Here is a 144,179-nt window from a genome sequence, read left to right as displayed (position 1 = left end):
TGGTAGTCATGCATGTAAAGTGACCAAAAAACAGTGCTTCGGTTTTATTAATTTCACATACATGACTCTCAGTATGAGTTTACTCTTCTTGGTTTGTGTGACCTTTGACTCACACTAGATCTATGTGTTATCATGCAACGGTAACACTGTGCCACCCCCCTGGGGTAATGACACCAATAAGGACTAGTAAGGGATAAATGAGCTCTTGTTAATCAAATACCTACTATCTACACCTCTTTTTCTGTACTTGGAACAAAAATCTGTCTTTTCATCTAAAAGTTGACACACACACACACACACACACACACACACACATATATATATATATATATATATATATGTTTGTGCATGTCCCTGTGTGCATATGCATTTTGTAAAGTGTTTGTCTTGTTCAGCCTCCATCACTGGAGTGTCTGCTCATGGAGATCTATGGAAAGGTCATGGAGCCCAGTTCAAAGACCTCAAGCAATACAAATACTATTTGCCATGCTGACATCAAAGACTTTCCCTGTAAAGAGACTCAGGAGGTCAAAGGGTATATAAAGCAACACTGGAAGATGTCCTTGCAGTGTTGAGTTATTTTGAGTGTGATTTTATTTGTCTAACTACCTTCAGATAAAGTGTATGACATAGACATCTGCCTATGAGATAGTCTTTATACAGTTAGTTATCAAGTCAATATACACTGTGGAGTGGGGAATGATTTATTATTTTCTAAAGTGGGTTCTGAAACAGTTTATTATTTCCTGCAAAGGGCTGATTTCTCACCATTATCTATAAAAAGACCATAGTGACAACACTATCAACAAATATAGGAGCAAGGATGGTAGAAGAAGTAATTCCCTCCCTTTATCAACCCCAGTCCCCTTGTACTTATAGCAACAAAGCATCATCTATAACTGCTTTCCATAACTTCTGTGTTCAGTGGAACACTGGAAACTTTTCTGTGTTCACCCTGTGGCAGTATTTCTCCATCACAGTACTCTGGCAGAGGAAAGCAGCTTTATGCTGGGGACATATCCACACCACTTTAAAGCTCCCTGAGGTTGCCAGCACAGTCTCTGTCTTTCTAAATGTTCATTGTTCTGCATCAACCATCCTTTTCCAGTCTTTTCACAAGCTATGCAATGTGGTGACTCTTCTGCTGTCTTTCCCTTCCCAGCCCTGAATATGCTTTCAATCACTGACAATATAGTCAAAACAAAGTATTCAAGAAGATAAAACCAAAATGAGATTCACAAGGCCAGGATTCAGAACCTGCAAATGAAACATCTACTTGCCTTCATGGCATTAAAGTTGTCCAGTAGTAAATAGGGTTCTAATTTAAAGGGTTATTCATATGTCGGGGCAGACCAGAGGTACATGCACAGAGACCCAATCTGAGCAGGCTGTAAAGTGATAAAATATTCTGGTCTTAGGCATGTGCAGGACTTTGGGCCTCTGCAACAATTTAGTTGAGACTTCTAAAGGGCCAGAGATCTGAGGCAGCTGGCAAAACAGAGGAAACAATACTGTAGCATCCATGTTAATGAGAAATGGGCTTGATTATGAAGATCTGTCAAGAGCAAGACTTTTGCACATAAGAAATATGACTCATTCATGGCAGAAAATGTCTCTTGTCCTTTGGTGACAGGGGATAAAGCACTGACCATGGTTAGTGGAATTGTAAAAGCAAAATTAATTCCAGCATTTTCCAGTGTAATGGCAAGTTCCCAGAGTGTTTCATCCGGAAGCAGCCACAAAGCTCATACAGTTACTGAATGAAGTCTTTGATTTCTACCCATCTGCCTGCTGGCAAAATCAAGAGCCCTGCCAACTGTATAGACTCATGAATATCAAGAGAATGTTTGGGGTTTCTTCTTCTAACCTGCCTTTGCCAACTCCAAAGAAAACCTATGAACTTATTGTTCTCTGGAGAGCCCTGGGAAAATACAGAAAAAATGTATTTCCAAGTAGATACAACAAGCTGTGAACTGGTAACTCTCCACTGACTTACTGTTAGTAGTATGAGAACTTACAGGAGCATATTAGCAGAGGGATGAAAATTAATGGAGTCTTTAAATTTTCTCTGACTTTCCTTAGGTCACTTGCAACCCAACACATCCTATCTTCCTCATTTCACACTTTCTATTCTCCCACAGGCATAGGGAGATTTTTTGTTCACTTCCAGAAATTTGGGTGGAAGGTGTTGTGTGTGCACCATATCACTGGCAAAAGATGCTGATCCACTGTCTGAAAGCAGAAGGAAGCACCTTTCTTTCTTTGACACTGAAGCAGGTGTCAAGACAGTGCATTTGCAGGCTGATAAACACTTTCAGTTACAGTTCACAGTAGAGGAAAACACTAGAAAAACATATTGTTCTAATATAGGGACATCAAAACTGGGAGTTGAGTCTAAAAGTAGTGCATAGTTATTTAACCTTTTCATTTAGATAGTGTACTTGAAGTTGTCACATTGAGTCAGTTTTGCATTTATCTTTGTATTTTATCAAATATGTATCTTGTGTCAACAGTGAACTTAAAGCTGATTCTCTTCAAGTCTGGGACTGCTCTAAAGCCATTTGAAGTTAAGTTGTTGGTTTTTTTTTTCTTCTCAGTGAAATGATAGCTATATCACAAGCCTCTTCCTGCTGATAAAGTAGTCCTTGGAGTAATTTTTGAGTAAACAGGATACTGTCCTGAATACCAGACCAAAACTTTCGTTTGAATATATGGTGAGGATGTTGGGTTTATTAAAAAGTCACAGAATAAAAGCATACATTCACAATTTTGGGTGTGAGGTGTATTTTTTTTTCTTGGCAGAAGTAATAAATGACTAAACTTAATCCTTGGTGCCTAGTGAACTGTAAAGTTATCAGAGCCTTTCCTGAATATCCCTAAGCTCTAAGACAATTTGCTTTTCTCAGAGGTATTGAGTTGTGAAAATTGCACTTACTATCTTCCTGGATTCAGTATTTATTTGGGGAGCTAGTACTTAATTTGTGTACAGTCACACCTGCCAGAATGACCCTCTGAAACTCACACCACCCAGAACAGAGTGTATTTGAAAGCCTCCCAGAGTTTGGCCATGGACCCCATCAATCACAGGAATGACACTGTATTTGGATAAGATTACTGATGGGCCTGCTCGCCCCTTCTTGTGTTCTCTTCCTTTCTCTCAACCTAAAGTGTTTGAAAGTGCACCAGCTGTTGCTAAGGAAAGGGTCCTGAAAAGTACTATCTAATTGTTGTTTTGATAATGGGCTAGAGAGTTAAAAGGCACCATCAGCAATGAAACACATGGAGCATAGCCCTGTTTCTCTCATAATGAAAGAGAATGAAAAAAGAGCCAGCTATTGAGAACACTGCAATTAAATACATAAGCTGAAACAATAGCTTTGGGCCAATGTGGTGCTGTCACCAAACATCCTGCTTTGCATGCAGTGCACATGAAGAGGGTGGTAATGAAAGATCCCAGATCACAGACAACACTGAGCAAAGGGTGCTGATCCAGGTGGGACAGTGGGAAGCATGAAATGAGGAGGAGAGGGAGAAACGCTGATGACATGGATATCCTACCACAGCGTTTTCACAGTAGCTTGCCACAGAGTAGAAGCTTCCAAGAAATATCTTACTCCCTGGGTGGGCCAGCCCAGCACCACACAGAAGTTTATTGCATAGGGCTGCAAAGTTCAAAAGAAGCTCTGGGAAAGGGGAGCTGTGGCTCACAATGTTGAGCCCAATCTGCTGCACCACACATGGCTAAAGTACACACTGTCAGTAATCAAGAGAAGGACCTCCCTGAAGCACAAATGGCAGTGGGGGTACCCTTCTATAAATATCCTGAGAAACAGCAGAGTTTTCCTGCCTGAGTGACTCCACCTCCTTTGATAGCTTGCAAATGTTCCCTTAGTTTTAGTACTTACCACTGTTGCATGTGCTGTAGATCAAAAACAAGTGCATGGGAAAAGGCAGCTAAACATGATAGGCATGGGTTGAATTGCATGCAGTAGGAAAAGTTTTGGGGTTGTGGTTGTGTCCCTTCCATTTTTCCATCTTCCTAATACCTTTCCTTTCAGTTACATTCTGATTTCCTATACTCAGTAAGAACAAGCTAATGCCAACCGCAGCTCTTGGCTCCAAAGAATTAAAACCATATCCAAAAATAAGTTTCAGCCTGGTCCTTTTTATTCCACTGTGAACTGCAGGGAAGCAGAATCCAATGAGAGCCTCCAAGTCTGCTCAGTACCATCCAAAAACCTTCTTGGCTGTGGAATGATCTTTGTAGGTCTGCATATTCAATTCTGAGGTCCGAATTCAGACAAAGATGACCACAGTTCATAATCGAGTTTGCCACTAACCATTAGAAAATCTGGCTTAGACTTTACAGAATTCTGTTTACTCAAATTTATTTAAAATTATGCAAAACACCAATAAGGCATGAAATAGGAAATGAATCCATCTAAATACACAGTTGGGCTCTTTAGAAAAAAATATGAAGGGGGTTGCCCTGAAAAAAATAGCAGAGGTAGAAAAATTCAGTAACTATGTTGCATTTACAATGTCAAATTTACACCAGATGTCTCATGTGTTAAAAATCATAAAAAGAAAAAAAAAAATCCCCTCTTGTTGTTCATGTGCCTGGAAATGGTTCAGCTGGTGTGTAGAGCTTACAAAGAGCTGCAGGCACTGCCCTGTTGTATAGTGTGTGGGGTGAATATGGCATTACCAGAGTGACTACCTGAAACTTAACATGGAAGAATCATTTCTAGATGTAGTGTTCAGATCTTGCGAGATCCTAGGACCTGAGATCTACCTGAGTGAGAAGGGAGTCACTCAGTATTGTAAGTGGCATTAGCCTTCTGTAGTGTGGATTTAAGCTCTTTTATAGCCCTGTGATGACTATTAGAAAAGTCTGGGTTTTGGGAAATAGCTGACTACTTCTTCCCATTCCAGGTCAGGTTTAAATGAAGGTACTGTAGACCACTGCAGATCACTCAACCCACCCAGTTCATTTTAACTAGTTCGAGGGATGGACTTAATTTGGAGTCATTTGCAGTTCTGTAGGGCAAAGGAGGGAAGACAGAAGCACAGAAAACATCCAATTGAAAGAGACTTCAAGGATTATCCATCTCAACCCTCAGCCCAGCACTGAAGGGTCAACACTAAACAACGTCCACAAGCACCAGGTCCACATGCTGCTTAAACACCTCCAAGGATGATGACTCTACCACTGCCCTGGACAGACCATTCCAGTGTTTGATAACCCTCTCTGTGAAGAAGAGGGTTTCCTAACACCCAGCCCTCGTGAACCTCCTGTGGGGCGCTCCCCCTAGTCTTGTCACCTGACTCCAAGGAGAAGAGGCTGGTCTCCTTCTCACTCCAACCTCCCTTCAGGTAGTTGTAGCGTGCAATAAGGCCTCTGCTCATCCTCCTCTTCTCCACACTGAACAAACCCAGCTCTTTCAGATACTCTCACAGGCCATGTGCTCCAGGCCCTTCTCTGAATGTGCTGCAGCACCTCAACGTCCCTCTTGTTATGAGGGGCCCTGAACTGGACAGAATACTGAAGGTGTGACCTCACCAGTGCTGAGTCTAGGGGGTGATGACCAGTGCTGGCCACACTGTTTCTAATACAAGTCAGGATGCCATTTGCTTTCTTGGCCACCTGGGCACACTGCTGTCTCATATTCAGTCAACAGTCAACCAATACTCCCAGGTGCCTCTCTGAGTCTCACCTTCCAGTCACACATCCACAAGTCTGTAGCTTACCATAGAGTTGTTGTGACCTGAGGTGGAGGACCTCACACTTGGCCTTGTTGAACTTCATGTAGTTGGCCTTAACCAATCAGTCTAACCTGTCCCATTGTAAAGCTTCCCTGCCCTCCAGCAGGCACAGCCGCCCAGCTTGATGTCATCTGCAAACTTACTGAGAGTGCACTCAATGCCCTTATCCGGATCATTGACAGCATTACCTTTGTGGAAAGCTCCCACAAAATGTAACTGAGGCCTTTCTGAATTATCCCCCAGCAAGAGGTGATTGTATCTTTATTACAGGATAGGAATATCCATGAGTCTTAGGGAAGAGTATTATCCCTTTCCATATATTAATATCACATTACTACAGAACCGAGTTTCTACCCAGCCAACAGATGATTTCTGTCATAGGGGATTAGGTGGAAGTGTTGCATGGTTTGTCAGGTCAGAAGTGGCTCCACAGGTTCAAATAACACCTGAAGTCTGAAAGGGCTTCTTCTACATGGGGAAAACTGCAAGCACAATTTCCTGAAGACAGCTTTACTTCTGACATTTGGGGCCAAGCTGCAAACAGTCACAAAGACAACAGGTAGCAGATGACAATTCCAGTACTAATAACTTGCAAGATCAGTTCTCTAATTACTTCTGCCTGTCATGCTGATGTAAAGTCCTGTAAGGGTAGAAGAGGTGATTTCGGGCTGACCTTGAATCTACCTCTGAATCCGAGTTTCAATTTTGTCTCAGATATTGTCCTGAACCTACTCCTAGTCTTCCTATTTGGCCTCATGTCTTCCACATGGTATGCATATGTGGTAGGTCATTAAGTAGAAGCCGTGGTAAAAATAGACCTGTTAAATATCCCTTTCATTTGATATATCCTACTAAACAATCATATGAACATATTAAAGTTATTACACAAGATATTGCATACTTGCACAACAAATGTTACTTACACAAAGTATAAGTTAAATATTCTATATTGCTACTCTTTGAGCAAATTTTCTAACAAAGTTAGGCCTTTTCTCCTGCCCACAAATCTCCTTTCATATTTAGCACAAAAAAATAAGTAGCAGAAACCAGAGATCTATTCCTAGGAAAACAGTTCTCTTTGGCTCTTGTTTTACCCTTAGCTGTAACACTTAGATTCACGTTTGCAGACTCCATCCTTTGTGATTTCTCATTGGAATGGGCTGCCCAGGGAGGTGGTGGAGGCACCGTCCCTGGAGGTGTTCAAGAAAAGCCTGGCTGAGGCACTTAGTGCCATGGTCTAGTTGACTGGATAGGGCTGGGTGCTAGGTTGGACTGGATGATCTTGGAGGTCTCTTCCAACCTGGTTGATTCTATGATTCTATGATTCTACTTAATCTCAGACAGAATTATCTATGCTAATACTGATATTTAACCAGAGTTACAGTATCACAGTATCACCAAGGTTGGAAGAGACCTCATAGATCATCAAGTCCAACCCTTTACCACAGAGCTCAAGGCTAGACCATGGCACCAAGTGCCACATCCAATCTTGCCTTGAACAGCTCCAGGGACAGCGACTCCACCACTTCCCCGGGCAGCCCATTCCAGTGGCCAATGACTCTCTCAGTGAAGAACTTTCTCCTCACCTCCAGCCTAAATTTCCCCTGGTGCAGCCTGAGGCTGTGTCCTCTCGTTCTGGTGCTGGCCACCTGAGAGAAGAGAGCAACCTCCTCCTGGCCACAACCACCCCTCAGGTAGTTATAAGGTTGCAAAATAGTAATTTCTCAAATATATTTAGAAGATGGCTTTGATAACATGATTTTAACCACCAAAATGTCTCATCTAACTGGTTCACAAAAATTTGAAGCTAATGTGTAAATTTACTGCTGGGCTTCTATTTCTCTGTTACAAGAAATTGATTCTCCTTGTATTAGAGCACATTTCACTCATATGTCCAAAGACACAAAATCTTCATTGTCCATTATAGAAATTAATATAACTTTCAGGCAGGCTTCCTAAAGCAGCAACTTCTGAAATACATTGTGCTGAACAAAACTGCAATAGAGAAAGAAAGTTTCTTTAAATACTCATCAGTGCTAAAACTGTGTACACTATTAGGCTTTTTGAACTTTGTGGGATATTCTCAAAATCAACTGTTGCATAAATATTTGTTGAATAAAGAACCAACATTTCATGCCTAAAATAATGTCATTCCAAAGCCTGCAAGGCTGCTTTGGTTGCACTTACAGTGTTCAAATAAATTTGGCCAGGGTTATTTCTGATTTATTTTTACTTGACCCATGGCCTTGAAATAAATGCTGTAAAGGATCTGAAAATCTATAATCATTTCCTCCTGCTTCTATATCACTTCAGTGCTCAAAAAAAGGGAAAAAAAAAAAAAGGAAAAAAAAAAAAAGAAAAGAGATAGAGTTAATAAAAACATTGAGGCCTTCTAAAGTTTCCTGTGGACATACTTTACAGATTTGATCATGACGTATTTTTCAGGTACAGTTACTCTTTGCCTCAGTGACTGTGATGTTATCTTCATCCTGTTGTGTGCTCTTATCTCTCAAGGATGAAATATCAGTTGATCTCCTTGAAAGAATTACATGCTGTGTCTTTCTGTGACGTGAACCCAGTGATGACATACCTTATGCATGACCTTCTATCATGGAAACAGCATATGGGAAGTAAATGGAGTTACCTCCAATTAATGTTATTAAAAGAAAATAAATTGGGCACACCAACTGCTTCAGTCAGCCTTCCTCCTTGACTTTACCATCTACCATCCTGCTTTCTGAGGAAGCAATTTTCATTTAAAAAGTTCATTTCCCTTTGATAGAAGGTATATATTTATTGAGAGGGTATTAACCAAGACACAAGATCTTGATCGAGAGTAACTAGGATCAAACTGCCAAAAACTTGTGTACTTGGTGTCTGGGTATACGTGTGGGTATAAGTGTTCTGTCAAGATGATACTCCCCTGATATCAGCATAGATTTTACAGGCATGAGCAAGGGCACAGATGGGAAGAAAAGGGGAAAAAAAAATACACAGAGAATTTACTATTTAAAAAATTCTTTTCACTTCTCTTTTTGGCCAGTGCAGAAATCCAGTGGTGAATAGAGGCTGACAATGGACTACTGTGGCTTGAACAAGGTTACACCAGCCAATACACCTGGAATCTACTGACTCAGAGAAGGAAAGACAGCTCCATCATTTACCATGGGCTGATCCAGACTGTATTGGAAGAGTGGAGCTCCAGAACACCTGCAGTACATTGTGTGGGATGACACAGAAGAAGAAGTTCATGAGTAAGGGAAGAAAAGAATTCAGATCCTTCTGAAGGCTGCACTCCCTATAAAGCAGAGTAAGGTCAAGGGATCTGCACCAGAGATCCAGTTCCTAGGCATAAAATGGCACAATGGGCATTGCCAGATCCCAATGGGTGTCATCAACAAGATTACAGCTGTGCCTTCTTCCACCAATGAGAAAGAAACCAACCCTGCCTCTTGGGCCCTTCCCCTTCCTCCTCCCCCTCCCCCTCCTCCCTTCTACTCCCCAGTCAGTGGGGGAGAGAGGGAGAGGGGTGAGGCAGTGAAAATCAGATTATATCAACTCTCTACAGCCAGGAATATGCAGGAACCTCTTTTGTCTTTAAATATGTTGGGGTTTTCTCTTGATATTTTCTTCATATTCTGCCAGTAGCACTTTAGAATAGACATGAACACTACTACCAAAGGGCATTAACGTTGGAGTTTCAGATGAATAGTAGAGAAGAGTGTAAGGGAGGATGCAGATATGATTTGAGGAAGTACACAGGAGTTCTATCACCACTGACAGAAACAGAGGAAAAAAGCCCATTTTGGGCTCAGTCTGCCTTTTTCCTGTATGCCATTTCAGTCTGCACAGTCCTTTTTCAGCTCTTCCCTTGTTATGTTGTTCAGTGGAAGACAGTGCTTTAACACTGTTTAGTTTTAGGGAAATTAAGAAAAATCTAACTCTTTTGCATCCTGTTGTCAATAGAAGTGCCTTTTTATGGAGTGCAAGTACAAGTACCAGGCTCAGCAAGGCAGCTTCAGAATTGCCCTGTCTGTGATAGCCTGGATACAGTCTATGTGCTTAAACAGTCTCTCCTGACTTCGAAAAAACCACCTGAGTTTATTAATTCAAGGAAGAATGGTTCCTTTTTGTCACTTTTGGATTAACAGCCTCTTCTGTCTGTGATGCAGTCTCTTGGGATTGTTGAGAGAACCCTGGACGAGGAGTGCTAAGTAAGCATATTATGATGGTTGGGAGAGAGACTTGCTCTTTTAAAACATCCCCGCGTGTGAAATTAAGGCACAAATGAGGTCAAATATAAAAATTGAGGCTATTTATTAATGGGCAAAGTAGATGAAACTGAGGAATGGAAAAAAGAGGGGGAGAGAGATAGAGAAGGAAAATAGAGAAAGAGATAGAGAGCAGGAAAATAATTATATCACCATCTTTGGCCAGAGGAGGGGAGAGAGGGGTCCCAGAGTTCAAGTCTTTTTTGGCTTGTGTTGAGAGTTCTGAGTGTCTGTGATGTTTTTCCCTTCTCTGGGCATCCTTCAGCACATAGTGTTTTCCAGTGGAGTTCTTTTTCCTCAAGCAGGCATTGCTTAGGGCTATTACACAGTTGTTTAATCACAGTTTCCTCCTGGCCCCTCACCCTTATCCATATGTGTCCAGGTGTTTGCTCCAGGGGGATCTGGTGCTGGTGGCAGTCTAGCACCAAAGCAGGCCTTCACCCTTCTTCATCTCTCACCTGTTCACACCCATCCTGGGCTTATTGGGCCAGGATGTGCTTATCTCTGTTGCATATTCCAGGAGTCTTTCCACCATTCCCCACTTCTGGGGCAGCTGCGTTCTTGATGAGTAGAGAGGATCTTATCTTTGTTGAGACATTCTTGATGCAATCATCCAGATGTGATTCCTACAGAATCAGGCTGCAACTGCAGCCTGCTGCATGACTGCCATGGACTCAGCCAATCAAATCTCATGGTGAGTATTCAACACCATGCCGAGGCCATGTCATCTCCAAAACAAAAATTCTAACTGGATCAAAGTTTCATGGGGCTTCTAGTTCAGATCCTTACGTGAGTGTCCTCCTGTTTCTGTCTGCTGCATTTGATTTTCAGTTCTGAGGTGCTGGTCTTTCTCCGCTGGGCTGTCTGTGAGCCTGGGGAGTGCAGGACTTGATTTATTGCTGGCTTCTGCCACTACTTCTGCTTTTTTTGTTCTTTTCTGCAGAATAGGCTAAGGTAATTGTACTCTTTTGATCTCATTAAGCTCCTTATTTCAACTCAAGGATTTTTTTTTTCTCTGTGTGTGTTACTTTCCCTCCTCTGTGTGTGTGTATGTGGGTTGCTTGTGAGAGCAGGCTGTCTTAAACCAGTACAGTGGTTCAGTAGGGTGTTAATTTAAAACCTTTACTCTTGCTTGCTGCAGTGTTTTAAAATGAATATCAATTTCTCCCTGGCACATCAGGCCTCACTGAGTAAGGTGTATGTGATAACAACAAACTCATGTGGATTTTTCTGTACCTTTTATGTACATGTTGCCAAGTACACAGCTTGCCATAACAGAGCTTAGTACTTTCGAGTCATCAGTAAGAAAACTCTTTGAAAACAAACAAAACAGCCTCAAGTATGATCACATGAATTTGATTTTACTTGCATCATCACTTCCAGTTGTTGCTGTCATTGTTGATGTTATTATTATTATTGTGTTATTCTGACATCTATGAGAAAGATTATTTTTGTGAGCATCATCAAGAGAATTGTTGCAGCTCTACCTCCTTGGGCTATAATTTTCCAAGACATGAAAAACAGAGACCTGAGATTGTTCAGCACTTAGGTCTTTGTGAAATAATTTCACTCTGTTGCACTTGGGAACTGATTATCCACTTGGCTCTCTTCCTTTCCACATAGCTTTAAGATAATTTCTTGTCAGAGGTCCTGGTTTACTTTCTGGTAAGTCATAATCTGGTATTCTGATTGCATGACAAAATCAAATGCTTCTTTGCACTTAGGGCAGCAATTTGGGATGTTCTCTCAGTCAAATTACAGTTTGAAAAATTATATCCTACCTTCTTAAATTCCAGCCATACATTCAGCTGAATACAGTACTTTCGAGCTTAAAATAGAACAATGCAGGGTGCTTTTAAGGAGCTGCTTCTCTTCATTCTCCCTCCCCTCCAGGTGGCTGCACTTCACTGATGGGCATAGTGATTTCTTTTTACAGAAAAAGTAGCTTTTATAGTTTGTAAATGGTTTTAGGGTCCTTTGGGAGGAAAGACACAGTGCAGGAATGTAAGATATTCTGATGCTTGTTAAGAGAGTGGGACAAAACCCCACAGGAATTAGACCAAAACTAAACTCCTGTAAAAACCTCCAGGTGTGCAATCTCTTGGAGTAGAAGCACGAGGCCAATAAAATGATCAGTTGTGTTTTTAATTGAAAGCATTAAAGGAGAAAAAAAAAAAAAGGAAAAGGAAAGCAAAAAAGAAAAGTTAGCAGTGAGTAACATGGGATTTTTTTCAGGAGGGGGAGGGTAGGTAGAGCTTTTTGATGAAGAAAAGGTCCCACCTCTGCATATATATACACAAAAGCAAAGAATTTGTCTCAAGTGGTGAGAAACATGATCAGAAACACTCCCACTTCACAGTCAGAAGCCACTTTTCTGCAAGATCATGTGGACTGCATGTTTTTTTTTTTTTTTTTTTTTTTTTTTTTTTTTTTTTTTTTTTTTTTTTGGTAGGACTGAGGAGGGAACCATTAAATTGTGATCCACAGGGATTTTCTGTGCTGTGGGTGTTAATCAGTGTCTCATTATCTATTCATGCAAACACAGACAGCCTCCACCGCTGTCGGCTTTCAGCTTTAAATTCAGCCTAGCACTACTGCGAGCTTTAAATCCTGTCAGCAGCACTCCGAAGAGTCTCTCTGAGACACAGCCAAGACACAGGCAGTGTGTTGGGAACATTACCAAGAGGCATCTAGACTGTCCTTTCAGTACAGAATGTTTCCTTCAACAACAAAACAAAAACAAAAACAAAACAAAAAAAAAAAGAAGAAAGAAAATAAAAAGAAACCCCCAAATCAAACAGTGATCTGGCATTTGAATAAACTGCTAGATTTTGATCTGCAAGCTTGTGTAATTTTTTCCATGCTTCTCAGAGAAGTATATTCCGCAATTTAAATAGAAAAGTTCCATTTTCTTGTAAAAATATTGACACTGACAACATATCCCAGAATCCCCCCGCGTGCCCCTCTCTGCAGCTGGCAGCGCAGGCGCTGCTGTCGCTGGAGCCTGCTGGATCCACAGGGACCGCGGGAAGCTGCTTGGGCAAACTCGCATACAGCACAGACTCCTCATGTGCTGATGCAGAGTGGGAACAACACACAATGAAGCACCTTCCCTGCCACCCTAAGGCCCATGGTGTGAGTCACACTTCAGCAGATTCACAGTAAAGAGGCACTGAGTGGACCAGGTTAAACAGGGAAACTTACTAGTGGGGTCTGAAAAGCTGCCAGAGTAGTCTCAAAATGAATGCACATACATGCTTTTTTGGATAGGCTTGTCTCAGTCTGCTTGAAGTACATTTAGCACTTTGCTCCCTAAAGGGACACAACTCCAATTTATGTGGTTACTGCTCTTAGCTGAAGATTCCCACTCCTGCAGGAGAGACTGGACCTAGTCTGCTTCTCTGCTCACAGTCCACCTACTAGTGCTCACTGCAATAAACTCTGGATTTACAAGGACATGGCGAGATGCTTCTTCATACCAGGACTGGCAGCAGGCAGGTGAGACACATGGGTGTCAGTTGGGCTGTATCCTTCTACCGAGAAATTAGTCACGGGACCATGACAATCTTAGAGGTTTTCTCCAAGCAATATAATTCTATGATTCTATGAGTCAGGACACAGCAGATAACTGCAGAGGAGAGAGCTTGGCCTCAATGGTGGCTACCACTCACTGTAAGAACACTTCCGAGCAACACAAACCAGAGCTGTAAACATGGAAAAGAGGACTGAGGAGACCAGTCCTACTCTAATGACAAGTTTTAAGATATTTTTACATGAACCTGGCTTTGAGTCAACATTTAGGCAGTTATATGCCATCCTGGTGCAAGAGAGCCTCAAAGCAGTCATTTGGCAGCAGTTCAGAGGGCAGGACAGAAAAACTGAAATTATCAAGTTTGCAAAGCAACATACAATCACTTGGTTAGAAGAGCAAATGCAGGTTGTTTAGCAGTGTTTACAAGATCAAGTAAAGGATGAAAAAAGAGAGCTGTTTGTCTCAGCTATTTGACCTACCCCTAGGAAAGCCTGGAGTAGCCTGCATACTTGTTATGCAACAGCTCACTACAGCTTCACTATGCAAGCCAGGTGGAGCTGGCATATGCCCTGGTGTGGACACAATGTTTATCCATTTCAAAAAGATCCCTTCCCTCAGAGGATGCAGGAAAGACACCAGTGAAACCTTGCAAGCAACCTTCACATCTGCAGGGGATTTCCACACCAGCCAAGTCCCCAAGAAAAGTCTCTAGACAACCTGTCACTCTCTGAGCAGCAGTGGCAGTGCCCTGACCTTGTGCTCAGGTGTTCACGAAATTTGTTTTGAAGCAAACACAATTAGAAAAACAAACAAACAAACAAAAAACCTCACAACCAAAGAGCTACTGAGTGGTAGTTTGAGCAAAATTCGTTCTTTGCTCACTATTTTCACACAAGTCGTATTTGTAAAGACTGCTGTTTCTTATCTCCTTTACAAAGACTGGATCCGATTTGGTATGAAGAACTGTGACCCTAAGAGCCAAAGATAACCAGGATGAGGTTGGGCAGGTACTAAGCCTGGTTGGCATTATTCATTCTTTTTTCTGCAGATAATTCAAGTTACAGTTGACAGCTTACTGCTCCAAGCTGAATGTGTTAAACAGTGCCAAAGCAGAAGAGAATAACACATTTTCATTGTCCATACCTGGAAGCACTAACTTTGAGACTCTAAAAGCAAGTTTGTGTTGGTTTTTTTTTTGAGGGGTGTTGTTTGTTTATTGGTTTGGGGGGGTTGTTGTTGTTGTTATGCTGCTGCTGGTGGTGGTGATGATGATTATTTTTTTCCTTTTTTTTTTTTGTTTTAAAGTTTTAATTTTAAAGGAAGTAAAGGTGATGTGAAAGTATTCATGATACAATGATAACACAGTGCTTTCCTCTGTGTCCATGTGCCCAGGCTTTTACATGCCAGGTCATTTAATGGTCAGAGCTCACTGCAGCATCTTGGATTTTCTCTTTCATCTGAGCCGTCACTTGGAGGGGAAACTATGTAGTTTGCTGCAATAGAGATGTGATGCTTTGGGTGTTACCCATCCCTCCCCTCCACCCCCTCCACCCCCCCCCCCCCCCCCCCCCCTTGTAAAATCACCCAGACCAAACTCAGCAGCTCTGGAAATTGAATGAAGCTTTATATTTACAGCTTAGCATAGTATACAAGCAGATATTTACAATATATACAGTTATATACAAGTTAAAAAGTAATACAGAAACACAACAGCCCTCCCAGAAACCTGAGTCCCCAGGAGGGGCTCACAACCACCCTTCCACTTTCCTCCCACCCTTCTACCTTACCCAGGACTTTGCCTTATGCTCAAGGTAGCTTGGAGGGTTGGCCAGGGGGATTAGGAAACAGATGGATTAGTCACACAGATGGCAGGTTGGGTTAGAGAGAGAGGTTAAGCCCAAGAGAGACAGAGAGTGTCTCTGTTATCTATATTATGTTCTTGTTCTTACACATCTCAGCAAGCCTATGAGTGAAGTAGACATCACCACTGTTTCCTTTTCACAGCCTGTAATCTAATTCTTCTCACCAAAGCATTCTAGCTAGGCTCAAACTAGCACAAGAGATAGCTCAGATTTGACTCTAAAGGCAGGTGGCAATGGGCTGGGCCATGGGATCTGTACCACTTCTGGTGGCCAAATGCTGGCACAGCTTTGACCCACTTTGTCTGAAATGCTCATCAGGGATAGTAAGTACTTCCCTACCATGTAGAAACCTTGCAGATATAGCTAAACGAATTTTCATCAGGAGCCAAGAAGGTTCTTAGAATGACATTTCCAGTGTTATAAAATGTTCTGTGTTTTCCAGCCAGTACAGACTTGCAGGAAAATCCAGGGGGCTGCGTCTCTTCTGCCAACCACTGCTTTGTCTCATGCAAGTGCTCCTGTTCATGTTTGAGTGGCATAACCACCTTGCTCTCCCTGCTTTGTGTGGCAGCCACATTCCCCTTATTTATGGTGCTGTGTTAGGAAGATTTGTCATAAGGGTGGTGAGACACTGGAACAGGTTGCTAAAGGAGGTGGCAGAAGCTCCACCTCTGGATGTTTTTAAGGCCAGGATGGGTGTGGCTCTGGGCAACCTCATCTATTGGAAAGTGTACCTGCCCATGGCAGGGGGGTTGGAACTAGATGATCTTTGGGGTTCTTTCCAACCCTGACAATTCTGTGATTCTGTAATAATAGTATTGCTAGGTTGGGTACAAATTAATTGAACTACTTAAAAAAAAAATAGCATCTTAAGAAAAAAAGTACATTATGAGGTACTACAGTTACAAACATTTTGTTTTGTACGCTACTTCCAGGAAGAAAAAATATTCCAAGCTAAGAAGAGGTGTTGATCAGTTGAATCTCCTGATGCCTCTCCCCTCCTCCAGTGCCATAATGCTGATTTACAAGACATTAAGCAGCCACCAAGTGGAGAAAACACCATGCTATAATTTCCCTAGTTTATTCCAGGGAAAGAACCAAATTATGGCCTTGTAAAGCAGTGTGCTAGTGGTATTATTTTGCTGCAGCTACAAACTACTTATAATAGGGTTTTGAGTAAGTTTTTCAAAACATTCTCAGGAGCTGGTCAGCAGATACAGTGCATGAAGCTCAGTAGCACAAAGCAGAGTAGGATACCTTGAAGTAGAACACGTCAACTCAGGAAAGTTGTCCATGAACCAGGACCTAGCACAATACCAGATGCATAATTCCTCATGGCAGTCTGGATCAGTATCAAATGGGGGCTTGCCAGTGTTTCTCATGGGATTTTCAACCATTTCTCAACTTCTGGCAGAATAGGAAACAAACATTTGATGAGAAGAACTGTTATTTCAGTTTTGTGAGTGTGAGCTAGAGTGTCAACGTCAAGGACAGTTTAGCTAACTGGTCTTGGGAACTGCTACAGAATGTCTCACCTTGCCTTTTATAGTCTATCCAAGCCTCTCTACAAGATTAACATTGAAAGGAGATATTTTCCTTAAGCACACCAAGATGATAACAATCAGAAGTATGTCTAACCTCCCACAAACCCCGAAAGCAGTGTCTTAAACTAACTTAGGGGTATAGGGTGTGGAGCAAAGCACTGATAGCTCAGCAGGCTTCTACTCAAAGCTCTCTTGCAGGAAAAACAAAGTTTCAATCAAAACATGTCTACTTCCAGCAGAAAATCATGAAATTTCCTTGGAAATAATAAAAATACCTGCTTGGCAAACCTAAGCATCTGGGCGTGCTAGTTTGAAGCAGGCTAGAATGTTTTGGTGAGAAGAACTAGATTATAGGCTGTGAAAGCAAAAACAGTGGTGATGTTTACTTCCTTCACAGGCTTGCTGAGAAGTATAGGAACAAGAAATAAAAACATTAAATAATCACTCTCACTTGGGCTGCTGGCTGGGCTGCACCTCTCTAACCTCACCCTCCATTTTGGCTAACCCACTTTGCTTCCCAACCCCCCTGGCCGAATCTCTTTTCTTCCTTGGGGCTGGGGTAAGGTTGTGAGGGGTAGGAGGAAGATGAGGGGTGGTTGGAAGCCCCTCCTGGGGACTCAGGTTTCTGGGAGGGGAGTTGTGTTTCTGTCTTACCTTTTACCTTGTATATTTCTGTATATAACTGTATATACTGTAAATATCTGCTTGTATATTGTGCCAGCTGTAAATAGCTTCATTCATATTTCCAGAGTCGACTGAGTCTAACTGGGTGATTTCTAAAGTGTGGGGGGATGGGGAACACCCAAACCATCACACTGGGTCAACAGGAAACATTCCTTTTTGGAAATGCTATTGGTAACTTGGTGGCTGAAATCTGTTTGTCTTGTGGCCTGGGGGGTGGACTCCCTAGACAAGTTTAATCTCCCATGACACTACAGCCAGGAGCTTTTAGTGCACAGATTGCATCTCAGCAAGAAAGATGGCTGGGATGCTGGCTCACAGAAGGAAGCCTTGCTCATGTGAGGAATCTCTGCTAGCACTGGCAGGTCAGAGGCAAATGCAGAACATAGGCATGGCAACTTGCCAGTTACTCAGGGAGAGACCTGCGAATGGCATCCAGGTACTCTTGAATTTCAAGAGTATCTTGAATTTCAAGCTCCAAAGCTTGGAGCTGTTTAGGTCATGACTTATTTCCTTAACCTGTGAAAGATCTGAGTCGTAAGGGAACTAAAACATAAAATAAAATTAAAAAATACACTGCAGCCCTCGTCTGTGGAATCTACACTTGCACCCTGACTTGTGAGCTCACAAGCAAGCAAAAAAAACCCTGGATTCAGAGCAGGCTGAAGGCAGATTAGCTTTTCTGACATTTGTTAATACACCAGAGAGAAAATCCCACTGCATTTAATTCCAGGACCTAACTTGCTTGTTGCCTCTAGTAAACTGAATTCCCAGATGAAATTACCAATGGGCACGTGTAAGATTTTTTTTATTGACATCATTGTATAAGGAATCTGGCAGAACTTCATATAAAATAAGCAGTATACAGGGAAGTGTATTCATTTGAATATTTTGAATGCCTCTGTGGATGATGATATGGAAAGAAAAGCTCTGATGCTTTGAAGCTAAGCAATAGTGTACAAAAAGAAGGCATATGCAAGGCCTACTCACATTGTCCAAAAAAGGGTAAGAATTAACTGAGAAGTGGGATTTTGTTCAAGGCCTCAATGTAATTATATATATTGCATATCTTTCAACACAACACTTTGTTTAACCATGAGAACATTCAAGCAGACTTATAACAATATTTCCATACTGTACATTTATTGTAGCTACTCATTAAGTCAAATTGCTAGCACATGAAGTCATCTGGAAAAAAAGAAGGCTCTAAGACATAACATTTGCAGGATGCAAATATGAGAAGTGAATACTTTTTCGTCGTACTCTGGTTTCCAGTCAAAGCAAAATTCCAGTGACCATGTAGAGGAGACCTAAGGAGAGAGGACTGTTATCAATTTGAAATCTATTTTACATTCTATTTTGTAGTAAATTGTAACTCTCACCAAGCTGATTCTTGCATATTTATGTTACTACTTACACAAAACCAAACAAAAGCATATTAGGAAGCTACTCTTTAGAAACTTTCCAAAAAGAGAAAGCAGAAGAAGCATTTCTGCAAATAGTCTTCTAATAATTGCCAAAATACTGTTGTTTTCACTCCAACAATGTTCCATTTTTTCTGCTAGAAACTGTAAAACAAAAAGTAGTTAATCAAAAAGAAATAGTTAAGGTGCAAAGAAAGTTCCAGTGGTGTCTGTTGAAGCCCCATTTGTGCGTGCAGCAAATGAAACTGTCACCTTGGTTTGTTCTTCAGTTACACTACACTTTGAGTACTGGTTTCAGTTTGGAGTCCTCAAGACAAAAAAAGACATTGAGGTGCCATAGAGGGTCCAGAGAAGAGCAGTGAAGATGGTGAAGAATCTGCAGAATAGCTCTGATGAGGAACAACTGAGGGAACTCAAATTTAGTCCAGAGAAAATGAGGCTGAGGGGAGACCTGAGGGGTCATGGAACAGATCATCTTGGGTACCATCACAAAGCACCTACAGGATAGCCAAGGGATCAGGCCCAGCCAGCATGGGTTTAGGAAGGGCAAGTCCTGCCTCACCAACCTGATCTCCTTTTATGATCAGGTTACTGCCTGGTGAACGTGGGCCAGGCTGTGGATGTAGTCTACCTGGACTCCAGCAAAGCCTTTGACACTGTCTGCCACAAGAAGCTCCTAGCCAAGCTGGCAGCTCATGGTTTGGACAGATTCACTCTGTGCTGGGTCAAGAACTGGCTGTATGGCAGAGCCCAGAGAGTGGTGGTGAATGGTGCCACATCCAGTTGGCAGCTGTCACTAGTGGTGTTCCCCAGGGGTCAGTGATGGGCCCAGTCCTGTTCAATATCTTTATTGATAATCTGGATGTGGGGATTGAGTCCAGCATCAGTAAGTTTGCAGATGACACCAAGCTGGGAGCAGGTGTTGATCTGTTGGAAGGTAGAGAGCCCTGCAGAGGGACCTGGACAGGCTGGATGGGGTGGGCAGAGGCCAATGGGATGAGACTGAACAAGTCCAAGTACAGGGTTCTGCACTTTGGCCACGACAACCCCAAGCAGCACTACAGGCTGGGACAGAGTGGCTGGACAGCAGCCAGGAGGAAAGGGACCTGGGGGTACTGGTAGATAGTAGGCTGAAGGTGAGGCAGCAGTGTGCCCAGATGGTCAAGAGAGCCAATGGCATCCTGGCCTGCATCAGGAACAGTGTGGCCAGTAGGACAGGGGAGGTTATTCTTCCCCTGTATTCAGTACTGGTCAGACCACACCTTGAGTCCTGTGTCCAGTTCTGGGCCACTCAATTCAAGAGGGATGTTGAGGTGCTGGAACGTGTCCAGAGAAGGGCAACAAATATAGTGAGGGGCCTGGAACATAAACCCTATGAGGAGAGGCTGAGGGAGCTGGGGGTGTGCAGCCTGGAGAAGAGGAGGCTCAGGAGCGACCTCATTGCTGTCTACAATGACTTGAACAGAGGTTGTAGCCAGGTGGGGGTTGGCCTCTTCTCCCAGGCAACCAGCAATAGAACAAGGGGACACAGTCTCAAGTTGTACCAGGGGAAGTATAGGCTGGATGTTAGGAGGAAGTTCTTCCCAGAGAGAGTGATTGGCATTGGAATGGGCTGCCCAGGGAGGTGGTGGAGTCACCATGGTCTAGTTGATTGGATAGGTCCAAGGGATTGGTTGGACTGTATGACCTTGGAGGTCTCCTCCAACCTGGTAGATTCTATGATTCTATGACCTTATCACTCTGTACAACTACCTGAACAGAGGCTGTAGTGAGATGGGAGTTAGTCTCTTCTCCCTAGTAACAAGTGATAGCATGAGAGGAAGTGGTCTCAAGTTGCACTAGGGGAGGTTTAAAATGGAGAATAGAAGAAAAGTTTTCATTGATAGGTTTATCAAACACTGGAATAGGTTTCCCAGTGTGCTAGTTTGAAGCTAGCTAGAATGTTTTGGTGAGAAGAACTACATTACAGGCTGTGAAAGCGAAACAATGGTGATGTCTACTTTACTCATAGGCTTGTTGAGAGGTATAAGAGCAAGAATCCAAACACAGATAAGAGAGTTGCTCTCTGTCTGGGCTGTAGGCTGCATTTTTCTCTCTAACCTAACCTGATTAATCCATCTGCTTCCTAACCCCCCTGGCTGACCCTCTATTCTTCCTTGGGCACAAGGCAATGTCTGGAGTAGAGGGGTGGGAGAAGGTGAAAGGGCTATTGTGAGCCCCTGCTGGGGACTCAGGTTTCTGGGAGGGGAGTTGTGTTTCTGTCTTACCTTTTACCTTGTATATTTCTGTATATAACTGTATATACTGTAAATATCTGCTTGTGTATTGCACTAAGCTGTGAATATAAGCTTCATTCATCTTCCAGAGCCGTCTGAGTCTAGGTGATTTCCAAAGTGTGTGTGTGGGTGGGTAACACCCAAACCATCACACCCAGGGAGGTGATTGAGGCACCATCCCTGGAGGTGTCCAAAAGACACAGAAGTGGTTTTAAGGGACTTGGTTTGTCATCATACTTGGTAGAGTTTGATAATGGTTGGACTCAGTGCTCCTAATTATTCTCTGTCTTTATGATACACTCACACTACCTTTTGTGAAAAAAGAAATAATCCTTATGTGTGCTTAGGCAGTGTTAATTGCACAAAGCCATGTTCCACAAATCAACTAGACAAACTGCAGCTCTGCTGTTTAGTATCCTCCTTCTCCTTAGCTGTTTTTCTCTCCCCTTTGTGGATGAATAAGCATCAGAGGCCAGAGTGCAGACATGGCAGGAAGGCTGGCTTCCAGTCCCACAAGCAAGCTGGAAGTAGAGCCACTTTATCAGCCACGACCATGGCAGCTTCTCTTAGAGGAAGTTACTTCTCAGGCCAGCCAGAAGCATGCCCTCCATAAATGCTGTTGTTAAGAAGGGAATCAACAAGACAAGTTTCAGCTAGATGAACAGTAAGAGAAGCATGGGAAGTATCCCTGGAGTTGAAGAAAGGCAAGAGGAAAGGCAAACTGGGAGCTGTATGTTTATATATGTGATACACATATATATATTTTGCAGAGGAAGTGAGACTTGTATAACTGCTGGAGTTAAAATATTGGCAGTATATCAGTTCTGGGGAACAACCACGAGAAACAACAGCAGCCACCCTGCACATCACCTGGGGTGGTCAGTAATCACACATTTCTCCTATCCATCTCATTGCAGCATGACAGAGATATGTGGCTGTAAGAAGGCCCTTTCTGCTCTCTGGTGCGTATTATCTGTTACTCGGTACAGCAGAAGGGGAAGGCAACAGCAGCTGCAGGAGCAATATTTAAGTCTGAGGGTAAAATAAATTTCTAAGACGTGAGTCCCTATCCCTTGCAATACTATGTGTTCCTAATATGGACAAACACAGGATTGAAGGTGCTATATACTTCAGGGGCATGCAGAGGTTAAGTATAGAAAGAAAGTCATGTTACTGAGACGACAGCAGTGAAAAACAAATTGGTGACTTGCACACTTGTGCTCCAGTAGAACAAGACCTGCTGAGGTCTTTGAGCCACAATAGCTGGCAACCTTAAAAAGCACATGAAAACAAGGAATAAGGGGCGCACAAATGTTAACCTGCCTTAGAATCATAGAATCAACCAGGTTGAAAGAGACCTTCAAGATCATCCAATCCACCCTATCACCCAGCCCTGTCCAGTCAACTAGACCATGGCACTAAGTGTCTCAGCCAGGCTTTTCTTGAGCACCTCCAGGGATGGTGACTCCACCACCTCCCTGGGCAGCCCATTCCAATGGCAAATCACTCTCTCTGGCAAGACCTTCCTCCTAACATCCAGCCTATATCTCCCCTGGCACAACTTGAGACTGTGTCCTCTTGTTCTATTGCTGATCGTCTGGGAGAGGAGACCAACGCCTTCCCTCTGATCTAAGCAGTATCACACAGTTTGACACTTGTTTACCTTGGGTAGCTTGGGAGGGAGTAGGTAAGCATGCCACAGAAGAACTGACATATTCATATCTGTGTTTCAGAAAGGGTACCTTGGTGTCCTGCCTTCCTCTGTTGGAGGAAGGTACAAATGACACAATTCTTTCATTTTTTCCCTAGGCTGGAAAAATTCTGCTACCATTTTAGCAAGAGTTTCACACTAAATGGTCACAATGTGTTTCAAAATTTCGATCACATTTTCCTTCCTCTTTTCCAATACTTTATCTGCCACTACTGACCAAGAGGAGGGGCAGGGATTATATTCCCATGAATGTGACAGGATCAGCAAACCTGGATTTTTAGTCCTGTATTTTTCATTGACTATCATCAGTCTTAGAAAACCTATTTAACTATTTAGGTGTTACTCTATGTTCACCCTTCATTCCTATTTGTGCAAGAGAGAAGATTTGCTTATCTAACGTGACCTGGTAAATGCAAGTACTGCCAGGCACGCTTCGTCACTGTTCACTTCTGAAGGTAGCTTTGCTCCAATTAAACCCTCAGAAGCTACTTCCCCATGCTGTGCTGCCATTTCCCCACCTATACAGTGCTTTCTTTATAAACCTCCTCTATGTCTGCTGTATCACAACTAGGTATTAGTAATATTACAGTTGATTTCTTTTGAGGTGGAATGGCTACATTTTAGACAGTTTTCAAAGCATTGAATCATTGTTCTTTTTTATCCCTGGAATGTATAAGCACAGTGGATTGCAAATTTAAAAAAATCCCAAAGAGTAATTTTATTAGCTGCTGAAATGCATTAGTGTTCCTGGACTTTGAACTAGGAATAATGATAATAGCCTTTCCTGAGAGTGGAATTTTGCCTTGACAGAGTTTTTTCTGATGTTAGATTAAATTATCTTTGTACTGCTTTAGCTTTAGTGCTACATAAATAGCTCCTTCTAAGTCTGCCTTTGTGTGAGAAGACAGTAAATACAGCTTGCTTTTTGATCTGAGCTACTTATTGTACAGTGATGTTTAGCCAGATGATGGTTGTTCTTGGGCAAGCTCAAGAAAAAATCCAAGCCTGTGATCTTTCCTATTGCCTAAGAGGCCTAATTTTTTTATGGTAGCTGTTATACCTGTAAGGCCTGCAAAGAATTACAGAGATGCACAGAGAGTGAGGGCTGGAGAAACTACCGATGGCTTTGCCCATGTTTGTGGGTTCTGCCAGTGCTCTGTGTAAAGCCGTTGTGGAGAGCACTCACAGTCTGTGGTCATCTAGCCCAGATGTTACTGTGCTGGCACTTACAGAGCGGAAAGAGATGGCAACATAGGGCAGATATTCATTCATACACCTCTCCGTATTTAATATCAGCTTATTGAATACCCTTTTCTTCTGTGGATTTTGAAGCAGGCTCAGGTGCTCAGGTGCTCTTGGTGTGCTGAAGAAGCAGGGTTTTCATTGTACGAGCTCCCTGCTCCATTTGACCATTTGAAATACACTACCCTGGTTAAATATCTCTATTGTTTAGAAAGAGACTGCCTCAGTCTGTGGATACTCTGCTACCTGGGATTGGAGTTCATTTGTATGGCACTTTCACACGGGGGCTTACTCAGGGCTCTGTATTCGACAGCAAGGTGCAATTGTTCCAGCACTGGTGAAAGTGAGTTCTGAGTTGCACACACCACGATCAGGTATGTAGAAAACTTTTTATTGCATAAGTACTCAGGTTACCATTTAAAATTCTTACTCTCCCTCTCACAAGGGGTAAGAGATTGTTCTTAAGCTGAAGTACTCAGTATTTGTGGACAGCAAACACCAAAGGTTCACAGATACTTAGAATTCGATTCACATGGCATCTGTCCAAAGGGCAACAGAGAAAAATGCTTCAGTTAGCTTCACATATCTAATTCTTACAGAGATTATAAAGACCCAGATAGACTCATTCAGAGTTAAGAAAAGGTTATGCATCAACATATAGGAGAACAATGCTTTGTTAGTGTGATGGTTTGGGGGTTACCCCGCCCCCCCACACTTTGTATTTGCCCCAGCTAACTCAGACGGACCCTGGGAATATAGATGAAGCAATTTATTTACAGCTAGCAGAATTTACAAGCAGCTATTTACAATATATACAGTTATATACAATTATATACAGAAATATACAAAGGATAAACAATACAAAAGCACAACTCCCCTCCCAGAAACCTGAGTCCCCAGGAGGGGCTCTCAAACCACCCCAACACCTCCCCCCGGCCCTCTCAACCTTACCCCAGTCCTCAGGAAGAAAAGAGGTGCAGCCAAGAGGTTAGGGAGCAAGGTTAGTAGGAGCAGGGTTAATGAGATGTGTCTCAGTCTAAGGCAAAAGCAAGAGTGAGAGACAAAAATGGAGAAAAAGTCTTTCTTCTTCCCAGAGTTCTCAGCGAGACTGTGAGAGAAGTTGACATCAATTGTTTTCATTTCACTGCCTGTTATCTAGTTCTGTTACCAAAACATTCCAGCTTGCTTCAAACTAGCACAGTTAGAAATATGTTCATCACTTCTGGGGGTAAAAATGGGTGTTTTTCTGGACCTTTAAACACATATTACATGCAGCTATTGTAACTGAACAACCAGAACCCGGAGAAGAAAGCAGAATGAAAAAAGGAAAGAGAGAGGAATGATGTTACTGTTATCACTCTGAAACGGATTCAAAGGTGTAACCACTATTCCAGATACTGATCAAAATCTGTATTACCAGAAAGCTCTATTGAAATAGACTTCTCACAGCAGCTGGTGGGAAGAAAATTACCTGGGTATTGCCATTTGCAACAGTCTGGACATCCTGGTCACTATTTGGCTTGTCAGCTAGTAGAAGAAAATAAATGTACACATTGAACAGCATCTGGACACATCAGCAGAGTCCTAGTTCATGTTTCAGTCATGAGGAGCAGCATGGCAGGGCATAAACTCAGAAAAGTCTTTAATCACATGAAAAAAATTAACACTGGCTTAGTCATGGGCAAGTTAAGAGAACTGCTTGGGAGTCTGTGCTGTTCAGGAAAGTTCTCTCTTAATCAGTGGGGAGGAAATTTCTAGGAGGAAACTCTGTCACTGGGCCTTCATCATATAGAAGCAAATACTGGAGATTCACATTCATGTTGATTTTCTTTTTCTTTTTCTTTTTTTTAAAGTTATATACTGATTTTTGCTTCTTAGAGCTACATTCTGTAGCTTGGTCATGTTCATTTTCAGTCTTATGAGGTGTAGTTTTTCTGCTTTTGTGTGTAACATTTGAAGGCAAACTAATATGAAAATCTGTTGAACATTTACTCTCCCTCCAAAAGAAAAGAGTGAAAGTGCAAGCTCTAAATCATCCCAGATTTGGAACGAGACCTCACTTCTGTAGCTAAACCCCAGATGTGAATCGATCAAATGTTGAATAGGAAAAACATATACAAAAATAACCCTAAATTCCCTGTATTGATTCTTGTCCTTCAGAGTACCTGGTTGTGGTCTTCCTGGTGGAAGACTTTACTCAAAGCCTGCTTTGAGGCTGATGGAGATCACTCTGTTGTTTTACCAAGAATTTCAGCACGTTGTGCTAGTTTGAAGCAAGCTGGAATGTTTTGGTAGAAGAACTAGATAACAGGCAGTGAAATGAGAACAATTGATGTCAACTTCTCTCACAGTCTCGCTGAGAACTCTGGGAAGAAGAAAGACTTTTTCTCCATTTTTGTCTCTCACTCTTGCTTTTGCCTTAGACTGAGACACATCTCATTAACCCTGCTCCTACTAACCTTGCTCCCTAACCTCTTGGCTGCACCTCTTTTCTTCCTGAGGACTGGGGTAAGGTTGAGAGGGCAGGGGGGAGGTGTTGGGGTGGTTTGAAAGCCCCTCCTGGGGACTCAAGTTTCTGGGAGGGGAGTTGTGCTTTTACATTGTTTATCCTTTGTATATTTCTGTGTATAATTGTATATAACTGTATATATTGTAAATAGCTGCTTGTAAATTCTGCTAGCTGTAAATAAATTGCTTCATCTATATTCCCAGAGGCTGTCTGAGTTAGCTGGGGCAAATTCAAAAGTGTGGGAGGGGTGGGGTAACCCCCAAACCATCACACAGGTGCTGGACCATACATAAAGGCTGAGAAGAAATGACACTTTGTCCACTTTTTATATATATTTTATATATTTTAATTAATATATATAATATACATTTTATATATATTATATATAATTATGTTGTGGCTACACAACTGTTACCATAAATTACTTGGGTTGACGATTCATTTTTTGGTATTTTTAAGATGGATTTTATCTTTTAAGAGTTACTAATGAACATCTATGTCCAGATATTCACGTCTTCAGGATTTTCAGAACCTCTTTCTTAAGGCCTCTAATAGCTAAACTGCTGAATTAAGGGTTTTGTTTGTTTGTTTGTTTTTTGTTTGTTTGATTGATTTTTTTTTTTTTGACTGGTGTTTGGACTCCTGTGATGGTTTGGGTGTTCCTCCCCTCCCCCCCCCCCCCCCCCCCCCCCACTTTAAAAGTCCCCAGTCTAGTCTCAGTTGGCTCTGGGAATATAAATGAAGCTATTTATTTACAGCTAGCACAATATACAAGCAGATATTTACAGTATATACAGTTATAGACAGAAATATACAAATGAAAAGGTAATACAGAAGCACAACTCCCCTCCCAGAAACCTGAGTCCCCAGGAGGGGCTCCCAACCACCCCTGCACCTTCCCCCTGCCCCTCTCAACCTTACCCCAGTCCTAAGGAAGAATAGAGGTTCAGCCAAGAGGTTAAGCAGCAAAGGTGAGTGGAAAGTGTGTTAGAGAGATGTTGCTCAGTCAAAGCCCAGCCAGAAAGTGTGACAAAATGGCAAGAGTGTTATCTAATGTTTTCGTTTCTTCTTCAGCAAGACTCTGAGGGGAGCAGACATCACCATTGTTTTCCTTTCACAGCCTGTGATCTAGTTCTTCTCACCAAAACATTCTAGCTTGCTTCAAGCTAGCACAACTCCTTAAATTTGAAAACTACAGTGCAGCTGTAGGGCTCAAAGTTTAAAAACAAAACAAAAAAAAGAGTGAGGAATGTGTATTTAATTATTATACCCTTTTAAACTGTTGATTTTAGTGTAGTTTCACAAATTTTTGAGGCTTGGTCCATTGTAATTTAATTCTTGGAACTAGTGACATCCGTAGTTTCTCCTCTAAACTTCAGTTGTCTGGTCATCAGCAATACTAGTAATAAGTGTTCTCTAATTACTCTTAACAGCATCATGCTAGTGTCTTCTCTGTTAGTATTAAGTAGCTGCATATTTTATTCACATGTTATCAAAGGGGCTTTCAAACTGGACACTGAATACTGACCTCCTAGCTGTGTCACATAAGCAGTACAAACTGTAGGTATTCGGCATTCATGTAAAGGTGATGCATCAAAGTACATGCACTTCACAGTACAATCAATACAGAATACACTTGCGAAGGAGGAAGAGAATAAAAACCCAAGAGGCAATATAGTAACTAGGAGCAGTGGGCAGTGAATGTGTCTACAACTACCTGAAGGGACATTGTAGCCAGGTGGGCGTTGGCCTCCTCTCGCAGGCAACCAGCAATAGAACAAGTTGTGCCGGGGAAAGTATAGGCTGGATGTTAGGAGGAAGTTGTTGCCAGAGAGAGTGATTTGCCATTGGAATGGGCTGCCCAGGGAGGTGGTGGAGGCACCATCCCTGGAGGTGTTCAAGAAAAGTCTGGATGAGGCACTTCGTGCCATGGTCTAGTTGACTGGATAGGGCTGGGTGCTAGGTTGGACTGGATGATCTTGGAGGTCTCTTCCAACCTGGTTGATTCTATGACTCTACGAAAAGTTATAAATGTACTGAAGTTGGTTTATTAAACCCTTGCAAACTATTTATATAGGATGCTCTGGTGAAAAGAAAATCTAGTATCTAATGGATGCTCTGCTTGCACAGCATGAATAGACCAATACAGATAATATTTATTTATCAGTCATGTATCATAGCTACTTCAGTATTTCCCAATAATATAATGAGTCTCTGTTCTCAATTCCCTTGTAAATGCAGAAACAGCATTTGTCTCTTCTGCTCAACCAGTAACAGATTACATATGGAAAGACAAACTGCTTTTATTTTTGTGAGTTCCACCAAAATCATATGATGCTCAAAAAGCCCCCCAAGCCAACCAACCAACCAAAAAAAAACATAAAAAAACCCTTCATTCCTGAAGGCCATTTGATAAACAGTAAGCATCCTAGACTATTGTTTTGCCAGTGAGATGTAAAATCTACCAACCTTATTTTGAAGGCTCAGTGTAATTTTTGTTTCCATCTGCGTGGCTACTAGAAAGGGCATCTGTTTAACATCCCGTGCAGAACGTTGCCTTCAAAAGAAAATGATCTGTCTACAGCTATGCTTCAGTGCCAAAGCAGATAGGAGCCCAGTTCCAAACATACAGTCTCAGCTACACTGCCAGGTGGCCCAGAGTACCTCACATGAGCATGTTTCCATGATTATATGGATGTTTCTTTTTCACAACGATGTAAGCAAAACATTAACACAGCATCTGCCCATGCCGAGGGCTGAGTTTAGGATAAGTCTCACAGAGATAAATACTGCAGGAAAATCTGTCAGTGAAGACATTAACATAGAAGCAGCACACCTGGCCTGTGGGATTTTACACACTGTCAAAACAGGTAAGTTAAGATCCTCTGGAACAAAACCAAGGCAGCCTAATCTTTCTGCACTCTCAAACTATTTAGGACATTTTCAGAGTCGTGGGCTTAAAATGCAGGCAGAACAAAGCAAGGGAGTGAGGAAACTGGGACCAAGAGATTGACTAGTTTAAAAAATATCAGGTGTAGATAGTCATGCCTGAATTTATTTATTTGTTTAAAGATTTTGTTACAGACATTTTTTTCATATGTAGAAAATTCTTGAAATTCAAGCCTTGATTGAAAGCATAACCATAGGGGACAACAAAGCACTCGCTAGTTTCTCAGAAGATGAACATTTATGCTCTCTCTGTGCTATATCAAAATAATATTTCTGTTTATCAGCTTAGTTCACAAGTGCTTTTGAAAAAGTGTAATTGTTTGCTCTTTCCAAAGCCATTTTTAGCTGGAGCCACCATGACTCACTCTTGCTTGGTGATGCACAGTATGCTGGATCTTCATAGCAGAGTAAAAATACCTCTTTTCTCTCAGCAAAAAGGGCATTGGCCCCTTGATACGTCCTGGTGAAGGACAAAGTGAGGAATATGTTATGCCCACGTTATTTCAATATTTATCTATCCTTGAAATAAACATTCAGGTATAGCATATTAAAAATAAAATGTTCAAGAATTGGCTCATAAATACTTTATTCATGGCTTTGAAAATATAAGTTTGAATGTAATACTGAAATATGTCCTGCACTTACAATCATAAATCATACAGCACCATAAACTAACTGGACATTTTGCAAATACAGATATTTCCCCTGCCCCAAAGAATTTAAATGTAAATCAGGCATGACAAACAGAAGGCATGGAAGAGGAAAATAGTTCAAGACAGGAATGATGAGAAAAGAGCAAACACAGTCTAAAAGTGGTGGTTTTAAAGAGGAGAGAAAAGACAAGGTAAAGGTTTCCTCTTAGGTGCAGGAAAGTTTTAGTTTTAAATGCAACTCTGTTCCCTGAAGAAGGACAAAGTACAGTTCTGGAGATCTTAATTTCCTTACTGATAAGTTCACTTGCTGAGTTTTGAAGGTTTAGTCAGAACTTGTTTACATTTTGATAGTTAATCGATTATTATTCTAAGCATTCTTAAAGGACACTAAATTTACAAGTGACAGCTTTTGGCTTAGTTACAAAGTTTAAAAGCTCAGCCGGAGGTGGCTGAGAGATTTGTTTTGCTCTGTGCGCCCAATGTGGGGAGTCTGGGCCAGGCACAGAGAGGAGCCACAACCATGGTGCAGAGCTAATTTCACAGCAAATATGGATAGAGAGAGTGGGCAGCATTTGTGAATTGATGATGCAGGAATATAGATAGTGGCAGCCACCAACAGCTAACTCATTACAGTTTCTGGCTTGCAGAAGCAAGGTTGATATCTCTGGACAGTATGGATGTACTGTGGCCTGGGACCTAGGAAATGTGTCCTGAGAGATGTGAATGGGACTATAAAGGGCTGACATTTAAATTGGATTTCTTTTCTACCAAGGAGGCAAGAATGTGTAGTGAGGTGGTTGATGAAGTTTGGGGGTTAAATGATTTTGAGCTCAGAAATCTGGGCAATGCTTTCAAGCAGTCACTTCCCCAAATATGAGGAGAGAATTAGCTAATTTTGCTTTGTTGGTCTCTTCATTAATCTGCAATAATGTATGATTTTTTTTTCTTTTTGATAAATGCCTTGGATTGGTAAAAAGCCAGATCAAGATTCTTACATCATACCAGCTAAAGAAAGTATTAAAGCTGAGGTACCTCATTGGAGACATAGTCCCATAGTCCAACCACAGCAATAAAGTCAGCAGCAATTACTTTGACACAGGAGTCTATTATGATGTGAGACATGCTCAGACACCCTAATAAAAGACTTGTGGAATATCTGTAGCCATCCAGAACCACAGGTGGTAGTAAGGTCTGGTAACCCATTAACACCTACAAGGATACCAGACATCTGCATTTACGCAACTAGTTTTGCCCCACAGAATCAAACAGAAGCAAAATGCAGGTACAACAACAACAACAACAAAAAAGAATAGATGGAACTGAAAAGTTTCTCCACTTCAACCCTTATTTCCTGACTACAAGGAAGCAGGGGCAAATCTGTATGAATTCTTGAGCTACCAAATACCCTGGTTTGTATTGGCAGTTAAAATTGTCCTACCTTTTGAAAGGGTCTTTTGCACCCTCATAACAACCTCTGGTTTAGGTAAAAGCAGCCTCATTTTATTGGACTTCAGCAGTAAGTAGAGTAGTTGAGTGATGAAAGGGATATCAAGTTACTGGAGGTGTGAAGAGCAGTCCAAGCCTTGGTGGTCTGACATGTTTCAGAGGCACTGGACAGTCGCGGGAAAGGACATGGGATAAGATACTTTGCAAGCAGCTGTGATGATTGATACATTTTGGCAGCAGAGAAATTGCTCACCTCTGCTGTCCGACTGCATTTAATAGGCTGTCAGTGTGGTCAAATCTCCCACAACACTACTGTTTCTTTTCCTCAGAAGGGTAGCTGCACACCGTTGTCAGTAAATAGAGCGGATTGTATGCGCTCATAGTACAGAGACACTTACTCCTCTCGATGGTAAGAAATAGCCATTGCTACTGCAGACTTGCTTTAATGTCCTAGCCTGAAATCTGCACTTAAAGGGCTGGGTTCATATTAGAGGATAGATATGAATGCAGATGGCTTTCTTCTGCCAAGGAAGACGAGTCGGACAGTGTTTTGAGATGTACAGATTTCAGTGGTATGTTATGACTTCCAGTGGGAGACCACAGCCATTTATGGCATAAGTCTGCTTTTAAAATGACAAGTATGCCAGTGCAACCAGTGCAAATGTGGGCTCCAGCTGCAGATCTAGGGTGCCTTCACTTTTCCAAAAGCACAGAAATTATTTCCATCTAGGCAATGAAGCCACTGTGGTGCTGAGTTATTTTTTTAGACAGACAGACTATGCTTAAAGCAATCTGAATAGTTTCTCTAGGTTTATATCCTTTCTCTTTATTTCTAACCAACCAAATATTGGGACACATGCATCATTCTCTCATGATTGGCTCCTGTGAGTGGCAACTAGCCAATTTGGCAGAAGCCATGCGGCCAAAGCATCATGACATGTCAAATACGTCTTGTACAAAGCTATGGTTCTCATTTTCCTGATTGATGGATCAAGCTGCTGTTTTCCAAAGAGATGCAACAAGTTCCCCAAAAGCAAATGAAGGAAGAATGTGCTTTACATTAAGTTCTTATTGTGGATCATGCAACCAAATATTAAAATGTATCAGGGACAAGTAAATTGCTGTTCTGGGGGTATTAAAAAAGTTAAGTTATGATAAAGTGGTTTTGCCTGTGGCAGTGTTGGTGTTACCTACAACAGGTCTAATACTGTTTCTGCACAGAAACAGGCAGATCAGAAAAGGTCACTGATCTCTCTTGGTGGGAAATGATGAAGCAGATGTTTTATCAGTCTGTAGTGCCATGGAAACCACATTTTGATTTTCCAAACTGAAGAGCAGAAGGGAATGCATATGGAAACTGATAATGTACCATATCTTGGTCTATGAACTTCAGTATCTGGACTTAGCACAATACTGGGTTCAGATGGATGGGCTCTCAGGACAGCTCTTGACTTCCTTCAGAGTGTAGCAAAGAAAGGGCTTCCATTAGGCCAGAACCATAACATGATATCTCCACTGAGGGGAGATTAAAAATATCCACCTTGTCAGTATGAGAAAGCCTTGTGGAAGTGGGTTGGCTTCCACAGATTTATCATGGAGTGGCTAGAATAAGTAGCTTACATTTAGATGGAACTCTAGTTGCTCTGAATGTAACAAATATCATTTATATAACATTGCAATCTCTATGAAATGTTTAATACCTACACATTACAGACATTATCCATTCCATAGACTAATTTGATTTAGTTTCCAAAGTTCCATAGAACTGTAACAACGAAACTACTTTTTTTCTATATTATCACAGTAGCCAAACCCTGACAGACTTCTGCTTGATGAAAGCATATTAGCATTTTGCTCCATTTTGGAATAAGCTGTGCTTCAAACCATTGGAATTTCCTTTAGAACAGAAATCCCAGTTCCCCACCATTTTTGGCACAATTGTTCTTGCATCCCAGATCTCAGCACCCAGAGGCTAAACTTGTTTTCCAGCGAGTGTCCCCATTCCACCTCCCTGTGCACATAAGTCCTGCTGTGTAGAGCCTTGTAGGCTCTCTTTCTGAGAAACAGCCTCTGCAGACAGCACAGGCACACAGCCAGCTCTTTGGAGAGTAATTGTATTGTGCTAACTTCCTGTGCCTAGGGCTCTTTGAAGCATAATCTCTCGCAGCACTAACATCAAAAGTCTGGTAGTGTTTTCCCCAAAGAGGGGCTCTGTGGACTACATCACCCAGAATCCTTGACAGGGGAATCAATGAGTAGCTAGCGACTGAGGAGTAAATCACAGTCATGGTGTTCCTCAAAGTCATGCTCTTTTTCTTGCATAAAAGCTATTGCCCAGATGTCTGCAATGGATGATGGTGACAGCAGGTAAAAATGTCAACTAGAAACAACAGGTTGTGTTTATATTCTTCTCAACAACAGGTGAAACATCCAAACACAGTCTTTCTGTCCAGATTCACGTCCTCAGACATAATGTGAAACTTTTGGTCTATCCTTGCAGAAAAATTCAAGAGTCACAATAATAGTTTAAAAAAAAAAAAAAAAAAAAAAAAGGAAAGCCCAAATCCTGTGAACAAAACATCCCATGTGATTAATCAAAACTCACTAATCCCACTAGGATAGTGGGAGGCAGTGGTTAAGTGTAGACAACTTTCCACATGCTGTGGCAAGACACTCATAACGATTTCATTACTGTCATTGCTGGAGAGGTGCCAAACTTCCTCACTGCAACTGGAGCAGGTGACAGTGAATTTCTGATTCTTCCCTAAGTATCCACACCACTGACAGCTTGGCATTTGCTCCCTCTGCTACCAGCTCTTCCAGATCACAGTGCTGCTGCTTTCAATGCTGACAGCAGGCATCCAGTTTCAGAGATAGATCACTATACTTTAAAAAAAAGGGTTCCTCTACGTTTATGATGGTGGAGATGTCACATAACATTTGGCTTTTGATGTGATGCAGTGGAAACGCTGTAATCATATTTACAAGGCATGATTGATAACATGCTGCGCACAAACTCCTTCCTTTAAACTTTCCCATAAAACGCATTCATCTGCTGTTTCCCAGTCTCAACTTCCAAAGGACTCAAGTGAACAAAAGAAAATTAAATCACTCTAAGCAGGGCAAACAGGCCCTGAACTCCTGCACGTGAGCAGGAGATGAAAGATCATCTCCAAATCTGAGTCTGCCGAATTGCTATGCTTTCACTTTAAAAGTAGGATTGGTATTTTGTGGTTTTGTTTGTTTATTTCACTTAACAAACTAAACTCATGTCCCATGTATGAATAACGTGATTCCAACAAATGCCAACTCCCACAGCAAACTGTTCTCTGGATTACCAGTTCGATTAATACTCTTTTGCCAGCAGTGTGATCTCACTGATGCAGAAAGTTACTCCTGGGCTACACTGCTGTACAGGAAACTGAGATGTTGTGGAAGAGGCTATGAATTTCTTGAGCTGCTTCAGTGCCTGATAATTCTCTCCCCTTAGCTGAAAACCACAGTAAATCACCCTAAGTGGCAGCTAGGTTAATACAGCCAGTTCTGCTGCCAGAGAATCAGAGAGCACTCTGTTATCATTCTGTCTGTAGAGCTAGGAGGTGATGATCCCTGACACAGGACAATCACAAACAGTGGCAGAGAGTAGCCTTCTGTATGATACTAAAGATTTCCACTGCAGCCTTAGGCACTGCAGCCTGCATCTGGTGAGGAAATATTTTACAACTGAGTCAATCACTTGTTCTCTCTTGTTTTTCCTGAAACTCCCCTTCAACACCCACACAGGCAAAGTCTGACTTCTGCAGAAGACTGAATGTGACCAGCTCACACAACAGGAAAGACACTACGTTCTTGTAACTAGATTGTGATGGAACAATTAAACCAACAGTAAAAATGCAATTTTTCATAGGGAGGGAAAAACATTGCAAATAAGCTCAACTGTAATGGAAGATCTTAATACACATTTGCATAGCATTAGACTTTCACATGAGATGAAGGCTACTGAGTAGCACCTATTAAAAAAGTCCATTCACAAAGGATCAGATCTACTTTTTGTGTCATGTATTATCTGTAGATGTATAGAGAATAATGTATAGAGAAGAATGTGTAAAAAGTTCTGCAAATTTTTAGCCCAATAGGAGATGAGGTTACAATTGAAGTAAAACCATCCTCCCAGAGGTCTAGCATGTGGTAAACTCATGCTGGAATCATTTAAGATTATCTCATGTAGTAGTGGGAGACACACTGAATGGCAGAAGGACATCCAGTCCTGCAGATGTTCAGATAACAAATGTTTTCAAGGCACTTTGAAGCGAAGCCCATAAATATAAGGCTTCATTATTAGATATTAGGAAGAGCAATAAAACTAAATACATTAAAGAACATCTGAAGGCTCTTTTATGAGACACAGTATAGAGGTCTTTTCAAAGTAGCAATTTGTTTTTCCTTTTCATTAGCAGAGTTCAGAAATGAATTTGAAAATTTGTTTCATTCAATCCAGTAGTGCCAAACATTTTTTGTCAAACACAACTGCTCAGATGGAGTAAAGAAGTTTGTAAAAATACACTAGATAGAGAGGTACACTCAACCACTGGCAGCACTGATTGGATCCAGAGGCACAATAAAAACAGATAGTGCATACCTGTAATGGCTTACCACAAGGGCTAACCTGCTTGTTCTCCTAACATAAAAGTGAAGGGAAAAGTAACACACAAAACTCAGAGCCAAGATGAAGAGATTAGAGTTTAATGTAACATAAGATACCACAAGCACAATGCATAACTACCTTAGCTAACAATCTAGGTAATCTAATAATACAATACATAATTACCTTAGCTTAGCCTGTTTGCAGAAGCAGCACAGTGAAGTACACACACATGCACAAAAACTCACCAAAACAAAACAAAAACCCCGCTCAAAACAAAACAGAAAGTCAAAACCAGCAGCTACCTCTCTCCCAGACATTCTGCCACCAAGTGTGCAGAAAAGAGCCAACACGCCAACACCCAAGAACCTGGGACCCAGAAGCAGCAACCAAAACAGGAAGCCTCCTATGTTGCAATCTGAACTTCAAGCCCCGTAATACTTCGCTCCAGTTAGCACTTTCACTTTTGAAGCTGAATTCCTGCAGCAGGTTCTACTCAATCCATGATATTTTCCAGTCCTTCATCTGTACCGTCTGCATCATGCCCAGCAGCAATGAACATCAAACAAACAAGCAAACATCAAGCCCCGTATGTCAGTCACTGTCCATTTGTGTCCATGTGGTAAAGATCTCTTTGCAACACACAGAAGACTGCTCGCTGCAGATGCTGTGGAGCTCCACTGGAGTTCCGATACAGCCTGGGTCAGTCCATTACCAGTCCAAATGGTGGGGCTGTGTTTCCACCCCTGGGGCAGTCGAGTGGGACAGTTGGTTCCAGCGATTCCTGCCACCCCTCCAAGTGAAAGCAAACTGTGGCTTCATTACCGTACTCAGCTTCCAGTGCATGCAGGAGTGGAGATCTCTCTGTCACACCAGAAATACAGATGAATTCCACTTCTTCAACCCACCAAGCCATCAGTTCCATATAGTCCAATAAAGCCAGCTGTCCCTCCCCTCTATCTGTTCGGAGGCAGGGCACTCTAATTCTGACTAGAACCACCTGCATCTTGTAAAGATGCTTTGTGAGCCCTTTCAGAAGAATCAGATGCAGTATCAGTTTGTCAGCTCTTCTTGGGTGATTTTCTCCTAGAAACGGAGGCAAAATTTTTCAGGGGAGAACTCCCCTATAATTCACCTACTCGTGAAGGTAGGACTGAACTAGGTTATCCATTCCCCTTCCTCATGTCCTCCCTGTGGTCATGCAAGTTAAACCACAGGGTACATCGAGGTGTGTACCCCTTAGATTTTCTCCCTCAGAGGAGCATCCATTCCTCATGTCTGACAATACCCTCACCTTAAATCATCTCAAATAACACACAAAGGTAGTGGCAACAAAGGAGCAGAAGAGTGCATGTTAGAAAAACAAGATGAAAGGCATATATATCCAGCATCTCAATTTGCAACAGTTGTGTAAAAGCACCTGGGAGCTGCAAATCCTGAAGAACCCAGGAGCTCTTTAGTCTCATGCTTCACTCAAGGACATATTTGGTGTGTGTGGGTCGGAGAACAGGAACAAAAAGAAACACAGCACCTCACACAAAAAGAAACTAGAAATTTCTTTTTTCTTAGATGTAAATGAACCCATTTTCTGTGCAATGAATGACTAATGTCCTACAAACTAAGACCATGAGAGCACTATACTACAAAATTCCTCTGTTATATGGGTATATGAAGGGAACCTTACACCCTGAGGCTTGTGTCCCTACAGTCCCTGTGCTTACTGTAAATGTACATTGTATCTAGTCAATCTTTGTCTTTCAAGTGATGGTTATATGTAATGACAATTTTGATAGGCTGATCTTCAAGAAGGGAAATTCTAGTAAGATGGTAGCAGTGTCTTTGATCTAAGGAATACATTGAATGTTAACCATAAAAAAATTCTGAGGCCTCCTTTACTGATGGAAGAGAAAGCTCTGCTGTATTTCATAGATTTACTGCAAATTTAAGGACCACTTAGAAAAATAGATGAGAAAGCAATTAATACTTAGAAAAATAATGTACTGCCTTGTATGCAGTATGAGGCAATTTAATTGAAATAGCTGACAAGATATCCACAGAAAGAAGGACAGAGGAGGGAGTAGGGAAGCAGAAACAGAGTAGGTGCTAAATAATTGTCAGATGGACTGCTAAATGATGTCTGGCAGAACTGAGATGCAAAGCAGGTAAGACAGGACAATCCTACAGAATGCAAAGCTCTTGATTTTCACTTGTGCCTCTGGAGGGAGGGAGATTCTCTGACTTAGACATAAAAGATGACACAAAACAGAAAACCCACAAGCAGTTTTCTTGTGAAAGGGAAGCCTAAGGATATAAGCAATATTTTAAGAACCTCCAATTAGGGTTAGGACTGTAAGGATCCTGACTTAAAATCTATTAGGGAAGGCAGTATTTGCAAGTGTGGTGCACACATGTAGAGCTAAAAATATACAATGAAGTTGCAGATGTAATTATTTAAAATAAAGACACCAGAACTCCTCTTACCAATAAAATCTTGCTTGTGTTCACTGCTGTGTATATCTTGGGGTGTGACTTACAGACTGGACTGCTAGGCTTCAACGTGTCCCATATCCAATGCTATGCATGTGCTTTCTGTATAATTCAGACACAGCTCTAACAACTGAAGTGCACCGAAGGTCACTTGCAGATCTCTTTACTTTCCCTATTATTATACTTGAATGCTCCACAGAATGCCTTTATAACAAGCCTATGAAATGAGGGACTACTATAAAAGGTAGGAATTGAAGCACAAATAGATTAGTGTGAAGAGGTTCACCTTTTAGGTGACTAAATTGAGGCTTCTAAGATTATTTTTTCTCTTCAGACTTTTTCATAAAACCATGCAATGTTTTGGGTTGGAAAGTATCTGAAATATTATTTACTTTCAAGCCCTCTGCTATGGGCAGGGGCATCTTCCACCAGACCCCGTTGCCCAAAGCCCTATCCAATCTGGCCATGAACACTTCCAGCAATGCAGCATCTGAGGAACCTTTTAGAATATTTCAACATCCTCTGAGTGAAGAAATTCTTTCTTAGAGCTGATATAAATCTACTGTCTTTGAGTTTAAAACCATTACTTCTTATTCTGTCACTACAGGCCCTAGTAAAAAGTCTCTCTCCAGCTTTCTTCTAAGACCTTTAATAACAACAAGTTGCAGTAAATTCTCCCTGGAGCTTTCTCTTTTCCAGACTGAACAACCCTAGCCTGGAGATCTCTCTCAGCTTGCCCTTGTAGGGAAAGTGCTCCCACTCTGATTATATTTGTGGCCATCCTCTAGACTTGTTCCAAAAAGTCCAACATGTCTTTCCTATACTGGATGCAGTACTCCAGGTGGGATATGATGGGAGTGAATCACCTCCCTCAGAATGATGGTCACGATTCTTATAATGCAGCCCAGGATACTTTTGACTTTCTTGACTGCAGGCACACATTGCCAGGTTATGTTAAGCTTCTCATCAACTGACTGCTCCAGATCCACCGCTGCAGGGATGCTCTCAATCCATTCATACCCCAGTCTATATGGATACTAGGCATTGCCTTGACAAAGGTCTGTCAAGGCCCCACTGGATGGCTTGTCTTCCTTCCAGAGTGTAGATCACACCACTCAGCTTGTCCTCTGAAAACTTGGTGAGGGTTGAGGGAACTCTCTCTTGACCATGTATATCACTTGGTGATTGTGATCAAGAACCGAGAAGAGTCTCAAAAAAGAGATCATCCTGAATGGCCTGCCTGGTGTGTCATCTCTGCCCACCAAGACAGCAACTGCCCAGGAGGTGTGGTGGAGAGTGGACAGCAAGGAGGGGCAGATGCCACTTGGTGCTGACCCCTGCAGACACACAGAAGGCCCCCGAGAAATCCAGTACGCATTGTTAATGTGAGACAGGTGGCTCTATGATGAACAAACAGTAAAAACAATCCTGAATTGTGCCTGCAAAAGAAGAGAGAAAAGCATAACTGGAAACACTACAACCTGGAGCAATGCCATGCAGGACACCACAAATGGAATGGACATCAGCAGCAGAACAGTCCCTTCAGACAGCTCTCCCCTCCTCACCGCCAAAGAAAGAACCTCTTAATCTCTCCTGCTCTCTCTCTCTTTCTACATTCCCTTTTCTTCTTTCACTTTTATTTTCCTTATTCCTCTGTTCTGTTTACAAGAAAGAAACAGTCTCATATTGACATAGGACTTAATTTGTATCTTAATTTCAATTATGGGAATGTTCAAAAGAATCGCCTTTCCTTCCTAACTTCCCAAGACAAGGATGTACTCGATTTCCCAACTCATGCTGCTGACAAAGATGTTAAACAGCACTGGTCTAAGTAACAATTCTTGAAGAACTCCACCCATGGATGACCACCATCTGGAAATCAAGCCATTGGCCACAATGCTTTGAGTGAGACCGTCCAGACAATTTGTGCTCTATTCATCAAATCTGTACATCTCCTATTTAGAAAGAGGAATGTTGCATGGGACAGTTTCAAATACTTTGCACTAGACCAGGTAGATGATATGTCAATATTTTCTTACCCATCAGTGTTGTAAGTCCATCATGGAAGGTCACCAAATTTGTCAGACATGATTTGCCCTTATTGAAGCCATGTTGGTTGTCACTTGTCACCTCATTTTCCGTGAGCCTTTGCATAATTTCTAGGAGAAACTGCACCATGATCTTGCTGGGTACAGAGGTGACACTGACTGGCCTGTAGTTCTCTGGGTCTTCCTTTTTTCCCTGTTTAAAAACAGGTGCTGTTTTCTCTTTTCCAGTAGAGGGAACTTTGTTGGACTGCCATGATTTCTCAAATCACACTTTAGTAACCTCATTCACCACTTTCCTGAGGGCTCATGAATACATCTTAATAAGTCTCCTGAACCTCTTCACCTTTAAACTCCCAAGAGAGTCTCAAATGTGATTATCTCTTAACACTCTCTATCTTTGCTTTCTAAAGCTTGGTGGATGAGGCTGGAGCAGTTGCTGGTGAAGACTGAGACACAAAACCTGTGGAGTATCTCAGCCCCCTCCATGTACCAGGTAACCAGTTTTCCCATTTCCTTATGGAGAAGGACCACATTTTCCTTAATCTTTATCACCAATGCACCTGTAGAAGCTTTTCTTGCTGCTTTTGATGTACCTGGCCGGATTTAATTCTACCAGAACCCTGACTGATCAGACAATCTCTGTGCATTCCTCTCAGGCTTCTTGCTTTTTCCTCCACTCATGGTGCATTTCCTTTTTCTTTGGGAACTTCTTGCTTAACAATGCAGGCCTCCTGGGCATTTTTGTTTAATCACATATTTGCTAGGATGCATTGCTCCTGAGCTTGGAGGAGGTGATCCTTCAATATTAACCAGCTTCTTGGGCCCTTCTTCCCCTCCAGGACTTTATCTGGTGGTAATCTGCCAAGCAGATCCTTGAAGAGGCCGAAGTCTGCTCTCCTGAGTCCAGAGTAGTGAACTTTCTGTGCACCCTCCTTGCTGCTGTAACTACCCTTCCCCAACCACTGAAGCCAAGCTCACCCCTGAGTTTCAATTCTCCACTCGAGCTCTGCTTGATTCAGTAAATACATTCTAGTTTCCTACAACTATGAAAACCAAAAAGATAATAAACTCTTTCATTTAAGAATCCCATTTCTCCTGCTGCCTCTTTCATCGTGCTGAATAGGCCCACTCAGACTGTGGCCAGAAAGAGTCTCCCGACCAAACTGAAAGTGGCCATTACTCCAATTAATTTCTTCCCTTTCTTGGGAAACTTCTGGTATCTCACTGAGTAAAAAGATGAAAGGTGAACTCCACATTCTTGTTACCCTTAGAAACCCCATTCAACAATTTCAAACCTAGGCAAGGTAGTGAGGTGGAGTCTGCAAAGTATCAATTTGGCATGGATCCCTGTACTTCTGCTCCCTGGATCCAGGGGCGGGGTGGGGTGGATGATTTACTGGACATTTTGTGCAAAAGAGTAAGAATGGATATGGAATGGCTCCCCTCAGACCCTGTCCTCTTAAACAGCAAAATAATGTTGAAAAATATAGCTTTAAGATGCTAATATCCACTAATTATTTTGAACAAATTAAGACTATTTATGCATATGTTGCTCTGGCCAATCTTGAAAGTATAAGGCACAGTGAAAGCTGCTTAATGATCCTGTGTTGTAAGTACTCTTAATGCTCTAACATAAAGCAAATTGAACTCAGTGGTTGTGAAGGAAGCTGTTGATCCTTACCTCTCTTCTGGCTTTAAAATCTATTAATCTGTATTAAAAAAAAAAAAAAAGTCACAAGAGATATTATTATTTTTTTAATCAAATAAAATTTCCCTCTTAGTTGTGTATGAATATCTGTTTGCCTTTTTCAAAGACTTTCGATTCAGAATCTTCCCAGACACAGACACTGCTTGGAGAACAAAAAAGCTCATGATTCACAGGAGCTATCATATGAAAAAGAAAATTAACTACTCCAACTTGTTCTCAACTAAGGAAGGCTATAGACAGTTGTTTCTGTACATGTCAGTCCTTTTGCTATAATCATATCAGACTAAGACATAAAACAACTATCTCTGTGTCCTTGTCGCTGTTGCTACCTCCTGCTTTCACTGGCAAGCAAGCAACATTGGCAACGTGACTGATAGCTTCAAATGAATATTGTAACAGCTGCTGCCATCAACGACCTCCTTTGTCTGTGATTCTTGTAAGATCTTACTCTTAGAGCGAGATGTTAAAATTGATTATTTGCAACAAAAGAATTTCCTAATCAATGGCTCTTGTGTCAACAACAGCACAGCGACATTCTGCTGACGTGGAAGATATGAATGCAAGAACAAGAAGGATCTTCCAGCACATGGTATGCTTCTATCCCCTGTGGTAAAATCTAGCATGGGCTTCTTGGACTTCCTGGAACTGTTGATCCAACACTGACACTTCTGAGACTGAAGTACCTTTTTTGTTCAGGCAGGAATTACTTTTTCCCCCCTCTCTTTTTCTAAGCCCTCGGGCAGTCTGAGCCATATTCATTGGAAGTTTTGTCTGTTACAGTCTCCAAATTCAGGAGCATGAGTGATTTGGATCAAAGCTGGAGTGGTGGAAAGCAGTAAGATTCAGCACCTAATTTAGTCTGCCTGGATGTTCTTCAGCCATATAGAAGAATATTCTTTTGTCACTCTCTGCCAAAGAATGTAAGCATTCCTGCACTTCACAAGACAGAGTTTTAGCCCCTAGTTTTTCACAACTACTTACAAGCTTTACTGCAATAACACTCAAGAGAAAGAGATGTATTTACTCTGATTGAGCTTCTCATAGTACCAAGAATTTTCTGTGACAGTCTACCTGCAAAGTTACAGGAAGCACAGGGGTTAATCAAGCTCCAGTTGAAAAACCATTCACCAACATGGTGACTGTGCCATGTGGCAGCCACAGAACTGCTGCAACATTTTCACCCTGTTCTGTGTTGTCACCCGCCACCTGACAAATCCACAATACCCTGGCATCGTCTTCCTGGCAGGCTCATGCTGACCTGCATTTTTTGGAATTTGTTCCAATTTCCATCAGCCTCTTCAGTGTGTCCTCAGATGAATGAGTGTTTGCATTTGAGTCTGTTTACCACAACAAAAGGACAGTGTCTGAATGTGGTCTTTGTGCTTTCTCTTAGAACCCAGTTATTTGTCACACAGATGACATGTCACTGTTCCAGTTCCTGAGCATCTGTAGTTATGTTGTCCCTAAACCAGTAAGTTTTAGCACTTCTTTTATGGCCACACCAGTCCACTGCTGGTTTTTTGTTTCCTCCTTTTGAGCACCACACACTAATCAAGCCTCCAAATCATATTGAAATTCTGCAGGTCTACTGAGCTCCATTAATTTTCTTAATTGAATATGTCACAAATTTGTTTTATTAGTTCTTCAGTTGGAGATACACTATAGTAACACAAACTACAGTTTTATCATGATCTTTGGTAAGTGTACTTAATAAATACACGGCCTGATGAAGGTTACCTTCATACAGGTTGTCTTCTCTGGCTTCTTAAGTGAGACACAGTGTACTAGTTTGAAGCAAGCTAGAATGTTTTGGTAAAAGAACTAGATAGTGGGCAGTGAAATGAAAAACAATTGTGTCTCCTTCGCTCACAGTCACACTGAGAACTCTGGGAAGAAGAAGTAAAACATTCTCCATTTTGTCTTTCATTCTGCCTTTGCCTTCAGACCTAGTCACATCTCATTAACCTTGCTCCTACTAACCTTGCTCCCTAACCTCTTGGCTGCACCTCTCTTCTTCCTGAGAACTGGGGTAAGGTTGAGAGGGCCGGGGGGAGGTGTTGGGGTGGTTTGAGAGCCCCTCCTGGGGACTCAGGTTTCTGGGAGGGGAGTTGTGCTTTTGTATTGTTTATCCTTTGTATATTTCTGTATATAACAGTATATATTGTAAATAGCTGCTTGTATATTTGGTGCTGTAAATAAATAGCTTCATTTATATTCCCAGAGGCTGTCTGAGTTAGCTGGGGCAAACTCAAAAGTGTGGAGGGGCGGGTAAGAGCCCAAACCACCACACACAGCATCAGTAGCTATGCAGATAACTTTTAAGGTTCACCCTAGTGTTTGTATGTCACTGTGCTCCAATCCTTTGATCTGATAGCTTCCTGTATTGCTGAATAGCACATGCAAAAGTTAATTTTGATGATGTGTCTGCAGAACAACAGCAGAGAGAAGGAATGAGAGGAAATCTTTCTGTGGGAAACAGAATAGTATGACATTTTTTCTTTTACCACATACTGGAAGCTTAGCCCTCTTGAAGTCAAGATTAGTTTTACTGTGCGTTACAGCCACAGGTTTGATAATTACAGTATTGTGCTTCCTTCAGTGTTTCATTAAACAAGGCTCATAAAAAGCAAATCTCATGACAGATCTGTATCCTACTGCAGAGGCCTTGTTTAACAATTTGCTGCACCCATTACATTTGTTATACATTTTTAAATGATGCAAAGGACTTTGTGGGAGAAATCGGACACCAAGTATGCCATCTTCAACTTCTACATAATATTTGATATCAGAATGATTTTTACAGGACTTTCTCTCTATAGCTACAGCTCCTGATAGTAATTTGAAAATGAGGGGAATCTAATATAAACATAATGTATAATTATCATATCATTAGGCACAGAAGAATGCAAACTTAGTTGCACTTATTCCAAGTGCAAACCTGCCGATAAAGTGATAATGAAGACATCCTGAGGAGACAAGAGAGATTTCAGTTCAGAGTGGAACTGGCCATTGGGAATGAAGGCAAAGGCCAGGGTGGAGTCAAGGCACTGTAGAATGTTTGTTGGCGGTCTTGGATAAAGCGTACAGACTTTGAAACAGTAACTCAGGCCTTCAGATAGATGTAACAAAACGCCTGATATACTCTGAAGTTACAGAAAGGTTGACTTATTTAAGCAACGAGAAGTATGTGCTTAGTATGTACTTAACACTGAAGTAAGCTACAACATTCCCTGAAAGCAGTTGCTGCTTACAGATAATTGTCCAACCTGTCCAGAAAATAATCAGCCTTTCTATTCAGAGGTTTTCTTAGAGTCAAAATATGTATCATGGGAAAAAAAACGGTATCTGAGAATGAAGTAGAAAACATAGCAAACCCTTGAAGCAAGAACAGAAGCAGAAAGCAGAAGAAGCCAAAGAAGATGTGCTGGTTAGAGGGGATTTCAAAGCCATGATTATATTGACTCATTAATTTATTTTTCCACAATGCAGTTAGGCTTTTCAGTGAGCATGACAAGTTTCATGAGAATAATTCTCACCATTTAGGAGATTTTACGTTATGCATAAATGTGATATGTAAACTGTTGTGCTCTCGTTTTCTGCTTTTCTTTCTCTCAATTCTCTGGCACCTTTTTCTCAGAGCTTCTCACTCCAGCGGTTGAGAGGTGACTGTTACCAGGATCTTCTATCCTTGTTCATTAGAGTGTGTGAAACATTATTTCCATCTCTAGATCAGAGAGAAGGAAAAATCACAGAAGTGAAACAATCTGTTTCTGAAGAACTACAAAGCCTCACTACTTAACGGCTTTGCAAGATAGAAATGTCTAGAAGATCGAAGAGCAAGTAGTAATGCTTTAAATTCCTACATTACTGCTTCAGCCTGTGCCTACATTATCCCTCTAGAGGCCAGCAGAGTAGCAAAAACCAGTTCCTGTGAGCTAGCCCGTAACACCACGGTAGTCTCAATTCTTAATCAAATTATTAACATTTGAAACTTCTTCCAGATGTCCAAAGTATCTTTTCTGGTTTTTTGTTTTGTTTGGTTTTTTGGGTTTTTTTTTTTTTTGGTATTGAGATCGAACTGCCCTACACATGGATCTAAAATCTTTGTGTGAGATCACAGATGCTAGAATTAAGTGTGCTCACCAAAACAGATGTATTGCTTAATTAATGTAGGGATGATCTGCTCATTTAAGCAATGTGTTTGAGATTAGTGCACACTTAGGAGAAGCAGGGTGTACTGTCATCAGAGCCAGGAACCCAGCTCTACTGCACTCCAGCAATGATTTGCTCTCTTTGAACTCTGCACCTGGGAGAAACACCTCCTGCCTTATGGAAGAGATGGGAATCTTAATTACTGTAATCAATTACATGGAAAAGCCTCAATAAAAAGTGCAACAGGAATGCAAAGCAATGAGGCATTTGGAAAATTAAACAACCATACAAATGCCTTAGATTTTTTTCTAATGAAGGGCTTGTTCCTGCAGCTCTCACACAGGCACATTCCCACAGAAGTTTGTTTGAGAAAGGCCACGAGATTCAACTTTGTCTTTTTTGTCTTGATGCCAGGAAATATTATCCTTCTAATTAGCAGTTCCATTTCTTTGATAAGTGTTTAAGTGGCTTCATTGCAATTTCATCTCTTCAGTTGTCATCCAGCACCTGGGATGTAGGCAAAAAGGAAGCAAGCACTGACTTTTTCCATCTTCTCTACAGAAGGATGTTTCTGAGACACTATACGTGTGTGGGTGGGCAGATGGATATATAGACAGATGGAAAAGGGAGGTTCCTTTATGGGATTCCAATAATTGGTATGTGGTTTACATTCCACTCATCTGAAGGACTCCTATTTTAATCAGAAACAGGCTTGAGCTACTAAACTACTTCTAGTGTTCAAAACATGCCCTTGCTGTCAGCCAGTCACTTTTCTCACATGCTCCTTTTCTTTGATACCCATAGGCCCCAAGGAGTAATGTGGTCATTCGCCACCGAGAACTGAACGTAAGGTCCTTTAACAGGGGTTGGCTCAGAGGCCTCTTTCAGGCAGAGTTTTTCAGATTGCTAGGCATCACAAACAGAAGCACTTCATGGTACAGTATATTAAATTGGCATTGATTTCTTGAAGAAGGTTTTGATTTTTAAAGGGTTTTTTTGCTTAGGCTCATCTAACTGGGAATGCCTTCTCTGGACAGGGCCATAGAGGTCTGGCAGCTCAGTTTCATTTTGGTAGCTTGAAAGTAATGCAGAGGACTGCTGAGAAAAGCCCCATATATAGCAGCTGGACTCACTGTTGTACGTAAAGTACAACAGAATGAAGGTCTAACACCTTGCCTAGAACTAGTAAGACTAAATAACAACACAAGATAAATTTTATCTTTGGAGCTGGTGAAAATGTGAATTTCAGCACCAAGTGATGCCATCCAAAGATAGGGAAGGCATACAATGACTTTCTTTGTTCCCTGGTATGCTGTTATTCATAGGTCACTCTGGTGTACTTTTGGTCATAAGCCTAAAAATCTCAAATACCACTTTTCTCCATCAGTTAAGTTGTTCCACTGTCCAGACTTTTTTTATCCTTAATTTTTAATTACTCATTTCTCTTTATGGAGCCTATGTTGCCTAACCAGTCTTGAGTGCAACTGCACACACTTTGGAGACTTCCATACCATCCATCCCTGGCCACACAGTCCCTTCCAGTGCTCACCATCCAGGTAACTCTGTTAACTAACCTAGAGGGAGGTCTTCAATAGGACAACCTAATAAAAGAAGAGTTTCACAGCTCCAGTCTATGGAAAACGGGGTTGATTGCAGAGTTTTTGCATGTGTTGTTTGCATGCCTTGTGCCTCAGTTTCCCCATGGGGAGAGAGTAACTAGAGATGGATGCAGATTCAGTACCAAAGGGAAAGATAGGACTACCCCTTCCTCCCCACATGGGAGATGTGATGGGGAAAGTCTGTGGCACAGGGATGCAGACACAGACAAGAACTGCACAGTTCTTTCCAGCTAGATCCATGTATCCTGCAAAAGACAACATGCAACATGTTTTTTTGGCAGCTCACCAGTTTTTGGTCTGCATTAGGCAAGTAAAAATTGCTAATGTTATTACGGAAGGAAAAACATCAAGTGTTTCTTCCTTTTCCCTTATGATTGAACAGCCACTTGGCAACATTTATTTCTCCAGTGTTTATTCAGAACTTGAGATCCCTGGGATGTAATTTAATGTTGTCAGTTGTAGCTGAGAAGCATTCAAAGTTGCATTCTGGGTTGCAAAGGTCTCAGCAAAATCCTCCATCTGCAACCTGACAACTTCCTCTCATTCCACAACGTAGCAGGAAACTCACTGGACAAAGACCTTTAGCCTTGTGCTCTTCTAGATATGTCTGGGATTCACTTTGAAAGAGATTTTTTTCCAACTTGGGTTAGCTGAGAGTAATAATAAAATTAATCACATGCTGGACAGTTGGAGTATTGGCAACACTGCTAATTTGGAGTAAATTGTAGAATCATTAAGGTTGGCAAAGACCTTTAAGATCCTTAAATCCAACTGCAATCCATCTACTATGACAAATAGGTCAAGATCAGTGACATTCTGATCACTACATACTGGATTGAAAACAGAATTTGCAGAGCTCAACCCTGTCCTGACCAAATAATTTTTCAGTTAAATAAATACTGACATTTTGTAAGGTCCTGTCATTTTTGGCTTCACCCACAGCTGCTGGTTTGGTGCATTAGCAATCTGACTGCGTTTTGGGGTTTCTGGTTGTTGTTGCAGAGAGAGTGTTTGCAGCAGTGCTCTGATGTTGGACACTCATGGTTTTCCAGGACAGAATCATTTACTTAGGCTGAACTTCAAAACTGCTTGATACAAGAAATCTTTGGATTCAACTTTTTGTGGTGATTATAATGAGTTTCATTATCCACACTTGGTTAAAGAAAGGTGAAATGCTGAATAAACTATGACCAGCACATCACAGGGAACTGGCAGCAGCACAATCAGTTCATTTAATCATTCCACAGTGCCCCTCCTGGTCTGATCAGACAGAACCTTCATACACCAAGGACTGTAATCCAGCCTTTAATGTTAATTAAGGTGTGACTGCTTAAACTTCTGTGTTGGTTTTTTTTTCCCCCATCTTTTCCTCCCTTGGCTGGCCACAGCTATCCAAATGTTGCTCAAAGTTATTCTGTTTAAGTGTTAAAAATGCTTAGCTAAATAGGTTAGCTTATTTGCTTTTGCTGATAGTAGCAGTCCACCCAGAGAGCCCTTTCAAATCTCTTCAGTGTTTTGGAAACTGGATAATGGACTTATTCAGTGACGTGCGAGTTTTGCCTGAGCCAGGAATGAAGCATGCAGTCCATGAAATGAGGAATAACCTCAGACCACACACAGAGTATAATTTCTGAACTCTGGCTCGGGCTCTCTTACACTTCCCCCCCCCACACACGCACACATATACACACTCCTGCTAAAAACAAGATGATGACTGACATGCCTAAATCCTTTAAGCATTCTTCTACAGCTAAGAGCAGAGGGAAATTTTTGGAGATTACGTGGCTCATTATTAGCAATAAGCTGATGAAAAAATAGATTACTACAGTATGTGCTTACCATGCCAAAAAGAAATAGCAAAAAAAGCCTATGCCATCTAAACATAGCTCTCAAGAGGAAAAATTGCTGATGCAGATAAAATAAAACTATTTTCACTGCACAGGGAGATGAAGGAAAGCCATCCCCACAATTTTCCTAGAGAATAATGTTGTTTCAGTCAACAGACAGATAAGTTTCTTGCCTATAAAATAACATCTTTTTTCCTCTCCCAAGCATAGGAACTACACTGCATGGCCTGTGAGAACAAACTACACAAAGAGAAGGCAAAGGTCAAACTTTTCCACAGCTGTTACTCCATTGCTTCAGCATCACCTCCAGAGCTTAATTGTATACAGCCTTACAGCTAGCTAGTTAATGCATGTAAAACACTGAGACATTGGCCAAAACCCTGCTCAGCTCTCCTTAAATATTTCCTGGTTTAAAATAAGTAGCTTGATTGTATACAATGTTAGAGGAGCATTCCTCTGTTATCCTTGTAGCATCTTTGCTGAACCTCCCCTGTAGAGGTGTAAGAGAGTAAACAAAGGTGCTTACCGACCTCTGTGCCTCATTCATTGCTTTATATCTGACCAGCAATACTCTCACACACAGCTCAGCTATTGATACCTACTCTGTCTTGCTGCATTCTCCATACCTGCTTATGCATACAAATGCACAGCTGTACTTGTACTGTACACATAGCTGTTGCTTCAACCAGTAGTTATGCTTGCTTAACGCTTTCTATTATAGGACCCTACTTTCAGTTGTTTATAACTTTGGCAAACTCTAAATGCTCAAGTGGAAATTTTCCATGCTGAGTGTCTGAATCAGGCTGAATTTTTATGGAAAGTTTAAACTAAAATAGTACAGCTGTTCTTACTATGGGGTTAAAGGGAAGCAATCTGCTTCCCCCCAATATTTTATCTTACAGCTGTTTCACTGAGAACCTGTTTTGTCTGCATGCTTTGGGAGAAATACTGGGGGTGGGGGTGTAAGGGTTTGAATTGTCAGGGTTACACCCAGCACTAGCACTCTTAAAACCGTATATACCTCCTAGAGAGTAGCACGACTATTTCCTGAACGTTCCACTGAAACAGAAGATGACCACGACCTCACACATCTCCTCCATGTCCTTCATCAGGCTGTGTGTGCATCCTTCCCACAGAAGAACTGAGCATCTTCCCAATTACAAAAAGAATCTACATGGCAGTTTGGGACTTTTCATGGAATTTCTGGTCCTGACTCCCAGGAGCTGCTGTGGCATCTGAGCTAACAGCTTGGATTTCCGCCCAGTGTACCATCAATAACTGTTGAAGGTGCCCATTGCAGTACAGATGAGGACGATTGTTAGTCTGGAAACAATCATAGAATCATAGAATCATAGAATCAGCCAGGTTGGAAGAGACCTTCAAGATCATCCAGTCCAACCTAGCACCCAGCCCTAACCAATCAACTAGACCATGGCACTAAGTGCCTCATCCAGTCTTTTCTTGAACACCCCCAGGGACGGTGCCTCCACCACCTCCCTGGGCAGCCCATTCCAATAGCAAATCACTCTCTCTGGGAAGAACTTCTTCCTAATATCCAGCCTATACCTCCCCTGGCACAACTTGAGACTGTGTCCCCTTGTTCTATTGCTGGTTGCCTGGGAGAAGAGGCCACCCCCCACCTGGCCACAATGCCCCTTCAGGTAGTTGTAGACAGTAATAACATCACCCCTGAGCCTCCTCTTCTCCAGGCTAAACAACCCCAGTTCCCTCAGCCTCTCCTCATAGGGTTTGTGCTCCAGGCCCCTCACCAGCTTTGTTGCCCTTCTCTGGACATGTTCCAGCACCTCAACATCTTTCTTGAATTGAGTGGCCCAGAACTGGACACAGCACTCAAGGTGTGGCCTGACCAGTGCTGAGTACAGGGGCAGAATAACCTCCCTTGTCCTCCTGGCCACACTGTTCCTGATGCAGGCCAGGATGCCATTGGCTCTCTTGGCCACCTGGGCACACTGCTGGCTCATCTTCAGCTTACTATCTATCAATGCCCCCAGGTCCCTTTCCTCCTGGCTGCTCTCCAGCCACTCAGTCCCCAGCCTATAGCGCTGCTTGGGGTTGTTGTGGCTAAAGTGCAGAATCCTGCAAGTTGGGGTAAAAAGAAAGAAATGGAAAAGCAGAGCAGCTTCCAAGAGACAGATGCATACAGGTCATAATGATCCATTGTGTTAAATACACAAACACTCTCCCCACACTGTAGAACAGAGGGAAGAATTCGCAAATACTAGCACTCTCTTGTTTTCAGTCAGTGAAAACTGACTGGCAATGGCAAAATTGACTGGTCCACAGAAGAGATTGTGACCTACTGCTCCCTGCTATTACTTGCTCCAGTTCATTAAATAATGGAAATTGCAATTCTAAATACTGATGATAATTGCTGTAGGAATCAGCATCTTCCAAGCAGTGGAATTCCTTTCTCTTTTTAGTTGTCATAGAATCTTGGAACTGTAGAATGATCTGCGTCCAAAGGCACCCCAAAGGTCACCAAGTCAAATCCTGTCTGCAGTGAGCACAGGGGCATCCTCAACTAGATCAGGTTGCCCAGAGCCCTGTCAAGCCTCACTTTGAATATTTCCGTGGATGAGGCCCCAAACAGCTCCCAAGGCAACCTGTTCCAGTGTTCCACTACCCTCGTGGTGAAGAACCTCTTCCTAATATCCAAAATAAATCTGCTCTTCTCTGATTTGAAGCCATAACTTCTCATCCTATCACTAAAGGCTTTTGGAAACTGTCTCTCTCCATCTTTCTTGTAGGTCCCTTTCAGGTACTGGAAGGTTGTTTTAGGTCTTCCTGTAGCCTTTTCTTCTCCAATCTGAACAACCCCAGCTCCCTCAGCCTGTCTTTGTAGCAGAGGTGCTCCAATGCCCTGATAATTTTTGTGGCCCTCCTCTGGATCTGCTCCATCAGGTCCATGTTCTTCCTGTATTGAGGGCTTCATACCTGACCATGGTACTCCAGGTGAGGTCTCACTACAGCAAAGAGGCAGAACCACCTCTCTGGATCTGCTGGCAACGCTTCTTTTGGTGCAGCCCAGGATGTGATTTGCTTTCTTGACTGCAAGTGCACACTGTCTGCTTATGTCCAGCTACTCATCCATCAGCAACCCCAAGTCCTTTTATGCAGGGCTGCTTTCTATCATCCCCCAGCCTCTACTGATAGTGAGGATCATTCTGGCCCAGGTGCAGTACCCAGCACTTGCTCTTGTTGTACCTCATGAAGTTGGCCTGGGCCCACCTCTCCAGCTTGTCCAGTCCCCTCTGGATGGCATCCCTGCCCTCTAGCAAGTGGACTGTGCCACACAGCTTGGTGTCATCTGCAAACTTGCTGAGGGTGCACTCAAATTCTCTGTCCAAAGATGTCTTCTGATAAAGATGTTAAACAGTGTTGGTCCCAGCACTGACCCCTGAGGGATGCCACTTGTCACTGGTCTCCAGATGGATATTATGCCATTGGTCACCACTCTCTGCATGCAACCATCCAGCCAATTCGTTATCCAGTGAGTGGTCCACCCATCAAGTTTGTGTTTTTCCATTTTGGTGACCAGGATGTCATGTGGGACAGTCAAATGCCTTATTCAGGTCCAGGTAGATGATGTCAGTTGGCCTTCCCTTGTCCACTGTTTCTGTGACTTCATCATAAAAAGCTACTGAATTTGTCAGGCATAATTTGCCTTTGGTGAAGCCATGGTGGTTACCACCAATGACTTCTGCTTTGTTTTCCATTTGTCTTATGTGATGGTTTGGGAGCTACCCCCCCTCTTCCCCCCCTTCCCCTTAAGTAAATCACTCAGACTAGACTCAGCTGGCTGGAAGTTAAAGAATGAAGCTATATTTATGCTTAGCACAATATACAACCATACATACACAAATATATACAGTTATAGAAAAGTTAGAAGTAATACAGAAACACAACACCCTTCCCAGAAACAGAGTCCTCAGGAGGGCTTCTGATCCAATTCTCCCCTTCCCCCTCCTTCTTTCCCTCCCTTCAGAAATAACCAGATCGACCCATGTATATCTCACGTGATAAATCTGGAGATCTGAGGTGAGATGTCAAAAAAGAGATGACAAGGCGGTTAGAGGGGAAAGGGTGAGATCAGATTAGAGTTAAGGCAGAAGCAGTCACAGAGAACAGACTGACAGAAGAAAGGGCACAGCCAGAAGTAGGAGTCGAGCACTGTGTGAGAAGTGAATGTCTGATCTGTATTTTGACTAGTTGTGTTTCTCAGCAGAAGAATGGATGATCTAGGGCACATATTGGTTTTTTTTTTTCCTTCTTACAGCTAAGGATTTAATTTATCTCAGTAAAATATTTCAATTAGCCTCAAACCAGTACACTTTAGCAGAGCCTTCAGGAGGATCTGGTCCATGATCTTGGCAAAGATTGAGGCAAAATATTTGTTGAGAATCTCAGTCTCCTCCTCATCCATTGTCACTAGTTCCCCACTGCTGCTCATCAGGGAGGTACCTTTTCTTTAACTTTCTTTTTCTGGTTTAGGTAGCTGTAGAAGCCTGTATTGTTTTTCTTTAAATCCCTTGCCAAGTACAGTTCCAGCTGCCCCTTGGCCTTCCTGACCTCATCCCTACACAACTGGGCAACATCCCTATACTCTTCCCAGGATTCCTGTCCCTTCTTCCATTTCCTATGTTGTCCCAACTTGCTCTTTAGTCTGACCAGCATGTCATAGCTCAGTCATGGTGGTCTCTTGCCTTCCTTGACCTATTTCTATACATGTTGGGATTGAGATCTCTTGTGCTCTATAAAAAGCATCTGTTCCACCAGCTTTGTTCCCACTGGGTCCTATTTACTAACTCCTTGAAGATCTGGAAGTTTCTTTCCTAAAATTTAGAGTCCAAATTGTGCTTCTCATGGGCTTCATACCTCGTAGAAAAGTAAACTGTACTTGTGCATGATTGCTGCAGCCCAGATTGCCTTCAACTTTTGACATCCCTGATGACTTCACTTGCATTTGTGACCAATAGGTCAAATAATGTATCCACTCATACAGGGCTGTTAATTTCTTGTCTTAAGAAGTTGTCATCTATGCACTCCATGAGCCTCCCTGCTACTTTTCCTGACAGATGTTGGGGTGGTTAAATGCCCCAGCAGGATGAGAGCCTGTGATCATGATGTTTCCTCGAGCTGGAGTAAGAAGGCTTCATCAACAGGCTCTGCTTGATCAGGCAGCCTGTAGTAGATTTCTACCACAAGGCTCTCTTTGCTGTCTGAATCCCTAATTCCTACCCATAAGCTTTTGATCTACTTGTGGCTATTCTTTAGCTTAGCAACTACTCTTTGCAATGTGTCAACAGCTTTACATAGAGAGCAGCACCTTCACTCCTTCTTCCTCGCCTGTTCCTCCTGAACAGCTTGCAGCCGCTGATAGCCACATTCCAGCCACAGGATTCATCCCACCAAGTTTCTGTAACTGCAGTTGTGTCGTAGTTTTCCTGTAGCAGGATAACTTCCAGTTCCTCCTGCTGGTTGCCCATGCTGTGTGCATTGGTGTAGAGACACTTCAGCTGTGCTGCTGGCCATGGCACCTTCTTAGAGGGGCACCTCATTGTCCCCCCAAGGCATTTCATGGGAGCTAACCTCCTGTCTCCTATTACCTCAGAGGCCCCTGGCTCACCTCTCTAAGACCTTGCCTCTGCTGCAGTGCTCACAGCATGCTTCAGTGCATTAGATTGAAAGCTGCTACTAGGTGTATCTTCCTGCCACCTGTCACAAACAATTTGGATACTATTGTCACCATCTCTCACCTCAAGTGAGATGATAGACTGAAGATTGTCTTTAAACTCATCTCTAATGTGCTTGGGTTTAGTACCATCCCACTGAGCCTAACATAAAGCTTTTTTAACAAGCCCCTCCAACTCAAGTGCCAGAATCTTTTTGCCCCTCTGAGACAGATATACTCCATCTACTGCTATCAGATCCAGTGCCATATAAAGTTCCCCAGGATCAAAATCTCCCAAAACTCTGTTGGTGCACTGTCCTCTGAGCCACTTACTGATCATGCTCAAATCCTTGTTCCTTTCATTATTCCTTCCTGCCACTGAGGGTATTGACATAAAAACCACCTGTGCCCCTGGCCCTTCAACCAATCTCTCCAGTGCCTTGAGGTCTCTTTTGATTGCTTTTGGACTTCTGGTTTTGACCTTATCACTTCTCACCTGCATAACTAGTAGGGGATAGTAATCAGAGGGCTGTGCCAGACTAGGCAGCCTTCTGGTAAAATCTCTGACCTCGGCCCCAGGGAGGCAGCAGACTTGCCTATGAGAAGGATCTGTTTGACATATGGGGCCCTCTGTTCCCTTCAGAAAGGAATTGCCAACAATCACCCTCCTCTTTTTTTAAAAGATACAAGACCTAATGTGAGGCAGAGACTGATTGACTTTAGGCAACCCCAGAGATGGTGTCTTATCTGCATTATCATTTGCCTCACTCTCAAATTCCAGTGCCCTATACTTGTTGTGCAAGGGCAACTGGGAAAGTGTGGGGACCAGGAGACATTTCCCATGCCTCTCTTAACAGGGAACTGTATCCATTCCCCCTGTTTCTTGGGTCATCTTCCTTTTGCTGGGGGGGGGCTGGGGGGAGGTCCTGCAGAGCCTAGGTCCACAAATCTAAGTCACTTTCACATTCCTTTACAGTCCTAAGTCTTGTCATGCCTTCCTTCAGGTCATCTACTAGGCTCAGCAGATCATTCCCCTGTTCACAGCTAACACAGGTGGTGTCTCTGTCACCCTTCATTGCAAGTGCTGGGCTCCAGCACTCTCTGCAGCCAAGGACCCAGCTGGCCTCTATATGTTTGTGTGCAGCCTCTGTCTGGGTATCCACAGTTTTCCTAACAACAGCCTCCAGCCAGGTTGCCACCATGGATGGATCTCTTATGACAACAGACCTCACAGGCTGCTGGGACACACCCAGACAACTCACCGTTGACTGGCCTTGCTCGGTGTGCAGGGATCAGATGCAGCGGCTGGGGACTCAACCCACCCAGCACAAAGTCAAGAACAAAGGAATTCTAGGTTAGACCTCAGCTCGGCTGCAGCCTTTACAGCTGTAAAGACATCATAGCTACTACCATTTCGACTCATCCAACCCAAGCTACTGGGTAGCTATAATATGTTCTAGTTAATTTCTGGTTCCTCCCCTGAACTAATACAAAAGGTGAACCCAGACATGTATCACAAATTTCCTATTTCTTACCCTGTAATCCTGTGAAGCTAAAAATGGAAGTTCTCTGCTACCAGTGGGAACAGACTCACTGCAGCTTTCCAGTGGTTTTCAATGCTCACTTCTCACCAGTCGAGGAATGAAGCAACAAAGGATAAACTAGCAATATGCTTAAACTATAGTAAATCAATTACAGAGGGAAGTATCAATCTATCCAAGTCGTAAACACAAAGTCTTCTTTCAAGATGAATCTTGAAATTTCCAATGTGAGGAAAGTAAAATGAATGAGAAAATAAATGAAACCACACTCAACCTAACACTGCGGTCTAAATAGATAATCACTGCACCATTGACATGACAGGGAAGAGGGCCTAAATCTTTACCCTTCTTCAAGTAAGGGAGGCAGAACTCTTTGACATTCAGGGTATCAGGGTCTCCAGGTACAAAAAGGTTTCACATCTTTGGCTTGTTTTCATTTGATAACTAGGATATTCTTCCTTTTTATAGTATTCACAAGCATTATTGTTGAAATTAATAATTGGTTACTAATATAAATTTATATATTAAGATTGATTTGTATTATTATTAATCAAAATTTGGGAAAAATCCTTGAGATTCTTTGGATTTTCAGCTGACAGGAAGTAGTTGCACAAGGTGTATTTATAAAGACAGAATTAAACAGTTTAATAAATGAGAACTTGGAAAATAGGAATGCAAACCCAGGAAAATCTCACTATGCTTATGGAATCTTAGCATTACCTCCAGCATATGTACTCACAATGCTTTGTCCTTGAGTACATTTCCTGTACAAAGACACTTCCAAAACTTGTGATAATAATTTCAGGGTAAAATTCAAGATATTCCAGGCTGGGGCAAAACCCTCATTGTTTGCTCATTCTACTCAACTCCCAGACCCGCAACAGAAGGAGAACAAAGTTTAAACTGGCCTGGAAGGATGTGTGCCCTACCAGGACACAGAATATTTGAACCAAAAGGTAAAGCAAAAGATCAAGAATCAACATTCAACACTTTTCCCCATTATTACTGAGGTTTTTAACTTTTCCATTACATAAGTAATTGTAAGTCCAACTCTTTCCTTTAAGTACATACCATGGCTTGGGTTGAACCTGCTGCTGTTATTTATACCATCCTGCAGTCATGCTAGATTAAAAAATGAAAGTGCTAATTGCAGCAAAGCATTATGCGACTTGAAGTTCAGATTGTGGCAAGGGAGGCTTCCTGTTCTGGTTGCTGCTGCTGGGTTCTAGAATTTTGGGTGTTCTTCTTCTATCTCTTTCAATGAAGTGGACTTTAAGAAGAGAATCCCTTCATATACAATCAGAAATATTTCAAGAGAAATATCACAGTCCAGGCCAAGTGTATTGTCCTATTTAATTTCTTCCTTGTGCATGTGAGCATCAGAGAGATGAATGCAACAGTCCAGGTATTTGCTATGGATGCAAGATCTGATTTTTCAGCATTTGCTAAGCATCCTAAGGCTTCTGAGTTTGAAACAAAGTGCGATCAGATGCTGTGTTATCAATTTACAACAATTTGATAGAAACACAAAGTTCTAAATGACAAAGTTATTCCATATTCTCAAGGTTCAGACAACAGTATGTCAATTATGTTGCCAAAATATCTGTTTTCCCACAGGCCTAAACAATGTAATTCATACAACCGTAATTTGTCTTCACATAGGTTAGCAAAAGATCATATTGTAGATAATCCATAATATTAATTTATTATATACTTATATATGTCTACATATGTAGATGAAGATGGCAGATGAAGCTGCCAAACCACTGTTCATCATACCTGAAAAGTCATGGCAATCTGGTGAAGTTCCTGCTGGCCAGAAAAGCAAAGGAAACATAACCCCCCCATCTTCAAAAAGGAAGACCTCAGAAACTATGGGCCAGTTAGCCTCACTTCTGTGCCTGGCAAGCTCATGGAGCAGATTGTCCTGAAGGCTTTGCTAAGGCATATGCAAAATGAAGAAGAGGTGATAGATAGTAACTTATGTCTTCACCAAGGGCAGATCACACCTGATGAACTTTCTAAGATGGAATTACAGCATCAGTGGATAAGGGAAGAACAGCTAATGTCATCTACCTGGATTTGTGTAAAGCATTTGACACTGTCCTGCATGACATCCCAGTCTCCAAAATGAAAAAAAAAAGCCATGGACTTGAGGGACTGGGCCACTTGCTGGATAAGGAATTGGCTGGATAGTCCCACTCAGAGAGTTGTGGTCAACAGCTCGATGTCCATATTGAGACCAGTGATAAATTATGTTCCACAGGAGTTGGCAATGGGACCAGTGCTGTTTAATAATTTTGTCAGCAACATGGACAGTGGAATTGAGTCCACCTCAGCAAGTTTGAAGAGGGCTCCAAGCTGTGTGGTCCAGCTGACATGCTGGAGGGAAGAAATGCCATCTAGAGGGATTTGGACAGGATTTTCAGGTGGGCCCAAGCCAACCTCATGAAGTCAAGCAAGGCCAGATGTAAGGTCCTGTACCTGGGCTGGGTAGGTATCAGATTTCTTACCATTTAATTTGTTTTGCAGTCAAAGAATTTGCATTGAAGGCAATGGGAAACTACTGGTACCCCTGTAAGGGGTTCCCGTAGGAACTCCACTGAATAAAAGAACAAGGAATCTGCAATAAGGAACATTAATAACGTGGTGAGACATCTCCAGATGAAAGTGCTCCTTCTCCTCTTGGCTGGTGGATATTGAGATCAGATGAAAACTACCATGAAGCTATTTCCTTACACTAGAAGGCTCCTACCATTTCCCTGTAGCTATGCAGCTTCTTCAACTTGCATGGAGAAGCTATACGAACCTCAGTCTACCATAACACTAAACAGAGTCCTCCAAAGCCTTGTGCATTTTCACAGCCAAATAAATTGATAACCACAAGTTTTCAAGAAGACAAACCCACTCTTTAGTATGATCAAATTATTTTGTATTTGTCCAGATTAATTTTTCTAAAATCATATGGACATATTCTTTCTGACAAAAATGTTTTATGTTCAGATGCCTAGCACACTATATTGCAGTATTTATGGCTTCAGTGATATTTCTTAGTAAAATATGTTAAACTTGCAGAGGAAAATAGGGAGTGACATCTGACTTCAAGGCATCTTCTTGTAGCTCAGTTCAAATGCAGCTAACAAATGCGCTTCCACAAATACATCACCAGCACTTGGCATATGGGTAAATAAAACACGTGCTTCTTTGATTTACGCATATCATCACTTCACAGATGAGAAACAATTTCCCAGTTTCTTCAGGAAAATGATGTCTTCTTACTTGTGAAGCAGCCTCACAGATCTTTTCTGAGGTTCTATAAGAAGTAAAATGAGCAATCTTACCTAACTCAGATTTTGCCGTCCCCAGTATGTAATGATTCAGATCATGACTGACAAAGTGAGCGGTGTGCATGTCAAGCCTCTCTCGAGCTTCTCCAGATTAGCTGAAAACAAGATTATTCAGCCCCTTCCAGACCTCAGATTAAGAAATTACCAGTCCCTCCTTCTAGCCCACAAAACACCAGCTTTACCTATGCAGCTTCTAGCAGGTATTCGTCTCTCCTGTTTCTGATGCCTAGTCAGCACTGCACAACCTATTACACAAGATTTATCCTTAGAGAGTTTCCTTTTTAACTTCAATTATTTTTAGTGTTGTTTATAGCACTTAATTTTTCACTTTTTCCTGTGGACATCAAGGGGTTATTCCATTCTCAAGCCATCAGCTTTTTTAACATATTTAATAACACATTCTTTATTCCACCAAATCTTCTGTTTTTTAGCTAAGCAGAAGTTTGTCTCTCCCAGAAACATGCTACTCTGTAAAAAGATTCATAATTGATGCTACCAATGAAAGGCCTTATGTTGTTTGTTAACAAGGGAGGCTATCTTAAGACTATTTCTTTCAGTTGTACATAATTCAAACTTACAAGCAACAATTTTCTGCTTCTTTTGGCATCTTAAGAAAAATCTCAGCTAAAAGCTGCTCTACCTAACCAACCTTCATTTGTATCTGTGCCTAGGTAGAATGTTTTGGTGAGAGGAGCTAGATTATAGGCTGTGGAAGGAAAACAATGGTGATGTTTACCTCGCTCCTAGGCTTGCTGAGATGTATAAAAACAAAATTCAAAACATAAAGCAACTGCTGCTGGGGAACTGGTTGAGCTGCATCTCTAACCTCACCCCTCTCTCCTGTTTCTTTGACTAATCCACCACTTTGCTTCCTACCCCCTTGCCTGAACCTCCATTCTTCCTTGGGACTGGGGTAAGGTTGAGAGGGGCAGGGGGAAGGTGAAGGAGTGTTTGGAAGCCCCTCCTGGGGACTGAGGGTTCTGGGAGGGATGTTCTGTTTCTGTATACCTTGTATATTTCTGTATAGAACTGTATGTACTGTAAATATCTGCTTGTATATTGTGCTAGCTGTAAATAATAAGCTTCATTCGATTTCCAGAGCCAGCTGAGTCTGGTCTCGGAGATTTGCAAAGTGTGTGTGGGGGAGGGGCGGGGAACACCCAAACCATCACAGTACCTTAAATATTGGTGGCTACAGTAACAAGAAAACAGTATAGATTCAGGGTGAGAAGAAGCTAGGGAATACACTTACCTTAGCTGCCTGTAAAGATGAAGGGGCTTGGTACTTTATTGTATATATTAACTACTAAACTGTTTGTTCCAGATAAATCAAATTTCTCAAGCAGGCTTTTTAGATGTGTTCCACTTACAACAAGCACATAATGGCTAACACAGAGACAGAGTAAAGACAACGGCTTCCCATGACCTGAAGTAGAAGCTGCTCCAGATCTGATTTAATCTTATTTTCTAGAGGGCACACATCCAGACCACAAGAACTACTGCCCTTCACAGACTGCTGCTGTGCAACTTCAGCATCCAAGGTTTTAAAATTTTGTAGTATTTACCCACCAGATAAAACCAGTTTTACAGTACACTGAATACAAACCCCAATACTGAGTTACAAGAATCAAAGGTTAGGGTTAAGATCTCCAGAGCAACGCGAAGCCCTGGTTATGCATTAGGGGAAGGTACTATACAATCCCATAGCACTGAGAAACGTGACAGACTGTTTGGTAAATGAGACCTGATATCACTTTTCTTAAAGCCACTCTTCCAATCTGTGGAAAACATTTTTTGTTTGGAAATTTTATTACAGCCAGTGTTTCAGAAGGAAGATTGCTTGCCAGCATGTAGAAATTCCTTACTCCATACAAAGAGTATTGTCTGACAGAAAAGTGGGTCATTAATCGAATCTTCATAATTAACCATGACCGATCGCTAGAGTAGTCCTCAAGGTAGCAATCTGGGGCAGTAATTCTCTCCCTGTACTCTACTTTCACAAGACTACACCTAGAGTCCTGCATTCGTATCTGGGATCCTCAGTGAAAGATAGACATGGATCTGTTAGACACATGAAAATGGTGTGAGAGAGGGACTGCAGGGTGATTCTATTGTGGCCTTTCAATAATCAAAAGGAATTTCTAAGAAAGACTGTGAAAACTTTTTACGCAGGCCTGTAGTGCCAGAACAGTAACTAAGAAGAGGGCAGACTGACTGCACACCAGAAGTGGGGTTTTTTTTGGCTGTGATGAGGATGGTGAGACACTGGAAGAGCTTGCTCAGAGAAGTTATGGATGCCCCACCCCTGGAATTCTTCAAGGTCGGTTGAATGAGGTTTTGAGAAATCTAATTTAGTAAAAGATGTCCTTCCTCACAGCATGGAGTTCAGCTAGATAATCTTTAAAAGGCTGTTCCAAATTAAACCATTTCATAATTCCATCCCTATGGTCCTTGAATTTTCCTCATAGCTAACTGCTGGCTAATTTGTGTACTTTAACTCTGGCAAGGAAAAGCCTCAGTGAAATGGTCTCAAGTTGTTCCTTCTACAGAAATGACTGAAGCTGCCATATTGAAGCAAAATGATGCAGCACAGTAATTACAACTGTGTAAGCAAAATATGACTGGCAAACCTTCTGACTATCCACGGAAGCTGAATTCAAGCTGCAATACTTTTAACAGCAACATTCTGTGTTAACAGAAGACTAATTCTACAGGTTACAGTTCATTTCATCAAAAACTTACCTTATTGTGGTTCTAAGAATATGCATGTCTAATTTTAAATGTAGCTACACAAATATCTATAAAACTATTCCTAACAAAATATTTGTGTTTCAAATAAGAACAAAAACCAGCAATCATCAATCTCTACATTCAATTCTGTGATATTTTCCAAGTCCACATGCAATAATGTGGTTTTTTTTCCAGAATACAACGCTTACAAAATGAAACTAGCTTAATTTCTTAAGCAAGTAGTAAGTTTTGCCAGTTTAAATCATTGTTCTGTTGTGGGGTTGTTTGGGTTTTTTGTGGTTTGGGGTTCTTTTTTCTTTTCCTATCAGGTACTATAATGTATGAAATAAATATAGGCAACACTGAGACTGAATTACTGAACGCAATCAGGCTTTCCATGAAATTCAGAAGGAAACTCTTTTATTTTAAACTACTGTTTTTCTCTCTCCTTTGCTTGCACAGAAAAATGACACCCAGGTACTGTGCAGGTCACAAAGATGTAAGTCTAAATAAACAAAAGATGGAACATGAAAGTGTAATGAGAGACAAAGTTTGACATTTAGCACAATTTAATGTGTTGCACAGAAAAAGAGCAAACAAAGTAAAATCAGTGGTTGCTCATATCAGCTGAGCCGAGAAACTCACTGCCACAGGACACTGAAGATTAGAAGCTCAACAGCTTCACAGAGACTGGGTGAAATCACAGGGGAGAGCAGGAACTAAGTTTTAAAAAAATCATCAAAGGCTACTAAGCACAAGGACATCCTCTCTAACTTGTCAAGTCCCTAAGTCTCCAGTAGCTTAGAAAACACTTGGAATATCAGTGTCAAGTCCTGTTAATATCATTTGATATTAGAGGACTAGAACACTTCTAGGATCACCTATGTTGTATCACACATAAATGCATTCAGGCTGGTTTTGAGTATCTCCAGAGAAGGAAATTTCACAACCCCTCTGGGCAGCCTGTTCCAGTGTTCTGTCACCCTCCCAGTGATAGGAGTTTTTCCTTATGTTTACATGGAATCTCCTACGTTCTAGCTTGCATTGCACCCGTTGCCTCTTCTTCTAATCACTGGACATATAAATTTTAATGAGGTCACCCCTCAGTCTCCTCTTCTCCAGGCTAAAGAGACCCAGCTCCCTCAGCCTTTCCTCATAATGGAGATGTTTCACTCCATCATCTTTGTGGCACTGCACTGGATTCTTTCAGGCAGCTGCCTGAGGTCCTTCTTTAATGGAGGGGCCTAGAATTGGACACAGGACTTGAGATGTGGCCTCACCACGGCAGAGGAGAGAGGGAGGAGGATCTCTCCTGACCTACTGGCCATGCCCCTTCTAATACACCCCAGGCCTTCTTGGCCACAACAGCACATTCCTCACTCATGGTCATCCTGTTGCCCACTATGACCCCAAGCTCCCTTTCTCCTACACTGACCAACAGGTCAGTCCCCAACTATACTGGTACATTGGGTTGGTCTTTCCAGGTGCCACTCTGCACTTGCCCTTGTTATATTTCACTGAATGCCTCCCCACCTCTCTCCAGCCTGTCCACATCTCGCTGAATAGCAGCACAACCTTCTGATGTGTCATCCACTCCTCCCAGCTGTGTGTCATCAGCAAACTTGCTGACAATGCTGCTGCTGCTAGACTAGGAATAAAATACTCCTAATCTAGGAATATAATCAGAATTCCAGAAAGCAAAGTGCACTCAGAACATTTTAAAAAGTTGAAAAGTTTAACTTAAAATTGGTGTAGCTTACAAGATAAAATACATATACATTATTATGCACACATGTACTATACACTGAACATGCAACTACATATATTCACACCTGTAAATGGAGATAATCATAAATATTACTTCATCATTGTGCTTTTAATTTCATGGAGGTATCGTGTTTTGCTGTGTATTGCTGAAGTTGTATGTATTTTAATTTCAACTAAAATACAGCACAACTCTCATAAAAAACCTTCACTTGACTACCTTTCAAGAGGTAGCAGTGGATGGCCCATCTGAATCATCTGAACTGTATCTTTTCCAGAGAAAATTTTCATTTTTCTTCCACAGAGAACTTTCACACACTTCTTTCTCTTCTGTCACTGGGGAATGAGGAGCTCTTTCACACAGCTTCTCTATGACTGCTATATCTGTCAGCTTTCTGAGGCTCTCCTCATTCTGCTCACTCAGCATGTCCCAGAAATCCTTTGGTCTCTCCTGCAGTTTTTCGACTTGCCTTGAGGGGACTTTCCTTGGTGATTCTGCAGAAGCATTTCCATCATTTCTGAAGAGGTCATTGAGAATAGAGGTATCTCCAAGTAAGTCCACAAAAGACTTTTTCTTACAAGTCAGAGCTTTTCTCTCTCTGTTTTCTGACTGAGACAGGGATCTTTTTCTTGGCAGCAGTGTTCCTTCCAAGTCCTGCTGTCCTTTACCGCCTTTTACAGGCAGCACCTCAATTATTTCTGATTTACTGCTTAATGAGCCAGATGCCATAAAATCCTTGAATGCCTGACTGTTTCTCCTTTTAGTATGTTGACTTGCAACAGTGGGTGATTGTTTATATTCTGCATCAACACGCACATCTCGCAAGTAGCAGTCGTGAAGCTGCTCCATTTCTCCTTTACAGCTCTGTGCTTCTGTAGCTCTGCTCAGAAGCGGTCCTTTAGCTGATGAAGAAGTAGACTTGGATCTTCTAAAATTAACAATGGATTTTCTTTTTTTGGAGTGTGTTGTACCCAATTCTCTTTCCTCACCGTCATTTGAAGCTTGTGTTGGTACTTCAACCGTGAAGACAGACTCCGCCTCTGGATGCTTAGAGATGTAGAATTCCTTCAACATCTTCTGTCTTGTTTCTGATGTAGCTTTCGCAATATGTTCTGCAAGTTCTTCCACTGATCCCATATTAAAGTGGGATACCATTTCCTCAAATTGTCTCCTGTAATTATCAAGAAGGGAAAAATGCTTTGACACCTTTAACTAGAAATAAAAGCAGCTTTCAATTAATTCAATTTCTCTACATATCCCAGTAAGTAATCACTAAAAGTGATTCCCTTATTAGCAGCACTGCTTGGTTTTATTCACAGAATTAGAAAATCATTCTGGTTGGAAATGACCTTTAAAGGCATTGAGGCCAACCATTACCTAACTTTACCAAGTTTGCTGCTAAACCATGTCCCTTGGCAACACATCTATGCATCTTCTAGACACTTCCAAGAACAGTGATTCAACCATGTCCCTAGGAAGCCTACTGCAGTGTTTGGTAACCATTCAGTGAAGAAATTTCTCCTAACATCTGAAACTCCCTGGTGCAACTTGAGGCCACTTCCTCTTAGCCTATCAATTGTCACTAGACAGAAGAGATCCAATGCCCCCCTCACCACAACCTCTTTTCAGGGAGTTGCTGAGAACAGCAACAAGGTCTTCCCTCAGCCTTTTTTTCTCCAGGATAAACAATCCTGGTTCCCTCAGCTGCTCCTCAGGAGATCTGTTCTCCAGAAGCTTCATCAGCTTTCTTACCCTTCTCTGGACACACTTCAGCACCTCACCTGTAGTGAAGGCCTCAAAACTGAACACAGTTCACAGATGCCACTGGTGTGACATCACCAGTACTGACTACAGGAGTACAATCAAGTCCCTGGTCCTGCTTGTCACACTGTATTGCTGATACAGGCCAGAGTGAGAGAGAAAAAAGAATAACAACCCCAGAATAACTGATGTGACTTCTAAATATTAAACTCTAGTTTAAGTGATTTCTTCAGCTTATAGTCCAAAGCTTATAGTGAATTTTAGTATCCCCAGGACCAGATATAAGAAAGTATGTGGTGTTTAGCTGCCAAAATGATGCAGATGGACAGATAGTAGAATGTGGCTGGACCAAAAGTAAAAATAATAGTGATTGTTCAAACTTTTTCTAAAAGACTTTCTAAACAAGAGATGGACACACACTGTCACAGAAGACATGGACTGTCCTCTCCATCACATCCAATTAGTCATTACACACTTTTTTCTGCTAAGAATGCATGCCTTAAGTAAAGGAGATCATACTCTGAGGTACCCACAGTCTGGGATCAGGTAACATCACTGGAAGGCTTGAGAGGCGGGTTTATGCTCCCTTAGTATATAAAGGATATGAAATGAGTTGCCTTTCCTGGATGAGGGCTTCAACAGCCTGCGAGATTTAAACATGTTTAGCCTTATATACCTCACGACTGGCTAACTACAACTACATCCTTCATGTGTGGTGGCTGCAGACAGCTTCCCACTCTGCCTTAGCAGCAACACAAACTGAGGCCCCTAATCATTCCCATCCATTGCGTAGCATATCATCACAAAAATTAACTGCAGGCCAGATGCTAACATTCTTAGAATAACATCCTTAGTAACTTCATTGCTTTTGAAAATCTTACCTCAACAGATTACTGGTAAGTATGACTGCATGTGATACTTTACATGAAGGGTTCTCCTCTACCTACCTCTTAAGAGTTTTCATTATGTAAAACAGTAAGCAAGTCTGTCACTTCAGTGATAAGTTTGGATAGCTGAGGCCAGCTGGCTAATACAAAAGATTCTGAATGCTTACAGGCATTACTTGGGCATCAACTCTCACACAGTAATTTCTCTCAAGGCTAAACTGAAAATATATACCAAATCTCAGTTCTGTAGCATTACCTAACTAGCTACTGCTTTTTGCTTTCTATTTCCATGTACCATATGGCTGCTGTTATTGAACTTCTACCTATATGCCAATTTATTTATTTATACTAACAGTAATACTTTGGAGGAAAAGGGAAAATAAATAGATAGAAAAAATGCTCTCTAAAAAAAATTAATGAGAGGAAGCAAAACATTAGAAGAAATATTAAAAAATACTGAGCCTCATGTTAAAAAAAATCCAAGTCCAATAGTCTCTTCAATGAAAGTTATGAGAACTGGGCAAAAGCAGTATGTAGCCTGAAGCTCACACTACAGAATTTGTTTCTATAGAGCTTTAACATCACTTTGTAGTTCTGCCTGATGCACATACCATGGACACTCATGGTGATGATATCTGCACAGCTTTATGACACATTGAGTCAATATGTTAAAGTAGTTTCAATTCATTTTATTAATCAATTATGATACTCCTTGTATAGTATGTGGAAGTTACCCAGTAGTTTTCCTCTTGCCACAGAATATAAGTATTCCCTGAGTATGGCTTAAAACAAAGACAAAAGCAATTGCCCTGAGGGAAGTTCACTTCAACCTCAAAATTTTACTTCTACCTCACCAATAGTGTCTCACCTGCGGATTCTTTTTGGTGTGCTCCCAACCAAGAAAGTGGTTGAACCTACTCTGTGTACTGTCTTGTTTTTCTGGGTCACAGGATGCAAAACATATGGGTGACATTGACTACTGTTAGCCAGCATGCCTTGCTCCTCAGTAATACTCTTCTCTGCTGTGTCATCTTCTGGAGTTTCTTCATTTTTCTAGTGAAATGAGACATAGAAATTGTCAAAACAGCACATCTCTGACATAATGACAAGTTCTACAGTGCACAATTCTCTCAGTCTTTGTTAGTGCTCAATAAATTGAATGCTAGGAGTAGGATGGAGAGCCACACAGTCATAAAGTCCCAGGGACACTAAAGACAAGTCTTGGTTCTTTTAAGAGAGAGGTGGGATATTTTTCCAAACAGGATTCACCTCTCAGTCACAATCTCCAAATATCACTACTAAGTAGAAAACAGCTTACAGCAAATAGCTTACAGTTTTAACACATAGCTAATAACTTCTTAGAAAAATTTATAAAGATTAACCTGTGCTTCGGATTTGCTGATTCCCACTTGTTAATGCACGTCCCACAATTTTATGCACACTATATATCCAGAGCTCTTGATTAACAATTTAACACTCAAAATCATAAACTATCACACCACTAGTCAAAGATAGCAAAGTTATGGAGGAACCAGTTTTGCCATCACAATCTCTAACACACATATACACACAGAGTGTGCTAGTTTGAAGCAGGGTAGAACGTTTTGGTGAGAAGAACTAGATTACAGGCTGTGAAAGGAAAACAATGGTGATGTCTACTTCCCTCACAGTCTCGCTAAGAGCTATGGGAACAAGAAATGAAAACATTAGATAACACTCTTGCCATTTTCTCTCATTCTTGCTTGGGCTGCTGACTGAGCAACATCTTACTTCCTAACCTCACCTTCCATTTGGCCTAACCCACTTTGCTTCTTAACCTCTGGCCGAGCCTCAATTCTTCCTTGGAACTGGGGTAAGGTTGAGAAGGGTAGGGGGAAGGTGCGGGGGTGGTTGAGAGCCCCTCCTGGGGACTCAGGTTTCTGGGAGGGGAGTTGTGCTTCTGTATTACCTTTTACCTTGTATATTTCTGTATATAACTGTATATACTGTAAATATCTGCTTGTATATTGCGCTAGCTGTAAATAAATAGCTTCACTCATATTTCCAGAGCTGGATGAGTCTAGTCTGGGTGATTTCTAAAGTGTAGGGGGGCAGGAAACACCTAAACCATCACACAGAGATACTCAGATTTGTAGATACTTTCAGAAGAGTCACCATCAACAACAACAACAACAACCAAACAAACAAAACCCCAAACTCTCACCACACTGTTATTATAGTATCAATGAGATTAAAATACTAACAATCACATGATGCCTCCTAGATTAAGAATGCCAGTTTTAAATGTAAAGGTCATATAATGCTAATGTTTTAATCAAATCTAAGAAGGCTGTGCCACAGATCGAAACTGATGAACTGCACAAAAATATAATATTATTTACAATCCTGGAATTTTTCAGAAATTCTCAAATTCTCGTTAATATTTCCCCTTTGCAAAAATGCAAGTCAAGAGAAACAGAAATATTAAAGAATGTGTCTGAAGATAAAAATGGAATAAAAAACACTTAAACCAACCAAAAAAAAAACAACAACCCACAAACACAACAACACCACAAAACAAAATTTTAAAAAGTTCTATAAATGTATTTATATTTTTTCCCCAAATGAGATCAGAATAAAGAATAACTTCTTAGTGATGCCTTCGTCCCCCTACTAACACTACTGGAAAGATGAAAACACAAACTGTGTTCACACCTTGTCATCTGCAGTTCAAAATTTGATTTTGGATTTACAATGTTTCTTCTCATTATGTTTGTATTTCATCCACATCCACTTCCTTTATTTCCATAGCTGTTCACAATGTTCTTGAGCTTTAGAATCTCACATCTGTTCTCAATCCATTACTTTGGCAAGTTACTTTAAACTAGCATACAGAGAGACATGTTAATATTAAGGGACCTACGGGCATGGATTTTCACTCTTTAAGCTAAACATACAATCCCAAAGATTAAAATTTCCCTGCATTATTACTGGTAATACTACACTTAACTGAAAAGAAGGGCCTAGTTAAGATAAAAATGCTATTCAACCAATAGTGTTATGACAATATTAACAAAATTAGGATCAAATCTGTAGATATTATCTACATCATAAACATTCTACATTTCACTTGCCAATTCTGCACACATTTAAAATGTTTACAAGTGTTATTTTTATTTATTATATGCAAGGAAAACACATAACTTTGCTTGGAAAACATATTTTAGAAGAGGAAAACAATGCTAGTTTTAAAATACATTTAATCTGTTGAAATTCTCGCATGAAAAAATTCCACAGTACTCAGACCTCAGTATAAGGGGACCTAGAGCATCTGTCACTCTGCCAGGAAATAAAAATTTCATCATTTAATTCAAGCAAGCATAACTTCCATAGAAGCCTAATCATGTCAATTTTAAGCCCTCATAAATGTGCATCCATCTACCTCTTATTAAAGAAGACCAAAGTATATGAGGCAGCAATACTTTGGTTTACACATCTGTTCAAACACAGAAGATTAAAAATCTCTTTGGGAAAAAAGCCAAATGTTGTAAACACACTGAAAGTCATAAAATTGCTTGTCTTTGCAGAGAACAAGAGTTAATGTGAAAAGTACTGTTTATTGCAAATAAACTCACAAATGGCATATTTAGTTCTGTAAGAACAAAACTGTTCAGTACATTGACCCACACTGCCAAACCTAAAAGAACAACAGCAAACCCCACCATATTTACAAAGAGCTTCTCTCGTACCTAAACTAGCTGCACAATTTTTTCCTTAAAGTAGAAAAAGTTACTGTAAACAAGCTACTCCAAAAGCCACAGGAGCTAAAACAGTGAAAGCTCATGGTCACTGTGAGTTACTCCTGAAAAACTCAGCTCTCTGGAGCAAAGCCAGTTGGCTAAATGGCTCCCAGTTAGGCTGAAATACAACTGGCTCTGTTGAACTTGTGAACCTTTCTGAAAGTCTCCCCACTGAAATCCAGCCCTCAACTCCCAAATCCAGTAATTCCTTTTTTGAAAAAGACAAACTTTTTTTGCAGTAAAACGAAAACACTTAATTCAGTTTTTCTTAAGATGTCTCCATGTTCACTAAAGACCCAATCTGAAACTGGTTACTCTAAGTAACACATGGATGAAACTCTAAGTAGCACTAAGTTTTACACACAGAGATGAAAATATTCTCTGTGTCTTTCTACTAGCTTCACCACTCAAAAAAAAAAAAAAAAAAAAAAAAAAGAAGAGTATTTCAGTTAACATTTCATACCATTTTGCCCTTTTTTTTTTTTTTTTTTTTTTTTTTTTCCAAATTGATGTATTACTCTCCTTAATTCTTCCCTCTCGTGGCTGGTATCTTTCTGATTACCTTTCAACATCTGATATCTATCAACTGAAATTTATTTAATGAAGACATTTTCCTTTAATAGCTTAATTTCTGTTCCACAAGTGTCTTCTCTACAAACTATTGCATGTCCTTCCCCATTACTTGCTCCTACATGAAATCTCATACGGACTTTACCACACTTGTCTCGTTCATCTCAATTATCACGTATATTATATACATAAGAATCTCAAAAAGCACAACAAACACAATTTGATTTAGCTAGGAACCTCTGACTGCTTTTCGTATATCACCAATATACTACCACATTTATTTTTACATCAGACCCTTTAAGAATTAGGAAATGTAATGACTGAAAGAACAGACTAATAAATAATATCCCCCAGCACAGGAAGTACTCTGTGCAAGCGGAAATACACATTATCTTTGTTTAAAGTATTGTGTATTAATTACCATACTTGGACAAATAAAAGTGTTGCTGAACTTCTTGAAAGTTTAATAGCATAGATCTGAATGTAGTATTTCTTGAGCCATCATTAGAAGTGCAAAGACCATAGTCATCAATCCATAAGCATAGCTCAGAACTATAATGAAATAATGATTCAATAGAAACAAAGACAAATTAACAAGAAATAATAAGTTTTTTTTGGTCAAAACCCTCAAATGTTTTGCAAAATAGCAAGTCTGGCTTTGATTTGTAGCTTGGTCATGTAACTACTGGAAACCGTTAACCAACAAGGTGAAAAAAATAGTTAAAAACTCAAATGGCACAAATAGTAGCACAAATTCTCTCTCCTGGAACTAGTATTCAATCCAGCACCCAAATAAGCAATATCATGTTTTTCTCACACACTAAAATCTAAATATGCTTAGAAATGTCAAGCACATGACTACAGAAAAGTTATTATGAATAAAAACCAAAATTACAGAAACACAGAAATCCAAAGTGTTTGGCATTCTTGACAAACATTATATCACCCCACATATACCATGTGCTAAAACACATTCTTTGTGTACTTCAGAAATACATATAATGCAAATCTAAAGAAACAATTATTACTGAATACAGCGTCTGCTATACATGTTTTACAAGAATTTTACAAAAACACAGACAGAAATTATGAAAGCAGTTAGTCTTTGCTAAATATTTAACTGCATTAAAGAGAGCATGCCTTTGCAGTACATATGAAATGTCCACTGTTTGAAGTGGAAAAGTTTCACTCTCTCAGATGTACATTATTGTGCATTCTGAGGAAGATGAAGTATAATAGTGTCCACACTTTCTCTAAAAATGAGGTTCACATGGTCAAGAGAATAAAAAAGTTATCAAATGATGAGATTGTTTCTACTTGCAACTGATTCTTAAACAAACCAGAATTGCTTTTGTAGTTACAGAGGACGCACTACTGAACAAACTGGTGAGTTACACATTTCAAAGTTCAAAATAAGTCTGAATCTTATTTTAGCGTTATTTCTTATGCAGACAATAATTTTCCCTCTGAATGCAGCCTTCTTGCACAGACTGCATTTGTCTACTGTTCTGACAAAACAGGGTTGCAGAATGAGAATCAGAGGCAGCTGCATATTAGAGGTATGGCAACAGCTAACGGTCAGCGCAATTGTCTTAGAAAACAAAGCTAGCCCACATGAAAATTTTAGCATACTATAGGACATTCACATTCATAGTCAAGCTTCCTGAACCAAATAAAGGACGTCTGCTATGACTAAAACAGTATCTAATACTTCATAGTATCACAGAAGACCAACAGCTGAAATAAATATTCAAGTGTGTGCAAACTGCTAAGGCCCATTCCAGGTCCTAAACTGCCCTGCCAACACTAGAAGACCAACACTTATCTGTACCTCCTGATAAAATTAAAGAAATTTCATCAGAATAGTAGGTAGCTGCTTTTCCCTGGCTGTCCTACTCATCACTTCTGCTTGTAGAAACTGAAACCCAAGGACATTTCAAGGACTCTAATCTTTTACTTGGTAAGGGAGAAATGGCTACTAAGTCAAGTGAGAACAGATAGTGTTCTATAGGTCACATCTACTTCTGTTTCTTTTCTGCTTAGGTAAGACAGCAATAATTTCTCACTGGGACTAGTTTTATTTAATTATTTGACACAGAGAACTATAAGCCACTATTACTTTCTTGAATCAGACTGTCCCAGAATTCAAAGAGAATTGCTTATTCCAGCAGAAATCGATGCAACTGCACCCATTGTTTTGTTCCCGCTCACCCCTCCCATCTATGAGTAGCAAAACCAAAAACCATGCACATACACTGTGATTAAAACAAAACTGCTTCACAAAATGCCACATATGAAGTCACCACATCTTGAGAAAAAACAACCCACATCCAAAGTCATACTGAAAATGGTTAATTCCACTGTAAACTGAAACACTAAACTCAAAAAAGCAGCATTACAAGCCAATCATTTGGGAACAATTATTTTAAAGGTTAATAGCTACTCCCATTCTAGAAAAGCAAGGATAATGGAACATTATCTCCCAAAAGCATACTCTTTGTAAACAACTACCTAAACTTGTTGAATATGAAAGCTGTGCAAACACACAGCATCACAGTTACTATAACTGATAGAAAGTCTTTGTTTAAATAATGTACAAAATGTCAATGCAATACAAATAAGATAAAGAGGAGTTCTTAATGACACAACTTTTGTATTTACACTATTCTCAGCAGCACTTAAATCTGCATTGGAGATACATACAAAGGGTATCTTTTTTTCCTAAACTGACAGCATGCTTAGTTCTCTCATTTACACCACATTGCAATAACATAAAGAGGGTTTTACCATTAATCCAGGTTTTACTACAAAGCATCCCGTTACTTCTCTGTCAAACACTGGCAAGAGTGCCAAATGTCTGTCATCCAATTCAAAGGATTAAGTCTTCTTTTATAATGTGATTCTTGTACAAATTTATAAAAATACAGTTTCTTAGAGCTGGTCACAGTTTATATTTTGGCCTGAATTCATTCCACAGAGGTTGAGCATGACAGCTGGCAGGAAGCTGAGGGGAGAATACATCCTCTCCCTTTTCAGTCACCACATTTCTGTTGCCATAGTGATTAATCCTCAATTGAATGGCTGTCTTTGTACATTTCTTTTCAGTAAAACCTTAAGCAAACTTAAGTTGAAAACATACAGTTAACAACAACAACAAAGTGCCTTCACATATTCAACAGGTACAGTACAAGTTCTTGCCAGTAGCACTTTTCTACATACTAAAAAGCCTAGTTTACACCCAGTGTGGAACATCAGCAGGTTTTGACATTATTTACTATATCTCATTCCCACTTCTTGATTATTGTGTGAAGCCTACAAGCCTTCTCCAGAGTTTTCCCTGTGCTTTACCACTCTCCCCCTCCATTCAAATTCCCTAAACAAATTAAGCTTTATAGCCAATAGTGAATGCCTACTTCAGACTTCTGTACTTGTGTAAAATGTTTCTCATAGACTGTTTTTATCAATTAACAGTGAAATTAAATAGGAAATTAAGGAATGCAGTAATTTAACTCAGGATAGACTAGAAACATTAAATATCTTCTTCATCACAGAATCATAGACACATTCAGGTTGGAAAAGACCCTCCAGATCACCAAGTTCAACCAATATCCCTACTCTAAAAGGTTCAGTCTAAACTATATCCCCAGGCATCACATCCAAACGACTTTTAAACACATCCAGGGTTGGTGACTCAGGCACCTCCTTGGATAGCCCATGCCAATGCCTCTGGGAGGCTTCTGTTTCTTATGGTAGCTATGAAAAAGCTTCACAGATAGCAGTGCAAGATTTCAAAGAACCAAAGCAAGAAAAACCTCCCATACTGAAAATCAGCCAGGTTGCTTTGGAGCCTGGAACTCATCATTAAAAAAAAAAGGGGATTGGGAAAAAAAAATCAAGACCTCTATAAATACTTAGCGGGTTATTAAGTTGTTAACACCTTGATCCCCCCCCTCTCCAAATTAACGAAGTCACAGTATTTTTGAGCAAAATATCACACAATTATGAAAGATTAACAAAAAAAATCCCCTCAGTGGATGAAATAACTGCAGGTTCGACAATAAAATGTAAATCATGAAGGGAAATAGTAGCAGTAACATTCTAAGTCAAACGTATCTAAAAATTATCTATGAAGCCCTGGCAGGCAGCTTTTTTTTAAAAAATGCACCAGAAATTCAAAGCTTTGCATGTAAGAACAGGCATTCATCTAGAGATTATTTCTAGACTGGTGTCTCTATGTAAAAGAAACAACAAGAAGCAAAGAAAGAGGCAGGCCTCTCCATAACTATTGATGGTTTTCTTCCTACTCACGTCTCTAAGAGAGTTTATACTACTGTTGCTTCTGTGTGAAAAATAGATGCCTCAGAAAAACTGACTGACAAGTGAAGCAAGAGAAGTTAATTTGTAATATTTGCAGTTATACAAACTCAAAACAATGAGATATAAGATACATGAATACAAATTAACTCCTGCAAAGCAGTTTTGAACATAGGTGGATCAGCAGATATTCAATCAAAGCACTCTCTTCAAATTTTTCCTTCAGACACTGCCATTAAATAAGTACTTTTCTAAAGTATTCTGGAGTATTTTTAACCAAGTTTTCTGCTAACAAGGTACATTCTAATGCAAATGTGTTAGAACTGAAAAGGCCTCACTTTTACTGGTTGGCCTAGTTTGATCTTACAGTGTAAAAATTGTTTGGCATCTCTTCTAATGGCTTAATTAAATACAGTACATCGACAACACTGGCAAAAACCTCAGCCATTGCAGATGTTCCACACCCCAGAACAACAGCCTTAGACTAAGCTGCACATTCAGCCATTATTTATTCTGGGCTTGTGGTTTATCTTAAGAATCTGTCCAGGAAATTGCAAATGTTTATCACAAGGCAAACAACAAAGTGTCCAGACAGTCAGAGTAGATTAGAACCACTATGCAATATGGACAAAAATCTGGAAGCTGTACCTGAATTTATTCCAGATTTGTATATATTCCAAATGTAATTAAATAAGATGCATGACCAACAAAAAAACATGAAATATATGTATTTGCTATGTAAACGAGCACTCCCAGTGAAGTCTAGCTTTACATTTGAGACATAGGTAATTTAACTCACTACAGCAACTGCATGTGTCCACTAGTCCCAGAAAACCTGCAAACCAATTGGTATCCAACTTCTTGTGTTGCAGATTTTGGTTATGTATTGTAGCACTTGGATTTTTGCTGTCTGGATCCAGGACAAACAGAAGCTTTTTCAAGCCTCAAATCAGAAAAACATGTCAGAGAATTTTATTTCAAACACCTAATCTTTAATCTTACCATTTCTCCCACAGAAGAATCCCACAGAGGGTGCTGTGCTGTTTAATTCCCAACTCTTTCAGAGCTGGCCAATCTAAAAACCACCCCCAAAACCATACCACAGAAGTAATTTATTAGACTTCCATCTGAGCCGCCTCCTCTCATCCTCAGCTGCCTTGATCATTCTTGGTGGTCATTAACAGCAAAACAAGTTTGTTAAAGAAGAAAAACAAGGGGGAAAAAAATAACACAGAACAACCAATATTTCCCAAACATTTCTCTTTACCTTGGCACTACAGACTGCTACATTAGCAGGGAGCTGGGAAAACTGCTTCAGCTCAAAAACATCTCGTACTGCCCACCGGCTCAAGCAATTCTCAGCTTTGCTGGATCCAACCACTTTCTGATTTGAATGAATATATGCCACTTCTTGAACACCATCTGATACATTAGGAGAAAGATATAATCAAAGATGCTGATTATTCAAAAAGCCTGAAGACAGACAGTTGCACTGAGAAAGAGACTCTAAAGTTTTAAAGTTTAAAAATGTTATGATTTCACTAAACACCAAGTTTATCAGCTCTATCAAATTAACAACAATCATTAGACTTACGGAGATTTATCCAGTTTAATACTGTTTCATTTTCACTGTGTTTTTTTTATTAGATGGACAAAAGAAGATTCAAAGTACCTATGATTTCATGGCTGCAATATTAAAATTGATTTCCCAACAGAATCCGATCTTCTACATTATATTTCAGATTTCCAGATCACATTTTTATTTCCCATGCATGCACGCTTTTATTGAACAGCCCTGCCAGTACTTGTGAGTTCAGTTACTTACATTTGTGAATTTTCAATAAATCTTCAATCTTAGCATATTTCAATAGACAGGAAGTGTTTAACAAAAGAAAAAAAAACCTACTACCAAGCAGCCTATCACCCCTGCAGAAAATAAAGAATTGTTTAAAGGGGAAATATAGCACAAAATTACTAATTATTAGAGTATTTATTACTAACTTCTAACAAAAGACACGTATAGCAGGAAGAACTTAAAATTTGCCAGGAATAAAAGAAATATATGTTTATACTTTAGCTGAAATAAAATCAAAGAAAATAAATTACTAGTTACCTAAATATCTGTCCATTGATTCCACCTTTTGGTCCTCATGTTCCAATCCAGTTTTACTTGCAGAAGGCCTATGCATGGCACAACTGCTAGGCTTTGTTTTTGCAAAAGGCGTATCTTTAATAAAATGAAGCCTTGGAGACCCAAACTGAACTCTGCCTCTCTGTTTTTTACACTTAGAGCTTCGCTTTCTGTAAAGAATTTTCTTAACTGGTAAGTTATCTTCAGAAGATGAAAATTCATCTATATGCTGAGAATCACTTTCTTTTTCTTTTCTACTGGTCCTCTTTGCTGGTAGTAGAGCTTTGGAAATATTACCCAATTCATCATTATGGGCATGTCGGTCTTTCCATTTTAGAGAGGTAAAAGCTCTTAACTTTCTTGATTCAAAATTATGAGAAACTTCAATATCATCAGACTCATCACTTAGGTCACTCACTCCTTTCAAATCTCCTTTGTTGTTCTTGATGTCCTCAAAAGTCATTTCTTTGCTGGAATCTGACTCAGTACTACTGAACCCAAGCTGCCTACTGTCATCCTTAAGCACAAGCCCATCTTTTTCTTTCATTAAGTCTTCACGGTTTTCACATATTGACCTGTCCATTTCAACTTTTTTAGTAAGCAATGTTTGTTGGCATGCTGGAACTTGGGTAGGTAAGATGACAGAACTGCTGTCAGTTTCCACATCTGTATCACTTTGCTTTGAAATTCCTTGATCCTCACTTTCTCTGTCTCCTTCCTTCTCAGAATCTGATAAAACCAGCCAGCCTCTACTAGATGCATCTTCTTCATCAGTTTCACCTGGTGATTGAGTAGATTCCCCATGATCCAAAACAGGCACATGGGTTTGACATTTCTGAAAATCACTGCTCTTGCTATTTACATTTGTTCTTACAATCTGATCATCAGAACTTGAATGGTAAGAGTCATAATTATTATTCTCCTTTTTGACAGTTTCAATTTTTCTCTGCAACAACTTAGAGAATCCACACTGCATTAAGGAAAGCTGTCCCTTTGTTACCATTGCATTATTTGCACTGCAAGGCTTGCTTCCATCGCATTTTTTCGTAGAAGTTTCCAGAATATCATCATCACTGAAATCATCACAAAAATTTGTTTCTTCTCTCTTTAATTGTGCCTTAATGTTTTGGGGATCTCTATCATTTTTACAGTCTGGATGTTCAAACTAAAAAGGAAAAATAATTTACAGCAAAGGCATTAAAAACATAAAGAGTATACGGAATACACATAATTCCAAAGCAATGTAAAACAAGCAGATTTCCACTATGTTCTCAACCATAAAAACACACAAACCAGTACTGCAATACACCAATAGAAAGCAAATACAAAAAAAAAAAATCAAAGAGATTACATTAAAATCTGAAAAAAAATAAAGTCTTTGTCAGAACAATGAAAATAATAGAAGGTATCATCTGAGACAATATATGCTATGCAGTGCTAAAACAGCTTATCTCATCACTTCCACTTCTTTTTTCTTTATACTACGCTTGCTGAAACTTCTAATCTTCAAAAGTTGTTTGAAAAAAACCTTAATGATTCAAACCTTAAAACTGTGTAATGACTTTCATAAAAAACAATCCCAGAACAGTGGTCAGTCTCCTTGACCGAGCTTCTCTAAGTCAAGGAAACTGCTACAACCACATAATATTTTGATCTAAAATCAGTTGATGCCCACTGTAATCAAACAAAAACTAATCCCAGGAAACCTTAACACATTATGAAGATAAAGAAGTCCGGAATACAGCTCCAAAACGATTCTAGGATTCTAGCAGGGCTTTAAACTAGAATTGAAGTGGGATGGGCCTGTTGCTGGGTTTGCACCAGTGAGGCAGTGTTCTAGTAGTAAGGATGACTAGAAGACCTCCCACCCTGTCAAGGTGCTCAGCTTGCTCCCTGCAATGCCTGTACACCAATGCATACAGCATGGGGAATAAACAGGAGGTGCTGGAAATCCATGTGAGGTCAAGGAGTTATGATATGGTGGCAAATACAGAGACATGGAGGGACAGCTCACATAACTGGAATGTCATTCTGGATGGCTATGTCCTTTTTAGGAAAGACAGGACAAGAAGATGAGGTGGTGCAGTTGCTCTTTACGTGAGGGAGCAACTACAACATATTGAGTTATGTTCAGGGGTGGATGAAGGGCGAGTTGAGAGTTTGTGGGTGTGAATTAAGGGGCAGGTCAGCATGGATGATACTGTTGTGCATGTTTATTACAGGCCACCTGATCAGGACATGGAAGTTAATGAGGCCTTCTACAAGCAGCTGACAGCAGCCTTGCAATTACAGCCCCTGGTTCTCATGGCGGATTTTAACTACCCAGACATTTGCTGGAAGGGCTAGTCAGGCAGCCATCCACAGTCCAGGAATGACATTATGACCACACAGTGACATATTAACAACAGGAATTTACAGCCAATATGACAGCATAGTGAATATTAATTTAATACTACTTTTACCCACAGAAATGTTCAAAAAGCCTAAGAGACAGTGGTCAATTTTAGTATTATTCAGTGCCATCTAATACTGTTTTCATATTTTGGAGACCATACTTGAGATGTAACTGTTCGTTTTCCACACAGTTAAAAGCACTCATTAAAATCAATCTTTTCAAAAAAGTAAAAACAACTTCATGTTCCAGAAGGAAACTATCAAATACATTATTGAAAAAACTATGTTTTCCAAAGAGGTCCACAAAATCTGAAATAAGATTTGAATCCTCCAAACTAACTGTAGTCCTTTGACAATTCCCTAACTGAAATCCTCTAAACAACAGCAGGTGTCTGATTCTTGACTGTCTTCATCAGAAAGTTGGCCTATTCTATCATGTCATACACCTGACTCTTATAACACTGCAGAGCAGTGTATCAGTAAACAACAATGCTCTCTAATGACAGCATGTTCACAACACATTCTTTCAGACTGGGGAAACCCACCTGTTGTAAAGGTCACAAAATATTTTATTACCAGGTGTTCAGAATATTCCATTTTAAACACAGGAACACAGACAGCATGACATTATCTAACACTTTCAGATATGTAAAATCAGAGACAAGCAGAAAAATTGAAGGTGGCAAGTGCAGTTTAGAGCAAAAGCATTCTTTGTCTAACAACACACTGTCCACATTTCTCACTGCAGTACCAAGAACTAGAGGGGCTGCTCCACAGTACACAAAGACAGCTCACCTTCTCAAAGCTGTGTGGAGGATTCTCTTGCTTTAGCCATGTAGTTGCTGTCATGACTCCTGCTTCTACTTGACCTTCCCTCTAAAACAATTAGGAATGTTTGGAATAAAATTTTAAGTGCAAGTCAACAAAGGAAAGCTCAGAAAAATAACAACATTTTTCTTTCTGTCTTTCTACAGAGGTGTAAGCACTAGAAGTATAATCAGCAAGGTCCAGTGTCTGACTTCTATTTTGGTGATACACTTACTGCTCTTTGATCTAATGCATAGCCTGCAGGAAAAATAACATAATGCATAAATTGTGAGGATCTTATGCATAAGGTGACTTCATGATCTTAAATATCTCATACCATGTTCATATTACACACTGTTGTGAGTTTTGAGCTTAATATCCCTGTAGTATGTGTTCTTACATTACACTACTCTTTTGGCTATGACAAGCTGTGTACTGCTATATCACATTACTTAGCTTCTTCCTAGTATAGGCAAAATAACAAAATAAAGGGAATGATAGAAAGAAACCTTGGAAAAGGCTGCAATAAATTTCAAGATGCAAGTGAGCTGCAGCAAATATGCTACATAGAAAAAAGAAAGTGTACTATGGAGTATTATCAGTTTGCACTACAGAATTGGGCCAACAGTCTTTTTAAAGTAACTAAGAAATTAATCTTAACATATGATGTCTCAGGTGCTTCCACCCTGTAGTATTTTTAAATACAGTGTTATAAAATATTTTTGACATCTCAAAATGTACTATAAAAGGTTACTATGATTATAAAAATTGTTTTTATGATCTGAATTCTGGCTTCAGAAGTCACTGTGAGTTACTGAAGCATAAAGGGCATCTGTGCAAAGTTGACAGTATGTGAAAGCATGACAAAAATGTTAGAGAAAATAAATATATTGCCAAACTTTGGAAAAAACATAATGCAAACGTTGTTCAGTTTTTTGTTTAATTTACGGACATTTTTAGTTTTTGTTAGAGTGAGAAATAACACAAAATTTCACTTAAGGCATTGCCTAGGCAAGTACAGTTTATGTTTCACTTTTCTATTTTATAAAGTGTTTCCATGCAAAATTATAACAAAACACCTCAACAGGAAAGGGAAAATGTAAAACTGGTACCCAAAAGTTAAAAGGTAGGACTTCACCCCAAAAGTTAAAAGGTAGGACTTCACACCTCCAGGATGTCTTTGGTAAGACAGGACCCATGAGTCCTAAGTCTGAAAAGGTTATGGAGCCCAAAAAGCTCTCCTCGATGTTCCTTTGATCCTTGCACTGCCTCAAAATATCGCTTGGCATTTTCACTTCCAACCACTGCACAGTGGAGTTGCTACAACAGAACAACACAAGAGATTTCAGAAGTGGCTGTTTCAGCGACATGTCAGAATTCCTGGCATTCACATTATATACACAGCTTTAGCTGGAACACGCAAGAGATTTCTAAAGGAGGATATTTTGATTTACATGGCAGATGCTGGTGTAATAGACCATGGTATATTATCAACCTACTTCAGTTTACTGAATAAAAAAAAATTTCATTGCTTTCTAATATCAGATACTTACTATACATACTGCTGATATTTTTACGTATCTTGATTCCTCATCTCTCCTCAATACTAAATTCTTACTGTTTTTTCATAGTGCTTTGCGTGGCATACTTAGTTTCTAAGGACTAAATGAAGCCACAAGATTACTCCTACTGAAAAGAAGTGACTTTAATAATCTTCTAGGTGAAAAGGAAAAAATAAGTAAACAGTTTGTCAGGCAGAATTAAAAAGTTTTTGAATCCAGAGAGGTTTAGTTGAATTCCAATGACTGCAGACTCCCAATATTTATATAACTGGTCTGTCAGAGCCATGGGTTTATGGATGCTAAACCTTAAATATTTTTGGTAACTCTCTCTAAACAGTTAGGAGCTCTTCAGTGCTACTCATTTCTGCTTCCAGCACTAAACAGGTATTTTCCTAGATATCATGGAATCATAGAATCAACCAGGTTGGAAGAGACCTCCAAGATCATCACATTGTATGAATTATGTCGGCAAATAACTACACAGTCAAATTCTAGTTTAACTTTAGCTAAGCACAATTTACATATTTCTTGAGAGGATATTTACAAAAGTAGGATATTATATACAATTTCTATGCAATTTACTCAAGTTTGCATTATATTAGATTTCAATTTTACTTACATTAGATCTTTCAATCACATGTGACTATGCCAGACAACTAAAGATCACTAATAAAAAAAAGCCAGCAACTTTAACATCAAGTAGGTTTCTCAGTAAGAATACACATGGCAAAGCATTTTCACATACATTAATTTCATGAAATGGATGGATGACAACATTTAGGTCTCTGAGAGCACATTTCTGTTTTTCACCAGAAGTCACATGTCCACATGCATTCACATTTTCTGAATTTACAATAGCAGAACAATGCAGTTTCACCATAACTTACTGAAAATTTCCTAACTGCATTCAAGTGTTAATAGCAGAGGATGCTACCCAAATATAGACTAAAAAAAATTTTTTTTTACATTTCCAGATTTACAATTATTCTGCTTACTGCTATTCAGCTTGAAAAATACAAGTTAGCTTGGAGAAAAAAACACACATACAAGAACCTCTCATCAAGCTATACGTATGCCTTTTGGAAATCCAAACAATACCTAGGTCTTCTTTACCTACAAGATTACTAACTCCAAAGACCTCTGTGAAGCATGACTTCCCTCCTCCAGGATTTTAGTGAATATAGTCGATCATAACCTGTTATTGTTCATTTTGTTAGCCATTCTGAGACCTCTCCTATTTATACTTGATGTTGAAATGAATCCTTGAAAGTATTTCTCTAGAGAAATTTGGGACAAGATGTTTTCTAATTTTTCCCAACACCACTTCTTTAAGTCTTGCTAAAGTCATGGCCATAAAGCAATACAAGTCCTGCTTCTGATTGTTTTCAAAAACGACATTAGCAGCTTTTATGTTTTAAGACCACTGTCCCTTAAAAACAGTTTTTGGAATTACTGTGTTTTATATTTAACTTGCCTCATAAGAGTATGATTTCAACTATTAATACAATGCCTTCTTCTTTCTGGGCTTCTGATAGAGAGTCTCTAAAAATTGCCCAATTACCAGTCCCAGGTAGGCTCGTGGCCCCAAAATGGGACAGCACTTCAGCACACGACCTACTGCTTAATTTCTTCTCACCAAGTTTCATTATTTTTTATTTAGACAATTTTGTCACAATTAAGTGAGCTCAAATTGCTTTTTGGCTTCTACAAAACACTGAATCAGATAATAGTATTCAATACCATGGTGACATCATGCCAGCTTTAAAATGGAAGTGCTAGCTGGGCACAGCATCACAGGGCTTGTGATGCTTTACTTCAGATTGTAACATGAGAGCGTTCCTGTTTCTGGGGTTGCTTCCAGTTTCCACTTCGGGAGTGCTGGTCTTTGTAGCTGGGCTGACTGCAAGTATAGGGGTTTATTTTGCAGTTGGATTGTTTCTGCTGCTTCTTCCACTTCTGCTTTTTCTGCAAAATAAGCTAATTGTACATTGTATTGTACTATTAAACTCTCCTTATTTCAACCCATAGGACTTCTTGTGTTTCTCTCACTCCCATTCATAGGAGTGAGCCTTGTTAGAGCAGAATGTGTTAAACCAGGACAGGAGGAAAACATCAACCTGTGTACATCTGCATCTCCCCACTTATTCATCCTCCAATTTCCTTGCAAAAACCCTAGCTACAACAGGGTGCATGTCACTGAAGAGGCATTATAATTTTTCTCCTATTCACGGACAAACATTCAAATTACTATGTTAATTAAATTACACAAAGCTTTCTTTAACATATTTTAACACTTGCCCACTGAAGTGATCTACTTTGTCTTTTCTACACAGGATAATTGTAGCTTACTGAGTTTCTTCCCTTCTCCAAGTTCACATGCTTGTAATGTCAGCATCTTAACTTAAAATTTCTTTACTTGCATCTTATGTTGATGAAAAAAAGCTCAAATCTAATTTAGCCTCTAATTATTCTTCAACCTGCTTTTTGCTGTTTTGAGTTTGCATTTATTCTTTGAATTCTGGTCTCATCATGAAACAGTTACTAAATTATGTGTTCCTCAAATCACACACACCCGTCCCAGTTTTAGGTGTTCAAACCTAAAAATCCTAGTAGAAAACTTTAGAATGAACAAGTGTTTCAGATTAGGTATTCTGCCAAGCAACATCACTTACTATCTTCGTAACAGAAAGCAACACAAGTTGTTTTCCCTTTCTTTTACAAACAAGTTTTCACAAGCAGGAAGGTAGCAATGCCTTCTTTCTGATCTATTTTCTCCAACCTTTCACAAAAGAAAGATGACCAAACTACTAAACTAACTGCTGCAGAAACTAACTTCAACTCTCACAGATTTATTTTACAAGTCTTCATATAAAGCAGTTCTCTATACAGCCTCATTAATGTATTAATGACAATTAACATGCCAAAAGTTACAGAAAAACTTGACTACAAATTAACCCTGCTTTGTTCTTTGAAAATTACTAAATCACATCTCTGCTTAATAACATAACAGTATATACTATAAAACCAACATAAACTACAATTCTGCTATAAGCTAGCTTAGCTTTCAGTCATTGAAAACACTAAAAAGAGTCCCCAGTTTAAACAGTTTGTGAACTTCACCTGTTTATAAACCTGTCGCAAGTACATCAGTTCTTCCACAGTTCCCAAGGATATCAATCTAAATACTTTAACAGCTTTGTACTGGCCAATTCTGTAAGCTCTGCAAGGACAATGGTATATTAAAAGACATTTTCATCAGGGAAAGAAAAAATAAAAAAGAGATAGTTCTTAGGACTAGTTAAATAAATAAATACATATATAAATAAAAGCATTCCAATAAAACAAGGCATTATCCAGCTGAAAAAGCTTTTTCCCCATTTGTATCACAATGTTCATCTCCTATTTCCCTTGAAAACACATCTTCCACTATGTTTTCTCAGGTGTTTTTTCCCCCTCTGTCTCCATCTGCTCTTGCAAAAGATAGTCTCTTATTTGCATTATATAGTAGTTAGATCATGAATTACTTGAGGCTGCTCTTTCTTAACTTTATAAAGCACTCTGCAATAAAGTCATAAAAACAGCTAATGAACAGTCAGTGTTACATCTAAATGGTAAACTCTGAGACTCCTAGCAGATTATATTCCCAGAATTCAAGAGAGGTTGAATTAATTTATAGAAATGTGATCTTACAAAAGTACCTTAAAAACAGACCCTTCCAATAATAGATGTTTCTGATGTGCTAATTTTTGTAGAACAGATGCAGATAAACACCTCTCAGAATTCACAAAGACTCTTAAAATGGAACAATATAAAGGCATAGGACAATAGAAACAAATGTATTTCTGTTTGCAAAGAATATATCTATTGAATTTTGAAAGCTTCCAATGTTCTTTTAGGGAAACAGTCTACAGTCAAAAAGCAGTGAAAGAAAAAAAAAAAACAGATTTCCTGGAAATACTCCAATGGCATAGTATCAGAGATGGAAATGAATGCTGAAAAGATACCAATCTCCACAAGGGTGAGGCAGAAGACTACATAAATGTTTTTCTTTAAGGATTCTGGAACTCAAATAATCACTTGAACTATGAACATCTACAACTGACACTGCATGGCATCTTTCCTGTGTTTGTCAGGACAGAGGCACACACATTTACCTTCTGGAGATCATTAAAAGTTATATCAACTATGGATTTTTAATATTTTTTGTTAAACAAGCTCTCCTTAATAGTGACACAAAAATAAAAAGCAAAACAAGGAAAGAAATCAAGGTTAAACACAGGAACATCATAGCTAAAAAATGAAAAACAGCTGGATGTTTCTTACTGTCTTCTGGAGTAGTCACAGTACTATAAAAAATTATCCCGAGGAAAATTTTAGTTGGTCTAACACATTACAGAATCAATACAAAAGAAGAGTACAGCAAGGATCAAGTCATGTATTTTGAGTATGTACCTGTCAATAGCTTGAAGATCATTTGCAGGGTTCCACGTGGGGTCAAAAAGTATGACAACATTCGCACCAACGAAATTAAGACCCAGTCCACCAGCCCTAAAAACGAGAAAACAGAACTATGTGACAGTAAGAAAAGCAAAACACAGTTCTGCCTTTTTCTCAGTATTAGGTCCACATCAATATACTCTTCTCCAACACAGAAGTAAATATAAGGCTACAGCTTTGAGTTACTGATGTGTTTATAACCATCCAGTTTCAAATAACCACTGCTGTAAAATGGAGTTTTCTCACCTAAATATTAAGATTATAAACCGTGTGACTAACTGAATCATAATGGCTATCACCTTACTACAGAAAACTTTCTGAATGATACTTCACATCCACTGAGCCCTAAACAGGCCAACTCCCCCCATTATTGTACTGAAATTCATAACCATTTTTATGTCAGTTAACTTCACAGAAGCAAGAAAACCAGCTTAAAAAGTCTAAAACACTCATGGTGTAAGGTATATCACATCTAAGAATCAGCAACTGTCACAAGTACACTTGAACAGTACGCAAGTCAACTGTTCAAACACACTTAAGAGCTAGCTGCATATGGGCAACATTTGTACTCATCAATACAGGAAAAGTATCGCTGTAAGAAAATTGTCTACCATCAGGGATCAGAGAGGTACCAGTTTCATCATCTTAAAACACAGAACAGCTGTTTGCTTTCAGGTAAAGCTTGCAAGCCAGAAAAGAATTTGAGCACATGCCTAGTCTGAACTAACTAATGCCCCACTGCATCCAACAAAACTACTAAGTTACTTGGAATTTGGCATGGACATAGCTGAACAACAGAAGTGAGGAAAATACCACTCTCATTCAGCTGAAAAATGAGCAAAGCCTGAAAATTCTTTTCAATTGGCTCAGCCAATATTCCTACAACAAAACAAGTTCCTATACAAGGCTATGTTAACTACTATTATTAAAAGATTCTTCACATTGCTGTAGGCAGTACTCATTTCAAGTGTGGTCTTTCTTCTAAAGGAGGTATTGCAAAAAGTAAGAAGCCGATCCCATTTAATTGACCAAGCAGCTGGTTTTAACAGCTGTTTGAAGCAACGGGAAAAGCAAAGTTTCCAGGTATAAGAATGAACAGAAACAGAAATAAAAAAGCTTATTCAGCCCCACCACTTCATGGCCTTCATGTATTCCTTGTCAATAGAAGTAGAATTACGGCCTCTTCATTTTAGGTTTGATGTGACACAGGGTTAGTTACATCTGGAAAGGAAGAGGACATGGAGACCTACCACTACTAATGGAGCTTTTCCAGAGGGTAAACATTCTCTATTTGAAATCATGAGTAACTATTTTTCAGGAGTTGGGTTTTTTTCCCTTGTTTTTCAGAATACCTTACTGTAATTTGAATGTTGGAAGTATTGCTTTTTAGCGAGGACAGAATTCAGTCTCTCATCTTACCAAACTGATCCTGCATTCAGACTGAAATATAAGTCAACATATTTTTCCAAATGCTCTCTCATAAAAAGTTGCAATATTTGGAAATGAAATATGAAATAAACCTCAGTGCAAAGCCTCAGCACAAGTGAAATAGACTAACTATAAAAATTAACTAAACAAGATATTCAGTTTTTTACCTTTTAAAATTTTTAAGTAAGCCACAAAAAAATCAGATAATCCAAACCAGATGAATAACGGTTCCTGTGTCCTTTGTGGACAGAATAAACACAGTAGATAACTTGTCAATTGTAACGAGTATCTTCCATTTTAACTGTCATTTTATCTATCTGTTAATTACTGTGAAATGGTCCACACAAATTACTATACCATGACTCAAATGAAGATCTGTGTATGAAAGATTTTCTGACAGTTCAGTTACAAACAACAGTTTATTTAAACCCACATATTTTGTTAAATGAATTGCTTAGCCTCATATCCTGTCACTAATAACCTAATAGCTCAATATTTAACTTAACACCTCAATACAAAAGCAGTAATACCTTAGAGATGTTGTCAAGAAACCTTTGACTATGGAATTCTATTTACTAAGGTAAGTATTTGTAGTTTATAGAATTCTCTGTTTCAGTAAGACTTCTGGCTAAAAATTCTTTGAAAGTAGTTATGTGCCCACTAAAAATACTTGCACCAGTGGCGAAGAATTCAATGTAAATGAAGCCCTGTAAAACATAATGGACAGCAGTGCAGTTAACAGACTGTCATTGAGAATGATGCAGGTAGAATGGTACTGTATACTGTAACCTTTCATGAGAAAAACCCTGACTAATAATTTTTGAAATCATCATCTCTTCACCACCTAAGCACTTCTTTTTAAATAATAAAGAAAAACGAGGAGCAGAAATATTTTGATTTATAATTATTCTTTAGGAATTAATGTAGAAAAATAGTGAATAAAGTGGAAAAGTTAGAAACAACGATTTAGCCTAAGGGTGGGAATACTCACTGCTCTTAGTTGGTCTGCAGGACTACCCAGAATTCAGTACTGCACACTTACATTTCCACTTCTTCAGGCTAAGCAGCAACAACTGAGTTACAGGCTCTGACATTCTCCTATCAAGTTATAGCAACTCCAGCAACTATTCTAATGTTTCCAAGCATACCCAAACACCTCATTCTTCCAAAGAGTCATATATTTTCCAAAAAAGAACCTGCACAAGACTGAAGTATTCTGAAACAGATTTTACTGCATGAGCTTTAGAAGTTCCAACAGATGCACACCTATTTTTCCAAAGAGCTCAAGACCGAAATTCATAGTCTATACCTAATGGTTTGATAGAATTTACAAGCTCTGAAGAAATCAATTCTATATGCTCTCAACACTCAAAAAGTATATTTCTCCTTACAGCTATGCTAGCTGTGCTTAACAATAAAGGCATTATGTATGTTTTAAGCTAACATTATAGCTTGACCTGAAGTTCCGTAGTTACAGACAGTTTTCCTTTATTCCACTTCATTGTTTAAGGCCATTTCTCAAAAACCTCACCAAACAAAATCATAATTTCAAATATCTATGGGTAGTACACAGGCAATTCCAAGCAGAAGCAGTATTTTGCCAGTATGAAAAAAAAAACGAATATAAAACAGGAACATTATAAATTTAACAGTGAAGTCATCACATTGTCTGCACTGAAACTCACTTATAGATTGGAGTTTCCTTTTTCACAGTATGTTGACTGTGCTAATGGAATAAGAGACTCAAGATTACTATGCAGGGACTTCATCCTTTGCAGAATGCATTTCTGCAGCCAAAAGACTGTGCAAGTATTTTCAACAAAACCCAACATGTAGCTCTCCAAGCAACAGGACCTTCAGATCACATAAAAGTTGATTACACAAATGCTGGCCAGATACTTTGCAAGAAAGTACAGATAGAAGAGTATGACCCAATTCTGTCAGCCTACTATGTGTTGAGAAATAAAGATATACCCATAATCTCAGTAAAGGAAGATTAATTTGTAATAGAGTAGAACTAGAATAAATTACCTTCTGAATGCCAAAAGATTGTAAAATTAAAGCTGCTTCCATTACTATATACCAAGCAAACAAAAAGATCACTTCTTGTTATCTGTGATGAAGAATGGCACCTTCTGTTTTCTTTAGTAAACATGGTAATTTTGACTGGAATTCCAGCAATGTTTGTTCCTTCACACTCACTCAACAAGATGAGAAACACTAGAAACAAAAGAACCAAGAGACTAGTCTCAAGCAGGCATGGATAGCTCACCAGTCACTATACTCACAAACTCTCAAATGACAGGAGAAAATCCATCTTCTTTTTTATTTCTATGTGTATCAGTGGAAGACAACTGGAAAAGCTACTATTATGCAACTAAACTAAACTGAAAAATACATAAACTAGATTCTTTCCAAATGTTACAGATGCAGTAATTCCCTGCTGCCTTCAGAGGCAAGCAATAGGGATTCATAAAAGTCTTAGGGAAGCTGATGGCCAGATTCCACAGCTGACAAGAGACCATGAACAAATGTGCTTGATTAACACCACATATCTCTTCACAATCCTTCTCATATGCATCTGAAAGGGAGTTCTGACATGTACTTGCAATCTTCTCTAAGATTGTATCTGGCTTGTAATTCAAGATAGTTAGTGTGGACACTTGCATCTAAGTCCAATGTGCACACTTTCAATAAATGAGGACTCAAGCGCATAGACAAGAACATTGTGTTTGCATGTTTCATGGAGTTTGAATTTTCCTCTGAAAAAGAAGGTCACAGTTTCTTCTTTTTTATTTTTGCCCTTGCCTTGTCACAGACTTCATCCAAGATGAAACATGTAAGTAAGGAGAATTGCAACAAAATGCCCAAACCAACCAGACAAAAAAGAATGGCTGTCATAGTTTCATTAATTTTAGTTGAACATACTGCTCTATTTCAAAAAAAATAACTACGCATCATGAAGTGACAAACAGATGTAATAGGTACATACATTTTTAAAAGACAATGAAGATTGGGTACTTTAAATAGACACATCACAGTATCACAGTATCATCAAGGTTGGAAGAGACCTCATAGATCATCAAGTCCAACCCTTTACCACAGAGCTCAAGGCTAGACCATGGCACCAAGTGCCACGTCCAATCTTGCCTTGAACAGCTCCAGGGACGGTGACTCCATCACCTCCCCGGGCAGCCCATTCCAGTATCCAATGACTGTCTCAGTGAAGAACTTTCCCCTCACCTCGAGCCTAAATTTCCCCTGATGTAGATTGAGGCTGTGTCCTCTTGTTCTGGTGCTGGCCACCTGAGAGAAGAGAGCAACCTCCTCCTGGCCACCACCCCTCAGGTAGTTGTAGACAGCAATAAGGTCTCCCCTGAGCCTCCTCCAGGCTAAACAATTCCAGCTCCCTCAGCCTCTCCTTGTAGGGCTTGTGCTCAAGGCCTCTCACCATCCTCGTCGCCCTTCTCTGGACACGCTCAAGCATCTCAATGTCCCTTCTAAACTGGGGGGCCCAGAACTGAACACAGTACTCAAGGTGTGGTCTAACCAGTGCAGAGTACAGGGGCAGAATGACCTCCCTGCTCCTGCTGACCACACCATTCCTGATGCAGGCCAGGATGCCACTGGCTGTCTTGGCCACCAGGGCACATTGCTGGCTCATGTTCAGGCAGGTATCGATCAGCACCCCCAGATCCCTTTCTGTCTGGCTGCTCTCAACATATGAAACACACTAACAGCAACAGATTACTTTTGAGTTTGACATAATCCTTAACACTCACGCCCACTTGATAGTTCTGCTACTGCAATAAAATAAACTGCGTCTGTCCACAATAAAATGAAAGCTTTTAATGGATAAAGACATAGTAATAAAGTTTTAATAACAAAGTTTTAAAACTGCTTCCTCACTCCTACAGCAACCAGAAATGTAAAACTAGGAATTAGAAGACCCCTTGTTCTATATCTTTAAAATCATGATAAAGCAAAGGAGAGGAGAAGGAAGGATGTTACCATAGCAGTGAGTCTATGATTACGAAAAGACAAGAGAACAATCCAGTTTCTCAAAGAAGTAAGCCCTCACAAGGCCATCAAGCAAAATATAAAATAGTCTATCACCAAACACTAGAAAAGCAAAATGAAACAGGCTACAAGTTACATTTTCTTACATTGTAGATACAAGACATATGCTAATTTCCTGAATGGTGTTGAACTCTCTTACAACTCTGATCCTGTCTTCTGATTTTGTATTTCCATCAAGTCTTCGGTAATCTAGCCCAGATGCCATACAATATTGCTCCAGTACATCTAGCAACTGAATGAAGAAAAAAAAAATTAACACATGATTATGTGCTTACCAATATCTTTTAAACTAAACACAATCACAGAGGCCATGTTTCTCAAATGTATTTTCAATAGGCCATTGGCATTTTCAATGGGTATTCGAAATGAGGGTAAATCTTCACCATTTTGGAATCAATAACCTTGACTCTTTAGCTATGATTCTACAGCACTCAAGGTGTTTAATGTTGGTTCTCCAACTCTGTCTTCCTGGCCCTTCTCTAAACGATGCTGAAACAATTTAATCCAATAAGAAATCAGGCTACTTGAGCTATTTCCTAACACCTTAGCAAGTTAGAATTACTCGAAATAGAGTAAATAAGCATAAGAACAAGGACAGAGAAACACTCTGGCAGGCAGTCATTCAGAGTTCAGACAGATGGAATGTTGGTTACTGCAGTCTCTCTGCTCTTGAAGGGCAGCCTAAAATACATAAGCATTGCTTACTGCACCTAAATATGAAATTTGCAGTCTTCTTTAAAGACATTAAATTATTAAATATTTGAGACCTCAAACTGTCATTCACACTACTATTGTACAATATTTAAGTAAAAACATCAAACAAGCCACAGATTTCACCATTCCAGGAAACACATTACACACTAATGAGAAAATCAAGGAGCAAGTCCCTTAAAAGTAAAGTATGCATGCACCTCTTGCTCCAATTAAACCCTGGTTTATGTTCAAATAATTCTCAGGGTTGAAGTTTTGTCACAACTGGTGGCAAAAAGCCAGTAAATCAGCAGAAATTTAACTACCTTCAGTGCAAAACACAAAAGTAATGCTCTAACATATAAACATATAGCAGACAAACTCAAAATGGGCTGAGGTAACACAATGATATTCAAAAGCTCTAAGGAAAGCAGAGCTTTTTTTGACATCACGATTTTTATCATGAGCTAATGTAAGGTTTCAATATGCTTCTGGAGTGCAGTACACTGTCCTCATCTTTATTTCCCACAGTACAAGGGAAAGGAAATGTGGATGCTAGCTGTCACCTCAGTTCTTCAAACTTCAGAAGTTACTGCTGGAGTTAATTGACAAAGATCATATGTGGCTTACCTTTGTGGAAAAGGAGAAAAGAAGAATTTTATCCTTGTTTTTTCTGAAGTGATTTAAAAGCTGTTGAAGGACCTGTACATGAACCACAGAATACAAATGAAGATATGTTATCTATAGGCATAGTTGTGTTTTCAACCTTTAAACAGACTACGCTGTAATTAATTGCTTGCCAAGCCAAACAGAGGCATTACAAAAAAAATGTACAAACATAGTAAATGTGCCAAAGATAACAGAGATGCTGGAACAATGTATTTTTCAGCCATTTACATGGAAATTCTGCTCTAAAAAAGCAATCATACCACTAGTGGGTAAATTCAGAAGCTACCTGCGTCAGTGCATAGATTGCAACAAAACGCTATCTCGGGTACTAGATGAGCTTGTGAACTTTCTGCATTGAACCAATGCAAGTGACTCCTTTGAAAAAAACAAAGGTTGCTTTAAGTTTTCTGTACTTTATCTTTGTTCAGAGCCCCTTGGAACTTATCTTCTTAAAATAATCAGTGAAATGCATTCCCCTCCCTGATCTCATTCTCATCTGTTGCTCTGTTTACTGTAGGCTCCAGCTTCTCAGACTCTGCACAGACCTTGAAATGCCAATAATTCGCCCACACACAACGTTCTTCTGGTGGGGAAGCAAATAATCCCAAACCTTGTGTATAATAGTGATACTGTTATTTTCAAAAGAAGTATGTCCACATCTGGCAACAGCAGCTCCAGAGTACTGTGCAGAAGTAATACACAAAGGAGAAAAAGGAATTTTCTGTACCATGTCTGTAGCTCTCTCCCACTAGGCAGTAAATATTTTTTTAAATATATTTATTCAGTTATAGTTATATAAATTGTTAATCAACACTAGTTTCACTAAAAGCCTATCAAATGAAGAAGAACATTGATATTAATTTTACAGTTCTGGATAACACCTAGAATATAAAACAGTAATTATACGTAATTTATAAGCCCCTTTGCATATGTTATCAAGCCAGTTACAAGTGCAAGCAAGGTACAATTATGATAATTTTTGCCTGGTCTCATTGTACAAGAACATATAAACAAAGACTCACTTCACTAGGAAAAAAATCCACATCAGGTAATTTAGAAAGCATTAAATGACACATCTGCATTTTCTGTAGCCACATTAGGAAAAAGAAGAAAAGCTGTGACATGCTTTTCAAGTAGAAGGTATTTGGATTCTGTGTTGTACTGTATGGCTCAAACAATGAATTTCCTATAGGTGAATACAAACAGATCCACCCAGTTCATTTGAATAAAGTGGATCAATGTCATGCCTGTTGGGCTTCACAGAGGTCCTAGAGTGAAGAACAGCTTTGATGAAAATTAACTAATAGTTTTGCACCAGAGGAAAGTATATCCTATGCTTGTGTGCCAGAGTACTATCCTCAAAGTTGTTAGTCTGAAAAACAAATACTTGATCATACTCAAGCAAAAGTTAAATGCTCTACGTAAGCCTAATTCCCCATTACTACATACTATGAATTGTCTGACTGGGACAAAATTTTGCTTCTCATATTTGAGAATAACTTGTTTGCATACAGATATTGAGGTTAGTCTACAGTACATTTAGGCCTTCAAAACCACACCTGCCAGTAATGTTTAACGGGAGACATTAGCAGGATTTGCAAGATGTCCCAATAGACTTCCATTATGCTACTGAAATAATGATGATATGGCAGGCAAAAATAAACAAAGGAAAAACTATGTTGGATTGGTAAGAGATATAGACTAAGAACAGTATTCCATTTCTCCATAAATGCATGTCTGTGGAAATACTATATATTATTTCAAGTGCTCAATAAGCCTTTTCACATAGAAAGCATTTAGTGTGTCCGAGTCAGAACTTTTACAAAACTGCAGAAATAAGCAGACAAGGTAATAGTAAGAATTACTGCAGGCTCTCTGAACTATCCTTATTCATTTTACCTGGCAGCCATGTAGGACAAAAGCACCAATATGCCACTTTCACACTTACAGTCAAGCAATTCTGGCTTTACAGGTGGCAGCAGACATATTTGATGGACAAAAAGCTATGTTTTGCTATGTGTTGTATCTGTTTAGCCAGAGAACAAAACACAGTTTAAGCTGTTAACTTTTCCTCTGAAAAAAAAAAAACACATTATAACTGCTTAGTCTATCTCTCCAGGTCTTGAATAAATTTAAATAAATGCCACAAACTTTCCTTTCCAAAAATATAATCACCCGAAAAAAAACTATCATCTGGGCCAAAATTTCTTGGTAGTCTGTACTACGTTTTAATCTAAATGACTAAATAATACCTGTTCCACATACACTAGCACATAAGAGCCAGAAAAAGTATTCAATTAGTTTCTAGAATTTATAGAACAGAAAACCTAAAGTGCTACAGTGCAACAAGGCTATTAAAAACATTTTACTGCCCCTTGTCTCGTTTATTTCCAAATACATGTTAGAAATAGATCAGATTGCTTTCAATCTCTACTGTCTGTTGACTCTCCCCAATTACTTTCTGATGGTTTACTTCTAAGTACTTACTGAATGACTTTGCTGTCCTGGACACAACCTGTCCCACTATTGAAGATTGAGGCAAAGAAAGTGTTAAGCACCTCTGCCTTTTCCTCATCCTTTGTCACTATATTCCTCTATCTAATAAGGACTGGAGGTTGTCCTTGGCCCTTCTCCTGCCATTCATATATTTATAGAAACATTTTTTTATTCTCCTTAACAGCAGTGGCCAGCCTAAGTTCTAAATGGGCTTTTGTCTCTAATTGTTTTCCTACAAGACTTAGCAACATCCTTGACGTCTTCCTGAGGTACCTCCCCTTTTTTCCAAAGGTGATACACTCTCTTTTTTATCTTTAATTCCTTCAGCAGCTCCCTGCCCATCCAGTCTGGCTGCCTCCCTCGTCGGCTCATCTTCTGGCTCAATGGCACAGCTGCTCCTGTGCCGTGAGGAGTAGGTCCAAGCCTCCTGGATCCCTTTGTTTTTAAGGGCTGTTTCCCAAGGAACTTTCCTAGATAGTTCCTTAAATAGGCTGAAGTCTGCCCTTCGGAAGCCCAGTGTGGAGGTTCTGTTGATGCCCCTCCTGGTTTCTCCATATATTGAAAACTCTATAATTCCATGGTCACTGGACCCCAGGCAGCCTTCAACCACCACATCCCCTACCAGCCCCTCTCTATTTGTGAGCAGCAGGTCAAGCAGGGCTGCCCCCCTGGTAGGCTCACGTAACAGCTGAGACAAGAATTTGTCCTCCACACACTCTAGGGACCTTCTGGACTGCCTCTTCTCCGCAGTATTTAAGTCCCAGCAGATGTATGGCAGGTTACAGTCACCCAACAGAACAAGGGCAGATGATCTTGAGGCAGCCTCCAGTTGCTTAAAGAGTAATAAATCAATCTCTTCGTCCTGGTTGTGCTGTCTATAACAGACTCCTACCACGATGTCAGCCCTTTTTGGTCTTCCCCTTAATTCTCACCCACAGGGACTCAACTTCATCATCCTTAATCCCTATCTCCATGACACCCAGAGCATCCCTAACAGGAATCCACAGCATCTTTGTCCTGGAACTTACATACCAGAGACTCATTTTTCTGGGTGGATCTACTTGGCATCAAAAGTATATATTCAACTTGCCTGACATCTCATCTGCATCAAGCCATCTGCACAAGCTCAGCATACCTAAGAAGACCACAGACTTTACTGTATTGCCAACTCACTTTGCTACCAGTCAAGGTAATACACATCCCACAGGGCCACAGCCACCTACATGACTGAGAAGATGCTGCAGTCTATGCTGTTCAAGAAGCAGTTCAGACTTGTAGACATAGTTTGGAATGGATTCATACAAATAAGCTGCTAAGTTGCAGGCTACAGACACATAATGTAAGAACTTCTGTATTAGCTTGGGCATTTTTGCTTGCCTGTGCTGTTCACAACTGTGACAAAACAATACATAATGAAAATGTTCTAAGGCAGTGGAGTGATGTATGCAACAGACAAATTTCTAGTGTTAACCAATAAAAGAAGAGTTTCATAAGCACCAGTGAAAATGTTATGTTTTTACAGATATGTACTAAATATTTGCCGATACGTCACTTAACAGTAACTACCTCATGAAAGTCAACTTCATGTGTACATATGTAGTAACAGAAAAGAAGGATGTTGCTTATATAATAGTAAATCAGTAAAGTGGTAACAACCACTACTGTCACAAAAACTAGCCCTGCCTCTGGATTCCCACCAGTCTCAGACAGCAACTCAGAATAACTAGGATTTTAGAGAGCAAAAAACCCAGTATTTTCTTCGTTCTGACTAACTTCCACAAACTGAGAGTAACTGAAGGGTGAGAACACTCTTAAACCTAGTATGGTTTTCTGTGTTTATTACTGTTACTAATACTTAGTTGTCTTCTAATAGTTTACCTTCATTTTTCCACTGTACTTTGGATCTGAAATTGTTTCAAAGGCTGCATCTTTCCTTAGTTGCGCAAAATCTGGAAAACTGGAAAATACCTGGCTGCACACCCGTTTGATGTGTGCTTCCTGGAAGAAAAGCAAAAAGTCTGAATAGGCATTAAAAATTAGAGCAAGCTATACAAAGTGTTAACAGGTTGAAACAAGTGATCTGTTGAATCTAACTGAAGCAGAAAGAGTTGCATGTTTAAATCAGTTCACTACAGAGGTAGTAATAAAACATCTCCTGTGTGTTTTGGTTTGCTTCATTTAAAACAGAAAATTATTATTTTAATCTGAAACTGTGGATTCAGTTACCAGAGGAGAGATGTCCAAAAGACTGCAATAGGACTGGCCTGAGTTGTCAACCTCAAGCACTCTGTTATTTTGAGGTTTGCATCACTCAACAGTCAAGAAGCAGCATTTCTCTTGACCCTTGGGCATGTCAAGCCAGTATGGGAATTACATGCCATCCAATGGATACAACAAATGCCAACATGGTAAACGCATTTAAGCTGCTCAAAAGCCACATAAAGCTCCACTGTTAGAATTTTAGTAGCTCTGAACCTGGACATGGCTACACATTTCAAGTACACTTTTCCAGAGAAGCAGAAAAGATTTATTATTTCACCTAATATATGTAATGCACTTCAGTAGTATATGTAAGAAATATTATAAAATATAATTTTTTCCAGTAGATTTTGGAGGGGTTAAGAATCATGCACACTGTAAAAGACAGAAAGTCTCAAAATACTCATATAATGTTATTTCAGTGGCTATTGCAGATGTTATTACAACATAAGCTATACACACAACACAAAAAAAAGGCAACATCAAAACACCTGGGTATATACTGCATATAAGGCCTTTGACACCAATAGTAACATTTCCTGAAAAGCAAAACTGCTTTGATGGAGAAGTTTGCTGAAATCACTTAAGATTTCCTTTTGTTTGTGGCTTCGGAGTGGAAGTGGTAAAATCCCTTTCCCTTAGCTTGTTCTTGGATCTTGAGGATCACAGACAAGCATGTTTGAAAATACCACCATTTGTGCGCCTTGTAGCCATGTTACTTGCTACAGTAACCATGTTAACATCTCGTTAAAATATGTTTCTCATTATTTAAGGAAGGTCAGCTCTGAATCTGAAGTACTTGGGAAAAAAAACACACATTGTAATTGCCCACCATTTATTTGCAGAAAGACATTCCTCTTACTAGGCACTTGCCATTAATGGAACACAAATGACACTATTACAAACCACTAAAAACTATTCTCCCCCAAAATTCTCCAATGTCTCTACAGTCCTTACCTTCAGATATGCACCAACTAAACACACATACTGCTGTGTAACATCTTTATCTAAAAGAGCTGCATTCTGAATTACTAAATGGAAAAGGAGTTTTGCAAAATATCTAAATTCCAGTAAGTACTTAAAAAAGAGGTTAGCAGCAATTTTCTTCCAAAGTTTTCATCCCATTTTCCACAGGTCCATTTTTTTCAGATACCTCTGAAACTAACCTGCTGCTTGCTAGTGTTGTCTGTCTGCAGCAATGCAGCATGATTTGCAACCTTCTGTAGGATTGTCAGGTAGCTGAAGCACAGTGACTTGACTGTTTCACCATGAGCATTTACCTACAAAAAAAACCCACAAATGAACAAAAAGCAACAGTAAGATAATGTTTACACAAATACTCCTCCAAAAAAATAATAATCTAAAATAAAGTGAGTGATACAAAACACAGCACTGACTACTGTGGCCTAGCCCAGCCCATCTGCTTGATTCTGTCCCACTAGCTGAGGCACACCACAGCCAGGCACCTGCACAAAACACCCACACCTGCCCCAGTCACCCCTTCTCATGTAGTGGCCATGACATCAGTGTGTTATCAAATACCACTGGCGGCCATTGCTGGCCATCATGGATGTGACCCTTCACAGCTTCTTCTGAGAAACACACGAAATAGCCCAAACAAAAACCTAACCCTACCATAGCGTCCAGGACACTGAAAAACAAGCATTCTTTAGTAGACAAAAAGACAACAACTTCACAACTAATCTCAATATAAAACAAACCAGAGTAGTATGAATGACTTCTTAGCCTACAACTGCTACCTACACCTTTTTTTCTGTAGGGGAAGGTAAAGTTTACAAACAACTCAGGCAACACAATTCAAATAACTTTAAACATTTTACAGTGCAGCAGAAGCAAGAGCATTAGCTATTTTTTCAGATATGGTTGCCTGATTAGACCAATATTTGTTTTACTTTTCCTTCTCAAGTTCTCGAATTCCACAGTTAACTTTGGAATAAGACAGTCCATAAGAGCACTTAACTGTCTGCAGGCCTGCCTACTGATCTTTGTGAATCAAGTTCATCAGCATATTATTTTTTTCTACAGGTATCACTAGAAACAGAAGCCTGTAAAGAACTAACGCTAATGTCTGTGGAACATTAAATAGTCTGATAGAGGACCAGTTTTCAAAGAAAGATGCAGAACAGTGAATAGATGCATTTATTTGGGGGAAAAACAATAACAAAAAACCACCACCCTACACAAGAATCTAATCAGAAGGAAAATAGAGAGAAATAAGTATAAGACATATGCATGTACACACTTCTAATATATGCTTAACCTGAGCCTAATCAGTGATATAGGAAAAGAAAACACGAAACTAGACTGAGCGTTAAGGAAGTCCAGAGAAGATGGAATACACAAAGCTGTTACTAGGGAACAAAACTCTGCCTATGCTCTAGGCATATTACCACAGTTCTTCCTTCAATGTAACAAGGTAAAGCATGTTTAGTGGCACAGAAAGAATGCAGTCACAACACATGCAAAACCCAGATAACCTGCAGGGTCCAGGATGCCTCTGATTTGCATCTTCAGCACAGACTGCCTGAGGCACACAGGAGCAGCAGGCCTGACACATCAACATCCCTTGCCAAAAACAACTTTATCATAGTTGTACTTAATATAATACATCCCGAATTTACTGTATGAATAACAATCACCTTCCTGTGACATGTAAAGCAGCTTCACTGTAATCCCAAAATGCCTAACTCCATTCATGCTTGTGATATAGCCACCTATGTTTCCAGTCAATATTTCACAAATAGATGGCCCATGACCATACTGCCATTCTGCTGGGCAGAGACTTTCTCTAGAAAACTATAAGATTATATTCCAAAATCGTAACAGTGAAAGTTCTTACCTTGTAACAACAGTTCTTCCTTTTATAGCCACTGTTGCAACTACAGGGCTCTCCTGCACTTAATATTAATCTTACATCCTCTGTTTCCAGTACAGCCTGGTACACTGCTCTCTGGAAGTCGGTCAGCAAACAGTACACAATCTGTCAAAGAGAGAACCCAAACACCACAATTATGCACAGCACATCATGAAAAGCAAAAAGCACTGCATCAAAAAACCTAGAACACAGAAAATCAAGTAGAAAACAAGAATTCATTTGCTCAAATAGCTACGGAAAATTATTCTACCAACAAATGAAAAAGCGGGAATCTTGCAACCAAAATAGCATGAAATTGTAATAAAAATGTACATATCCCCTTCAATAAATCACAGAGTATCAATGTCAAGTTACAATGACCTGCTGTCAGGTTTCTATATGCCTCTCAATAATGGCTTTTGTAGATATATAGGAGGATGGCAAAGTGACAGAAATAAATATGCAACTGTAATTATGGATTCCCCTCTGCTTTGCAATTTGCTTAATTTTCACTTCCTTTTCTCTTTTGAGGTCTAGCTGTTGTAGGGCACTATCACAAACAGGATAAACACAATAAGTAATGAGGAGGCAAGGATCTCTACACAGTGCTATGGTCGAAACTCTTATCATTCTTCTTAGAGGGCATGGGTGGCATCTCTGTGACATCTTTAGTCTTAAACAGCAGGAGACAGAAATCCCAAGATCATTCCGTAAGCTAGACCACCCACACAGCAGCTGCACCATGCTGAGCTATCATAATACAGCAGTAACTTGAACATTTACTCACATTAACAAGCGAATGAAAAGAATAAAACCTGCTACATTTAGAAAAGCAACTGACTGACATTTGTATTAATCTTTCCTTCAGAAGACAGTGTAGATGACATTATTATATGCTAGGGGTGAAGAATAAATTAAAAAAAAAAAAAACAGCAAAGCAATATACTTGTTTTCTTAGAATGAAAGCACAAATAAATACAAGAGTTTATCAGAACTCTTAGCTAGAGTCATAAAGTATTATCACTTCATATAAGGTTTACAATAGCATTAGATGAACAGGATTCCATACCCATCTACAATCAGCTTTTAGTTTGAGTTTTTTTTTATTATTTAGCAGTCAAAAACGAGTGTGTTATAAATGAAAAGCACTGTTGCATGACCAAGTTGTCAAGTTGCAGGCTCCTAAGTCCTACGCAGAATTTCAAAATATTTACATATACTAATCTTGGCTGTGCACAGGTAAGTTCAAAAGTGCATGTAAAATAAACGTGTAAATCACTAGTCAGAAGTCTAGCTGAGCATTTTCATGCTTGACTAACTCCAGTTCAACACACAATCATAGTAATTACACAAACAAAGCACACTACTGAATGTGCATTTTTTCCTAGGCTTTGGATTCTTCTTAAGCTCATAAACCCAAAGGAAAATCATTAACTACTACAGGCATGATGAAAGACAAAATACACACATACACAAAAGAACAACAAACAAAACAAAACCCCACACCCAAACCCCAAAAAACAACAAGAAAAAAAGAGATACTCATTGGTACATGAGCATCGTATTTAAAATGTGCAGGTAGTCTTACTCTGTCTTCCTTTTTTGGCAATTGGTCACTGATAAAATCTTTGGTACGTCTCAGGAACGAGCCAGACATTTTTCTGGCTAGCTTCACCATGGCCTTACGACAGGTTGCTAGCTCCCTTTTAGTTGCAGTGTGCCTCTGACCATGCTCCACTGGATCAGAAAATTTCTTCTTGAAATGTTCTCTGCTACCTAAAAGTCCTGGTACAGCCCTATTAAAAAACAAAGGGAGGTGGGACATATATGAAGGAATAACATTTTCTTTACTCCAAAGCAGTCTATCTTTTTTTCTATTGATTAAAGACATGCTATAAATTATTCTGTCAAACAGTAAAAGATCTTAAATTAATAATCACTAGATGAACGAATAAAAATTGCAAACAGAAAGAGAAACAGACTGCTTTCAGACATGCCATTTTTTAATTCACTTTCAGCAACACTCAAATATTAAGAGATTCCCCTTAGGGGAACAACAGACAGCACAATTACATGGAACTTCTAAAACGACTACTGCCTTAAGACTGCTGCTGTTCAGGATTTTTGGAACCTTAGGAGTCATGTTTTCAATTTTTACTGCTTTTATTAGAAATAGGTTATGTCAATATGACAATTTACTAAATGTAATCTTAAAAAATAAAGTAATTCAACAGCAAAAATAATTTAGTAATCATATTAGAATTTAGCAGCGGGGTGGAGGGGAAAGGGAGAGGGAAAGAGAGGGAGAAATTAAATAATTTTAACTGCTTCCCAAATTCCCCAAAGAATCTAGATAGTAGGAGCTCCAAACACATTAAACAACTGCAACATTCATAGCTGGAGCTTATCTTCATAGATACACTAGGAAGAAACACACTTTCATTCATACAAAACACTGGGGTTTTGTGTGTGGATAGGGCTGTTTTGTTGATGTTGTTTTGACACACATGAATCCATATCATTCAGCTGTATCCCAGTCATACTGCATAGTTGACATATATTGGGTATTTAGTCACTTTAAAAAAAAATATTTACCAGTCCATAACACACCAAAGCTCTTTCATATTGTTTTGAAGAATAGTTCCAGTAAGACCTATGCGAACATTGCATTTTAACGACTTCAGGGTTTGAGTTATTTGAGCATTCGGATTCTTGAGTCTATGTGCTTCATCCACTATCACAGCAGACCATTCTACTCTGCAGATCAACCAGAAATACTGTATTAACAGAAACTATTTATCCCATCACCCCATATACACACAAGTTAAGTCAGCCACACAAGTAGCTGCGATTAAAGACATAAATAACTCTCTGAATTTCCTGGTTTATGTTGTATTACACAACAAAGTTTCTTTATACTCTGTATGTTTAGTAAATTCAGCTGCCCTAGTTGCATATAATGGCTAAAATAGCCAGATAAATGAAGTATTGTTAACAGTATTAAATGCTTTCTGTGAAGAAAGCAGCTTTCAATCTCTAGAGCAAGCAATCCAGCACATCTCACTAATTCCACTCATAAGCAAGTTTTAGAAAAAATTAAATAAATCTCTGAAGGTAAATTATTGAAACGTGCTTAACATACATATACTCCATTTTCCCAACAAAACCTATCCAGCATAACTAGGAGACTGAAAGCATTTTAATCTGCACACGAAATCATCATCTTCTTTAATATCTGTATGGCAAACATGTAGCAGAGGACTTCTAGTATTTCCTGAATTTTTGACTGTTATAGACATGTTTAGAAGGAAAACACTCTCCTGAACAGGCTGCACATATCTCACCAACTGATCTTGCAGCATTTTTTTGATGTCTGCTAAATCTATTTATTCTGATCAGCGCTCCTTACATTTCTAAAATCTTCTAAAAACTGGAGTTTCTGGTAGGAATTTCAGAGGTAAGCATACACTAGCTCCTTCAACTTAGTCTCTCATTATCCTAATTTATATGCATAACTATTAGTTCTTATTAGTGATAGCTAGTTATTTAAGGCTACAATTATTTTGATGAGCCTTCTTCTGACACCGATTCATCATTCTATCTAAGAAGCAAAGCTTCTTCCAGCATCAAGATCACAGATCCACCCAGTCACATGCTATACAGAAAGTCTGGCAAATACATATGCTGAAGCAACGCACACACACACCTATTTCCTGACCACAATTTATTCAATGATCAAGCCTGAAGTGTTCCTCACAAAGGCAACAGCAAAAATTATGGTACTGTTAATACAATTCCTTTAGTCTTCTCCTATCTGCACTTCTTTTTCAGACTTGAGCACACAGAGAGGAGACATACTCTGCTGCCTGAACCTTTCCCAACACCTGAAATGACAAGATCCACAGACAACACCAGCAGCTAATGGCAGACTGCTGCTACCACTAGCTATTCACACAACTTGTACAGTACTTCCAATATTACCTAAGAAATATATTAGGATCAGATGAGAGGCTAAGTACACCTGAGCACAGCCAAAGGAAAGGCAAGACTCGATAGCTATGGAGCAAATAAAGCAGGATTTCTAACACAATATTCTGTCAGAAACATTGTGATTCTGTGAATTCCATGAGATACTTCAATATAAATCTTGTATCTAAAAGTTTTTAGGACTAAAGAATTTCATCAACCTGGTGAAAAATGCAAGTAACAAGGAAAATATCTTTTTAACATCTGCTAAATATTCCTTTTTTTCCTCATTTTTTTTTCTTCCTTCCATTGTATTGAAAGACAGGTATCTCTCCTCTTTTAGTTACTACTGGTTTCCAGGCCGGCACTTCCTGTATCTTTTGGAGAAGACTTTATGAATGGGCTAACAGCAAAGATCAGCCTTATGAAAACTATTCAAACATTTCTCCCAAGAATTCCACTACAAAGACAGTACAAACTCCCCAGAGATCACCAAATGAGATTCACCTCTTCAGCACAGTGGGTCACTGGATTTAATAGTAAATATATTACCCAGTAAGAATATGCATTTGCAAAGAACAATACAACATCAGACAGTCAAAATTCTGTATGTAGAAAACTACATTTAAATCATTACCTGTTAAATTCGTCTAAATACAGTCGAAGTATCTCATACGTTGTAAGGGCAACTTCACATTTCCCTTGCTTGATGCGACTTAAGTAATCATCTTTTTTATTGCCATGTAAAATACAGACCTTAAAGTAACCCCAAGTGTCTAATTCATCCTTCCAGTTGTATAGCACTGAAAGAGGGGCCACTATGAGGAAAGTCTGAAAACAAATAAATGTTATAGTATTATTGTAAAAAACTGTAACATAACACTTTCTCAATAAGGAAAGTCAGTATCTTGGGATTTATTTCAATGCTTTGAACAATTTGAACTGTCTAATTCTGTCACTTTTAAAGTACAGTACAGAAAATATCTGTAGTCAACATAAACTCAAAAGCAAACAGTTTACTCAGGACATGTAAAGAGTACAGAAGAAAAATACTGCAAGACTATTAAAAATAACAAAATAGTGCTACCTACACAAATATCATACTAACTACTGAAAAACACCAGGCGATAGTATCACTTGCTTTCTTATAGCATCTATACACCATCCTGAAGTCTAGTCATAACTTCAAAGCGTAAGGACTTGAAAAGGGTTAAAAGAAATTAAGATAGCTCATACAACTCATCTAATACCACACAATAATCAGTGAGGTGGGATGGGACATCAGGAAGTTTCTAGCCTAACTTTCCAGTATGTCATGGATTGACTTGAACCTGATGCAGCCATGCCAGCTTCAAAAATGAAGGTATGGTTGTGAGACAAGGAGGGATGGTGAGGAAAGTTTCCTGGCTTGGGATTTCAGATCACTTGCTTCTGCACTGTATTGTAGTTTTTCTGGAAATAGGTTAAGGTACTTACGCATTTTGATCTGATTATGATTGGTAAACTCTACTCTCATTTTATTTTTTTTCTCTCAAGTTTTTGAGTGTTACTTTTCCCTCACTTCTGTTCTGGGAAAATAGACAGGTTGAGACACTGGTTCAGCTTAACCTGTTTTGTTCCAATTCAAACTATTACACAGTGAAAGGAGAGACAATACTGAATTCATAGCAGGCTATTCAGGGCTTTCTAAACTCAACTTCTCATATTCCTTAAGGATGGAAAGGAGGGGAAATATAACCTCTCTTTGTGACCCATTCCAATACTTGAGTTTCCTTAAAGTTCATTTCTTCTTCTCTTCTTCCCCGTAGGAGTCACTTTTGTCTTTTTCAGATGTGCTAGCCCTTCACCTCTTCTGGTCTGTTTGTAGTTTCTAAGGAACTTATATCCATCATTCACAGAGCTATAGCCACACAAACCATTCTACCACAGAAATATTCTAATTATTTCAATAAAATAAAAAGAGCAATGGAAAAGAGAAATCATATGAGTCCTGTGAAGGACAAAATTTAAACAATCTTCTGATTTCTCTTATATGCACACAACTTTGACATTATTTTTTTGTAACTGCATTTGATTATCTGGATCACACAGTCATTAAAAAAAAATAATCTGAGGTTACAAGTATATTAGCAATAAATTTTCCAGATATATGTATTTACCTTAATTATTCGAATATCCTGTTAACACAGACACACATGGGATTTTGTACTTCACTGACACAATCGCACTACTCAATGAAAAGGACTTTTGAGAGTACTCTTGCCACAGATTTCATCCAGATATTTCCAAATCTTTTGTGTTAGTTTAGATCAACACTATCAGCAGATGAGGCAGTAATGGCTCAATAACGTGTTACGGAAGTCTGGAAAACTGATGACTTGAACACTACCAGGAACTACGAACTGGAGTAGCTGAATTTTAAAAATGAACATACATAAACTCCCAAAGCAAGCAAACAAACAGAAAGTCCAAGTATTGCCTTTTACCAAAATCTGTAAGCTTGTACTACTAAAGCCTGTACCTTCTTTGGGTCACACTTTGATTCTTTTTTCATTGTTCTCAGTAGAAATTCTGGCATATTGTTTTCGATATCCTCACGTGTTCCCTTTTTGCGCAACACTGCAGCTAGAAATGAAATTACCTTGAGAAAGAAAACAATCCTTAGAAATCATATTCACAAATGCCAGCAAAAATTGAGTGACTTCCATTGAAAATAAATATTTAGGACAAAATCCTGGATGGGATCTAATAAGGTGGGGTTTGGGAGGATGGGATTTTTTTGTTTAGGAGTTTTGTTTATTTTTCTAATCAATCCCCATTTTCAAAGTGAGAATCCTGAATTTATAAGAGCAATTACTTGATCTGTTTCACTCTTTCATTCTCTAAGTACAAATGTCGCAAAAATGCAGAAGAGACAATGAATGACTCAGGAAAAAAATGGAAGAGACATGCCTTGAAATTATCCTCCATTTTCAGATAGATATTTGAATCTTAGATGAGAAAACAGAAGGAATACCTGCCAACTATACTCTCAGCACTACTTCTGAAAAAGGATGAAGAGGTTTAAACCTCTTCCAGTTACATTCCTTCCAATTCATGCTTCTAGCTTAAAAATCAGTTCCTTTCTGTTTGCGATTCTCTCATCTGCTTCAAATCAGCCAAGGCAATCTCCCTTTGATTATTACTACCACAGCAAGGATAAGTACTCCAGCTCAGGCTATTACAAGCTCCTCCAGTGGTAATCCAAACTGAGACAACAACAAAGAGGTATCTGCCCAGAACATGCAAATCCATAAAATCCACTCAGGATAAATTGTATCCACAGGGATAAGCAGCAGCAAGGGACAGATGCATCATCAGAGAGGCGCCCTCATTTTGAAAACTCAACAGGCCCCTTTAGTCAGAACAGTGAGCTCCAGACACTTTTCCCTCAGCCCTCACAAAAGGGCAGAGGTAAAGCTGCTACCTGTTGATTTCTGAAAATGAGGAAACATCCAGTTTTCTCCCTCTAAGAACGGGAGGAAAGACAGCCAGGAGTGCCAGAAAAGTATCTGAGAATGGTAACAGTAGGTGAGCAGAGGAAAGAGCAAACCATCACATACAGAGCCACAGGATGGGGAAAACATAGATAAGAGAAAAAAAATCCAAACATTTTTTTATATGTGATGTTTCATATAAACTGAGTCTAAAAGTAATTCCAAATTTGCACACATAGTTTGATTTTCTCTTTTTTACATTCTTTGGGGAATAAGAATGCAATCCAAGTGAACACAGGATCTCGCTCTGTCTCCCAGTTCCTCCATTTTTGGAAGAATTATGCACCAAATTAGTAACAACAGCAAAGGCTGCAAAAAGAGCAAGTCTGCTGAGAAACCTTTGGCTCTTCCAGATTAAACAGGATGCAACCTAAAGGCCTTACCAGGAAACTAAATGCCATCACATTAAGATATAACGCTATTCTACTTGTTTCCACCTCAACTTCATCTTGAAACGAAAAAGACAGAGTCAGGCCAATTTAAGCAAAAATCATTTCAGAAGTACAGAGAACACTGAAATGCAAGAGTTTTCCAGAAAAGCATTTATCTCCTAAGCCATCCTCTAATTCAAACCCAGTAAGATTCAGCCAACTAACAAGCATAACACAAGTCTTCACTAAGACTAGATTAGTTACTTGATGAAGTTTAATACTTAATTCCTTCATATATAATCTTTTCTGAGCAAGTGAAATCTTTTTTGCTTCATAGCCACTGAACTGCCTATATTTTACTGAACTTAAAGAAAAATACTGTGTTTTATAAAAATCTGGACCTTTCTACTGCAAACTCTATACTGATTAGACGAAATACATATGAAGATATGAATTCTACACAGGAACACACTGTCACTGTGTAATAAATGTGACCAGGTCACTACAGAATCAGCTCTGCATCTCATAGATTTTTTCAGTCTCCAACAAGACAACTTATTTTTCCCTTCACAGTTTACTGTTATTCTATGTAGGTGTTTCTCACTATACAAAGTGAGATTATTTGCAGCTAAGTAGAAACAAATTTCTGGGATTACCAAGTTCCAAAATTGCCAAGAAACATGGCCAAGTCTTGGTAAAACACAAGATAAATGGAGAATGTTTTTAAAAAGAACTGCTAACAGACCAGCAGCAGCTACACAGATCCACAATACACCTCTAAATGCTCTATTCAGAGTTTTGCCAATTTAGTTTGCTCACCCCTCTTGTCAAATTTGCTACTGAACCATACTTCTTTTTGCCCAAATGTGTCTCTAGACATTCTCTTAAATGGAAAGGCAGCAGACACTACTGGCAGCATTTGTCAGGAAAGAAATGCAATTTGACACATGTAGGGAGAAAATGCGGAGGGACAGACTAGCCATCACAGGATCCAAGCTGCTGACCCAAAACCAGACAGATTAAATTGAATTTTAAACATAAAACCACCTCAATTTTAGTACAATAAACAAACCATTTGGGCCACACTGATTCAAAGCATAATGGAAAAATCCAGCTATACTTTTGTCCTTTCATCAATCCAAGTTGTATTTCCAAGTGAGTGATAAAAATAACATGAAACATCTAGCCACTTTTTCCAGAGATGCCAGTCAGTGTGTCTGCTTTGCCCTGTTCAACAGTACAGTTTTGTTTTCATGTGTGTGTGCAAAAAATGCAAGCAAACAAACAGAAACAAAACAAACAAACAAACAAACAAAAAAACCAACATTCAAAGAGCTGCAGACAGTTAAGAGCTAGATGTATTTCTAGCATATTCCAGTGAAAATTGCTTTTCACGATGCACAGGTATCAAACCTCATGATAAATTCAACCTAGAAGGAATTCTAACATTTTAACTGCTGTTACTAGTCACGCTTACATTAAAAAGAGCCACATCCCACTTTTGTGGCCTATCAGGAGTGAATCGTACATCAGCAATGGTTCCTGGCTCAAAGTGCTGTTTGGGACAGTTGTATCTTGGCTCATCCAACTACACAACAGCAAAGGGAGGTCAATCTTAACTGAGTCATTTCTCTTATAACCGCTATTTTGAAAAATATCTACAACTCACGGAAAACACACTGCCAACAAAAAAAATCTACTTTGTCATTGTAAAAATAGAAGAGAATACCTGTATTGTCTTTCCAAGGCCCATATCATCTCCGAGAATACAACCCCTTTTATTAGTATAGTGTCCATAGAGAAACTCAGCTCCTTCTCGTTGATAATCATGAAGGTATCTGTTAATTGTATACGGGATAAAATCACCATTGTCAGATAATTTAAAAGCAACTGCAGGAGATGGAAAATTTTGGTTAGGAAAGTAAGGCTTTTCCAGGTCACCATCATCAAATATTAAGTTTTTCCAGGGTCCTCTACTGGCTTTGACTCTACGAAGTTTATTTATCGGTACTTTTCTTTCTTCAGACTCAAAGAGTGATACAATAGCAAATGAATTTCCATTCTTGTCCTTTTCAATACAGGATATTGTTCCTTCATGAAATTTCCCATTTTCAGGACAAGGGACAAGGCATTTCTCCCCAGTATGCCAATTCCCTATAAAAAAAGATCAAGCACACATAGTGGTAAATTGGACATATCTACAAATGTTTAATTTAGTCACACTAATAAAATATTTAACATAGATTTGCTTTGTAAAATATATATAAAAGATTTCACTGAAGGTAGCATTAGAATCGCAGAATGTCAGGGGCTGGAAGCGACCTTGAAAGACCATCTGGTCCAATCTGCCTGCCTGCACAGGATCTCCTAGAGCAGATCAATATACCAATCAATGTCCCACTTGACTGGAGTCTAGCAAATGTGATGTCCATCTCCATGAAGGGCTTGATGGCTGGGCCAAATGAGTGGTAATGAACAGAGTTATATCCAGCTTGCAGCCAGTCACTAGCGGAGTCCCCCAGAGTCTGGTACTGGGGCCTGTTCTCTTTAGTACCTTTATTAATGACCTGGGTGGGAGTACGGAGTGCGCACTCTGCACAGCTGCAGATGACACCAAGCTGGGTGGCTGTGTTGATCTGCTAGATGTAAGCAAAGCTTTACAGCAGATCTGGACAGGTTAAATTGAAGGGGAAAGGCTAATTGTAAGAAGCTCAACAAGCCAAATGTCAGGTCTTGCACTTGGGTCACCACAACTCCATGGTAAACTACAGATATGGGGATGTGTGGTTGGAAAGTTGCAACTTGAAGAGGGACCTGATGGCACTGGTTGATAGTTGACTGTATATGAGTCAGAAGTGTTTCCAGTTGGCCAGTAAGGCAAATAGCACCTCAGCCCGTATTAGAAACAGTCTGGCCAGACCAACAGGGAGGTGATCATCCCCTTGTAATTCAGCACTGATGAGGCGACATCTTCAGGATAGTGCTCTGTTCTGGGCCACTTACTATAAGAAGCACACTGAGGTGCCAGAGCATGTCCAATGAAGGCCAATGATGCTTCTGAAGGGACTGAAGCACATGACCTACAAGCAGCATCTCAGTGAGATGGAGTTTTTCAGTCTGGAGAAGAGAAGGCTGAGGAGAGATCTCATCACTCTCTACAACTACCTAATGGGAGGTGTGAGTGAGAAATGGGCCAGCCTCTTCTCCTTACCAGAAAGCAGCAGGACTAGAGGAAATGGTACAAGCAGTGCCAGGGGAGATTAGGAAACACTTCTCCACTCAAAGGGTTATCAAACATTGTAACATTCTGTCCAGGGCAGAGTCACCACTCCTGGAGCAGAGATCCTGGAGGTCTTTAAGTGGCATGTGAATCTGACACTTGAGGGACATGGTTTAGTGTTGACCCTTCAGTGCTGGGTCAAAGGCTGGCCTGGATGATCTTGAAGGTTTTTTCCAACCAAATATGTTCTGCGATTCTGTTGAGAACCAAGTCCAGAGACATAAAATTATAGCTTGCTCAATCACTGTTTTTTTATAAATATCAGAGAGCTTTCTGAAAACAATCTGATGTAAAAACCAAATTCTGATACATTAAGTTGTTGTGCAGTGGCTTCACACAGGCAAACACTGATACGCTAATATCTGCAGCTTTAGCATCCAATTAACAGACCTATCAGACACGCATCCGATCTACCTGAATCTAGTACTGCACTGTTAGTAAATACTTTTGCAATTATAATTACATAGGAAAGGATCATCTTTCTCTCAACAAAACCCAGAACAGCTTTTAAAAGCCCAACAATCTATATTCAGAAATAACAGTGTACTTTACAAACATATAGTAGCATATAATTTGCTTTCAAAGTGAGTAATTACTCAGTAACTGCTTACATAACTGCAGTCTTGTAACTATTAAAATCTGTTCCTCTGCCTGGTCTCCCTACAGCTTTAATACAGTATATCAAATACTAACATTAGAGATGACTTAACTGTTTCATTTCCTCCTACTCATTTTTTTATTTCATGCACAGAGATGATAAATGGCATGTAGCAGTGTGTTAGAGCCAAAAGAATCCCCATTATTCTAACAATGAAAAAGCCAACAAATAACTTGATCAGAAAATAAAAATGCCTTCATTCTCTGTAGTAAAAGAGAAAGACCTCGTAAATAATCATTGCGCACAAAGGTTTTCCAAATCTGCACTGAGGAAATGTGGTCTTTTTGAGTTAGCAGAAAACTTCCAACCTCCCCCTGCTCAACAATCCCAAGACAGAGATTTATGATTAATTTCATAACTGTTATTGTTTCTTATCTATTTGTGGGAACCTCTTCTGCTACTTCTGAAAAAGCTACCATCAGTAGCAGTGAGAGGCACCTATGGTCTTCATGGGAAGGAGCGAGTCACAGAGAATCTTGCATCAGAATAAGTACTTGTACTTCATACCTCTGATGTGCAGTAGTACATCTTTATGGGCATGTCAACTCAGCTACTTTTCAGAGGTAAGAAAATTAAAAGTCCTGAAGGCAAGGAACTCCCCACTGCTCTACTTTTATATCTCAGAACAAAAAACTCTTGGAGAAGATACATTCTTCTTATGAGCTCAGGACCTCCTCAAAGTGTATGCCCACAGAATGATTCTCCAGAATGTGTTAGTTACACTATACTTAATTTTTTTAAAAAGTAATTTAATTATATGCACTAAGAGAAACCAAATCTTCAACCAGTAGTGGCCAAAAGTTTACATCCAGATAACAATAAATACTGTACAAGCATACAGAATACCTCTCAGAAGTTCTTCAGCCTTAAAACATTCCTTTAGCTATAGATCTCCTCAGCCAGGTGTGGTTTGTCTGTTTAGCAAACTTTGATGGACCTCTCTTCCAAGTAGCTCCATTCTCCCTTCAATACACTCAGATTTCTTGCATTTAGTGTCTTCTCACTACAGTTTCACAGGTCTGCTCTCCAACATCAAAGTTTTACCTACCACGAGCTTGGATCTCATAATCTAAATGGACAGCCCATTAGCGCTTATACTAACAAGATCATAAACCACAATCTCCCCATTAAAGTAATAATTTCACAGATTAATAATGCCCTCCCCCATTATCCTTACATGAGAAATTCAGTCCTACATGCTCTACATAAACTCATACCTTCAACCATTCTTGTTGATCTCCAGAGACTCGAAGCTCAAATGTGTCTTGAGTACAGTATATTCAACAAATCACCCAGAACTAATCTCTCAAACTTGCTTAAATCAACACAAATGAGCACATCAACTTCTCCCAGTAGCATGTGAGTCTTTTGAACAATTTCTCACAACCAAGCAAGACGAAACGAAACTACCTACATACAGTACACTATCAAATATGCAAAACTAAGTTTGAAATGAGAGCTTTTCCATAATTACTTTCCTTTACAGTAATATCTGAAGTGACACCCAACATTAGGTTACAGATTCTCGAGTTCAAACTATGAGGTCAGATGACAACACTTTTGTTTTTAGCTGTGTATTTACTTGACTTTAACAAGTTGCCTATGACTTGTCAAAACTAGAACTCCAGGTGCAAAGTGGAACAAATTGCACCAGTCAATAGCTTCAGTATTACTTAAGTTCAAACCTAATGAGATACAGGGTAGGAGAAGCAATGGTATTAAAACACCATTGCTACAAAACCCCAGGTAATAATGCTGTACAAGCCAAAGCAAGAATTGCTACATTAACTAATCCAATTCACTAACTCCTTGGGTTTCAACCATAGCTATGGCTTATGCAGGGCATTATCTTTAAAAATGAACAAAACTATCCAGTATGTCTTACTCTGGGGAGAGCACACCTGCAGTCAATGAAGAAAAATGCTATTTAAGATGCTTGCCTCTATTTATCCCTTTTATCACAGCTGAAAAAATATGCTACATGAAAACTTATCCAAACAATGCTGACAATGGCCTACTGTCACACGCTACTTCCTTTCAACTACTCCTCTGCAAGATGCGAAACTATCACGAGGACCTCCTGTTAAAGTTTTGAACACTTAATGTGGAGTGCCAAGGAGTTTTCACACTCCAATAGATGACTGTGAAAGTAGAATTCCAAGAATACTCTGCTCTTCTAAATCGTAAAGCTTAAAGCAACGAAGCACACCAACGAAGCTGGTAAGTAAAAGAGAGCCTCAAGATGGTCTCTTCTAAAAAATCCTGCTTTGACATCTTTTGGTTCACTTAACCACACGTTTCCACTCGTTGCAAGGTACAAACTCAAAATGTACACTCTGATAAACAGAACCGATTGTCTTCCCTCAACATTTCTAAAATATACTCAGCACCATACTTCGTAGAATCGAACACCTCAACTCTGCTGTTTGGCGAGGCCTCGCGTTAAGTATCATCCCGAGGGCTGTGCCTGCACACGGTGGACGCACGGCAGCACCCACCGCAGGTCGCGAAGCGCTGTGTCAGTTCCAGACTCTCATATTCCACTCGACTAAACGTGAATAAGCCTCTTAACACCGCTCTGGAAAGATACGCGAAGAATACTTACCTGGTACATCATCACACATTTTAACTGCTGGCCGTGCAAAGCCTGCGGGCGGAGGCAAACGAGGTCAGGGGGAGACCAAAAGGCAGCCAGGTGGCCGCTCTAAGGGTCTGCGGCCACATGAAGGGGTCACGGGCTGACCTAGCAGCCGCACTCCTTTGCTAGACGCTGCATGTTTCCGCGGGCATGGCACTGAGGAAGGGGAAAACAGGGAACCCAGCGGGTGCCGACCGTCAACCGGCGGGCACCTCACAGACCGTCAGAGAAGGAAAGCGTCACTTGCCCCGGCGCTGCAGGCCCAGATACGGCCGCCCCGATAACCCCCCTCATACCACCCAAGCCGCCTTCCACCCTCACCGAAGCGCCCAGACACACGGGTAAGGAACCCCCTTCGCTGCCTCGCTTCCCGCCCCGCCCCCACCGCAGCAACCCCTGTAGGGACTCGCCCCGAGCAGGTACGCCGGGGACAGGGCTTCTCGCGGCTATCGCGAGAAGAGCGGAGCGCCGGGACTTGGGGCGGAAAGGAGCCGGGGCAGGGCGCGAGGCGTGGAGCTATCGCGAGCAGTGCGAGTTCCGCTGTTGCAAGGAGGAGGCGGGGCAAGGGCTGCCTCTGCCCGTGCCTGTGGCTGTGCCTCTGCCCGTGCCCGTGCCCGTGCCCGTGCCCCTGCCCCTGCCCCTGCCCGTGCCCCTGCCCCTGCCCCTGCCCCTGCCCCTGCCCCTGCCCCTGCCCCTGCCCCTGCCCCTGCCCGTGCCCCTGCCCGTGCCCCTGCCCCTGCCCCTGCCCCTGCCCCTGCCCCTGCCTCTGCCTCTGCCTCTGCCTCTGCCTCTGCTGCCGTTCGCGGGCTGGCGTGTGTGGCGCCCCTTTACTGAAGTTGTCTGGGGCAGTTGTGCTATGGCTTGGCCAGAGAGCGGCCGTGGGTGCTGCCGAGGCGTGTTCCCAGGGAAGCCCAGCGCAAGGCTGGGCGTACCGTAACGCGCACCGAACGCGTTGTACCTCGCATGGAAATGCTGTGGAGGGAGTTCACGTGTGGCGGAGCTGCGCAGCGTTGTGGCTAAGGAATAACTGCGGCATTCCACCTAAGTGCTTCCGCACAGAGCGTAGTTACTCCGAGCAATTTCCTATCTTGACTCAAACTACCTGTTCTGCAGCTAAGCTTGAGTCTATTTCACTCTTTGTTCGTAGCGAAATCTGCAAGGGGGAGTGGGTGGGGTTGGAAATCGGCAGTTACTTTCTGTTGAAGAAACTGCACAGGGAAAACAAAGCACTGCAATGGAAGGTGCAACGGGCGTTCTGTGAGAGCATGGCCTTTGTGGCAGAGAGGCGTAAACTGCAGTGAGGAGCATGGTAAAACCGAAGGATGTGCGGCAGGATCAAGCATTAGGACAAACGGCTTAAGCAAGAGGCCTTCTTGCTGCAACAATTCCCGTGAAGTTTAGTTTGACTAGTAAGTGTTCACAGGCTCTGAGGTGACAAGGATGTGGCCTATTGCTAATGAGGCTTGTGCGTGGGCTGACTGCAGACCCGCAGTAGTGGGTATTGTGGCCAGTCAAAATTCTACATCCTACAATATTTTTCGAAGCAAGGTGAGGCAATGAATTTTCTACTGTAGAGGTCTTTGTGATGTTTCTGCATGCTCTCGTTGCAGGCAGCTACCTGCCAGCTTTGAGTAATGCAGGCTTAGGCAAGCTGGATTAGCATGAAGATGCTATGGCAGTTTGTGTGCTATTGGCCAGAATTTTGTTCTAACAGAAGTTAATGCAAGAGGGATGGCATTTGATCAACTGATTATGTTAGACCTTATAGGAAAAGAGCAAGCATAAAAGCACTAATATAGTTGCTTCAAGAATAAACTACAGGAGTATCAAGCATCATGTTGTTCAAAATTAAACCAAAATACTGTGCCAATAAATGACATTGTTTTAAAAACACACATGTAGTCATGCATTTAACTGCATTCATTTGAAAGGAATCTGACAAGAGCTATACCATCATAACACCAAGGATGAGAACAGGATAGCATTTCATGCTTTTAAAAACTGACAAAAGAAACGCAGTATAAATTTGTCATGACCTCATACTTACTGCATCATGGCTCTCAGAGCATCTTTTAAAAATGGATAAAAGTACAGGCTCTGATTGTAAGGTAAGCTTTTAAACTGAATCATATTTGAAGATAAACGTGTTTATACCACAAGGCCTTTTGAATACTATGTTGCATTTTATTCTTACTGAGATGATCTCTAGTGCAGAGTGCAGGCATTTTTTTAGTTGCAAACACAGTATTTCGACTTCAATTAGAAATAGATTAAGCTCTTGTTTAAACATTTGAATTTTGCTCATAAAGAGGCAGTGAAATTCTGCCCACACTCCAAGGATCCCATTCTGCATTTATCTCAATAGTAAAACTTCAGTGGCTTAGCTGGAAACAGAATTCCAAATAAAAATCCCTAAAGTAAGTAGAATGAGCCTCTCTTAGGTATAGTCTAGGAGTCTATTCTCATTGGGAGGGAGAACAAAAGGAGGAACACATGCTTAACAGGAAAGGTTAGTTAGCTTTATGTCAAGGGGTAGTTTTCATCTTGCCATTAAATTTACTCTTGCAATTTACATGTAGTTTCTGTATCTTTACTCAGATTCACAGAATGGTTTGGCTTGGAAGGGACCTTAAAGACCATCTTGTTCCAACCCTCCTGACATGGGCAGGGACATGTCCCACTAGACCAGGTTGTTCATCCAGGCATCCACAACTTCTGTGGGCAACCTGTTCCAGTGTCTCACCACCCTCACTGTAGAGAATTTCTTCCTAACATCCAGTTTAAATCTCCCCTACTCAAGCTTCATTCCCTCTGAGACCATATTGAGCTCTATTTTAGTTCTCACTAGTTTGATACTCCAATTTGGGTAAAATTAAAGCTAGGAAACAAGATGCCCATTGAGATTAGGACTTCTTTTGTAGGACCAGGCCCATAATGGAAATGTTTTCAGAGGCCTGAGATTTTCTTTAGCTTTGTACTGTGTCTTTAAAAGTTTTGAATATAAAAGTCCTTCTTTCAGGAGTCTTTCTGGCACATTTGCTAGGATGTCAAGAATATCTTACACTTTTTCTTCAGGGCAAGATTTAGAAAAGGATTTAATTTGGAAAAGCTGTTGCCATTACTGAAAAGCTGGATATATTCAAATTCCATATTGAAATTTAAACTGTTCATATTTGACTTAGTTTGGATTTCATAAGAGAAGTGTTGGGCTCAGGTAACAACCAAAATGAATAGCTTAGTAGGCATAAGCACTTTTTAAATACGTGCTATATCCATAACAGCATTCCACATGTAACATTGTGGCCTTCCTGCTCACTGTTTGATAGACAAGGGAGATAAATGGTCTGATGTGTGTCTAAAAAGAGCAGCTTGGTTGTGTTTACAGCATCCTTGACTTTAGTACGTCTGAAAACCATGCTAGTCGTTCTCAGATGCATTCAACAGTTGCAAGTCTAACTGAAATTCATGGAAAATTCAGATGCCTACATTTTTTTAAGTCTGAGTCAGTTGTTTAATTCTATACTAGAAGAAAGAAAAGGTGCTTCAATTCACTCATATTAAGCATAGCAGCATTAAAAGTACTACAAAGAACTCTAGTATGTGTTATGCATTGGATTAACATTTTGGAAGGCCTTTTATCTCTCCAGCAGTTCATTTGCCACAGTATTTTGCACATAACCCATCAACAGCATTCAAGAACCTGAGCCTGAGAGGGTGCTCTGAGGTGTCTGCTGTTTCACAGCCCATGGGGAACAAAGAAGAAGCATCACAGCCCTTGTTTGCAGCTACAGAGCTGTGGCCACTTTCAGATTACAGAGACTTGGCAGGATAACTTGTATGACTATCACTCATGGATGAGTTGTTGGGCTGTTTAGCATGAACAGGCCAGAACATTAAAGAGCAGAACTGGCTGTTGTGGAGGGCCTATAGGCCTGAAAATAAGCTTACTTATGCCTTTCCTTGCCTGGACATGTTTTTCTGCCAGGCCCCCTGGTTGTAAACAGTTTGTGTAAACCACACACATCCAGCTTGTGCCTCCCTGGTGTAAGCCCACGTGATCCCCATATTTGGGAAAGTACTGGCAAGAGCCTTTTGCCTATTATGGTAAGGTTTGGCTAACTGCCAACCTGATTAGTCATTCTAGTGGCCAAAGGAGCCATTAATCTTGGCCCACATTCAATAAATAGGGGTGCACAGGTAAACGGTGTGCTCAGACCCTCAGGCTCAGACCCTGTATGGCTCAGACCCCTGCTCAGATGCCATTGCTCACACTCAAAGCGTCACTTGCAGCTCAGACCCCCACGCTCAGACTCCATTGCATGGCTCCAATGCTCAGAGGCTCAGACTCTCATGCTCTGATGCACTTGCAGTGCGCAGCTCCCTGCCTGCGTACCTTAACTGCAGAAGCTCACTTAAGACTGCCTAGATATATATATATGTGGAGCCTATAGTCTCCCAGCCAGCGGTGCACACTTGCACGCCACGGTGTTATCAGGACCAGATCCTGTATTGCCTGCATTTACCTGTGGAGCTCAGACTCCCAGCAGCCATGCACATCCTGCATGCCTGCTGCCTGTCATTGCCTGGTAAGCACCACTGCCGCTAAGATAACCAGGAAGCAGACTCTGAATTGTCTGCACATGAGCGGCCTGCTAGCTGCGTGAAAATTGTGCTGAGACTGCACTTCTGCACCTGAGATCCTGCCTGCTACGTATCCGTGGACAAAGCATCCAGAAGAAGCCAGCAGCACAAAGGCATCTTTGCCAGAACAAGCTCAGTGACCATCATTTCCCCACAAACCGGGAAGATTCATCCTTTCCCCTCAAGCTGAGAGGATTCCAGCCTCAGCGAGACCACGGGCAGAGTTCCCCTGAAGTTTGGACAAGGGCGTAGGCTGTGACATAGCCCCAGAGGGTGATTATTGATTAATAAGAGTAGTGAGTAAATGCTTTAAAACCTCTGTAATGTAAGTTGCCTCTGCCATAGAGCAGAATCAGTTTCAGCCTGCTCTGCTGGGCAAATACCATATCGACCCCAAACGGTATTTGCCACAGGGAAAACTCCTCTCTCTGTTTATAGTTTAAATGTTTGCTAATTAATTAATAAGTCACTGTACATATTTTATCCTAAAATGCTTTCATAACCATGTAAGAACAAATATTAATATACAGTGGTTGGCGGTGATGAGAGTTCAGAATATTGAGTTTAATAAATATATATTTTTATATAATATTATCTTGCCCCAGTTAATTTCTCCCCTCCGCCATATAGGCATAGGAGGCAGAATACCCCTCTGTGACACTGGCCATTTGTGTTAGAGAGCAGAAGCGATACATGGAGCTCTGCCTGGTCTGCAGTAGCCATGAGATCTCAGATCATGAGGGGAGGGAAAAGGGCAAAAGGACCATCTCCATGAACAGTATTTCAAACTCATGCCATTAGCCTTCTACAATAAAATGAATGACTTGTTTGGCTATGGGAGAGTAGTGTATGTTGTTTATCTTAACTTCAACAAGTCTCACTGCTTTCTACATAGCACCCTCTATATTCAGGCTGATGGAGTATGAGTAAACGAGCAGTGAGGTGTATTGAAAACTGGTTGAACTTTTAGACTTAAAAGATTCTTATCAGCAACACAGAGTCCAGCTGCAGTCCCTTTACCAGTGGGTCTGATACTGGGACCAGTACTGAGCATTACATTAATGACTTGGATGGTGGGACAAAATGCATTCTCTGCAAGCTTACAGATGATACATAATTGGAAAGAGTGGTCAACAGACCACTTGCTTGTGCTAAGAAGGACTGTGACAAGTGGAAGGAGTGGACAGGTAGGAGTTTCATGAAGTTCAACAAAGTCCTGTACCATGGATATAGGCTGGAGATCCACTAGTTGTAGAACAGCTTAGCTACAAAGTCCTTATGAGTCTTGGCTGGCAATGAGCTAGCCATGTATCTCTGTGACACACAAAGTTAGCAGCATCTTGGGCTAGGATAGGAAGACCATTATGCAGCAAATCATGGGAAATGATCCTTCCTCTGTGTTCTGCTTGGGTAAAACCACATCTGAAATTATCTGTCCAGTTCTTGGCTCCCCACAACAAGATAGGCATGAACATACTGGGAAAAGTCCCAAGGCTGTGAACGTTAAGAGACTGGAGAGTGTGACCGTACCAGAAGAGTCTGAGAGCCTCAAGAAGAGAAGTCCTAAGGGAGATCTTGTCAGTGTGCACAAATAACTGATTGGAGGATATAAAAAGGATGGAACCACACATTTCTTAGCAGTACCTAAGGCAATAGGAAATGGGTGCAAACTGAAACTTGAAATGGCATATAAGGATAAGGAAAGCTCTTGAGCTGTGAAGTTGGCCAGGCACGCCACAGTTTGCTCAGAGAGGTTGTGAAATTCCCATTATTGGTGATATTCAGAAGTCATTGCACATAGGCCTGAACAGCAGATGACTCTTAAATAGTGGAAATTGGAGTAGATGTTCTCTAGAGCCTTCCAGTCCTCAGCCATTCAGTTCTAACTGCTTAGGCTGTCTATTACTTAAAATAATTGAGCATTGAAGATACAAGACAGATTTATTAGTCAGAATCCAGTTTGTCCTGTAGCCCAATGCCAAAAGACATGGCATCAACTCTTGTCTAGATATTCGCATATTTCCAGCCTTATCTACAGGTTGTTCCTAATGACTCACAGGATCTTAATGTCATTCCTCTTTTTTTTTTTTTTTTTTTTTTTTTTTACCCTGGTATTCTAAATTGTAAAATAAAAGCTTGAAAATGCTAAGTATATCTGGCAGTGTTGTACAATGCTTAAATTCATGCACAAAAGTAAAAAACACAGAATGCCTTGAAATATCCCTTATATTGTTAACTTGAGATATCCCTCAGAAATATTTTGACCAGTCCTAAATCTTAGCAACTCTTAGAAATAAGAGTAGTCTAGTTCTTACAAACTGCTGCAAAGTTGTCCCTTAAAGTTTTTCTGCCAGATGCTGTGTTACTTGAATAAACCTGAGAGGCTGATTCCGCAAGTATTGCAAAATATTGATTCATTTCCTTCGAGTGTCTGGCTAAGTGGTGACTTGAAGAAAATATGAAGTTTTGTCCTTAAATAAATTTTATATATAAATGGACTAGGTCAGAGTTCATGAATGCCTGGAGAGGAAACTGGATAATGAGACTTGTCGGCTCCACTGGATTTGTAGCAGGTATTTGTGTAGAACAGTATTGAATGTTTCAGAAAAATATGTGGACATTCAAAAGGTTTATGGACCAGTCAGTTAGGTTCTGAGTCTAGTTAAACCAACTCAGCATAACTGTTCTTCAGAAGATCTTTAATTATGTGTTGCACATTTCTCTTAAAAAATACTTTAGAAATGAAACATCACTTTCCATTAGGAGTAGCAGTTGTAGTTTAAGGAGATTACAGTTGCACTTGATTCTCATAATATCTTTTTTTTCCCCTTGAGGAAAAACTAAAAAGTATTTATTTCCTCAGGTTTGATTTCACCTTTTTGATTTTTTTTTTCTTGACAGTGAAGTATAAAAGGAAATATGTAAAAGCAGTGCACACACATAAAGAGAACAAAAAAAGACTAAACCTGGAAAGACAGATTTTTCTTTTCTTTTTTTTTTTTTTTTTTGGTTGGGAGTAACATAGCAAGCTGTCCTCAAGAGATAAGAAAGTCGTTATTTAAAGCCTCCTAAGCAGATGAGATGCAGATTTCATAAGTAAAAACGCAAAACCTGGAATACACAACCCTTGTAAACAGCTGTCTGGTTAAACATCAGGTCAAACCTAACCAAAGCATCTCTAATAAAATAAAACAGAGGATTATGTTGGAAATGTGATGCCACCTGTGGCAGTTTGAAACCTGGACATACTATGATCCCAAAATAAAGAAAACCTGGATGTGGTTATCCTCTCCAAGATCAAACTTTATACTTTTTCTGATCTGTTTTGTGTGATTTACATCTCTAATTGTGTGAGACGTAACCTGGCATGTTACACATTTGAGAAAACATGCAGAAGTGTACACACATACACACGCAAAAGCATAATAGGAATCACCTCTGAAACTCCCTTAAAAGACACAACATCTGTTTAACTGAATATTGCAGTAGTGTGGGTAGAATGCAGTGCTTTGTACAAGTTGCTTCCTCTGTTTCTTCTTTGTGCTATCTGTACAATACATCTAACAAGTGAAGTGACAGTTTTTAGGAGAATATTGTGGCTGTGTACAAATACATTAAAGAGGTAAACTAGACAAGCTAAACTAGGGGCTTAGTTTAGCTTATCTAGCTTCAGTTACTTTCAATTCACCAGTCTGTTCCCCTGAAGCTTATAGAAATGCTGTATGTTAATGTGGAAGACTAGGGTGGTTTGTTCCTGTGAGACTTTTCTCCCAACTCCAAAGTCAGTGAACCTCTTTTACTTGGAGAGTCAGACTGCTGATGGTGCCAGAAACCACAAAGGTCTGTGACGAATATGTCAGAGGTTATTAATGCTGAATCAGCTCTCAGTATGACAAATTTGTTCAACCAGTAAACCAAGCACAGAGACATTTTATAATACAATGAGAATTGCACTGCAAAGTACATCTTTGATTTGGACAAATTCTGAGCCCCTGTCTAATGTTTGCTGTTATGTTAAAAAAAAAAAATTAAAAAAAGGAAACTTTTTGTGACACCAGCAGCAGATTACAGTACCAGTAAGACTGCTGACAGACTTTATCAAGTCTTTGCTTGTTAATAAAAGTGAAGATAAAATAGGGGAAATACCAAAGACAGCTATGTTTTAATTTAATTGAATTTAATCCAGACAGACAGAGAGGGGTCTGGGGTTGCTGATCGATACCCTCCTGAACATGAGCCAGCAGTGTGCCCAGGTGGCCAAGAGAGCCAGTGGCATCCTGGCCTGCATCAGCAATGGTGTGGTCAGCAGGAGCAGGGAGGTCATTCTGCCCCTGTACTCTGCACTGGTTAGACCACACCTTGAGTACTGTGTTCAGTTCTGGGCCCCCCAGTTTAGGAAGGACATTGAGATGCTTGAGCGCGTCCAGAGAAGGGCGACGAGGCTGGAGAGAGGCCTTGAGCACAGCCCTACGAGGAGAGGCTGAGGGAGCTGGGATTGTTTAGCCTGGAGAAGAGGAGGCTCAGGGGTGACCTTATTGCTGTCTACAACTACCTGAAGGGTGGTTGTGGCCAGGAGGAGGTTGCTCTCTTCTCTCAGGTGGCCAGCACCAGAACGAGAGGACACAGCCTCAGGCTGCACCAGGGGAGATTTAGGCTCGAGGTGAGGAGAAAGTTCTTCACTGAGAGAGTCACTGGACACTGGAATGGGCTGCCCGGGGAGGTGGTGGAGTCGCCGTCCCTGGAGCTGTTCAAGGCAGGATTGGACGTGGCACTTGGTGCCATGGTCTAGCCTTGAGCTCTGTGGTAAAGGGTTGGACTTGATGAGCTGTGAGGTTTTTCCAACCTTGTTGATACTGTGACACTGTGATACTGTGAAAGAAATACTATAAATACATTATATATTATAAAGTAAATTGTCATGGAAGGCTTTTATTGGGTTAACATAACCTAAATTGTCAATTATTTGGTCACTGTAATAGGTAACATCTCTGTTAGGTTTATTCAAAATGATGTATTGGCTTGTCTACAAAGCAAACAGCTTGTAGTCTACATATATATGCTGAGCCACTGGCCCACGATCAAACTGGAACCTGTTCCTAGTTTGTAATTAAGGCTGTTCAAATGCAAGTATCAACAGTTAAAAACTAATAAACCACAAAATAGCAAACTTGACCCATATTCCATAATAGCTAAGTCTTATTGTCTGAATCATATGTAGCTTCCTGTAAGTTAGTTACAACCCACAGGAAAAATAGTTCATATAAAGAATCAATACTGAAAACATAAGGGGAGTGTGTGTGTGTGTGTTTGCTAGCTTTAATTTATCTCAAAGGTATGTAGTAATCTTCCTTATGAGAAAATTATTGAAACAAAAAAATAAGGCCCATTACAAGGTCAAAGAAGGGGAACATTCATTGGACTTGGTAAGAATGTTTTTATTTCTGAAAATGTTTGCTAGGTGATTTTATAGAATAGACTAGAATTACAGAATGGTTTAGGTTGGAAGGGACCTCAAAGATCATCCAGTTCCAACCATAGGCAGGGACACCTCCCACTAGAACTGGTCGTTCAAGGCCTCATTCAGCCTGACCTTGAACACGACCTTATGTAGACCTTTAACCAATCAGTTGTAATGCTGCAGGACAGCACTGAGCAATGGACCAACCATCTTTAGCATAGTGCTCTCACAAGATGACTGCTTCATTTTCCCCACTTAAAGCTTTATTAATGCTTGAAGTATAGTAAGTAAAGACAAAAGAAAGAAAACAACAAAGACAATGTCTGAGTCATCTGCTTTAAACTATACTAATACCTAGAAAGGTTGGATCAGGTTATCCTTGGGGTGCCTTCTAACTTGACATTCTATGAAAGACCAAAAACTTCAGGCAAAATATAGAAAAAAAACCTTTAAAATCTAGGTTAATAGATGGTTATATTTGTTATACTTGTCTGTATATCACCTTAATACACCTTAATATAGCTAGTGCAATGTAGCACAATCAAGTCAGATTTGTACAGAATTGGAGGTGTTCATTTACAACAGAATATTTTTATAGACAGAAGAAAAGAACCTAAGCACTTAAACAACTTCTAAATGTTCGTTTTCTGATCACAGCTTTTTACAGCAAAACCAGTAAAACAGATCCTTTTAACTGAGTGGTCTTAAGCCCTAGCTTAAATGATTTCCTAAACCAGAATCAGATTACTCAGTATTTCATGTTATGACAAATGAGAGCCTAGGTTATTATGTCGTTTAAGAAAGACCACAAACTGTAGAGAGAATTCCACCTTGTTTCTAAAAAGCTGTGTAATCTTGATTCTTCTAAAAAGTCTAATTGAAGTGGAAGGCTCCTAATAACTCCTGTGAGGTAATAGGTGGTTCGGCAGTACTGTTATCCAGATTTATAGAGGTATCTTTCCACTTCACTCAAGATCTATTTCTTCTCAGTCACTCCAAAGGCTTGCGGACTAGTGATTGCTGGAATCCGCCATGGATTACCCTTGATCCTCAAGGATGTGAGAGCAATTTCAAACTAACTTCCAAATACATTTGTGTAAACTGTGTGCCCTGCCTCGGAGAGAATAATCCACTACATTCACATATAAACAGAATGTTTAAATATGCAACAGATGTTCCATTTTTTAAAAAGCTCTTGAATTCATTGACAGACCTTTGGCTAAACTGATGAATTAATTTGTTCAGGGCAGATTTCATAAATCCTCTAATAATTCTTGCCCTTACACATCTTGACTTGATTTCTGAGATCTACAGCATGTGTTTTAAATGTTTTAACCTTTACTACTTTAATCAGGTAACATTTACTTCAGGACTGGATGATGATCAGTCATTGAAAGGTATAGTTGACTAGGAAATAAAACCCAATTTGTCAGTTAAACAAACCTCCACATCTGAAATGAGAAAGTTGTACTGTATCCCTGAAATGCTTAGTGGTTTTGATGTCACTCTCTCTTTCAAGAATATGTAATGCTGGATTGCTAAATATTGCTGGATGTGGTGCTGCTTTGCAGAAACCACAGTTCCTGTGCTTGTGTACAATTGATTTCTTGGGGTGGTTTGACCATAAGCCTTTACCTCTATATTGAGATTTATTTCTATTATTTTAAGCTGTTTAATACTTAGAGGCTAGGTACTAGTTTAAACAGCAGCTAAATCAGTCTGAAAAACAATTGTCAAAGCTGTTTGCTTTGTAGAGGTCTTCAACTTGGTTAGTGCCTCTTAAGTAATGTACTAAATTATATCAAATAATTTAAGGAGTTTTTTTAATTGACAGATGCATTTGACAAGGCGCAGTAAAATGCACAGGTAAAATTCCATTAGGAAGACTTTTATTTCCATTGCTAGACAACTGATATGCCAGTCTCCCACTCAATAAAACTTCATACATTTTCTTACTATAATGGGTCTTTCAGCGGTCCAGAGGTCTACAGTTTCTAAGATACAATAAGAACATATTAGATATATAATGATTTTATTTCTGGTGAAAACCATAAACAGAGCAAATAGTCATTTTTTGCTTCTGCCATGATGTTTGCTCATAAATCTAGGTTTAGCTATATTTAATAGTCTGAGTACATCAGTGCAGGATGTTTATTAGTCCCCATCTATGTAAATCCAAATAATTAAGAATGTTACTGACATCCATTCTCTAGTGTCTCATGCTTTTATTCCCTAATGCATTTCTAACTTGTCTCTGCTACACTGAGTAAAATTATGGACTAATAAAATTATTACAGTATTAGATTATACATAATAAAATTGGACCTGTCCATGTGAGCCCATCCTTCAAAATTTGACTACATTCTAGTTAAAATCCATCTAGTTGGTCTACATTTGTTTGAAATAGGTCAGATACATATGTATACATTTTATCTCTCTAATGAGAAAATGCTGTTAATGAAATGGAACTACATTTAAAGACAGAAAAAATTAGTTGAAAAATGACATTTCTGATTACTCTCTTAAGTTTATTTGTTTACCAAGCTATTCTGGAAACAGGTGTGACTTAACAAAGTTTATTTTTTTATCCTTGACACATTGACCAGGTCTTTTCTTGCCAGTTCCTTCATAGGCCATAATGATTTCAGCTTCTGCTGAGGGGCTAAGTAGCAGAAGTGAATTAAGATGTGTATTAACTGCCTCCTCTCTGCTTTTTTTGGACAATGTCACTCATACTGACTTCTCTACCCAGATAAGAAATCTGATTAATTTTAAGAAATGTAATTATAACTCAATTTTTTTAGGAGATGGCTAATAAAGTTTTGGTGATTTTTGAAGCTTTACTTGACAAGGTGCTGAACTTCTAACTTCAATGTAGACTTATGTCTTCAAATAGTTTTTAACTTTAAATTCTAACTTTAAATTACTCCTGTTTTCAGCAAAAGTTTAGGTGTGTGTTCACCCAATATCACTTCTGAGTACCCTTGTTAGAGATTGTGTGGTTCTGTCACCCTTTAGTTGAGATTGGCCCAAAGATTTGGGGATTGCTAGACAAGATTAGCAAACAATATACTCACATGTGATTTTAAAAGCCATAGAGAAGATCACAATACATTTGGTGCAGTATCCTGTGAACCACTGTGCAGCTAGCACTGGAAGCAGCGTTCATTGTTACTGGAGGTCCTATAAAGGTTATGATGTAGTTAAGTCAGTCAAAATCTCCTGGTGACAGTCTGATCTCACTTCATAAATTATGAGGAATTATTATTCCTAAGAAATTAAGTCTTTTCATCTTATTCACCTGATAAGATTTCATGCAGGGTAAATCTGAATTGCAGTATTCTCAAGGACCAGGATTCATGCTAATGTGCTTCTGACATTGCAGTAAGAAAGACCTTGTGCCTTTGAGTTGCTCACCAGAAACAAATACATCCACTTCAAACTATCATCAGACACTACAGTTTAGAAATGCCAATTAAACTGAAGTGGCTTAAACAAGCAACTGTGATTATCCAATACTATGCTGTGTTGCCAGCTCTGGAGTGTACTAGTGCAATTAGGTTGCCAAATAAATCTATTTATTTAACAGTAACAATAGCTTATGTCACAGCATCTCTTATACCTAACCAGTAATATATTGCAGCATACACTGAGAGCAGCAAAGTATTTCATAGCTAAGCAATCAAATATGAAGAGGTTGCATGAAAGATTTGCCTCAGAAAAAAGAAAGAATTCTTACAGCAGCCAGAAGTAAAGTGGCCTTTGATTCTTAGTTTCTTATTTCTAAACTTCAGGTTTACCCTGCTCAACTCGAGTTCTTAGATCAACAATTAATACATTGTTTTATACTGAAAATTTGAGTTCCATGCAGAAGTGGAAGCTCCCAAGATGCAAGCTGAGCTGAGTGATACAAAATACATAAATATACAGTGAAAAAGGCATCATTTGTTCCAAGAAGACAGTTTTATATAAACACAGAAATCATTGTTCTTTTTCAGCTAATGTGGTGTGGCCATTTCCATGAGATAAACAGAAAAGCCTATATTGCACTAGTTTACTTAATTTACTTAACATTTTAGATTAAAATATAGCACGTAACCTGTATCAATTTATTTAGGTAAATAGGATGAGTCGCTCCTAAAAGAGTACTCTGTTGCCATTGTGGGTGGTACTCAGATTAAATATTCCCCAGATGTGGCTGTACTGTAGTACCAGGAAATGTAGTCACTGTATGCAATGGCCTACTTCTAAATTAGCTGGTCTGGATATCGAGTAACTGTTTAGCTACATCAGATGAGATCTGAGCAAGGGTGGGCTTTTAATTTTTTTTTTTTCCTGGTAGACTTTATATCCCGTTTCATGACTGATAACTCCAGCTAAGCAAGCCAGTTAAAAGGTATTTTAGATGATACAGCATTCAGCCATAGGTAAAACTCTTGGGTGAGTATCTGCCTAATTTATTGATATTACCATGTATTTACTTTCAGTTGTATCATAGATGTGGCTTCAGAGTGAAGACCCAGGTATTTAGGCAGGGAGGCAAGATTTGTCAATATGGCTAATTCCTGCAGAACTTCCATTTTATCCTGAGGGGGAAAAAAATCCCAAACCACCACATTTATTCTAATTGAACAGTCATAACTAGCTGCTATTGTAAAACATTGCCTTAACATTGCGCTTATCAAGAAGAGTCTTTAAGACACAGGAACTAAACTTTGAGAAGTTTTTCGGTCACATTACAATCCTGTATTTTATAGGAGGGCTCTTTCTAAAATATGAGGACTATAAAACAGTTAACTGGGATGAAGATGTAGATTATGATCTCACTTGTTTTTTCCTTTCTCACTTTTCCATTTCACCTGTTTTCCTTCCAAATTTAGGAAATACTCCAAGTATCAGAGGAGACTAGAATTAGAGGCATAGTCTTCAGATTGCAGGCTTTAAAAAGTGGGTGCAAGAAATCACATAGCCGAAAAACATATCCATATATCTGCTTACTGACTCACACAATTATTTATGTCCAAGCTTCCTACAGATGGAGCTGTAATGCAGTTTGTAGGGGCGTGCTTCCTTTCACAGCAGATAGAAGGATGGCATCTTCACAAGTGGACTTCTTGTTTAGATGTCTTATTTTCTGGTTTTTGTTTGGGTTTTGTTGGGGTTTTTTTAGTTTGTTTGGTTGGTTTTGAGGTGGGGTGTTTTTTTTTGTTTTTTTGTTGGTTTTTTTTAATTTGCTTGTCTTTTACTGGAATATTTTTCAGAAAAAGTTACTTTAAAAGATGTAGCTTCTGCTGTGTTAAGTGGACGAAGACATGGGCTCAGTGTCATTGCTGTGCCATTGTACTCTTGTGGCGTTCCTTCTGTTATTTTACCTTTTCTGTTATCTGCCTGTATTGTAGGATCTGGGGACCAAAGCCATTTTCTCCATGTGTGGTTATATGATTACTATTCTAAAGCCTTTGTTTTAGGAAAAAAGGAGAAATGGCTGCAGTATGGTTTTTATTTGGGTCCTCCAAGAGTGTTTATTAAAAAAAAAAAAAAAGTCTTAAATTGTGTCTTTCAGACTCCTCAGACGTCAAATGTTTGTACCTTGTGGTCTTCTGCTGTACCACTTACCTAAGGAGAGCAAGAGTCTCGGTTGGCACCATGGACAGAGGTCCTTTGTGAAGTGGCTGCAGTTGTCCACAGTACATTGCTGACAAATGTTACTCCTGTGTGTAACAAAAGACTTAAATTATTTAATTAGGCCAACTGTGAGCTGCGTTGGTAGATTTTGAAGGTGGATAATTCTTTTCTCAGAACTGGGTAAAGCTGACAATTCCTCTTCCATTAAATATCTGTAGTTTCAGGGAGTTCCAAATTGACAACTGGTAGCTGAGGGATTATGCAGCTATGTTCCCGACCACACAATCTGAGAATAATAGTAAACACCATTAAGAATCGATAGTCTAGTCTTGTAGCATGACATTGGCAGACTTTTATTTTCAGTAGTGGTCTTTTGCGCTCCAGAGTACATTTTTGGCTCCCTGCAGTTTTCTCCGATTGCTGCATCTAATAAACACATAAAGCTGTAGCTCTGGGAGAAGGAAATACAGACACACTCCCTGTGCTGTGGGGGAGGTGACCTATTTTTATTTTACTCATGAGAAATTAATTTGAGCTGGAAGACATTTCCTGCTCTAAAGGACTCTCTAATTCAAATACAGCTTCTGGAATTTCAGCGCTGTATTGTGATTAGCCACTCTCACTCTCAAGAGAGCAAGAGGTGTCTGTGGTGTGTCCAAATTATTGCTGTCATTCATTTCACATCCAATGGTTTGTCCCACATCTTGGCATTCAAGGAGGCAAACAGCATCCTGACTTGCATCAGAAACAGTGTGGGCAGGAAGCCTAGGAAGTAGTTGTCCTGTAATTTGCACTGTTGAAGCCCCACCCCGAATACTGTATTCAGTATTGGGCCACTCGTTACCAGAAGGACACTGATAAGTAGAGTGGCTGAGGGAACCAGGGGAAAGGCAAGAGAAAAAGATGTTCAGAGGAGACATTACTGCTCTCTACAACTACCTGAAAAGAGGTAAGTGATAATCTTCTTTCTAAGTAACAAATGATAGGACAAGAGGAAATGGCCTCAGGTTGCAGCAGTGCAGGTTTAGATTGGACAAGAAGGACAACGTCTTCACAGAAAGAATTGTCAAGCACTGGAACAGGCTGCCCAGGAATGTGGTGGAGTCACTGTCCCTGGAAGTATTTAGAACATGTGTTCTAATGGGAGGCTTTGAAATTCTAGGTTTATGATTTGACTTAATGACATTACAGTTCTTTTCCAACCTTAACAAAACGATGATTCTGTAGTGTAAACCCCCCTGCCAGTACACTGAGACTCCTTAGTCATGTACATCCTACATCAACTATGTATGCAAGACTTGGGTGAATATTGACAGAATCCTCTCTTGGACATATAAATCACCTGGTGATGTGATGATTACATTAAGAACTGAGGAGTGTTCAACAAAGGTAAGACCACCCTGAATGACTAGTCTGATGTGTCATCTCTGCCCACTGAGACCCCGTTCATGTCTTAACTTTACTCATGGGAATGTTCATGAAACAACTGTGTTTCTTTCCCAATCTTCAGATTGAGACAAATAGAAACTGTCTTTCATCATTTAGCAACCTTACCACAGTTCAACTATGACTTTTTCCATTTCTAAGCACTGTAGTCTTTTGTGTCTCAGCTTGCATTCTGTTACCTGAACTGTTTTGTTCTAACACCTTATCTATGCACACAGGCCCTAGTGCAGAGGGCTTGAAGTTGCTCTATGCTGCTAAAATGTAAAAGCATCCTGAGAAGATCTGATAATTGGTAATACTTAGTGCCAATGTTGTTTCAGTCCTTCATGGTTTCCTCAGTATCTGAAGAGGACTCTTAACCTGAAGTTTGTTGATGGTTTGGGCTCTTACCCGCCCCCCACACTTTTGTATTTGCCCCAGCTAACTCAGACGGACCCTGGGAATATAGATGAAGCAATTTATTTACAGCTAGCAGAATTTACAAGCAGATATTTACAATATATACAGTTATATACAATTATATACAGAAATATACAAAGAATAAACAATACAAAAGCACAACTCCCCTCCCAGAAACCTGAGTCCCCAGGAGGGGCTCTCAAACCACCCCAACATCTCCCCCAGCCCTCTCAACCTTACCCCAGTTCTCAGGAATAAGAGAGGTGCAGCCAAGAGGTTAGGGAGCAGGGTTAGAAAGCAGTGATGTTAGAAAGATGTGTCTTGGTCTAAGGCAAGAGCAAGAGTGAGACAAAATGGAGAAAGTTTACTTCTTCTTCCCAGAGTTCTCAGCGTGACTGTGAGAGAAGTTGTCATCAATTGTTTTTCATTTCACTGCCCGTTATCTAGTTCTTTTACCAAAACATTCCATCTTGCTTCTAACTAGCACAGTCCTGGAGCTAACTCCTACTTTTTCCAGTGATGTGTGTTTATCAGGCCCTAGACCCAAACTTACACAGTTACAATCCATTGGCTATGCAAGTTTTTAAAAGATATGCATTCAAGTGTTACAAGTAAATATTTGTTTTCAGATTAGAAATGTAAGACATGCGTATTGTTTCTGTGACATCCTTCCTATTCTGTGCTACATAGCCTCCTGACATCAAAATCAGCAGCCAAAAGAAATCACTCTACATGCATTTGATGTTCAATACCAACATCAGGGAAGGCAACTGCGGTGTTGAATGAGACAAAATGGCAGCACCACATTTAGCTAGAGTGTACCATCTGATCTTATGCCTCTTTTATGTTTCTTGCTAAGCAATTATCAGTTTTGGTTTGAAATGTCTACGCCTTTTCCTTTATACAGCTCCCACTTGGAAGGTGGAGTGATGAAGAACAAGCCTAAGTTCAAGAAGAAAGCCCTCCTGTCCTCAGTGAATTAATGTGGAGAGCATCCAAATTGCTTGAAATCAATTCCCCAATGTATTCATGCCACGCTAGTCATGTGAAAGACAATAGATGATAAACCAGAAAATGGGTGGAAAGGAAGAGTGGAAGCTAAAACTAAAAGCATTATGTGGAACTATAAGGGTATGCAGTGGAATATATAGAGCTTGCTTAGATGTGAATGTCCCTTCAATCTTAGTTTCATTTTAGCTTAATATAGAAGTGAAATTATATTTTTTTCTTTGTTTTTAAAATTAATCTTATTTTAAACCAACAATCAAGCAGAAGACAGAATATCAAATGCATGATTCAAACCTGAGGGGTTTTGTCTTTCCTCAACAGTACTTTGAACTTCCTTGCTCTAATTAAGTATATAGATTAAAAAGTCCGTATTGCATCCAGATAGTTCAACAAAATACTCAGTAAGTGTCAAATAATTAGATACTCCTAAGTTTTGGTCAGAAAGACCAAAAAAGATGTGATAAATTACATTTCATTTCTATTTTGATTCTATTAAAAGTGCAATAGTACAATAGTACTACCTGCAATAGTACAATATTTGCATTTTAAGTACTGTTGTGGAGCTGATTTCATAGAATCATAGAATCAGCCAAGTTGGAAGAGACCTCCAAGATCATCCAGTCCAACCTATCCCCCAGCCCTATCCAGTCAACTAGACCATGGCACTAAGTGCCTCATCCAGTCTTTTCCTGAACACCTCCAGGGACACCAACTCTGCTATTTCCCTAAGCAGCCCATTCCAATGGCAAATCACTCTTTCTGTGAAGAACTTATTCTTAATACCCAGCCTATACCTCCTCCAGCACAACTTAAGACTGTCCCCGTGTTCTGTTGCTGATTGCCGGGAGAACAAACCAACCCTCTGCCTGGCTACAACCTCCAGCCTCCCTTCAGGTTGATGTAGACAGCAATGAGGTCACCCCTGAGCCTCCTCTTTTCCAGGCTAAACAGGCCCAGCTCCCTCAGCCTCTCCTCATAGGGTTTGTGTTCCCAGCCCTTCACCAGCTTCATCACCCTTCTCTGGACACGTTCCAGCACCTCAACATCTCTCTTGAATTGAGGAGCCCAGAACTGGACACAGTACTCAAGGTGTAGCATGACCACTGCTGAGTACAGGAGAAAAATAACCTCCCTTGTCCTACTGGCCACACTGCTCCTGATACTTCAATCTGTATAAAATTATTCTTTGGCTAAGAGCCCTCTGTTACGGAGGGGGTTTCTCTATGCCTCCCTTATTTGGGGGAGGTGAGAAATTAATTTGAGGTGGTATTAATTTTTTATAAAAATGATTTATTAAAATTAATATTTACAAACTCTTGCCACCCCCAACCACTGTGTAATAAAATATAGTTATATTGCAAAGTTATGAAAACAATTAGGATATTATATATACACAGGGATTTGGTCAATAACTATCAAATATCAACTATAGACAGAGAGAGAGATTTCCCTCAGGGTTAATGCCACTTGAGAACTATGCTGTCTGCCCAGCAGGGGCTGAAAACTGTCTGCTCTAAGGCAGAGATAACTTATATTACAAAGGAATCAAAGCTTACTTAAAAGTGTTGCTCTTAATTATTAATCACCCTCCAGGGGCTGTGTCTCAGCCTGTGCCCAGTGTCTGGACTCTGTGGGGCTGGAATCTTCCCGGCTTGAGGGGGAAACTAGGTGAATCCTCCTGGCTTGAGGAGAGGATGATAAATCTTCCCAGTCTCTGGGGTAAACAGGTTTCCTCTAACCTTTTGTCCTGGTGGAGTGATCTCTGCCTCGGCACTGCTGCTTCTGGATACGGTGAGTCCAGGGATGATCAGCTGGCAGGCTTCCAGGAACAGGAGAAGGATGTTGTCCGTGCAGCTTCTGGCACAGTCTTTCACAGCAAGCAGGCTGTGTTCGTGGGTGCAGACAATTCAGGGGTCTGCCATCCTGGCTCTCTTGCCAGGCAAAGCTGGGCGCCTGAGCTCCATAGATAAAGCAAGGTAGCAGGCCAGTATGCACAGCTGGCTCTAGGCTTAGGGGGCTATCGGCTGCCCGTAAGGTGCAGGCTTGAATGTGCTCTGCTTCTAAAGGTTCGCAGACAGGTTAACTGTGAGTTGAAATCTATACAAGAGGTCTAAGCCTCAGTGAGCACCGGAGCAGTGCTTTGGCTTCCGAGCATGTGGGTGTGAGCGGCTGGGTGCTTTGGGTGCAGGTCAGAGCTGCAATGTGGATCAGAGAGCTGAGCTGTGCTGCAGGCAGGGTCAGAAAGCTGAGTCTGAACAGATCTGACGAGAGCTGAGTCTGAACAGCTGAGTCTGAACACGTGGTGCACCCCTGCACCCCTCTTTATAGACTGTGGGCTGAGATTCATGGCCCTTTTGGCCATCCAAAGTGACCAATCAAGTTGGCAGTAAGCCAAACTTTACCTTAATAGGCAGTAGCTGTTTGCCTGGACCCTCCCAAATATGAGGATCACCTGGATGGACTCCAGGGATACATGAGTTGGGTGTGTGTGTGTGTGTTACACGACCTGTTTACTACCATGGGTCCTGGCAGAAGAACATGTCCAGGCATGCAGAGGCATAGGGGGGGGCCTCTGTTTTCGGGCCTACAGCCCCTCCACCACACCCCCCAAACACTTCATTCACTGTAATGGTTCATTTGTTTGTTTGTTTTTTCCCTATCTAGATTCACAGAATACTTGAGGCTGTTCTGTTACTAAGACTGAGTGGTTTTATAGTATGTTATGAATCACTATTACTTCACACATATGAAGCAGCCAACCAATACTAGATGGCCATTACTTAAATCTCTGGCTGTGTTCTCATGTTTGAAAGATGTGTGTGTCATGTGTGGAAATAGGATAGCTTGTCAAAAACATTTAATAATAATGTTCTGGTTTCTCAGAACTTGTTCTTACAGCTACAATACGTCCTGCTACTCTGTCATTGCAGAGTTGTCCACCAATAGGAGCCGGCATGTGAGTCATTCAGTTGCACCTAAGAAGCAGTAGTGACATAATCTTGTGATCTTCAATGGAGCTGGCATAGCCAATACACAGTAAGCCTTTCAGTAAGCAGCAAAATAAACAAACAAAAAGATCTATACAATGGGGGGGTGGGCAAGTGCAGCACATATATTAAGTTGGATACAGAAGGTGTGAACGACTTGAAGCACTGTTATAAACAGTAAACATTGACAGTAAAACTTGGGCTGTTAAGGCAAGTAGATGCTGGAGTAGGTGGATCTTAACTGTGTCATGGAATTGATGAATGAATTTTTATGCTGTTGAGTTCTGTCATATAGTTAGAGCTTTCCAGACCACCTTTCTGTATTCTAATTTCAAGTAGGATCAGAACAGAAAGCAACAATCACACCACCAGAAAAATCTTACCAGATTGCCACCTCTTTACACTCTGTGAACCCAAACTCTTACCTGTTTGAGAGTTACTATGATGAAAGCCGCTTGGTCTGATTACTGCCACATGTCTATCTTTGACATTTCCTTGATACAGTGACGTGTTTGGAATGTTTACTCCTCTGGCCTTTCTTGCACATTTCCCCATTGTGTTTGTGTAATATAGATGCAATCTATACATTGTGAGATACTTCTTGAAATTATTGCCATCAAAATCTGCGATATGTGCCATGCATGATGATGTGATTTTTCATTTCCACCTCTGGGAGAACCATCTTTTCTTTTTAGGAAAAGAGACTCTCATTTATTTTTCTTGAATTAGGCATTCCAAGGTTCAGAGAACTCTAGTGAGATTGGTTACCTTTACACAAGAAATATTCAGTGAGCCCCAATTAGCTTTGAAGCATCTTAGACCAGTATTAAGTTCCTTGAGGAATGTAAAGGGAGAAGATTTAGTTTTATGGGGTTTTGGGGTTTATTTTTGTTTTGTTTGTTTGTGTGGTGGGTTAGTTGGTTTTGACCTAAGAACAGAAGAAGAGGTGTTTGTTTTTTTTTTTCCCATTACTGTGGGAATAAAAGCACTACCTGGGTGCCAGGACCCAAGGAAGATTACTCCTAGTGGAAAGGTAGAGCTTGACAGGAGATGATTACTTCTTTAGCTGCCAAAAGCCAAATTAGGCTTGCCTCAGCCTGGGCAGGATAGAAGCATTTGTAGAGTCTAATAAAAGTCTGGGACCAAAAGTGATAAAAGAGTTTAGATTTTGTGCTGAATTAGGATTTTGTGTAAGCAAGATGGGACAGAGTTTTATATGATCATGTTAAGAGAGCTATTTTGAAGGCCAGATGTATAAGATGAAAGGTCAAGAAGAAAAAATTTCTGACAGTGACCTGCCAAGAATGAGAGTACAGTAAAAACATTGGTACTGTCACTCAGTGTAACTTTGAAGTGCTGTGCATGTCTATTCCAGCTGTGTGAGAGTGACATTTAATGAGAAGGATCATCAAGATGATTATTTAAACTACATGGATCTGATAAACACAGAAGACATCTAAACCTGTGTGTTTGTGCCATGAAGAATTTGTCTATGTTGTATGCACTCATTTGCCCAAATGCACATGCACTCCCAAAATCATTGTTGTTTAAAAACTGCATTTTTAAGGAGTTTGATCATTATTAAGCCTACTGTTTCAATACTGTTCCTAGTGCCTAGTGCTGTGATAGTTTGTCAACACAGTCCTCATCCTGATATCAGATCTCTTACCACTTTTAGTAGGAAACCAATGTGAATTCTGTCTGTTTTCAACTTCATTAATTAATAATATTATTGGATTGATTTACCACTGTCACCATTGTTCTGTCTTTCTTAAACTATGTTGTCACATAAAGTCCAAAAACAATTAGAAAAGTTATATTAGCACTGGTGCAGTTACCTTGGGGTGGGTGAGTAGATAAGTGACTCTAATAGCCACCAACTATTCAATGTTCCAGGTGGGTTATAGTGCCTAAAAACCTTTTAGCTCTCCACAGTAGAACTACTAAGGTTTCAAGAGCAAAGACCATTTGAAATGAGGCCCCACTTGGAATATTGCATCCAGTTCTGGACTCCCCAGTTCAAGAGGGAGAGGCATCTACTTGAGAGAGTCCAACAGAGGGCTACAAGGATGATTATGGGACTGGAGCACTGCCTTATAAGGAAAGATTGAGAGATCTGAGGCTTTCTAGCCTGAAGAGGAGAAGACTGCGAGGGAATGTAATAAATGTATATCAATATACAAGGGCTGGGTGTCAAGAAGGAAGGGACAGCCTCTTCTCACTTTTGCCCTGTCCAATCAACTAGACCATGGCACTAAGTGCCTCAAACAGTCTTTTTTTGAATACCTCTAGGGATGGCAACTCCACCACCTCCCTGGGCAGCCCATTCCAATGGCAAATCATTCTCTCTGTGAAGAACTTCCTCCTAACATCCAGCCTATGACACTGTGTCCCCTTGTTCTGTTGCTGGTTGCCTGGGAGAAGAAACTGACCCCCACCTGGCTACAACATCCCTTCAGGTAGTTGCAGACAGCAATGAAGTCTGCCCTGAGCCTCCTCTTCTCCAGGCTAAACACCCCCAGCCCGCTCAGCCTCTGCTCACAGGGCTGTGCTCCAGGCCTCTCAGCAGCAAAGGGATCATCTAGCAAATTGTACTACTGACGATAAATAAAGTCATAGTTGTTTGTATGTGTCCATGGATGTAACACAAAGAGGCAGCTTTGTGCAGTGGGATTCTTTGTCACATACAGTAAAGATCCCCACCAAGTTCAAGTTTGTATAATACAGAATTCTAGTTCAACATACAAAGTTTTGATACATGACTAAAGATCAAATCTTTTATGATGGAACACTACTGCTGATGTGTATTTTTCATCTTACCTAGTCCATTTCTTAAACAAGGTGCAGTTATTGGACTATGAGTAGCAAAGTCCTAAAATTTTGTATCCATGTGACATTGTTGTTGTTGCTTTTAGCACATAAAATTGTACATCAGTTAGTAAAGAGATCAAAAAGACTCTCACATGAGTCATCAAAAAGCATTTACCATTTGTACCAAATATGACCTGATAGTTTAAGACTTGTAGCAACATGCAGTACATTGACTTTGCAGAAAAGAGGTAGAATATAGGCTGGATGTTAGGTGGAAGTTCTTGCCAGAGAGAGTGATTTCCCATTGGAATGGGCTGCCCAGGGAGGTGGTGGAGTCACTGTCCCTTCAGGTCTTCAAGAAAAGACTGGATGAGGCACTCGGTGCCATGGTCTAGTTGACTGGATAGAGCTGGGTGCTAGGTTGAACTGGATGATCTTGGAGGTCTCTTCCAACCTGGTTGATTTAATGATTCTATGATTCTATGTTAATAGTGGGAAGTTAGGGTAAGCAAATGAAGTATAACTTCACAGAAATAAAGCTCCATTGTTTCCAGTTTTCTTTTCTCAGTAACTCACTACCTGTGTAGAGCTAGTCCATCAAACATTTCCAGAGCCTCTGTTTTCTGGTTTTATTCGTTTACCCTTAAATTGCAGTTAATGGGAAAACTGTTCACTATGTTTGAAATCATGTCTTATATTTCTCCAAGTATAAGATTTTAATTATTATTCTGAAATAAGAACCATCAAAAACAAAATTTAACTTATCCTTGTATGTAACATTTTCTAGGAACTTCACTATATTTCTCAGGACTGTCATGAGATTCTGCTAAAGAGATGTTCCAAACTTTATTTTCTTAAGGAAATTCAAAATTAAATACAGAGTGGTTTTAGGTGTTAAGCAAGAAGTACACCAAGAAGAGAAATATGTTGATAATAAACACTGCAGAACTACTTTCCCTCCCCCCGCCTCCCCCTCATTGCACCTGCAAAACTAAAATCTTATGTCTCTAGCTAATAAGCCTGTGGTCTGATTTTAAGTTCAGAAAAGCATCAAGATTGCTGAAATATTAACCTGATTTTCAGAAAAGAAAGTAATATATGACTTTGAACTAAATAAAAAAATCTACTTACTGTATGATTACAATTTCCAAAATAGGATTTTTTTTCCCATTTGTTTCTATCTTACCTTGCAATATGTCTTAACTGCTAATCTTTCTGCTACCAGTGCTGTGAACTCTTTCTTTTCTTATTTTTCTGCAACAAAAACACTGTGTTTCTTGACATTTTTATCAAGAATTAGCCCACCAGGCTAACACTAACCATCCAAAACCACCCTTTTTGCTTATTTCTGTTGACACTTTGGTGATCTATTACTCAGTCTTCATTTTACAGTACCCTTTTGTCTTCGGACTGGCTGTTCATATCTGCTAAAATAACTTAAACACCTAGATTAAAACGAGGGTAGCAGGGCTTGCAGAGTTTCAAATCTGGGAGTTTATACTCATCACTGAAATGAGGGTTTTGTGATATCCAATAAGGTTACTTTCAGGAAAAAATCTCCAAGCTCTCATGATCATTGCTGTGAGCTTCTTAAAAGCTTCTTCAAATATATCAGTAGAAAAAGGAAGAACAGGGGATGTGAGGAGGCAGCCTTGATGACCGAGGATGCAGAGGAGGCAGAGTTGCTGAATGCCTTCTTTGCTTCAGTCTTTACACCTATGTACTCCAGATGCTGGATGAAGGAGAGGAAGCCTGGAGGAGAGAATGCTCCCTGCTGGTCAGTGCAGAGTGGGTTAGGGATCAATTATGCAAATTGAACACTCCTGATGAGAAGCACCCAAGGGTGCTGAGAGGACTGGGTGATGTTATCACTCTGCCACTCTCCATCACCTTTGCCAAATCTCCAAATCCGACCCTATCATGGACAAAGATGTTAAACAGCACTGGTCCCAGCACTGACCCCTGAGGGATGCCACTTGTCACTGGTCTCCAGGTGGACATTGTGCCATTGGTCACCACTTTCTGCATGCGATCATCCAGCAAATTCATTATCCAGCCAATTCATTATCCAGCAAGTGGTCCACCCATCAAGTCTGTGTTTCTCCAGTTTCGTGACCAGGATGTCATGTGGGACAGAGTCAAATGACTTACTCAGGTCCAGGTAGATGGACCATCATAAAAAGACACTAACAGGTGTGATTTGCCCTTGGTGAAGCCATTGCTGGTTACCACCAATCACCTCTGCTTTGTTTTCTCCTTGCCTTAACAGAGCCTTCAGGAGGATGTGCTCCATGATCTTGCCAGGCACAGGTGTGAGACTGACTGGTCTGTAGTTCCAGGGGTCATCCTTTTTTGCCTTCTTGAAGATGGGTGTTATGTTTGCCCTTTTCCAGTCAGCAGGAAGTTTACCAGTCTGCCATGACCTTCTAAATATGATGGACAGTGGTTTAGCAACTTCATCCTCCAGTTCCCTCAGGACATAATGGAATAAACACTCCTGGAAGCTCTGTCAAGGTGTATGAATGATGGATATGGGATTACATGCAGGCAACATGGTTTCTCAAAGGAAAAATCGTGCCTTTGTGATTTGGTGACCTTCTAAGATACAGTGACTGTGTTGCTGGGTAAGAGCAGAGCAACTGATGTAAATGATCTTGACTTCTGGACTTCTGTAAGGCCTTTGACACAGATGCCAACACCCCTCATCATCCT

General features: G+C 40.1%; 2 protein-coding genes across 2 annotated transcripts; both read right to left on the bottom strand.

The window, feature by feature from the left end:
* Nucleotides 1–64,230: 64,230 nt before the first annotated feature.
* Nucleotides 64,231–70,932, bottom strand: LOC135193215 (DNA excision repair protein ERCC-6-like 2). The gene is made up of 3 exons (XM_064176766.1): nucleotides 70,787–70,932; nucleotides 68,961–69,145; nucleotides 64,231–66,615 (listed from the first exon to the last, which is right to left on the bottom strand). Exons 2-3 carry the CDS (start codon nucleotides 69,083–69,085, stop codon nucleotides 65,667–65,669), a joined length of 1,074 nt encoding a protein of 357 aa, XP_064032836.1. The 5' UTR covers nucleotides 69,086–69,145; nucleotides 70,787–70,932; the 3' UTR covers nucleotides 64,231–65,666.
* A 12,316-nt stretch (nucleotides 70,933–83,248) lies between these two features.
* Nucleotides 83,249–117,403, bottom strand: ERCC6L2 (ERCC excision repair 6 like 2). The gene is made up of 14 exons (XM_064176765.1): nucleotides 117,060–117,403; nucleotides 112,246–112,670; nucleotides 109,131–109,250; nucleotides 107,247–107,440; nucleotides 105,239–105,400; nucleotides 104,232–104,439; nucleotides 102,629–102,769; nucleotides 100,935–101,048; nucleotides 99,388–99,507; nucleotides 94,975–95,046; nucleotides 93,741–93,886; nucleotides 88,102–88,197; nucleotides 86,770–86,869; nucleotides 83,249–83,407 (listed from the first exon to the last, which is right to left on the bottom strand). Exons 1-14 carry the CDS (start codon nucleotides 117,076–117,078, stop codon nucleotides 83,249–83,251), a joined length of 2,076 nt encoding a protein of 691 aa, XP_064032835.1. The 5' UTR covers nucleotides 117,079–117,403.
* Nucleotides 117,404–144,179: the final 26,776 nt, after the last annotated feature.

This window comes from Pogoniulus pusillus, chromosome Z (genome assembly GCF_015220805.1).
Source record: "Pogoniulus pusillus isolate bPogPus1 chromosome Z, bPogPus1.pri, whole genome shotgun sequence".
In the NCBI taxonomy this organism is placed as follows: Eukaryota; Metazoa; Chordata; class Aves; order Piciformes; family Lybiidae; genus Pogoniulus; species Pogoniulus pusillus.
Note: the sequence above shows the minus strand (reverse complement) of the source record. Positions and strands in the feature narration are given on the sequence as shown.

What these genes read in the sequence shown, in the direction of transcription:
- LOC135193215 (XM_064176766.1), bottom strand. Translation starts at nt 69,085, where the DNA reads ATGCTGGCTAACAGTAGTCAATGTCACCCATATGTTTTGCATCCTGTG. An exon ending in ACACCAAAAAGAATCCGCAG is followed by an intron (nt 66,616 to 68,960) that starts GTGAGACACTAT and finishes TGATAATTACAG; the next exon opens with GAGACAATTTGAGGAAATGG.
- ERCC6L2 (XM_064176765.1), bottom strand. An exon ending in GGAAGAACTGTTGTTACAAG is followed by an intron (nt 101,049 to 102,628) that starts GTAAGAACTTTC and finishes TTTTTTTTGTAG; the next exon opens with GTAAATGCTCATGGTGAAAC. An exon ending in GATCTTCAAGCTATTGACAG is followed by an intron (nt 86,870 to 88,101) that starts GTACATACTCAA and finishes TTGTCCTTGCAG; the next exon opens with AGCTTACAGAATTGGCCAGT.